The sequence below is a fragment of the Panthera uncia genome, chromosome D4, assembly GCF_023721935.1.
Source record: "Panthera uncia isolate 11264 chromosome D4, Puncia_PCG_1.0, whole genome shotgun sequence".
Taxonomy (NCBI): domain Eukaryota; kingdom Metazoa; phylum Chordata; class Mammalia; order Carnivora; family Felidae; genus Panthera; species Panthera uncia.
In genome coordinates, this window is record NC_064807.1 from 69,099,207 (window position 1) to 69,243,385 (window position 144,179).

General features: G+C 40.2%; 1 protein-coding gene across 1 annotated transcript; it reads left to right on the forward strand.

Annotated features, from left to right (window-relative positions):
* The first annotated feature begins 6,139 nt into the window (after positions 1-6,139).
* MUSK (muscle associated receptor tyrosine kinase) lies at positions 6,140-99,436 on the forward strand. Its single transcript, XM_049637079.1, has 14 exons — positions 6,140-7,109; positions 17,321-17,447; positions 22,491-22,642; positions 27,731-27,858; positions 29,122-29,263; positions 55,634-55,758; positions 66,098-66,257; positions 74,208-74,214; positions 83,944-84,207; positions 87,413-87,588; positions 94,274-94,475; positions 94,969-95,160; positions 96,867-97,015; positions 98,164-99,436. The coding sequence occupies exons 1-14, from the start codon at positions 7,031-7,033 to the stop codon at positions 98,844-98,846; spliced, it is 2,586 nt and encodes an 861-aa protein (XP_049493036.1). The 5' UTR covers positions 6,140-7,030; the 3' UTR covers positions 98,847-99,436.
* The last annotated feature ends 44,743 nt before the right edge of the window (positions 99,437-144,179 follow it).

Here is a 144,179-nt window from a genome sequence, read left to right on the forward strand (position 1 = left end):
GTGTCAACGTTTTTTCACTCCTTTGGGTAAATACCAAGAAGTATGACTGCTGGATCATATGGTAGGAGTATGTTTAGTTTGGTAAGATACTGCCAGTCTTCCAAAATGGCAGACTCCTTTTGCATTGCCACCAGCAACGGGTGAGATTTCCTACTGCTTCACATCCTCGCCAGTGTTACAGATTTTGCCCATTCTAATAGGTGAGTGGTAGACAATTTTTAATTTTTTTTGGTAATGTTTATTTTTGAGAGACAGACAGACAGACAAAGTATGCGTGGGGGAGGGGCAGAGAGAGAGGAAGACACAGAATCCGAAGCAGGCTCCAGGCTCTGAGCTGTCAGCACAGAGCCCGATGCAGGCTCAAAGTCATGAACAGTGAGATTACGATCTGAGCCGAAGTCGGAGGCTTAACCAGCTGAGCCACCCAGGTACCCCAGTGGATAAATTAAAAAAAAATTCCCTCTGGCAGCAGCATCAAGGGTCTAAACAGCCTGTGCCAGCAGACTGAGGCAGGGTGGATGACCTGCAAGAACAACAGCGACCCCGCGGCTTTCTCTGGCAGAGGCCGATGGAACGAACGGACCTCCCCGGGAAGCATGGTGGAGGGCTTCTTCCCTCAGAATGATTTATATCATATGTGTGAACTTCAGGGTCCTTGAACTGTAGCCACGTCTGCGTTTTCCATTGGGTTTTCAGACTGAGAGTGGGGCTGGATGAACCAGGGAGAAGCACCGTGTTCATGCAGGCGACCAACAGGTTGGAGGTCTCAGAGAATAGAGAGTATGGAAAATCCAGACAGGCAGACCCGTACTCTGGAAAAACCCCTATAACATGCTGGGGTACCAAAGATATACTTCAGAGAGGCCAGAGGTGGTATGACCGAGAAGCAGTTTAGTCTTTGGGGGTAAGCAGAGAGGCGGGGTAAAGTGTGATATGCTGATCGAATGACTGCAAAGGTAACTGTTGCAGACAAATCGGAGAACCGGCGTGAAGTCTCATCTGGTGTCTGGTTTGTGCTCTGGGAGAAGCTGGAACTCTTTAAAGACACCAGCTGGGGTCTCCTTCCATTTGTCCTCCAGATCTACTTGTCCCCTGTTCTGTGCCTATGGAAACTGATTTCTATGAACTCTATCAATGGGCTTTCTTGCCCTCCAGTTCCTTATTGGGTTTGGCCAATGGTGAGGATCTGCCAGAAATCAAAAGCATTCTCGTGAGCTACCTGAATCCCTCAACCAAAAGTCTTAGCTCCTAATAGGAAGCTCTCCCATGACTTAGTCTTTAGATTCCGATAAGTGGTTTTCTGCCCCTTCAACCCTCAGGCCTAGAGATGGTAAAGAGCACCTGTTGGCGGTTCACAGTCTCTACACTAATTCTTGCAGTTTCCGAACACCTTACACCTATATATCTCCTTGTATTCTAGTTGAGCAGGCCATCTATTTCATTTTGGGACCCAGACAGCAGCCTAAGATATAAATTTATAAATTTTATATGATACAAGTTGATCATTTTAGTAGACTTCTTTTCCTTTCAGAAGTTCCTGCTAGCATACAATTGAAGACTCCACTTTCTACATTAATTCTACATACATTTCTTCCACCTACCCCCACCCCGTCGCCTGCTCACCCATCCATAGGCTCACCGGCTCTCCACACTCCAGCAGCCCAACTCCACTGAATTTTTCAAGCTGAAAATCTGGTGTTCGTTTTGACTTCATGACCCAATCTTTTCCATATTTGTCTCCAATCTACCCTTTCCTCTCCAACCACCTCATTGTCCTTCATGGGCAGGAACAGTGGACTCAGAGCTGGTCTCCCCTCTGAGAAATGAACTTAACTGCACATAAGCAAAATGGCCCCAGGTCATGGGCTATGTTCCCCAGGTGGACCCCTGAATTGACTTGAAGCTACCCCACATCACTGAATCTCTCTCTTTCCGGGTTTTGCTCCTTCCATTGTTCACGTTCCTACCTTCTTTGTGCTGCCAGTATCTTATTGACTTATTGACTGTGTCTGTTCTCAATACACCCACTTTGCTCCCTAGCATCGCATTTCCCTCTCTCTTCTGGAATGCTGCTTCCCTGGACTAATGTATCACTAACAAATACCCTTTCCTCCCCCCACCCCCCAAAATAAACCCAACCATTCAACATCTGTCATTTGTGAAGCTGAGAATGGCTGGTGAGAAAAAAAACACACTAGGGTGTATGATATCAGCTTATGCTTTATAACAACAACCTCAACTGTGGGCTCTCTTATTTTCCAGAATAACTGTTTTAAATCTTCTTCAGCCTCACCTTCTACTTACAGAGATGATAGAAGTCATTAGATGAGGGCTCAGTAAACTCTTCCCCATTCTCACCGACAAATATGCCTACTTACCCCTTCCTCATCATCTCCTATTACAAAATCCAGTGCTTAGAGCTCCAGTCCCTCCTGCCTTCCTGGAGACCTTGAACTACCTATTATCTTTTCTTTTTCTGTGTCTTTAACCTCTTTCTCTCTACAGGATCCCTCACAGCACACCTTCAAAATAAATAAAGAATGAGTTCTGGGGCATCTGGCTGGCTCAGTTGATAGAGTATGCGACTCTTGGTCTAGGGATTGTGAGTTCAATGTTAGGTATAGAGCCTACTAAAAAGAAAAAAAAAAAGAATAAATTCTGTCTCTGTCCAACCCTTCCTTCCAGCTGCTGCTTAGCTTTCTCCTTGTCACTCTTCTTGAGAGAATCCTCCCCACATACTGTCTCTATTTCCTCACATCCTGTTCACTCTCCAGTTTGTGTACACCATCCAGGGGCTTAGCTCCTTCCCCACTGCTCCCCAGGACTGCCCTTCACCAAGATCATAAACCACTTCTATGATGCTGAATTCAATGGAAACCTTTCAACTCCTTCCTACTTGACCGCTTAGGGGCATTCAACATACTCCATGCTCGCCTTCTAGAAATGCTCTCTTCCCTTCCCTTGTGTGCCACTCTACTTTATTAGTATATAGCTTTCTACCCAACTAGCTGCTCTGTGTCCATCTCTTTTTCTAGCTCTTTATCTTTCACTGGCATTTAGAGGTTGGAACGTGTCATGGCTCAGATCTAAGGCTTCCTCTCCTTTCACGTGCTCCCTTCAGCATATCAGATTCACGTCTGTAGCTTGCACTGCAATCTACATTCCCAGGGCGTTTCACTTCTCGTAGAATGAAGCTCTTACTGAGACATACAAAACCCTGAGTGATCTCCCCTATCTGCCTCTGTACCTTTCCCCTTCCTGCACTCCAAACAATTTTCATTTCTATCACAGCACCATGGTCTCCATATCCCCAGCCATTTCCACATTCTTCCCCCACTGCCTGTTAGAGTCTACGCCCACACCTCCCGAGTCTGGCTGTCTGACGTTGAGTGATCCTGCAGCGGGGAGCCTCGGTGGCACTTCCTCAGAAGAGCATTTCTTGCTTCCCTAACTAGGCCAGGCTCATTTTTTTTCAGGCTCAGTTTTTATATAATCTTACAATGTACTGTATCTCTCCAGATTCTAATGCATTTATTTATTTATTTATTTATTTATTTATTTATGTAATTGTTTGTTATTCATTCCCTCACCAGACATTAAGCCCCATCTCTTGTTGCTGAATGTCCCACATACAGTAGGTATTCAGTGTAATTCATTCATTCACTGAACATTTTCTTTCAAGAGTCCTTTCCAATTTTATAAGGTATAGGCTCCAAAAATCCTGATGCACCTCTAATAGCTATCCTCACAGTCAATGGGGAGATCCCATCCATTTAAAAAGAAATATAACCCTACCACTATCTCTTTGATTCCCCAGGAGTTTTCTGGAAAGGGCAATCCATGTGGCATTCATGACCTGTTGTCTGCTGACCAGTGAGGCAAAGAATTAGGTCATTGCCCTTTGTGATAATTAGAAGGGGCTCTTTGCCAAGCTTCACCAGATGTATGAGAGCCTGGTGCAGACCAGAAGCACTAACTTGGTGATGTGCTGACTTCAGCACGAATGGGGCTAGTGTCATCAGCTGCTGTGCAGCTGAATGCCAGTGTCTACTTTGAGATGTGGCTCAGAACGGTGCTACTCGCTCTTTGATCCTACTTCCTGGGAGTTTTGGCCAGCTTCTGAGATGAAGAAGCAAAGATAGCAGAGGTAGCCAGGCAAGCTTCATTGGCGTATTTATTTATTATTTTAAATGCTTATTTATTTAAAATAGAGAGAGAGCAAGCAAGCAGAGGAGGTGCAGAGAGAGAGGGAGAGAGAGGATTCCAAGCAGCCTCCACACTGTCAGCACAAAGCCCAATGCGGGCCTCGAACGCACAAACTGTGAGATCATGACCTGAGCCAAAATCAAGAGTCAGACGCTTAATCAACTGAGTCACCAAGGCGCCCCCGACTGTATCTTATTAACGGGAAGACTGGCCATCCGCCTCACCTACTCTCCTCATGCCCTGAGGACTGGTGCCCAGTCTCACTCCACAGGGCTGACTAAGTCTGCTATTGTAAGGCACAGCAGATTGTACTGTAGGATAGAAGGCCATTTCATATCAGGGGTATAAGAAATTGCTGCAAGGAATGTAACTGGCTGCCACACTTTGGAACCTGCTGTGGTGTTCCTACCTAAACCACACTCCTCATGGGCTTCTCTCAGCCAATGACCGCCTCATCTTGAGCCAGCACTCTCCCTCAAATTCTAGCTTCACTTTTCCCTCAATGGAGTTTTGTCTCCCCTTAACCCTGCATGGCACTGCGGTCACCTTCGGACTCAGGTCATGGTGGAATATGAAGTAGGAAATAACTTCCTGGGGTTCCTGGCCTAGAGGGGGCAGTTCCTACTGGATTCAAGACAGGTGTCATCATTGCTTGTTCTTTATTTTAGGGGAAAGGGGATGAAGAGTGCTCCCTTATAAGTCCTCCTCCTGGACATCTGAAGGAAGAGGGTCCTTGGGGGGCTCATAAATCCAAAGTCGACCAAATTTCCAGAACCCTGCACTTTCTCTAGTGTTATTTATGGAAATGATAGGTAGCCACACTGTTCAGCCTGCTGATTCCTAAATTTCACATAAAAAAATGTGCTCATCTTATTGACATTCAAATTTCTCATGAAATACACAGCATTCACAGGATGTTCTCAGCAGAAACCTAATCAAATCTATATGTCTTCTGTTAAAATTACACTAGCATTATTTTGATTGCAGTTTAAGGACTCAAACTCATGTTTAGCCAAGCTCCCCAAAAGGGTGAATCTATTAATTTAAATAACAAAGAAGTCCGGTAGACAGATCTGGCTTTGCACATTATTTTTTGTTAATGGAGCACAGAAGCTTCCAACAGCCCTGGATAACCTGGTCCTCCCAGGTCCTGATCTAGGAAGGAAGAACTGATTTAACACAAGCTCTCTATGGTTCGGTAGCAGAGGTGTTCCGCATGGAAAATATTGACAGTATATACACAGACAAAGGACACAAATTATTTATATTGAGCATACACTTAAAATTCCTATAAATAAGAAAAATAAAAATGATGTAAGAGGAACACAGACCAAAGCCACAGAAGAGGAAAATGAATAACAATAAAAATATGAAAAATTCTCATTACCAATAGTATTCAGTGAAATAAGTATAAATTAAAACAATGAAGTATCATTTTTACTCTATTTAAATGTAAGAATTCAAAGGTAAATGTTGATAAGAGTGTGGGGAAATGGGTCCTCTCAACACATTGCTGGGGAGCAAATATATACCATCACACATTCATAATTTAGACAATTATATTGTCAGTAGAAATGATGGGTATGTAGTAGCATGGTAAAGTCTCCAAGACATATCATTCAGTGAGAAAAGGCAATTTGCGTAGTAGAACATTTCGGAAGCCATGGAGGTGCACCTTTAGGAAGATCTGCTGTAAGTAACTAATTTGGCTGACAGCCCCCAGCTTCCAGATCCATGGACTCATGAGGCCAAAGAATGAGGATGCACCAATAAGGCAAAAATCTTAAAACAATGTGGTAAGTGCAGTGATAGACATGTGCACAAGACACACACACACACACACACACACACACACACAGAGGAGGCAAACCCAATGCAACTTTGGGAAGATATAGAATTCTGGGTCTGGGATGGCACCCAGGAGGAGATCATGATCAAGTTGGGATGGATGTTAACTGAGTGCAGAGAGGGGAAAGAATTCCAAGCCGGCAGAACAGCCTGAGTAATTCACAGAGGGAAGAAAGCTGCATATAGAAACAGGTTGCTAAATATTAAGATAGAGGCACGGATTGTAACAGATGAGGCTAACAAGACAGGCAGTGGCCAGCAAGGCCTCCCATGTCATATTAGAGAGGTCTGAATAGGTTTTGATGCGGCCGAGAGGCACAGAAGCCTCTTGAGCAGGAGAAGAGATCTCTGAGAAGAGATCAGACGACAACAAGACACAGTAGAGGAGAACAGACAGGATGCTATCGCCATCATTCAGAGAAAATGAATGTCTGGAAAGGAGACTGGGACAGCATTATACTAATCGGAATCAACGGAGGGGAAGAAATGCAGGAATATGGCAGTTGGTACCATCTGTAGGAACTGGTAATGGGCTGGAGGTAGGAGGCGGAGTGAGCGATGGGGAGGAGCCTGATTACATACACCCAGGGTGGTGGCGTGAGCAGAGAGAGGTGGTGAACCGAATCAGATCAGGAAACCTATACCTCAGGGAATACAGTGATGGTTGCAAAGGCATCTGGTATTGTCCTTCTGCCACTGTCTTAAAAGGGATTCTAAAGGGATTTTCTTTCCCTTGTTCCTCCAGCACTACACTTGCATTACTGGCCTAAGTGGATACTCACCAGCTGGCCGTGTCCATCACTACAGCCAAGACTGAGAATTCCTGATTATACTTAGAGCCTGTGGAGCTGCTGACACAAACAGTCATTAGCAGACGACCCTTTTGTAACAAACTGTGCTTTAAAATGTAAACGGTGGGGGCATTTTCCTTGCGTTGTCCAGAAGGAACTTTCTCCTGCCTGAGCCTGGATTAATCATGAGAGAGCTCGTCAACATTCCACTGGTACATATTCTTACTTTGGTTGCCTTCAGCGGGACTGAGAAACTTCCAAAAGGTTTGTTTGAGGAATCTTGTCTTCTTGTTGCCTTGTCACAGTTCTAAAGTGCATGTGTGTGCTCCGATCACGACTGATTCATATTATGGCGGGCTTGGGTTTTACTTGGTGAAGTAGGGGTACGATGTATGGAGAGGGAGCAGTTGACTGATGATCTCCTTTCTACCAGTATCCCTCCCTCGCTTAAGTTCTGCAATAAAAAGTCTAGCCACACAGGGCATGCAGAGTCCTCACTTGTAGGAAAACATCAGCAGGTAGACTGCAAGTTATCAAGGTCCGTTTTGTTTATGCGTGTGTCAAACTTCAGGGTGGTCTAAATGGATGATGAAAACCTTTTCACATTAGGTTTGCTGGGAATATAATCAACCCTACTCCCAGATGTCCAGACTGTTTGCTTCTGAACAAAAGTCATTTCCATTTTCAGTTTCAGTTTTGCAAAATTCTTAGTAAATATTTTAGTTCTTAAAAATTGGAATTACAGAAAGACTCACACAATTTGCCTATATAACAAAAGCCTGAAGACAATGAGTTCTCAATAACTTTGAGGTTGGAGGCATGAGTTGGCTCAGCAAGAGACTGTGAAAGTTTTTTTTCAGAGCCTTTGGAATGTACCGGAAATAACACCACCTCAGGGAAAGGAAAGCAACTTAAGAAACTGACAAACACCTGTTGCAGCAGCAAGAATGTCCACAGTGATATGGTTTCTGGCCAGTGCATTATAAAACGGAGACTAGTGTATTTCAAATCAGGAAGAAAGACAGGAAAGTATGTGATTTACAAAGCGACTGAGGGTTTCTCTGAAAAATTTTTTAAAGACATGAAAAAGACTGAATGATGTCAATTAAAGAGTTTTCAGATTTAATGTATTAGAGTAAAAGAGTTCTGCGTTTTATGATACACTCAAATTAATTATTTTCCTTTTATGTTACTTTCCCAAGGAACTGAACACATTTGTATTGCGTAGGTCAGTGAAGGTAGTATGTGTATGTAGATGGGAAACACAGCTTTAGATTTTGTGGGTCATTAGAATTTCTGGAGCCCCAAGGGCAAGATTCACATGCTAACAAGGTATAGCTTTCTTCACAAACAATCTGATTTCGGAGACTTACGTTTTGTTTTCTTTTTCCATCTTACACAAGTAGAATAGTATCTTCAGATGTATTTAAACATTTAATTTTATGTTTAAACTAATAGGTTAAGGTATCTCCAGATAAGGAAGAATCTAGATCTTTTCAACCAGCTAATAATAGCCAGAAAGACTTAACATTGGCTTTGGATTATTTTAATACTTCCTGATCATACAACGGATGTCCGGTAAGGTAGCACCTGAATGTTCACATTTACAGATTGTTTAAGTCTTATTTGTGCTCTCCTAAGCCATGAAGTTACATAAAAGTGACATGGGTAAACGCTAACATTTATTAAACTTCAGTCTTATAAGGAACAAAACAATTGATTTTGCTGGTTCAAATCAGGATTTGGTGTATTAAAAAAAAAATAAACAAACCCACCTCCCTGTATAAACAACTCCTAATTTATATTCTAGAATGAAATGACTTACAGTTTCCAAACTTTACAGGTAAAGCCCTTAATTCAAATGCACACCGTCTCTATTTCGAAAAATTCAAAATATGGTGATCTAAAGATAAAGCCAAACATCTTGAACTTTGAATAAAAAAATCAGATTGTTAATCTGACTTTGTTTATAATTAATTTATTGCTCTGATTAGATTATAAAACCAAAAAATTAAAAGAATATTTTTGCCTAGTCTACTGTATTTACGGTAAAATTTAAATTAGTTACGGATTTAACACCAATCTTAGCCAAGAACACCAGGCCTAGTAGAACAAACATTCATTCACGACACACACCAGTTCTGAGAATAAACATTATCATAAAAACAGTCCTTAAAATTTTAAATGTTAGAGTTCATGGAATATATTGGTACAAAAAACAATAATATGCTATTATTTCATACTGCTGGAAATAATAAAGATGTTCCACACAAACTATCTCAGAGTTATTTTCTCTATTCTTGACAGAGAATAAAAAGAGTTCTGTAGCCAGGTATCTTTTTCCTAAGTGCTTTAAAAAATGAATGAATCAAGGAATCTGCACAATAATGTGTTACAAAATGACAGATTTTTAAATAGCACAAGGTATTTAGTGGATTCTCTTCTAACTCTCCACATACCATTTCCTCAATAAAATTAATAATAGACTTTGTAGAATTATTAGTTTCTTGTTTTAATTTTAGTTGGAGATTCCTAATGTTCAAAGACAAAAGGAAAAGTCACTTGTTCTAAATAATTACGACTAGTGACACTTTCAGTGACGAGCTCAATATCATAACCCACAACCAGAAATTTACAAACCATCACGTATGAAAGTAACCAACGTTTCATTGAATACTCGCCTTAACCACATATTTCAATAATAGTGAGTGCTTTATCAGGGAATATTAAGCGTGTGGTGGGATTTAAATTCTGTAGAAGTACAGCAGTTCACGTAAGCAGTACTGAGTTTCTTTAATACGCACAAAGAACTCCTGTCCAAACTCCACCTTTTTAAATTACCTCATTTGCTCCCATACCTAGAAGTGTTTGCGCCTAAGTGATTTATCTTCAGATATATTTGAGTAACTTCCTCTTCTAGATCGTATGCATACAAAGATAGGGTTCACAGATTCAACATATGACTAAGTCAGAGCAGGCACAGCTGTCATTGAAATCCAGGACACCGAGTCCTGGATGAATATTGACGTACATTGAAAGAGCAACTCATTGCGTGTTTGGGGAGACACAGTTGCTTTAAATAATACTGCCCTTCGAGAACAGAGAGAAAGAGCAGAAACGTCAAGACTTCTGCCATATTTCCAGAGTAGTAGGCAACTTCTCAGTGAACTAGGACTTAAGTCATAGGAGAGAGGGTCAAGGTGAGGGGGGAGAATGGGACCTGAAGGATGTGGCCCCATTCAAGAAAGTGAGCAAAGAGCAGACCAGAGTAATGCAGAGGAACTACGTGGGCCATGCTGAGGGCCCAGCTGGGGTTGGGAATTAACCTTTATAGTGGCCTTGATTTGCACCAGTGTTTCATTTCATCTAACAATACTATATGAACATAGAGGCAAGCGAGGACAGCGGGTGAGACTAGTTCAAGGTTGGTGCTTCCCAGGGTCAGGGCAGCTGAAGGACTAGAGAGTAAGGGAGCTGAGATTATATGGCAACATACCGTGCAGTCTAGGCAGAATAATGAAGGCAGTGAAGTGAGGACATTTAAGGCCTGGAAGAGAGTGTTAAGATCAAGTTCCTTTTCCTAGTCTCCAATGTCTTTCTGTGTGTCTTTGGGGATGGCACGTAGTATTTGTGAGCCTCCATTTCCTCATAAAATGAACAAGTGCATACTAGTGCTCAACATATAACATTAGGTACTATGCTAAAGACAGTCAGTGATTGCTGAAATGATCGCTTTTGGGTAACATGAACATTTTAGACGGGTCTCTGTGGGACTATCTCTTAACCCAAATGAATTCACCCAGGAGAGGCAATTTCAGAAATTCTGAACAGGCTGAACCTAAACCCCTTCCGGTCTATGCCCAGTACCATTCCTGAAGGCAAGGACCCAAAGTGTGTTCTGTGACAAAGAATGAATGATACAATATTAATAAGTGGTTGAGATTATCAATGAAGCTTACAAGTTCCAAAGGCATCATAATAAAAAAATAACTTATATTTTATTGTATCGCCAGTAGAATAAATGTGCCAGTTTCTAAGATAAGCCAAATGATGAGCAATACTGAATATCCTCTTTCTTTGGGGATATCTGAAAATTTTCCAACACCAAAGTGCTTTCTCATACTGAAAAAACAATACTGTATTCATGATATTAGAAAAAAAACACGAATATGTCCCAAGTCTGAGCTCTAATTTTACTAAAACAGAAAGGAGCAAATTCACCTGACTTCTTGGTGTTTACTCAGTCATTTGGTCATGTTCGTCAACAACTAGTCAATTAGAAGCTGGTCTGTCAATGGCCATGCGGTAGAGCCCATAAAAGGGTTAATATCATTTTCCTTCACATCAAGCAGCTAGGATTCAAGTGAAGTTACTCTTTGGGTCCAGAAAAGCATTGTGCTCATTTTCATGTATTTGTTATTCATGTGGTCCTTGGATTGAGGGGAGAAATAGTGCCCTAGTTTAAACAGACTCTGGCTGAGATGAAAGCTGGATAACAGAATGAAAGTAAACAGGAGACAGTCTGCTGAGTCAACAAATATCATTAAATACAATGATGTGATTTTGCCAGTAACAATTTGAAAGTGGATTTGTTTGGGTAATTTTGAAAGATGGGCAAAGTGAACTTAGCCAACTATATCCTGCCTATATAAATTGATATTAACGTAAACCTTATTTTTCCCCTCTGTCTGTAATCAGTATTATGCTCAAGGCATGGAATTGCTTAGAGTTAAAAGATAGGAATTTTAAACCGACCTTCACCTTGAAGTTTAGCTCTATTATTTCCTACTTGTGTTATGCTTAGCTATTTAACCATTCTTACCCTCCATTCTTCATCTGCAGATGAGAATAATAATAGTATCTACCTTTATGTTTATGTGCTAAATGAGATAATGAATGAAAAGTATAATGCCTGGCCCGTGGCAGGTTCTTAATTTTGGATGCTAAAATTATTAAAAACAGAATCAAACGATGCACAAGACTATCACGCCACTGCTCATGGTGGGAAGGTGTTAATCTAATAAAGTTCTTAGTAACACCTCATGTATTTCTCCATAACTGTGTCAAGACATTCTCAGATTTACTTTCTTGATCTTAACTGATCTCCACAGTTTGTAAAAATATTAATAACATATGTCTGTTACCTCTGTCACTTCTGAAGTATCAGGTGAGAAGAAACTAATGAATTAAGTTTATTTTCTTATAAAAATAATACATGGCCATTAAGAATGATTTTGTAAATATAAAATACAGAAAAGCTTAAAACAGGAGGGCACCTGGGTGGCTCAGTCGGTTAAGTGTCTGACTCTTGATTCAGCTCAGGTCATGCTCTCTCACGAGAGAGATCTCTCACAAACCGTGAGATCGAGACCCACGTCAGGCTCTGCATTCACAGTGCAGAGACTGTTTGGGATTCTCTCTCTCCTCTTTCTCTCTCTGCCTCTCCCCTGCTGGTTCTCTCTCTCTCCTTCTCAAAATAAACTTAAAAAAAAAACCCTCAGACTAGAAAAAGTCACCTTGACTTCCAAGACTGTTTGAACATATATTTTCTCCCATTTTTTTCTATGTATCATAAATAACTGTCTATATACTTCTGCTACCTGCCATTTCTATTTCACACGAATGCATGAGCATATTCTATTTTATTTATCCTCTTAAAAAATACCATTCGCAGTGATTATGTGAATAATATCTTGTTTAGGTAAGAGTTGCTACTATATGCTTAATATTTGCCTCCCTGAGACAAAAAAAAAAAAAAAAAAAAAAAAGGCCCGGATTTGTTGCATTTGCTGATTTCTGACTCCAACCACAGTCGATTTCAAGCTAACAATGAACACTGAACTGGGAGGGATGTACACTAACGTGGCTTTCTACACTAATTCTACCAGACAGTGACCTTGGGTATAAATCACTTCAAGAACATAGGTAATAGTAAAACGTAGTAACATAATTAGGAAGTGATAAATTTCGAGTATTATTAGTTTTTAATATAATTTATTGAATTTTAAGTTTTTTATTTTAGCTTTTTACCTTGAGTATAGTTGGCACACAATGAATGTTACATTAGTTTCAGGGGAACAGCATAGTGACTGAGCTTCTCTAGAGGCTATGCTATGCTCACCACAGACGTAGCTACCATCTGTCACCCTAAATGTATGTAATTTAGTTTTTAATAATGGCTGTATTTAACAGTTGTCTCACAGAATTCCGGAGAAATTAACACTTGGCTATAGCAAGCCAGTACAAGCCAGCTCCAGCAGACCGCAGTTACGAGGCAGAAGTGTGTGCCGAAACTTTCCTCCCTTTCAGCACGATTAGTACGATCCAGGACAATTCATCTGTTCTGTACAGTGAAAGTCATCTGTGTGCCTTTCCGCCTTGAGATTATTTCCTTGGGATAGATTCCCAGAAGTAAATATTAATGGTAAATCTGCAAGTAATCCAGAGACTGGGCGAACAATTGAACAGTTCGGGCTTCTGTTTCTAAATTACAGACTCAAATAACACACAGTGTTCCATATGAGGAAAGGACCGTTTTAAATGCTTTACGTGTATTCATTTAACTAATCCTCATGACAAGCCTATGTAGCGGTTTTATTATCATCTCCATCTACAGCTGAACATGCCTAGGCACCAGCTAGGTGACTTGATGCATCAGGAAGTGATGGAACAGGGATCTGAACTCAAGCCCTGTGCTAGCACCTCTGTCTGGCTGCTCATTGCTCTTGCTTTTTAAACAACGAAAGCATTCACTATCATCAATTCACCTTTGGGCCCATCATTATCTGCATCTCACAAACTTAATATTCAGTGTTTTTATTTATCTGTATGACTCTGCAATTGATTGCTTATTCCATCCACAGGAGCCCTGATGCCTACGTATAAAAGATGTCATTTCACCTAAAAATTTTCTGCTCTTATTTCAACTATTTGCTTTCAACCTTTTCAAAAATTTATGCCTTTTATAAAGGCCTCAGAAATACAGCTTATTTAAACATTATATCAGTAAATCTGCTAACCCTAGGGATAGAAAAAGGTCTAGGACATGGTCCTTGGCCCCAAAGCTCAAGGTTTTTATTACTGAGTATGAGATAAAGACATAAGCGGATCATTTTAGTAGCATCTGTGTGCCAAGCGCTATCAGAGTGACATTTATAGGATGACCCATAAGGAAAAGGGCATTTGGCTCTGTCTAGCTAGTCTGAGAAACTAGGCTAAGATGCTCCTTAAACTGCATCTTAAGACAAGAACCACATTAAGGAGGAAGATGGGGGCTCAGTGGGACACTCCCAAGCACCAGGTTCCCTTACTCTCAGCCCATGAATTTGTCTCTGAGTTTAGTGAGAAAATAAGGTTTAGACTGTGAATGCGTGTTTTATGGCCAATGTGCCCATCTGTCCTAGGTGTTTCATGAGGCTGTCACCCCCTACCCTGCATCTAAAATACTGTTCACACTACTTACTTGGCTCTGATACATACCTTGCATTTTATCTAAAATGACCATATAATCGACTGTCCAAACTCAGGCACTTTTGGAATACAGGGGGCACTACCAATTATGCCAGGAGAGCAGGCGTAACTATTACAGCTGATCGTTCTATGTAACCGTCCATCCTTATTATCTAGATGGTGGGCTCTTTTCTTTTTCTTTAAACACCACAATAGAAAATCACCTTTTAATGGTTTATTGTCTATTCTTCTTCCTAAATATTTATACTTATATTCACATTCCTATTATTTACAAGCTTGTTTTCTTGATACATATATCGTTTCAAATCTTCTTTTTCACTTAAAAACATATTTATACATTTTCCCATGATATTAGAAATCCTTCAAAAGTCTTTTTTTTTAATATAACTTATTGTCAAGTTGGCTAACATACAGTGTATACAGTGTGCTCTGTTTTGGGGGTAGATTCCCGTGATTCATCGCTAACATACAACACCCAGTGCTCATCCCAGCAAGTGCTCTCTCTCCTCAATGCCCATCACCCATTTTCCCCTCTCCCCTACCCCACATCAACCCTCAGTTTGTTCTCTGTACTGAAGAGTCTCTTATGGTTTGCCTCCCTCTCTGTTTGAAACCGTTTTTTCCCCTTCCCCTCCCCCATGGTCTTCTGTTAAGTCTCTCAAGTTCCACATATGAGTGAAAACATATGATATCTGTCTTTCTCTGACTTATTTCACTTACCATAACACCCTCCAGCAGCACTTTCAACAATAGCCAAATTACGGAAAGAGCCCAAATGTCCATCAACTGATGAAAGGATAAAGAAGGTGTGGTTTATATATACAATGAAATGCTACTTGGCAATGAGAAAGACTGTGGGCTCTTCTAAGGCAGAGATGGACTTTACACATCTTTTTGCTTCTAGTCAACCTGGTGCTTGCTACATGGAAAGCAGTAAACAAATCTCTGATAATAATAACGATAAAGTGGTAATGATGATAATTATTTTCAATAAGGTCATGCAATGGGGTAGATTTCCAGACTCTTGCAAATACAGGTATTGACACTTTCTTTCCCACACCATCCAGCCCTTGAGATGACCAGGACCCCACTCCGTTTGCTCTGGTAGATCCACAGGCTTCCTAAATGATTAAAGAGGGATGCATCCTACTACTAACCGACTCTCATCCTTCTTAACTTCCTTGTCCTTCTAACTCCTATAATCCAAGCGACTCTCATTTCATGGGGGGACAGGAGGAGAGAAGGATCAATGTCAAAGCCCCTCCTATTTTCTTTCTTTTTGTGGAACACACACACATGCAGAGGCACATACACACAAACAATAAAAAACAAAAACAAAACCAGCTTTGAGATATAATTTACATACTATGCACTCCACCCCTTTAAAGTGTACAACTAGGGCTCCTGGGTGGCTCAGTCAGTTAAACATCTGACTCCTGATTTCAGTTCAGGTCATAATGTCACTGTTTGTGGGATGAGGTCCCACACTGGGCTCTGTGCTGAGCACAGACCCTGCTTAGGTTTCTCCCTCTCCCTCTCCCCTTCTCTCTCCCCCTTCCCTGCTTGTGTTCACACACTCTAATAAAGTTTTTGAAAAACTTTAAAAAATAAAGTGTACAATTCACAGAGTTGTGCATTTATCATCAAATTAAGCAGAACATTTTCATTATACCTCAAAGAAATCCTGTGTCCTTTAGCCATCTCTTACCCCCTAATCCCTCCATCTTGCTCCCCTGATCTTAGGCAATCGCTAATGTATTTTCTGACTGTAGATTTGTCCATCTGGACATTTCACATAGGTGGAATCATGCAATATGTTGTCCTTCTGACTGGTTTCTTTCACCTAGCTTATTGTTTCCAAGGTTCATTCATGTTGTGGTATATATCAATACTTCATTCCTTTCTATTGTCAAATAATATTCCATCGTATGGATATATACCAATTTCATTTATCTGTTAATCTGTTGGTGGACACCTGGGCTCCTTTCACCTTTTGGCTATTGTGAATAACGCTACTATGAACATGGTTCTACAAATAAATGAGTCCCTACTTTCTATACTTTTGGGTATATACCCAGAAGTGGAACCACTGGATCATATGGTAATTCTATGTTTAATTTTTTGAGGAACCACATACTGTTTTCCACAGAAGCTGCGCCATTTTACATTCCCACCAGTAATGCACAAAGGTGCATCTACCCACCTGCTTGCCAAGAGGTGTTGTTATCTTTCTTTTTGATTAGAGCCATTCTGGTGGATATGAAGTGGTATCTAATTGTGGTTTTGATTTGCATTTCCTTAATGGCTAATGATATTGAACGTCATCTCATGTGCTGTGTCTCCAACACAAATGAAATTTGTACAAGTTCTTTGGAGAAATGTCTATTCAGATCTTTGCCCAGTTTTTTCAGTTGGGCTTTTTGTCATTTTATTTACTCTTTTTCTATTCCATTCACATGCAGATCTGATTTTTTATAAATTGGACGAAGCTTAAGCTTATAAAATCTCTTATTTGCAGGAGCCCCCATCTAAGACCCTCAGTGGACTCTAGCAATGTGTTAATATGAACATACATTATTATGAAGTTTAGAAAAAATTGTTTTTAAACAACTGTTAAGATCTCTCTCTCCATTCTGACTTCTCTTCCCTTCAAGCTGATCCGTGTTGGGTGGCCACGGATATTTTGTATTTATAATTTTCTTTTTTTTTCCTCAATGTGTGTACTCAAATTTATAACTTTGGGCTTCATAAAAGCTGGATCTGCCCCTACTTATATAAAATAAATTCTAAGTCCTACTCTCCTGAGAGCCTTCTCTTTTGATTCTCAAACGTCTATTTCGGAAGTAGAAACAAAATTCTCTACATACAATCTTCCTTCCTTTTGACAATTTTCTGCTATGGGGAAATATAATTCTCATTCAGTAGGTGACAGCCTCTGACTGCTCACAGAGGGTTAGTAAACAGCATTCTAGAATGTTCTCATCTGATTTCTCCTCTCCTTGTAGCTCCTGTCATCACTACTCCGCTGGAAACAGTGGATGCCTTAGTTGAAGAAGTGGCTACATTTATGTGTGCAGTGGAATCCTATCCCCAGCCTGAAATTTCCTGGACCAGAAATAAAATTCTCATTAAGTAAGTATTCTGCCTTTTTCTGGTAAGGCTGCCCATGGCTGCCTTGCAATTTAACTTTGTCATCAATGTAACCACAGCTCTTGGTAGGACAAAAGCTTACCTTCTAAAATATGTAAAATGCAAATTTCCTCATTTTATAATTGTAAGATCTGCAAGTCAGTGAGGTTAAGAGAGTTGCCTAAAGCCAAACACTGATTTAATTGACCTGGGGATGTCAGGGCTATTTCATGGACTCCAGGTTAGGACCCAGAGGAAGTTTCAAGGAATTAAGACACACGATGATATCCTAAGGCCGGGGGTACAGGACACATGTTCCAGGACATGCTGGGGAATTAATAGGGACCAGACTCATCTCTACTTCTATTCCAATAAAGTAAAATATGTTGTCCAAGAACCTGACCTCTTGGTCACCAGAACTTTTTCTTTTGAAAGTCAGAAGAGTTTCCTAATATATAATGAGGCAGCCTCTTAAACAGACAAAAACTCCCATTTGACATGAAAGGGTCATGCTATCTTTTCCTCATTTGCAATAGCTATCTGATCAAAAATACTCCAAAAAAAATCTGTAACAAAGGGAACCACTGGCTTCTCAGCAGGCAATATAGCTTGCAGTAGGACCAGAATTCTTGAGCTGGTATCTATACATTCGGGTCCATGAACCTGCACAAGGAAAACTTATGTCTTTATTTGCACTAAACTCTAATGAAATTTAGTGTTTCCTTCAATTATACATGTTGTAATATGGGAAATTACCCTGTACTGTGGTCACCCTCAGGGTGTCTACCTGGAAAACTATGACAGAAGTCCTGGAATAGGAAGGCTGAAAATAAGATGCTTGAAATACAGTTTATTAAATCCATTTGAAATCTCTAGAGAGAACAAGGGAAAAGAAATGGGATAAGTCAATGTACTCAGGAATCTTGGTTCACTCAATGTTTATATGGCCAGTTGCTCTTGTGCCTCGGACTTCCCCACTGTCATGCTCTTACAAGGACCAGAGTAAAGTCTGAGCCCACAGGTGGAAGGCACCAAAGCTAAGGACATAGACTTGCTCTGTTGGAGAAACAGAAGGACAAGCGCACCTGGCCATGACAATAGCTTGCCAATTAGCCTGCTGAACAGCCATGGATTTTATCTGTGTTCCTTGGGGAGAGTGCACGGGACCATAAAGGGACCACGTTGTATGTCACCAACAGGTAGTTGACTTAGGGGTGACAGAGCCATCAGTCTAGAGATGGCACGATTACAAGCTTGTCTTTCCATCCCTTTCTACTCTAAGTGATACTCTTCTTTATGCCATCATATTTTCTATGTATTCCATCAATCTTTGGCAGGTTGCTATTTCACTTATGGCCTATATTCAGCACATCTCACCAGATCTAGCTATGTTCCACAAGTGACTCTCTTCCTCAATGGCTCCATTTAACACGAGTCATTGTGCTAACATCTCATACACTACTAGCTTTACAATTTATATGCTCAACATTTTCATGAGTTTTGTCTATTATTTATGTCTTTATCTTCTATAATAAAATTAAATGTCTTTAAATAATACAGAAAAACCTCACTGTCAATATGCATCATGAATAACAGTGGTCATAAAAGCACCTGTGAAGGCAACACAGAAGTTACAGAGTTTTGTATTACATTACGGTTGTTGCTTATATCTTGGCATATGATTTATGCACTTCCCTACTTTGAAATTATAATAGTTGTTAGACAGGCAACATTCAATAGTCAAAGGTCAATGATCAAAGATTATTCTCTCCACTATGGCCCTCTACCATGCCTGGGAAGGAAGTGTATATATTTGAAAAATATAGCCTTACGATATATATATACACACATATGTATACATATATATATATATATACTTACGATATATATATATGTATACATATATATATGTATACATATATATGTATATATATAGCCTTATGAAGTGTATATATTTGAAAAATATAGCCTTACGATCCTCTCAGATGTTTCTTTCTCAAGATTATAAGGAGATGAAGAAATGGACAATGGAAGAGTTTTTTTAATTACACAAAGAAAATCAACATTATAAGAATGCTATGAATAAAGTCACTTAATAAATTGGAATCTTCCCTTTATTATAAGGCAAAAATGTTACAATAAATAAGAAATAAATGGAGTTATAGGTTTGAATAGTTAGCTGTTAGTCAAAGGATCTGTGAAATAAGAAGAAATTACATTTTGAAAATATATTTGTGTGCCCTTTTAGGAATAATGAATAGCTTTACCAAAGAAACCTGACAAGCACTACTTTGCCAGGTGATAAAGGTCAATATTGATAGTGAGAAATCATATTGATAGCAGGCACCCTTGTTTTTTATGGGATGAAATGGCCCTCTACTTTTGTGATCTTCCTCTCCCAAAGCCACAAACCAAATTTTATCATAATAAAAATATAAGGCAAACTCCAGTAGAGGGGCATCCTACAAAATACTTTACACGTACTCCTCAAAACTGTCAAGGTCATCAAAAACCAAGGAAAGTCTTAGAAACTGTGACAGCCAAAAGGAGCCTAAGGAGATATGACAAATAAATGTAATGTAGGGTCCTGGATGAGATCATGGAAGAGACAAAGACATTAGGTAACACTGAAACAAATCTGAATAAGCTAAGACTTACATAAACTAGTTAACAGTATCAATATTGGGTCATTAATCGTAACAAATGTACCAAACTAATCTGATTAACAACAGGAGAAACTAGATGGAAAGAGGTATATGGAAAGTATCATCTTTTCAATTTTTATGTAAATCTAAAACTGTTCTAATTAATTCTATTTTATTATTTTTATTATTTTTTTATTTTTTTTAAATATGAAATTTATTGTCAAATTGGTTTCCATACAACACCCGGTGCTCATCCCAACAGGTGCCCTCCTCAATGCCCATCACCCACCCTCCTCTCCCTCCCACCCCCCATCAAACCATAAGAGACTCTTAAAAACTGAGAATAATGAATTCTATTTTAAAAATTATAAAGACTTGGGGCGCCTGGGTGGCTCAGTCGGTTGAGCGGTCGACTTCAGCTCAGGTCACGATCTCACAGCTCCTGAGTTCGAGCCCCGCATCGGGCTCTGTGCTGACAGCTCAGAGCCCGCATCCTGCTTTGGATCTGTGTCTCCCTCTCTCTCTGTCCCTAACCCATTCGCATCCTGTCTTTGTCTCTCTCAAAAGTAAATAAACATTAAAAAAAAATTATAAAGACTTGAGCGTCCTCACCACCCACAAGCAATTTACTCAAATTAAGCAACATTGATGCAACAGCTTACAAATTTGGAAACTTTCTATTTCACAGAGTGGCTGGACTCTTGGTCCACAAGTATATATGTGAAATATTCCAATGTACGTATTTTCCCACGAAAAACATAGCAAAACAACATTATGTGACACTGAGTATCATGGCTTTCCACAATTATTTATTGTTATTTTGTGAACTACCCAGTGATTATACTATCCTCAGTCACAAGAGACCAAAATTTACTACATGCTTTTATTCCCTTTAGTATCAGGAAGTGATGGTGGGCACCTGTAGAGATTAGAACATCAAGAAACCACTTCCTTTTCCACTGTTTGTTTGCATTTTAGTTTCCTATTTCTACTATAAGAAGGTGTCACAAACTTAGTGGCTTAAAACAATATAGGTTGATTATCTTACAGTTCTGGGAGTCATAAGTCTGAAATCAGTCTCTCAAGGTGAAAAGCAAGGGTTGACAGGGCTGCAATCTTCCTAGTGGCACCGGAGAAGAATCTGATTTCCCACCTTCCCCCAGCCTCAAGAAGGCTACCTGCCTTCCTTGTCTCCTTCCTCCACTTTCAAAGCCAGCAATCACAGCCCTCTGGCCTCTGCCTCAACTGTCACATCTCCTATCATCCTTCAGCTTCCCTCTATCATCTTTTAAGGACCACTGTGATTACATTGGGCCCATCTGGATAAGCCATGATACTCTATTTTAAGATCCTTGACATCTGCAAAATCTCTTTTGTCATGTATGGTAACATATTCACAGGTTCAGGGGATTAAGACCTGGGTTGAGGTGGGGGGCATTTTTCTGCCTCATGTATACATTTTGCATAAAGAATCTTTATTTGGTCATAAAACCCCACTTTTATGTTGATGCTTCCGCTCAAATTTTTCTGTTTCCCTAATTCCTTTCTTGACAAAAGCATGTAATTTAATGAGATAATATATGTAAAACATACACTCACAGTTTGAAGCTGTTTTGCTTCCTTTTATAGTCCAAGGAAGTAGAACTGTGCTTGGCACTTGTTAGGCATTCAACAAATGCTTAATAAATGAATACTCAGCTAATTGTTAGTTACTCCTCTAAGAATTTAACTCTTCCCACTGGTAACATTTATGTACGTGTGTTTGTTCTCTAGCTGTTACATTCTAGTAATTGTGGGGAGAAGACTCATATACCTTGGTAATAATATACTTTCCTGAATAAAGTAAACTTTATGTTTGGTCTCATCAACAGACATCACCTTTTGAAGGCACTTTTTTTTTCTTAAATTTTGAGAGAGGTAGAGAGGGAAAGAGAATGATCATGGAAGGGGTAGAGAGAGAGGGAGAGAGAATGAGCATGGGGGGGGGGGTGCGGGGAGAGACAGAGACAGAGACAGAGAATCCCAAGCAGGCTCCATGCTCTGTGCTGAGCCTGTCGTGGGGCTTGATCTCACAGTCATGAGATCATGACCTGAGCCAAAGTCAAGAGTCGGATGAGCCACCCAGGTGCCCCGGAAAGCATTTTTTAAGGACTCAGGTGCTTTGGTCATTGGAGCACAGGACCAATCTATTGGAGCATAGCATTCTAATCTTAGAATGTAATGCTAGCTTTATATTACCAAAAAAGGTGATTCTATTATTCAGAACCCATCCAAGTTTCCTTTTGCTTTTAACCTGCTTCTTCCATTGACAAGTCATCTACTGATCAGTTAATCACAGCCTGAAAAAAAAAAAAAGTCACACAGGAGGTCCTAACCTGCCATTTCTGTCTGCGACCTGCAGGCTCTTTGACACCCGGTACAGCATTCGCGAGAACGGGCAGCTCCTCACCATCCTGAGTGTGGAAGACAGCGACGATGGCGTCTACTGCTGCACGGCCAACAACGGCGTGGGGGGTGCTGCGGAGAGCTGCGGGGCTCTGCAAGTGAAGATGAGTGAGTGGGAGAGAGCCTCCGCTCTTGATGTTAAAGCTGACTCGGTACACTCCGAAGCAGGCACTAAACAGTCTCCAGCACAGCTTGGAGGCTCGGCAGTCAGCCAAGCTCAAGTTCAAATCACACCCCTGAGGCAGTGAATTCTAGACCATGTATTCCTGTCCTCAACTACAGGCAAGCCCCTCAGTTCTCTAGGCTCTCCCGTTTCCTTGCCTGGACACAGCTCCCTATTTGCTCCACCTTGACTCCTTCCACCAGGGAACTTCCATCTAAAATCTTCTGCCTGCTCCCTTGAACCGGTTCCGTTACAACCAGACACGCTTTTTATCTCTAACTTCTTTGCAGACACTTCTACCCTTCTGCCTTATTTCAAACTTGATTTTCTTGGGTGACTTTTCAAACTTGAGTGGCCTTTCTGCTTCACTGGAGGCTACTTTTTCACCACCTTTCCTGTCTACAAGGCTAGCAAGGACTCGCGGTCAATCTCCTAGCTCTCATTGCTGCTTTCAAGCCATTACCTTTATATTGCTGTGCAAAATCTTCTCATGAGGGCATGTGCCGTTCTGACCATTCTCTCCTGTAACTCTATTCAAGTCACCTACTCATTTCCAGGTACTCCCCCTCAGCCCCCACCCCGCCCAATATCTACCAAAGACTTTGATTCCTATCTATCATATCTTTCGGTCTATCCGTCCCTACTCCTGCCACCATCCTAAGGGATTTTAACAAACCATGAAACAGCCTCTGGCCACTTTGTCCTTACAGCTCCTGACCTCCACAAGTCCAGTGATACTTGCCTTAACTTCTTATCAACCTATCCCATCAATGACCTTGTCACCCCCAGGAAATGGTCCGTATTTAAAATTTTAAGCTCCAGTATACCATACTCAGAACACGGACACTTCTATTCCCAGCGCTGTCCCAAGAAGAAAACACTTTCCCACACTCATGATGTGCCTCCATCTGTCTCTTTCTCAGCTAAGAACCAGAGTCAGGCTCTCTCCCTCCCCTACTCCCTCTGCAGAGCCATCACTGCATGTTCACATTCTCCTCCTTTCTCCCTTCCACCGACCCCCGTGGGGACTTACTCAGTTCTCTCTTCTTTTAGTCTTCTCTTGCACCTGGTGGTGTATCTTTAAGCACTCTTAGCACCCTCAGATCTCATGACCTCCTGTGCTGGAGGCACTAGCTGCTTGCAAATCATCTACCCTGTAATAATGTAACTTTTATTTTCTTCTCTCTGACATCACGCTGCTGAGGGCAAAAATCACAAAACAGCCATACTGGCACATACAAATCAGCAGGGTCCGATTCCACTCAGAAACCTTACTGCAAGTTTTGCTGTGATTCTTGATTAGCATCACTATTTCTCATATCTTCTTTCTACTGTGTTGTCATTGTTTTTGTTGAGTTCGCTGCTTCTTTTCAAAGTGTGAGCATGTGATCATATATAATCTGAGCATACGTTTTCTGATTCTTTGAATCGCTGAAAGTCTCTGCCTTTGCTCCAGGATAAAAACTTGTCCAGGTACAGACAAGAATTTCAAAAGGCTTTTCCCTCAGCTTTTATTAAACAATTATTCACTATCATATGACACGCTATGCTGCAGCTGAGAAAGCTTTTTCTTATTCCTAAAGGTAAATCTAATGTTTATCTTTCTTAAAAATATTACTATTTTCTCTTTATTTCTAGAATTCATAAGATTTTCACATTCATAGGAATATGTTAAATGTATTCTCTTACTATTCCTACTGTGTTTTAGGTAGGCCTTCTGAATCCAAAAAATAAGGATTTGTTGTTGTTTTTCAAAATGAGGTATATATTTTAATTTTTATTCCTCTTTATTTTATCTCATTCTTAAATTTTTATTTTTTATTTATTTTATTTTTTTAATGTGTATTTATTTTTGAGAGAGACAGAGACAGAATGTGAGTGGGTTAGGGGCAGAGAGAGAGGGACACACAGAATCTGAAACAGGCTCCAGGCTCCAAGCTGTCAGCACAGAGCCGGACGCGGGGCTTGAACTCACAAGCTGTGAGATCATGACCTGAGCTGAAGTCGGACGCTCAACCCACTGAGCCACCCTCGGGTGCCCCTTAAATTTTTAATTAGTACATATTAGATCTCTTTTTTTTCCATTTTTCGTGACCCCATTTTTTTCTCCTCATACTTTCTACATATCTATCTTGATATTCTACCTTATTGGAGATTTATTTTAACTTTTCCTTCTATATCATGAACTCAGTCTTCAATATGACCATTCTACTATTCTACACTTACACTGAGTACTTTTGATCTTAAAAACCCATGTTTTTAATTTCTAGGAATTATTTTTCTGCTCCTTTTTTTCCTCATAGCAAACTCTACGTGTTATATGATGCAATATTTGTTCCTCTCTGTAAGGATAACACTAATGCATTTAAAGAAAAAATTCCTCTTTTCCTGGGGCGCCTGGGTGGCTCAGTTGGTTAAGCATCTAACTTGGGTTCAAGTCATGTTCTCACAGTTCGTGAGTTCAAGTCCCACATCAGGTGATCATGAGCCCCGCATCAGGTGAGCTCGAACCCTTTCTTACCATTGGGTAAGCCCAGCTTTTCTCTCTCTCTCTCTCTCTCTCTCTCCCTCCCTCCCTCCCTCCCTCCCTCAAAAAATTCTGTCTTCTTTTCCTTACTTTATTTCTGTTTTCTTCATAAGTTTTTATTTTCTTTCAGTTCTTTGCTTCTATGTTCATGTTTGTTTGTTTTTTTTTTTCTCAAACCTCTATTAATCTTTTATGTTTGGTCAGACTTATAAATGAAATCCTAGATTCATCAGAATAGGAATGTAGTAGGGCTAGTGGGACATTGTGGGGAAGCTGGCCTGGGGGTTCTTCTGTAAGTGGGTAGGGATGTGCCCATAAGAAGGCATTCCTTACTTGAGGAGATCAAGTGAGGAAACTGGAAAGTTCTCCTTTGCAACATAATGAAGGCTTGATTCTAAAGACAGAGCACATTTAAGTATTTCATTGCTACCTTTCCTTTGAGAGTTTCTCATATTCTCTCTGGCACTAAATGTTCTTTACTTCGGTTCTATCCCAAATCTCCTCTTTTTTTCTTCTTTAGGAAAGCTCACCCAGTCATGTGGGTATACGGTGGTGTGGCCATCCCAGGTGCTACCATTTTAGAATGCTCCCACACCACTTGGTACAGAGCTTCTTCCTGAGATGCCTAAGACCCCCCAGTCCCATCACTACTCCAGCTATCCAAGGATCACTCCCAGGGGCTCCCTCTCCCAAATTCCTTGTCACCCATCAGAAAATGGTTCCATGCTGGCACAGCATGAAGGTCCAACATCCCTCTTTAGCCAGATGACCAGCTCATATTAGTCAGTGCTCACGGTTTCACCTGAAGAGTGTTCCCTGACAGTGGGGAATCCATGACTCAACATCAATGCTCACCTCATTCCCAGTGCACTTTATGTTCAACTTCCCAAAAGGGTTCTTCTCACTTCTCACCCAACAGATGACCAAGATACCTATTTCACTGAGAAGATAGGAGTTAACTGCTTTAAACAAAGGTTATCTGCTTAAGACATTTGCCATAGGGATCTTCAAGGAAACCAGTGGAAGGAATGGAAAACACTCTCTTTGACTATGTCATAGGAATATCAACTTTTAAGCTAAGCTTTTGCCAGCAGCTGTGTGACAACCCCACTCACAATTGAGGTGCCTCACCATCATCTAAATGTAGGGGTTCACTGTTGTTGATTAGGAGAGCTGTGTGCTTTAAATAGCAGGCAAAGTGACAACGTTGATATTTTCCTATAACATGCTTAAAGCCTGTCTTGTATTTTGTTTGTCACAATGCAAGATCATACCAATTCTAAATGGCACTAAATTAGACATCAGACCATGAAGTCTTTGCAAATATCACTTCCAACTCCCATCAACCCCCACACGCACAATTAAAGTAGAAGGAAAAAAGTCCTTATTCCATGCTCTTCTGTCAAAGTAGCACACTGATTACAGCACATGACCCAAAAGAAATAGAATGCATCCATTTCTCAGTAGTCCCTCCTGCAAAGACAGTCCTCTGTTTTATAACTGTAACACGAGACTAGTAAGGAAATAAATGTAGTTTTCATTCTATATGAATCCTTCAAGTAGTAAAAGAACAGGCATCCTGATTTTGTAAATTCCTTCTACACGTTAGATTTAATCACTTCTGAAATCTTACTACTGGAGAATAAACAGAGGCTGGCATAATCTATTTCTTCTGAAAGAATTAATTTAAGAGTCTTTCACAGCACAGTAAGTTACAAAAGTTTGTCTTGCAGACTACAGTTACCCTAAATTCTATGACAGAATTTCTCCAATTACTGATATAAATAACATCTGCTTTACTTTCTAGAGGATAAATGTACCTAATTTTTCATCACGAAATTTAAAGGTCAAAGTAAGATGAAACTAAAGGGAAAGTAGGTCATAACTGAGAATGACATGAAAAATAGATCAAAACTGTCTCTTCAAATGTTTCCATGTCTGTTGGTATGAATGAAACAACGTCGAATTGTTATGGTGACAGTATACTTAGTCAACTTTTTATTAACTATCTTTTAAATTTTTTTTTCAACGTTTTTTATTTATCTTTGGGACAGAGAGAGACAGAGCATGAATGGGGGAGGGGCAGAGAGAGAGGGAGACACAGAATCGGAAACAGGCTCCAGGCTCCGAGCCATCAGCCCAGAGCCTGACGCGGGGCTCGAACTCAAGGACCGCGAGATCGTGACCTGGCTGAAGTCGGACGCTTAACCGACTGCGCCACCCAGGCGCCCCTATTAACTATCTTTTAAAGTGAAGAATACTATGACCTCAAACTCCTAATATGTTTCATGAGTTTGTGTTTTGCAAATAAGATGTTAATAAAATAGACATAACCTAAACTTTGAAAAATGATTTCTGTCGATACCCGCTAAAAACCCCTCAGCATTTGATAAATTCTATAATGTCATCAATTATTCTTAGAGTGGATATTTAAAACTAAATAGAAAAGAGAAAGCTTAATGCAGCCATATTGCATTTTTAATTTTGAATTTTTATTTCCCTTTAGAACCGAAAATAACTCGTCCTCCCATAAATGTAAAAATCATAGAAGGACTAAAAGCAGTTCTACCATGTACTACAATGGGCAATCCCAAACCATCAGTGTCATGGATTAAGGGGGACAGTGCTCTCAGGGTAAGTCCTTATTACAAAAACGTGTCTATACAACATATTTTCAAGTAGGGCAATTTTTGGCAAACTCAGTTACGTGAGTCCAAATTTCTAGAATAAAATTTCCCCTTTTATAACATTTTAACCACACGTAAATATCCCTGTTCCCATACACACAAACTATAAGGCATTCCAGCTGGGGGTGGCTAGGGGAAAAAAAGAGACGGGAACCAACAGTTCTTTTGAGGGATGAAAAAGGAGGCCAAGCAAAAGCAACGGGAGTGGGTTTTGTTGGCTGGTGGGGTGGTTGGCTCACGCGGGTTTTAACATTGAATCTTTGAGACACAGGTGACAAAAAAGATGAAACTAAAATCCAGGTTTTAGACCCGACAAACAGCTTCTGGGAGGAGAGAGAGAAAGGAGGTTTGGAAGCATGGACGGGAGAACCTCCGGAGTGGAGTTAGAACAGCAACACTCAAGACCAGTGAACTAACACCCTGACAAATTCCTCGGTCACAGAGCAGTCAGATTAAAAACTTAGTGCTTACGTGCTTGTTTTGCACTGCTTTGGAATCTCATACCTACGTTTACTGGGAAATCATGACACTGTGTCATTACTGTCACCTACTAACTGTGAACGCAGTGAGGTTTTTCATCCTACTCTGCTCAGAATATTCCACACAGAATACACAGGTGTTGACATGCGTCCGTCAACTGGAATGAAGTATAAAATCAGTTAGCTTGGTTTCACTTGACATAAGACAAATAACGTGAAACTGTTTAAGGTAGCCTAGGTAATTTTCTGACTTTCCTTTTCTTATAAATATCAGTGGGTTTCCTACAATAAAAAAGTAGGAATTTTCGTATGAGATTGAATTTAGAGTCTCCAAAGGTAAATGTGGTATTTTAACTTCCAAGACCATCTTTTTTTAAATTATTTGTAGAATTTCCCAATTTTCAAAAAACGTATATTTTCCTAAAGATACCACATAGAGTGTTTTGAATCAAAGAGACTCGGGTGTAACTTTTAGGAAATCAAGTAAGCCTACTGTCCTCATATGATGAAAGACAGTGAAAATAAACTATATATTATAGAACCATTGTTAAGCTTCGTTTAGGTAATCTTATACTGTGTCATTTAATACAGTATGTTATACAAAATAAATGCCAAATGTTCAAATGATGCTTTTGATGCTAGCAGCGATGATAATGACCTGATGAAATAAGGCACATGTATCCTTGATAAAGCCATGGATGTTTTAAAATTCATGTCCCTATCCCTGGCAGGAGAATTCCCGCATTGCAGTTCTTGAATCTGGGAGTTTAAGGATTCATAATGTGCAAAAGGAAGATGCAGGACATTATCGGTGTGTGGCAAAAAACAGCCTCGGGACGGCATATTCCAAATTGGTGAAGCTGGAAGTTGAGGGTAAGGAGTTGCATTCCTTCCCATTCTGGTGCTGTTCGAGGGACCCGCCCATTCTACTCTGACGGCTGGACTGTTAGCTTGCAAAGGCAGAGATGTGGGTAGACCAGTCCCGTCCACTGTTCCTCATACGACACCATAAGTTCAAAACTATGGAAAGAAAAACTGAAAAGAGAACGAAGTGTTCACCAGTATAATAGGTCATATCCCATCTACTGCCCAGTCACTGGTAATTTTTAACAAAACCAGACTAAATTCACTAAGATACTAAAACAGTAGAACACCAGTTCAGAACTTCGGTCTGGCTTGGACAATTCTCCCTTGCTTATGAATTTGAAAAGCCTCCTTTTATCTCTTTCAGCACAGAGACATGACTTTTTAAAACATCAAAAGAAAATAAGTAACTTCAGATTGTATTCTATCACAAAGGGTTGAAAAAGAATACAATACTGACTCCAAATGTCTGACTAAAAATGTTCCTAGCCCTATGAAGTTCCCTTGTCAAACTAGTTTCAATGTTTTAAAATGTTCTTTTAAAGTCAACCAATTCAGCAGCTGGTTGGCAAGGTCTTCACTGAGAAATCATAATGCAGATAGGGCTCGGCGCTCTACCCACTAAACCTGCATCACATTTTGCTTACAAATAGAAACTACCAGCATGCCTGTGCTGGGTAAACAAAACAAATATAAAACTCTCCCCAGCTCCTCCTGGTCTATGCTATAGAACCCCTCCTACTTTTCTCATCTGTAAAGTGGGGTTGTTAGGAGTTGTCAGTGAGATAAGGTGTTGACGGTATCTAGCACAGTGCCTGGCCTTTTGTAAACACTCAGTAGATGTTGACTGTAAGAATCATCGCCTATTTTTCTGCTTTTCTCTAATGTGATTGATAAAGTGTTTGGACTGTCACACACTAGCCCAAATTATAGCTCAATGGGGAGAGACTCTGAGAGCTCCCCATGGCTTACTTTGATTTCTTCCTACTCATTTAAGCTCACGTCTCTTCCTTCTCCATCATGCACTTTTCTATTAGCTTTTAGACTATTTTTATTTCCTAGCTAGGCCATTCTCTCACAGCATTAATAATCTTATTTCCCACATTTGCTTCCAGTTGAGGTGACATGTCTATTATGTCATTGCATCAATTGCTCATAGAATTTCTATTAACTTCTCATAGAAAAGAATGAGGACGATAGGAATAATGACTGTCAGACATAAAGATGTATTCTCGGCATAGTTGCTATAATTTAGTGTCTTCTGCATTAGCAATGGTATTTAAAGCTCAGTATGCTATAACCAGTGGATGTGACTTATTCAGTGAAAAATAAACATACCTACATTCAGACACATTGACTATCTGCCTGGATTCAGTATTTCCTTGAACTGTATGTGGAATGACACAGAATGAATGTTATCCATTTGTATAGAATATCATAAAGATTTTCCTCTTTAAGACATTAAATATAAGCCCTTTGTATTATAACATAGAATTCTGATAGTTTGGGTCCCTGTCTTCATAGATATTGAAATTGTTTGCTTTAGCAGTGACCTAGGGAAAATTAACACAATCACAATTAGTTGGAGTCCGTTACATAGTTTGGCCTTGCCTTGTCACTTAATTTTGCATCACACCTATCAGTAAAACTAAATACTATCTTCTTTCTTCTTAACATTTAAGTGGTCATGCTCATCGCCTTAACAGTTAATAGACAGAGAGGTTTCTATTAAACTTGCTAGTATTGAGAGCTCATAATATCATTTAAGGTCAGTCTAACAGTAAGATGATCGTTTTAGCACATATCTATTTTTATTCCATTTGAGTCCCTATTAAAGCAGCTAATATATGTGAAAATTCGTGGCATGCTTAGCACGGTTGCTGGTACATAATAAGCATTCAATAAACGGCATCAATTATAATTATTACTATTAGAACATAAAAATTGTAACAAATCTGTGTAGCTTCTCTTGAAGCTCGAAAGGTTGGTTTCCACTTCAAGAAACAGTTCAGGCATTTCCACAAGATATAATGCAGACGTGATCTATTTAAAGGAAAGGCCAATTTAACCTACAATTCAGAACAGGTGAAAAACCAACTGAAACGCAACTGGCCCAACCCCAAAAGTGTCTGTAAATGCCTACTAACTAGGCAACAGAACTGAAGATAAAGCCGGGCCATAGCCGGTGAGGCAGATGAACATTCGTTATGTACTGTGTCAGTACCTCTGAAAATTCGCTCGACCAAATTAAAATGAGAACTCCACGATGGCACTCAATGCTGCCAGCTTCTAATGAGGAGCATACCAATCATGGGCTTGGTGGAGCATGCTCACTCAATCTTAGCTGCCATAACAAACATCAAACACCCTTCAACCCAAAAGTAAAGCTCCCTTTCCAGATTGCCATTCTCAGTCTGCTGGATGTCTGGGATGGCAACATGAAGAAATTCCACACTTCTGTCCTATCTTAAAAGGTTCAAACAGTGACATACAAATTTACTAATGAAACCATCTCACTCACGCACAGCCGAACATGGACGTCTTTCCAAAAGGTGAGCCACGGGAAGGCTAACATTTTAAAATGCTAGATGCTCACGTGGATCACTTTATTTAATCCTCACTAACAGTCGGTGAGGAAAGTCCTATCATTGTGCCATTCTACGAAACTGAGGAAAAGAGAGGACAACTAACTCACAGACGTGTCTAAGAGATTGATTAATGCTGAATACCGTCTGTTCTATCAGAGAACAGATAACCACATGTGACATTGCCAAGAGCAGAGTCAGAACAGGGGCGAGAGAAAAAGCCAAAATTCTGTAAATGATGGAGAATGGGAACTGAAAAAAAGAGACAGTGAGGGTCAACAAATTTTTCAATGAACTTGGCAGAGAAAAGAGAAAAGGCAAAAAGGTGAGCAGGAATAGAGGTATATATGGTTTACAGGTAATGTTGCTTGGCAAGATTTCTCTTTAAAAATTTTTTTTAATGTTTATTTATTTTTGAGAGACAGAGAGAGACAGAGCACAAGTGGGGAAGGAGCAGAGAGAGAGGGAGACACAGAATCTGAAGTGAGCTCTAGCCTCTGAGCTGTGAGCACAGAGCTCGATGCGGGGCTCGAACTCACGAACCGCGAGATCATGACCTGAGCCAAAGTTGGCGCTTAACCAACTGAGCCACCCAGGCGCCCCACAAGCTTTCTTTTTTAAAAAGACTAAAATATTAAAAAATACTGAAAATGTTAAAATAGGAATGAGAAGAGCCTCCGAGAAAAGGACACTTGAACATAAAGGAGAGAGGTGGAATATTCAAGGAAATGTGGTGCTTGAGAAGGCAAGAACAGCACATTCAGGGGACAAGTAGAGTGATAAACCATAGACAGAGGGTGATCACTTGTCCCAGTTTGCCCAGGACAGTTCTGGTTCACACCTGTTGTCCTGGCATAATTATTAATAGAGTCCTCCTTTTACTTTCAAAAGTATCCAGGCTTCAATAATAAATTATATGATCACCACACTTAGGAAGAAGGAACTTCCTTCCTTGTAATAGGAAGGAGAAAGGGGTGTATTCCAGTATAAACGAGTTAATGAGTTTGGTGGATGGAATATGAGAAAGCTCTGTTGGTTTCTATTTCCTGTAGGAAGTAGAAAGTAAGTTTATCCTCTGAAAATACTTCTGTAAAGGGGGGTGGAGGGCTGAGGAGAGTGGAAAGATTTTAAAATAGCTGTGGGGTATGAGAGAGATGACTCACAAGGGGAACTAGGACTCCTAGGTAACATGAAAGTTTTAGCAAAGAATGGGACTGTGAATGTGGAGGGGCAGAAAAAGCAGAAGTTCAGAAAAAGGAGAATGGCACATCCAAAGGCAAGACACCATTGTGGAGTTTGCCAGGGAGGACAATAGGGCAAAGGATTTGGGAATTATTGCAAGAGAATGGTTACAGCAATGAATTATCTTTATGTACCAAAAATACAAATCTAGCATTAGACACTTACAGCGTCAGCAATATGACAGACAAGATAACATAAACATCTTCCTACTATGAACACCCAGAAATGCTGGGTTAGTCATACAATCCACAAGAATAAAATTAAATGTCCAAAGGCCAGGAATGAATAGGAATAGAAAAAACACAGCATTAAGCTCATGAGCTGGTTCTGCATCGTCCTGGAGGTAATGACACAGGTGCCCATATCTATAACTTAGAATATTGATTTTAAGACTCTTAAAGGAACAGGAGACAAGGTCTTGGGCCCCTGGAAAGTGGAGGTTAGCACTGGGAACCTTCTATAAAGGTTAGAATCACACAAGTAAAAAGATGGATCAGAAAAATTCTATTTGATGACAGAAAGACAATGAAGAGGCTTGTCTGTCTCTGCACTGCAGGTGTGAGGGAGAAAACCACCACATTTTTTAAAAAACATTTATTTATTTTTGAGACAGAGAGAGAGAGACAGAGCACAAGCAGGGGAGGAGCAGAGAGAGACGGAGACACAGAATCCAAAGCAGGCTCCAGGCTCTGAGCTGCCAACACAGAGCCCGACGCAGGGCTCGAACTCACGGACCGTGAGATCATGACCTGAGCCAAAGTCGGCCACTCAACCAACTGAGCCACCCAGGGCCCCCAAACCACCACATTTTTAAATGAATCAATCTGTATTCAGTGCTCAGGACTATATCTCACGTAGGTCTGATATTGAATTCATACTGCCAGCAGAGACTGGGGTTCCCCAGCTAGAGAAATTAACATAAAAATTGATTCCAGGCCAAAAAAAGTTAATAACCAAAAAGCTTAAAAAAATACCTGACCCAGGTTACATAGGATTTTCATAATAAAGCCATACTGAGGAGGAGTTCACAAGGCAAAATTCTAGCACCCACTGAAAACAAACTGCCTTAAGTGATAGTCAGCAGATGTAATATACAAAGGGATCAAAACCCCAGGAAATTTAGCTAACACAATACAATAGAGACTCAAAATTAAATATGTTTAAATGAATTAAGACACAAAAGGAGAAAAAAGAACGAAAAAGACATTAGAAGAAAAAAAGAAGAATTAAACATTTTAACAAATGAAAAAATAGGATTATAACTGACATTCAGTGGATGAGTAACAGTATGCTAGAGAAAGGAGATAATGTACACATTAGAAGTCATCTCTTCAGAACTTGGAATTCAGTGCAGAGAAATGGAAAAGATAAAACAGAACTAAAGAGATAATTAGGGATATGCATTACAGAAAGAGAGAAAAGAGAACATATAAGAGGGGCTATACCCAAAAGCATAATGACCGAGAAATTGCCAAAATGAATGAAAGACCTAAATCTTCAAGTACAAGAAGCACATGGAGTCCCAATCAGTAAAAACAAAGAACACGTATATAAATAGTTTCACCCCCAGATGCATCATAATAAACATCAAACAAAAAGAGGTGATCTTAAACTATTGAAGCAAAAAACCAGATTACTTACAAAAGACAATTAGGATGAAAGCAATAAAGAGGGTGTGAGGAAACCATTATTTGGTATCATCTAGTGGAGATCTTTTTGTTTGCTTCTAATAAAAATCAGACTTTAAAATATGTATACATTCGTCTCAATAATTTAACTTCGGATAATTTATCTAAAGCAATTATTTGCACAAGTGTATGTTCAAGTTTATCACAAAGTTTTTTATAATAGCAAAAATATTTAAGGAATTTAAATTTGCATCAATAGGAGACTGATAAAATATGTGATAAAGTCCCATGCAGCCATTAAGAAGAATGAGATCGATCTATACGCATTAACTTCTACAATTACCACCATGCATGTAACTTGGGCCTGTATTCCATCTCTGATCTTCAGTTTTCTCGCCTCTAAAAGAGGAGTAAAAAGCCTAGCACCTACCTCTTAGGTTGCTACAACGATTACATGAATTAATACAGGCACACAGCAAATACTATATAATTATTTGCTGTTTTTTATTATTTATTAAGTACCTATACAGCGCTTATTATGTGCAAGGTACTGTTGTCCTTAGAAATACTAACTCATTAGAAATACTAACGTGTTCATAAGTGAAAAAGTTACAGAACAGTATGTTTTATATATTCTATATTAGAGTGGATAACCAAGCTGTTAATAGCCATCATCTCTGCATGTAGAATTACATAGGAGGTTAACATCTATCATATACTTTATACAGTGCTATACTTTTTGGATTTTTACAAAGAGACCTTCATAATTAGGAAGAATCCATACATGTACTTATGCTTTTGAAGAGATTATTTCCTCAAAACATCATCCTATTTTGATAAAAATGGCATCAACCTTTCTGCGCATGATTTTATATACTACTTTTGCAGTTCTCTTGCTCCATTCTGTTCTAGAACAAAAGTTCTAGATTCAAACTTTGTTTTTGATTCCTATGTTGATTAGATATTCACAACACTTGGCTATTGGCTGAGGCTCTGGGGTTGAGGGTGAGGTCCTGATGAACAGAACACGAAGCATGCCATTTCCTTGGGGAAGGAATCCATCCATAAAGACAGTAAGTTTGAGACCTGCAAGAGGAAGTAAGGGAGCCACCTGGACGGAGTGGGAAGAGAAGGGGTTGAGAGAATAGCACCTGCTGGTGGATTCTCCCTCCCCCCAACCCCGCCGATTCTTCTTTCATACTATGAGCAGACCCGGAATTTATGATCCCTTAGTGCTTGGTGGATCCAACAATAAAATCCAACTTGGGTTCTGATTTCTCAATGAGTATTTCCTACAAACGTTTGGGTGTTAACTGACTCATAAAATAAACAAAGGTAAGGTCCCATGGAAAAGTGAAGGACTACGCTAGGTGAGAACTATCCAGATATACTGATTTAAGATTGGTGGGAGGTATCTGGTTTCCCAAATTCCGTAGGCACTTGAAATGTAGCAAAGAGTTGTCAATCTCACAGCTGTGGAGGCTCTTTCTTAGAAAGGCTTAACCCCTGTCTCATGTACCTCTGTGACAGTGGCCTTTAGGACAGGTAATGAGGGCCAGAGAAATCTCCGCATCATATTTCACAGATTCTAAGATGTTCATTTTAAATATTTACCGTATCTGGGGTGAATCTCAGAGACATCGGTTTCTTACAATCATCGTTGGCCAGTATTTATTTTCTTTGTTGTGCATCTTAATATCTCTGAAATTGAGATTTATCTTATTGGTCTTAAAGGCAATCACATTTGGTATGCGGTTTCTGCCGTGAAGCTGAGATCTTTCCTTAGCTGTCTCCAAATATGAGAATATTTAATGATAAAACAGAAATAAGTCAATTGTCTTGGCTCATAAAGATTTCCTCATGGTTAACTAGTAATATTCTTTCCGCTTGAGATCATTTCTTTCAATCAGCTCCTCACAGAGGTGAAAGCATCATTTTCAGTGGCAGGGTTCCATGTAGTCTCCCCACCAACCACAATTATATTTGCTGCATATTAGTTTTGTTGGGCTGGAGACAGAGACAAAGTGACTTCTCAGTGCCCTATAGAAGGAATTATTTTCTAAGCCGAAGGAATTATTTTCTAAGTCAAGAGGCAGTCTAACCTGTTCCATGTTCCACTTTAGGTATGTATGTATCCAAAGAATGATCCATACTGTTTCTCTCCTGTATCTTCACTGAAACAGTTTTCTCCCGAGTACCCTAAAGGCCAGGAAGATAGACACACAGTGGCATAGGGATGTGGCAATGAATACGATGATTTGGATGGTAGGGCTGGGATTTTCAAGGAAAGGCTGCATCATGGAGGCTTCAGATGACCTCTGAAGTGGAAGACGCTGATTTTTACTTTCCTGTTTTCAACCAGAAGGATACTCTCCCTGCAAAAAACCGTGTTTAATAAACACTATACCGCAGAAATTAAACACTTTTAATATGATAATGTAATTCTGGTTGTTTTTTAGCTAGAGCAGAGAGGTCGCTGTTACGAAGTTTCTAATCACTGGAGGAGATCCACTTAAAATTGTACAAATATCTCATTTTCTTGTATTTCCCTTACATTCTTTGACTTAACTATTTTGAAATGATTTACTTATTTGGAGCTGAGTGTGGATTTTATTACATTCCGTGAATTTCACGTTCAGACAAGTTCTGCTTTGCATATGGAAACTGGTTGAGTGTAGAATGTTTGCAGCTCGATTTAAAATAGACGTATGTTGGGATGTATTGGATTCCCTGTCAGTTGCATTTTCTACTATTACCTTGTTTACCCCTGGAGGTTTAAGCCATGAAGGAAAATACTGGGCAGAAGAGGAGCTGGAAGCAAGGGAGGGTTATCCGTCCACAATCGCCAGTGGGAAAAGGGGGCTTAGCACCAGACCAAAACTGCAAATGAGAGCTCGAGAAACAGACCAAGACCAAGAACAGAACCCTCTGAGGGAGAGGGTTAGTGCAGGCTTCCCAAATGTTTAACAAGACCTCATGTGCATGGAGCCTCAGAAAGCAGAACCCTGTCTCAGCACTTGAGAGAGGCATTTTAGGGAGTGAGGAGGGAGGGTGAGCCAACTGGCAAATGTAAGTGGCCTCGGTGAATGAATCTCCATCACTTGTCAGGGCCCTTGAGGGCTGTCAGTCTGCTTCCCTGTAGTCTAAGGCTTTATCGTTAGGGCTGATTTGGTCTTTCAAAGGCTTTTTTTTTTTTTGGAAGATTATCTGCAGACATATGCAGTATATCAGACAACAGTAGAATCCCAAAAGATAAAAACAAATTATTATATACACACATTATACATATATGTATATACATATATATACACATATACATACACACACATCTGTATATATGCATATACGCACATACATCTGTATATATGCATATACACACCTACACACATATACGTGCACACACACACACACACATGTGACGTCCCAGAGGTAAATATCAATAGACGTACCTGTAAGAGATCAGCACGATTTTCCAAAATGTTAGACTTCTGTCTGCCTTCTTTCCTAGACATCAGATTTCCTTACTGCATCTGGAAAAGTGGAAGCCATCATGTAATGTTTACACACCATTTGATTTGCTTTTTCCTTTGTTTATGCTGCAGCTCTTAATATGACAAATGCCACAGAGAGAGGTATTTAAATCCCAATGTGTGTGCTGTGTTCTCAGTGATTGCAGTTTTGATAAAATTTGCGGTGGCCCTGTTCCCGGCATCAGTTCTATTTGCTTGATGCCACTAACAGGTTTGATTTGCTGTCATGAGTACATTGTGTGTCTAAACACTGAACCAAAGAAAAAGGCATAAATCTTTGCTATCCCTGCGGGCTACCGTGGGGAAAATTAAATCTGCATGATTAGTAAGGTGCATGCTCTAAAAGAACAGTTCTACCCACTGATTTCCACTTGAGGGACTATTATGTTGTATTCCCATCTCAAAAGCTCTTGGGTGCTTTCAAGAGACACTGGTAAAGTGGCCCTTTAGTTGAAGAGTTGCCAGTGAAATTCTCTAAGGAAAGAAGAGGTTCTATAATGATCATAGCACTGAACAGATAATATGTCAAGTTAAAGAACAAGGTGGCCCGTTTTAACTGCAGGTGTGAAGGAAAAACAAATGTGACTCAAAGATTTGTCTTAAATTGTTTAAGTTGATCAAATTGTTTAATATAATGTGGATATCATATTATTTGAAATGAAAAGTTACTGTGCATACTCTAATTATGCATATTCTAATTAGAGTAAGCTTTGATTTTCACTTTTTAGGTATTAAAATGAGAGACACAAGTTCAAGCATACATACACAAAAAAGGGAAAGTTCTTTCCCTTTAATGCATTAATTCATCCAACACAGACTCATCTCACACTGTGCGAGACAGAGAAGGCCATGCCTTCACTGGCCTTAATTTCAAAATGTAACAGTTTCAAATCATGAAAAGATATAATGGAAAGCTATTAGAACTTCCACGGCAATACGGAATTCAAATAATGTTACCTTCAGTTATTTCCTTCAGAAATCAAATATATGACTTTCAAATTGTAATTAGTATATTCATCTCCAGGAATGATAAACTAGTCAAGCATAATTTTTAGAGTGAACTTCAATGTTCTGGCTGATAACATGGGCTCTAGATTCTCAAGAAAGCTGCATGGGCTCCAGAGTCTGGAGTAAACTCCGGAGTTCAGATCCTGGTTCAGATCCTGGCTCTACCACTCACCACCTGTGTAATATCAGGAAGGTTAGTTTCTTTGTGCCTCAGTTTCCCCACCTGTAAAATGAGGTCAGTAATACTCTGTACCTTATATGCTGTATTTAGATCACACAGAGCAGTCACTCAGATCCTAGTTTTCAGTGTTAGTTCTAGGACTAATGTAACTTTTGCACAATGGAAGCACTGATTTAAAAACACTTGTGGAGATAGTTACAGCTTTTTACTCTATGTGGCATATTTATCTTTGAGGTAGAAGCAATCAAATTCAATGGCAAAAAAAAAAAAACCCTACATCTTTCTTTAAATAGAAGCAATTTTTATTAATTTTGGTTCCATCAGAAGAGTAATCATAGATTTTAAACCTGAAGTCATAATCCAGTCCCTCATTCTGCAGATCAGGAAACTTGAGACTAGATCATCAGTACTTTTTCCCGAGGTAGCAAGGAGCCTGGACGTCTTGGTTCCCAGGCCAGGATATCTTCCACTGCCCCAATTCTTGAGTTTTTCCTTTCTCTATGTTTATGTTTCACAGACCAGCATGCCAGAGTACCCACATGCTTCAGCATCAGACAGATCTGGGTGCTAATCCTGACTCTGCCTCTTGCTAGTTACGTGACAATTTCCTCAACCTTTGCAAGTCTATTCCCTCATTTGTGAAATGGGGGCGCCATTAGTTAGAGTGTAGAGTTCTTACAAGCAGACTAAGAGAGCATATATACCGTGTCTGCATGGTAACTCTTTGATAAATATCGGCTGTTGTTGGTATTGTTGCCTGTTGTTTACATGGTTTACATTCTACCCAGAGAATATTACTGGTTAGCCTTCTCCTATTTCACAAATAGAATGTCAACATTACCAACTGCTCCTCTTGTTTCCAAAGAACATAAATCTACCCTCAATCAGCAACGCTTTATACCTGCATGCTTGGTACTTGTTAGAGATTATAACTTTGGTTTGGCCCCACTGTGACAAGTGATAGGAGAAAGCTTCTCTAAGAAGCTGTGTGAAGACACGCCCTTACTGGCAAACTGGAAAGGGGCTGGTTACAGTCAACCTGTACAAAAAACATAGTCTACACAACAGGAAAGTCAAAGCAACCTTAGCGTGCATCTTGAGCTACTGCCTATTTTACTCACTACAGAAATAGCTGTTTGCCAAAAAATCTTGTTGAAAATATCGATCATTCCATCACTCTCTGCTTCAAGGTAAATCCTAAGTGAGAAATTGCTTTAAAAATTTAGCACATGGGGGGGGGAAATGGTCTCTCCTGAGAAACTGGCCTTTTGTTTCCCTTCTTGTAGTGAGAATGCTGTACTTTATTTTTACTTTGTTCTTTTGTCCTATCTGGCATGTATCTCAGAATCCAACTTGGAGCTAAGTCATAGTATCCATTACACTAAACCAACCAGAAGTCTCCTCTTCCCTGATAGTAATGGGGTGTTATTTCATTTAATTCACTGTCATATGATTGATCATATTCACTTCAAAACCTCTACGGTTGGAAAGGGATGGAAAAAACCCCTGTTGATGGATTAATGAAACTCCTCCTCCAAGGTAGGGGTTCTCAAACTTCAGTGCACATCAAAAGCATCTGAAAATCTTATTAAAAAAGAATAGCTCTAGGGTGCATTCCCCAGAGATTCAGATCTGATAAGTCTGTGTTATGGTCTTTTAACCATTTCCCAAATGATCCTCACCAGGGTAGTCTACAACCCACACACTGAGAAACATTAACTTGAGGATTTCTACTTGGAATGTCCTTATTCCAGACGAAGCGTGAAAATTTAAGGAAGAAGTTAGCTTATCCATAATTAGGAGGGTAAGACTTAAAATGAGCTTCATATGTATTCATTTGTTGAGTGCCTATTATATTTCATGGAATGAGGCTATTCCTAAGGAAATGGAGATAAAGACATGCTTATTTCTTGAAAAGTTTTCAAATTCGGTGAGGAAAATGCGCGGACAAGCAAGTAATTACAATAATGAAAGTTTAATTATTTGCAACGATAGAAGTTTGTGCAGGATGCATACACAGGACAGGGAGATGGTGGGAGGTCAGGGAACCTCAGAGAGGGGAGGTCCAACAAGGCTTTGATCAGTGAACAGCAGCTCACAGTACACATCATATATCACAGTGAGGGGGTACATGGGATGCAGGCTTTTCATGAGAGAACAGGCTGCCACTGAGTCAGGAAGTAAAAGCCAGACTAGGGAGTATGAGAGTATCTATTGGGATGCCATAAGAACAAGAACCGGCTACAATTTGATTCACAGACTAACACTGAGATTATAACCCCTGGTATCTTTTCTTAGACATGGTTTTCAAAGGTTATCTCGCTAGCCTGGGGACCTACAGTTTGGAGGTCTGTGGTCCTATTTGGGCATCTGGAACTCCAACCCGAAGGCCACAGAAACGTCCCCAAGCCACTTTAGACAACGAGGATAATACGGTGTCACTTACGCTTAAGGTTATGCTTTCTGTTTCTTTTCTCAGCTAAAATTTCTGGTGAGCTAAAATAATAATTTCAAAATTAAAAAATTCTTGTTCTTAATATACTTTACCTTCTTTTATTGCTGTCAGAGCTCAAGTATCTTCCTTTTCATGAGATTAGGTCCAAAATGTTATTTAAAAGTACTCTAAGATTTTGATAAATGTATCATGGTTACATTAGATGTTAACATTAGGGGAAGTTGGGTGAAAGGTTCCTGGAAACCCTCTATATTATCTTTGCAACTCTTCTGTAAATCTAAAATCATTTCAGAATTAAAAGCGTTAAAATGTTTTTATTGTTTTTATTTATTTTTGAGAGAGAGAGAGAGAAAATGCAAGTGGGGGAGGGGCAGGGAGAGAGAGAGGGAGACACAGAACCCCAAGGCAGGCTCCAGGCTCTGAGCTCAGAGCTGTCAGCACAGAGCCCAACACCAGGCTTGAACCCATGAACCATGAGATCATGACCTGAGCCGAAGTCAGACGCCTAACCAACTGAGCCACCCAGGCACCCCTAGAATTAAAACCTTTTAAAAGGGTATACCAAGAAAGGCTTCTGTCCTGGTAATTAAGTAGCTTAGCATCTCCTCCCATTAAAACCAGAATATACACTTTCTCAAAGAATGAAAAACATGAATCACGACGGACGTCCAATTTTTCATTGGCTTATGGCTAAACTTCTAATATATTTTCAGAACCATTTTAACAAAAGTGTCCTTAATAGTTGCCCTATCTGCGTCTAGGACTGAAGCAGAAACAAGTTAATTTCGTGTGGCTCTTATCTGATTGACTTTGATAAACACTCCTTGCTCAGACTCATTATTCACCATCCATATTTACAAGCTTGGAAAATGTTATTATCTCAAAGGCCACAGAAATGTTCCCAGCCCAAGCCACTTTAGAGAATCATGATGTCACAGAGCCAGGCCAGCCTTACTTTGAAGATGCAAAGGAAGGCTGTTTGTGAGGGTGCTGTGTATGTTTTCTAAAGGAGCGTGCCTTCGGATTCCTCCGGAGACGGAGCCACAGTGGATAACCCTCATGCATGCTGTGCTTCAAAGGAGACAGAAATGTAAACAGCGGCAGCACACCAGGGTCGGGTTTCTTTGCTTTAGCTACCAAGAAATCAGAAAAGGAAAACAGGTATTTACTTAGGTTTATTGTTATTATTGTCACATGTTCTTTGAATGATTGGAAACCAAAAGAAGACTCTATTCAGAAACAGAGTACCACAGAGCCTTAACAGGATTACTTTTCAACAATCCTCTGGGCCAATTTTAAATAAAAAAGAAAACAACTAAAATACCCCCTTTTTTGCTGTTTGTGGTACTTGTCTTCTACCAGGCATCTCCAACACAACAGTTCTTGAAATATGATGCTAGACTAGGAGACGAACGGAGCCAACTTAAGAACGGACTCCATAATCTAGTATGGATTAGCATCCATGTCTTAATAAGGTCTGGAGAAGGGATTTCTCCTTCTACAGAATGATTCCTCTCTTCTCAGTGAGGAATAGATTTCAGCACATGCTTTTAATACCAACACAAAGGGTACTCAACACAGTAAGTATCTGGAACATAGCTCGTTAAGGCAGATTGAAATTTAAAAATGAAATAAGCGCTTTTTCTTCTAAGGCAGTTGGAGAAACAGCTTTCACCAGTCAGGAAGACACCATAGAGATGGAAATAGCTCTGAAAAAATAAATAAATAAAAGAGCAAGCTAGAAGACCCAGCTTCAAAATGAGCTTCCGGTACTTTCCAGCTGTGTGTTAGTTGCTATATTAACTGCTTTGTGCAAATCATTTCATTCAAAAATGAAAAAGCCCTAAAATGGTGTCCTGACATTACCAGATGGTCAGAGATTTCTTTAAGGTATTGCCGATGAAGAAAATGATAACCAATGTCATTCTACAAAGAGCAAAGAATGTGCTATTGTAGCTTCCATTGAGACTTCAGCTCTAGGTGACCAAAATCCTATGATCTTGGCTCTCCTCACTCTTGTAGTCTGAAGAATGGGAGCCATCCCAAAGTACTGCCTGTTTTTTCTTCTGGTCCATTTCTTTCTTCCACAAGATCTTGGTGACCTACATCATCATACTAAATGTGTTCATTTATGCAAGGGAATCTTGATGGCTTTCCTTCCTCCTATATAACAATACATTTCCCCTCCAAATTTCTTCTCCTATCAACTAATACAGTGAATCACGTAGGAAAAACATTTCTTGGTGTTGGATATTCATGATTTGCAATGGGATATGACCTAGCTGTGTTTTTACATAAATGCAAATAAAAACTCAAGCAAATTTATAGTCATAGAAGTAGAATATTACAAAGAGTCCTACTATTCTTTGAATTTGTGAGACTCTCTAAGTGTGTGTTAGTTTCTGTCTGGGGACCACAAACAGGTAAATTAAGAAGGTACGATAACCTCCCCCGCTCATGCTCTCTCTCTGTCAAAAATAAACAAACATTTGGGGCGCCTGGGTGGCTCAGCTGGTTAAGCGTCCGACTTCAGCTCAGGTCACGATCTCGCGGTCTGTGGGTTCGAGCCCCGCGTCGGGCTCTGGGCTGATGGCTCAGAGCCTGCAGCCTGCTTCCGGTTCTGTGTCTCCCTCTCTCTCTGCCCCTCCCCCGTTCATGCTCTGTCTCTCTCTGTCTCAAAAATAAATAAACGTTAAAAAAAAAAATTAAAAAAAAAATAAACATTAAAAAAAATTTAAAAAAAGAGGGGCGCTTGGGTGGCTCAGTCAGTTGAGCGTCCAGCTTCAGCTCAGGTCATGGTCTCACAGTCTGTGAGTTCAAGCCCCGCGTCAGGTTCTGTGCTGACAGCTCAGAGTCTGGAGCCTGCTTCAGATTCTGTGTCTCCCTCTGTCTCTGCCCCTCCCCCACTCATTCTCTGTCTCTGTCTCTCTCTGTCAAAAATAAACATTAAAAAATTTTTTTAAAAAAGAAGGTACGATAAGAAAGTTCAAAAGCGAGCAATCAACATAGGGAACTGGGGTTAGCAAGCTTGGAAAAATGAAAATATTTGAAGGATTTTTTCTTTTTAGTCCAGTGGATAGAAGTAGACACTAAATCTTGTCGTGGTAATCATAAAGAGACTGATTTTGGTTTGATTTAGAATATATAAATGTGTATGTGTGTGTGTATATATATATATATATATATATGTTCATTTTAACAGAGTATTTTAAATGGGTTGCTATGGTATACTGAGTTGCCCATAATTCAAAGTATTCAAAAAAATGAAGGATATACTATTTAACTTGGATGTTGTTTATATTTCAGATTAGTCCAATTTAAGAGAAGTCCACGGTTCTCTGTTCTAAATTTTTTTTAATGTTTATTTATTCTTTGAGAGACAAAAGATGAGTGGGGGAGGGGCAGAGACAGGGAGACACAGAATCTAAAGCAGGCTCCAGGCTCTGAGCTGTCAAGCACAGAGTCCAACGCAGGGCTCAAACTCACAGAGTACATGTTCATGACCTGAGCCGAAGTTGGTCACTTAAACAACTGAGCCACCCAGGCACCGCTGTGATTCTTTATTCTAAATGTCTTATTGAACAAGTCCCAAAAAGCAGAGAAGGGAAATGAATCACTGCCCAGGTCCTTTTTTAAGTATTTTCTTTTTTCTACAAGACACTGCTAAACTTTAGGGAGAAAAGAAAACAACAAAAGTATTCTGTGCCACTCCCTGCCTCCGCCCTGGAAAGGAGGTTGATTACACATCAGTCTGGAAGACAAGGCTGATGCATTACATATAAAGCAGTTAAATGAGAATAAAGACCATGAAGCCAAATATTTACAAATTGATAGGTGGCAAAACAGTAAGTTCCAAGGTCAAGAGGGATCATAGGCTAAGCAAGCAAGACACATGAAAAAACTAGGACTACAGTCTGACCTTGAAATGACCAACAATCTCATATACTGAATGAGTGTACTCAAGCTTAGATAGGTTTTGCAGATTATCCTTGCATTATTTTCTCTAATTTAAAGTAATCTCGATTGTGTGTGTACGTGTGTGAATACGGTGCAAGTGTATATGAATATATCAGCATATATAAATATATACATACAGAGCTGCATATCTGCTCTTGCCCACAGAAAGAAACTTTGACAGTCTCTCTATGAACATGTAATTTCCGGTAGAACTGCTAAGCCAACTCCTAGGAAAACAGCAGATCTCAGACAATCTTTCATCTCCTGAATCGGTTCTGTAGATCCACAGTGGAAGAAATGGGAACATTCTTTCGAAACGTCACACTGCTCCCAATTCCAAACCAATCAAGCAAGATGAAAGCAATGACGACAACTACACAGTGAAAGATCACACAGGGAAATCAGCACAGTCCTCACGGTCTATGCCGAAGAACGGTCCAGTAAAAGACCACTGGAGCAAAACTGAAAGAGACTCAGAATTTACCTGCACTTGCTCCGGGACCCGAAAAAGAGTAGTGTAAGAGAGGGGAAAAAAAAAAAAAAAAAAGGGAATAAGATTCTCAAATTTTACTGAGGCCTTTGAACTTTGGTGGAAAACATTTTGGAGATAATAGCAGCCAGGGAATGAAGACACTTAATATTCCCATAGGAGTGCATGCCCATTTCAGCCACTCATAGTTACTCGGCTGGTGGAAAAAAAAAAAAAAAAAAAAAAAAAAAAAAAAAAAACGAGATTTAGAAATAAGCACAATTGTGTTGAGAAACTAGGAAAACACGCCTAGCCCAAAGGCATTCAGACACAATTTGTCAGGTCTAATCTGGCCCAAGCATGGACCTTCACTGATTTTTCCTGATTAACGTCTATGTTAGAAACAGGGGGTCACTGCTGTTCCAAGGGTCCATATGACCAGTTTTCAGTATGAAAAAACTGGTGTCTAAAACCAGGGACTGTTGGGGGTGTTGTAAAAAACGATTTTCTTTGTTTAGGTCCATCTGACAGAAAACTTCTAACTGTCCTTTTAACCATAAATGTATTAAATTCACAACTTTTGTGTGTGTGTGTGTGAGCCCGACGCGGGCTCAAACTCACAAACCAGGAGATCATGACCTGAGCCGAAGTCAGACACTCAACCCGACGTTCCTCAATTTACAACTTTCAAGTAGACTTTGAAAAAATAAAACGGGAATGTGTCACTGGCCTGGGTGGTGGAGACAGGGAATGTTCAGTCAGGGTAAAATTGAAATAGGAAATTATAAGTTCATTTAAATTTAGGACTGGGTATTAAGTGCAAAAAAACGAGGGCTTCTTATGATGATGCTATGTCAGAACACAGAACTTGAGGTTTGAAAACTGAAGTGGCATTTCTGGCTCTGTACCTGCAGCAAAGCCCTGAGTCTCAGATTCCTTGTCTGGAAAATGGGCTGAATTAGGTTTAATTGAATCCTATTGAATCAATTAGGTTTAATCACAGGGATATGATCTGGGTACAGGAGATAATGTATAATGTACATGAAAATATCCATAACTTGTGAAGAACTACGCAAATGTATCACCAAGATCTTATCATTAAGTATTGCTATTTTATACTTCTGAACAAATGTTGCAACTGGCTTGTCGCTAATTCAAAAGGTCTAAATTGACACAAACTTCGCTAACTCAAAAGGTCTAAATTGACACAAACTTCGCTAATTCAAAAGGTCTAAATTGACACAAACTTCTCAGGAAAGAAAAATGAAAGCTCCATATGCGATCTGCACCTGATACAGTATTATGTTAAACATTTGGGAACAATTTGGTTGTCTTTTCTTCTAGGATTTAAAACCATTATAAATTCCCAATTCTGCATACGGATGTAGACATTTTTACATTTTTCTTTGTCGCTTGCTCCACTGGTAGTTTCCTACGCAAGATAATGGTTTGCTCCTCTCTGCTCGCTGAGCAGCCTCCTGGAGTTGGTAGGAGACAATCTCCGCTGGTGGTAGACTCTCTTCTGCAGAAACCCCCTAATCCTCTGTTTACCACAACATGAGTCTATTGCCATAGAAATGATAGTTGAGATCCCAGAGTCAACCTCACTGCCTTCACAGCAGGACCTTGTAAAAGGAGAAGCCATGCTAACAAAGGGAAAACACAATTTATCAGAATAGTAGGCAGTCTGTTGCCTTGAAAGAAAGGGTAATTGTCAACATTAAAACAAAAATGCATGAATGAGCTATGTTGTTGGGTATGCTGGAGTTTATTTTCTATGTAGTACTGCCCGACTAAAAGTAGCAATTTGAAATTTTATGTCCTTTAATAGTTTGCTTGTAAAGGTCAGCAGTTTCCCTTGATTGCATGTTTCTTACTGAAATAAGAAACAAGCAGATTCTAATTAATCTTGTTGCACAACTGATATTTCTGTGCTCAAAGATTTTCCCTTTTCATGATGTGTTGTTTTTGTTTGTGTGTTTATTGTGTGTGTTTGTCTCGTTTCTATTAATAGAAGAAAGTGAACCTGAACAAGATACTAAAGGTATTTTTTTTCTTTCTGCACTGCTTCTTTTCCAATGTATGGTTCTATTCAATTGTTTATTTTTGCTGACCTTATAAACAAGTCTAAGTGCCGTTATTTTTTTTAGGAAATAAAATGATGTACGGGGAATACTGTCAGCATTTAACAGACTATTATGAGATGCGATGCTTTATTTTATAATGTATTTATCGACTGTTTACTTTTTATTAAGTCAACTCTGAAAATGCAAACAAAATGGCATAAATCAGCATGAGAATAGAAATCTCACACAGATTGGAAAAGGAAAAAGCTTCTCAGGGGAGTACGTGGGGGGAGGGAGGGTGTTACAATTTTTGGAGAGATATAAAAATGTCAAGATGCCAGCTTAGGTTTTTATTGTTATTACTTCAAGGGGACAAGTATTATGCAACTGCTCCAAACCAAATCAAATCAATCAAATTTAAATTAGTTTTAATGGCGCACAGACATATACCTATATTTAGTGGAATTACGTTTACAAGAAAGTAGTGGGAAATCAAATCTGTTTGGGGAAAAACCCTACTGTAGAATAACAGTTTTTCCTCCAAGAAAGCACCTTCTACCCTCATGAAGATTCAAACTTTGTGCTTTATATTTTCTGGATCAGATTCACAAGTTCTCATGCAATACAGTTTCGGCTTTAGGAATAAACCTTAGGCTAGTATTATTTGAAACGGCGCCTCCTTATTTAGTATCTCAAGGTATTTGAGATGCTTTTCTACTTCTAAACATCAGGCTTCTTACAACTAAATTTAGATAAAACCATTTTACCAGCTCCTGTGTGATTTTAATTTTTGTTTTTGCTTGCTTTCAATTTCCCTCCATCAGACATTGCTGGTTAGAACCCAGTAACCTGAAAAAAAAAATCTCTTTAAAGGATACCAGAATAAAATAAATAAAGGAAAAAAATGAGAGAAAATAAAATCCATGTGAGTTCATTGTGTCCTTTTGAGATAATTGCTCTGAAACAGAATTTATAAGGGACCTAAGTATTCCTCTGGTCATACTCCCTTAACAAGACAAAAGCAGTAATTCATCTCAAGCCGAACTGGTCATTAATTTCAGGACTTAATTTGGGTCCCCTGCCCTAGCCTTTCCATTGTACCAGTGTGCAATTTCAGACTGAATAATAGCTCTATCTCCTTATTACTAATTCAAATCACCCCTTAAAATGACAATCAGTAATAACATTTATTATGTTTCTGAAAGTGCTTTAGAAATTGGAAAGGGGGGGAGGGAGAAAGGAGGTATGGATGAGAATATAATATAGCTATGATATAAAGGACTTTGGAATCAGTGGCTGCTTCAGCCCAATTTTGAATATAGGATTCTCAACCTGCAGTTAGCGCTGTAAACTTACCCAAGAGAAATCAAAGCTCAAAACTCATGAATAAATCCCATGAGAGAAAACCCAGGGATAAATAGATTGCCCATGTGTATTTCCCATGATGCAGGTGAACAATAATGCGTTTGCCACAGGAAAGCAAGTGTGATAGAGCTTACAGTGAATTGGAGAATGATGCATATGACTATTTACAGAAAGAAGAGTTGCATCATGTTAAAAATCCATATCAAAACAGTTGCAAACAGGGGCGCCTGGGTGGCGCAGTCGGTTAAGCGTCCGACTTCAGCCAGGTCACGATCTCGCGGTCCGTGAGTTCGAGCCCCGCGTCAGGCTCTGGGCTGATGGCTCGGAGCCTGGAGCCTGTTTCCGATTCTGTGTCTCCCTCTCTCTCTGCCCCTCCCCCATTCATGCTCTGTCTCTCTCTGTCCCAAAAATAAATAAAAAACGTTGAAAAAAAAATTAAAAAAAAAAAAAAAAAAAACAGTTGCAAACATTTTCCAAATTACTAAGTAATGTTATACCCCTTCTATTAAGTAGTCTGTTTATGTAACAAAAACATTTTAACAGTCTTGCATGCAAAAAAAAAAAAAAAAAAAACCGCAAGTTAGAGATATACAATGGACATTTTACTTGATATGAAACATATCACATTACTTTTAAAATTGATGACCTAGAATGCATTTTTGGTTTGGGGCTATCACTAAGATAATGGGAGTTTATTATTGGATTACATTTAATTTTATTATTACCAGTGTATTATTATCCATGGAGGTTAGGCTGGCATTTGTTTTTAATTACAACTGGATTTACTGTTTCCAATGTCTGATAAATATGGGGGAATTTCTTTCATCCCTCCTCCACCTCTTATGCTTGGAACTGGTAACAAACACAGATGGGTATAAAAATATCAGTTTTACGGCTGATAAAGCTGAATCAAAAAATAAAACTTTCTAGTTTTTCATCCAAGAATTCGACTAACATAACTTGTTTCCTCATCCTCCTCAACCCCTCCCCACTCTTTAACATTATAGGATGGAGAAGCCCTGACCCGGGACCCTCACTGCACATTAACCCCATACCCTTCTTGTTTAGAGTAGCTGGGAGAATGATGGCCCCAAGAGGACTGAGATACTCCTAACACAGACAAGTCTTTTTCTCCAGTCTCACCAATCAGAAGAGTCATTCATTCACTTATTCATTCACTTATTCACCAAATATTTATCGAATGCCTACCATGTGCCACACAGGGCTGTCTATCAACCAGCCTGTATTACTGAGCAAAGCAAGCTCTGGCCTTGTGATGCTTACATTCCAGAGGAAGAGGCAGCCAACTAACAAACAAACAAGTCGATAGTTATGACACGGTGGTAAGTGCCACGAAGAAACACAAACAAGGGTAAGGAGATGTATTGAGACACATTTTGATAAGGAGACATCTGTGACCTTCTTTGGGGGAAGGAAACTGGCAAGAACGGTGGAAGCCATCTTTCAATAATGAAAAAAAGGGGGCAAGGTCCTGTTTTATCTTTTGGCAAGAATGTAGGCATGTAGAAGAGAACAGCTTCCCTTTAATTCCTGGCCTTTTTTTTTCCCCTCCTACCGCACTAGACTTAATGTGTGTTGAGAAGCCGGTAGATCGTGACCTGACAAACGAGGGGGCACAAGCCACCCACATGGGGTTGGCAAGTAGCTCCTTCAGCATCCCGGCTCCCACTTTGAGGAAGTGAAACCCATGGGATCATTTTGATCAAAGGCATAGTTTCAACACATCCACACAAAGGAAGCAGAATCACGAGCTTTATTATTTACAAATCCCAGAAGCATGGGTCTGAGGAGCATGCCCTGAGCCTAGGGAAGGGCAGATCTCTGACCCAGGTCACAGAGAAGACAGAGAGCAGGGTACCAAACACCTATACTTATAAGGTGATTGGTGCAGAGGTCACTAACTTTTCTCAGCTTCACTTTAAGTGGTTACTTTAAAAGGTGCCCAGGGGGCACCTGGGTGGCTCAGTCAGTTAAGTGTCTGACTTCAGCTCAGGTCATGATCTCAGTTTTTGAGTTCGAGTCCCACACCGGGCTCTGTGCTGACAGCTCAGAGCCTGGAGCCTGTTTCGGATTCTGTGTGTCTCCCTCTCTCTCTGCCCCTGCCCCACTCATGCTCTGTCTCTCTCTCTAAAGTAAATAAAACATTAAAAAAATAATAATAAAAGGTGCCCAGGAAGAGCAAAATGGGAACTCAGGATGGACGTCCTAACCTCAAGTCCTTATCTAAATGTCTAGACTCTGGGTGTAGCAGGGTTATCATACTATAAAATCCTGAGACACCAACTCAGAAAAATAAAATTTTTTGGTTTTTTTTTTTTTCAAAAGGTTTTTCTTTTAATCACACAATGAAACCCATGGTCAGCCAAGGGTATATTTGTCCTTTTAGAGGAGAAGACCAGTTGTTTGTCAGCACAGTCACACCTTCATGAAGTCATTGAAAATGCTAATAGTTCTCCTTTATGTAGCATCCTGTGCCCACTGGACCCCCCAGAAGGTTTTGATATGGGACAGAGCAGTATATTAAGTAAATTCACTGCAAGGTCCTATTGAGCTCTCAAATGGTCATCGACTCTATTTTCTTTACCATGTCACTTTATGCTTAGCTGTGTTGTGCAATATAGATCATTAAAAGTTTTGCAATGAGCCCAAGTGATATTCCAAATAATACCAGCCAAAAGAAAAAAAAAAGCTGTAAATTAGAACAAAATAAACCCTCCCCGATTACTGCATTTCCAGGAAGAATTTATGGTTCCCAAATGAAAACTCTTGTCTCTATAAATTAAAGCAGAAAGAAGGGTCTAGATTTCATTCTTTTCCAATTTCTTATTCTCCTCTTCAGCCAGAAGGCTCTCATTCAGGTTCAAGAGTAAAGCATTATCTGCAGCGGCTGCTGGCTACACTTTTCCAGCACCTATGGGATTAAAATAATCCCACTCCCAATCTGTCAAGGATCCTCCTTTTTTTTCAGATTCTGAGAGTCAATGGGACCCATAAGATGATGGGTCTCACGCTCAAAAAAAATGTAAGACACACAAGTATCGCCCCAACCCCAACAAGTTATTTCAACCAAATGAAGAACGTGGATTCAGATATGTTGTGCAATCTAGGTCTCCATTATTGTTTGCAGAAAATGTTAGAAAAGGAGAGAATACTTGGGAGCGCCCTTGCTGGGATGCCAGTCTATGTCAGTTGTCAAGACTTCACAACCTGTGAGCTAAGACCGAGCTGGGAGAAATCTCCCGTCAAGTGATCAGATGGGTCACCATGTGTCACTCTGGTATATTCGGAAGAAATGTGTATCGCCTCCTAGCTGGCTGGCCTTCTTGAGAAATTGAGAATTTCCAATGTGTACAGCCTCTGTCACTTAGTCTTCATTGACATTTCCTTCGGACTCTTGCATTCTGCAACTTTTTATTTCCTATTTCACCTTGGAGCCTTGCTTTTCTGGGATTCCCATAGAGGTACAGACTTCACCCTCTCTTTTAAGGCAGCAACTTTAGGACCGGCTCCATAATTTGTGGGCCAGGTGCAAATGATAATCTGGGGCCCTTAATTCAAAAATCACTAGTAACTTCAAGACATGGGCAGCAGAAAATCAAACCAAGCGTGGGGCCCTCTTAGCACGGTGCCCTATGAGACTACACAGGGCCACTCACACTTGAGGCCAACCCTGCGGACCATGATGGCTACTGTCACTCATTTTGCTATGGAATTTTTCAGCTGGAAACATCACCTGCTCGGGAAATTTTTCACAGTCCCACATTTTGTTTCAATTTAGAATCGTCCCCCATTGAATTTTGATCTAAAACTGTTGTAGATATTTCCGAGGCTCTTAGGACAGATGCCTCTGCCAAATCTTCCTTCTCAGAGCCTTACTTTTCTTCGTTTTGGGGTTTTCTAAAACTTGATGTTATTTCAATAGCAGATGAAGTGGGTATCTCATCACATGTTTTCTGGAGCTGTGGGGTAGGCTCCACAGCATTTTTTAAAAATATTATTATAAAATTTTCAACCTTACAAAAAAGTAGTTACAGTAATATAGTGAACTCCCATGTTCCCATTACCCATTGGGGAACAATGATCAACAGCCTACCATTTTTGTTTCCTTGATTCCATTACTATTTTATTGCTGCTGGTTTCTTTTAAAGCAAATCCCAGACATTAATTCAATCAACCAATACGTACACTAGTATAAGGATTTTTTTCTTAAAAGATATAATGCCATGTTCATTACTCCACTCATCCCCATTTAGCACTCATTTCTCAGTACCATTTACTACCAGGACTGTGTAATTTTTATTCAAATGTATCAAAATATCTTTCTACATCTGACCTGTTGAATTAAGAATCCAAATAAGAGCCACACATTGCATCTGGGGTTATGCCTCTTAAGTCTTTTTAACTCTATGATTGTTCCCTCTTTCTTTTTTACTTCCTGATACATTTTATTTATTGAGAAAACGAAATAATTTGTTCTGCGGAACTGTCTATACTCTGGATTTGAACGAATTGCATCCCCATAGTGTTGTTTCACATGTTCCTTAACCTCGGCTTTTTATAGGTTGGTAATCAGACCACAGGACTTACTAAAAGCGGCTCAGTTTTGTTTGGGGTGGGGGGGGGGATGTTGGGGGTAGATTCAGCTGTATTTTAAACATTTGGAGCATTTTTTTAACCACCTCATGCCTTGAAGATGGAGGCTTCCTTGCTTTTCCTTTCTTCTGGCTTTTGGGCCCAACATTGTATTTCTAACATGCTCTTCTAGATTCCATCTCTTAGAGTCCTCAATTTCAAAAAATAGGAAGTTGAATTAATCTGAACCTGCAAATCTAAAATTAGAATCTGCAAGGGTGGCCTGAGTGGCTCAGTTGGTTAAGCACCTGACTCTTGATTTCAGCTCAGGTCATGGTCTCATGGTTCGTGAATTTGAGCCCCACGTTGGGCTCTGCACTGCCCAGGCAGAGCCTGCTTGGGATTCTCTTTCTCTCCCTTTCTCTCTGCCCCCCCCCCCCCCCCCAAATAAATAAGCATGTAAAATTAAAATAAATAAATAAATAAATAAATAAATAATAAAATTAGAATCTGCCAAAAACATCCAGTTGTCAAATCGTATCTTCTCGGAACTTTCTCTTATCTAATCAGGAGGGATTCCGTCTCAGAATGGAATATTAATTACCTATTCCCCTGCTCACACTTGGCCTAAAATGTTTCTTTGGGGCCCGATGTGCTCATCGCATTCTCTAAAAAGTTTGACAGATTTTGTCTGTCCTCCCACCATGACACAGTTGAAGATATAAAGCACTAATCATTTCATTACTTAATTAAATACTATTACTTTGGTCAGGCACTCTTCTGGGTACTGAACAAACAGGCTAGGTTTCTGGTTGCTGAAAACTCACAATCTACTGGGGGATGGGGGGGACGGGGAGGAGGTAGGCATTAGACAAATGAAATATAACTTCAGATAGTGGTAAGGTCTGGAAAGACAGTAAACCAGGATGATGAGAAAGTGAATGGGGGAAGGTTACACTCTATGTTGCGTGGTCGAGGAAGGCCCTTCTGAGGATATGCCGCTCAGAGACTGGATGATACAAGGGAACTGCCGCATGGAGATCTGGGGGATGAGTGCTGTCGGCCGAGGGACAGCATGGACAAGCTCCTAAGGTGGAAATAAGCCCGGGGCATCCATGGGTGGTGAGAAATGTAGGGTTAAAGCATAAATGGCTTAGAAGCCAGGGCGTATCTGTAATACGGAGGTAACACGGAAGGGTTCTACACGGGAGAACGTGACTTGATTTGCATTTTTAAAAGACCACTCCAGCTTGAGCATTCCCTATAGGAGAGTCACTCATCACTTCTGTTTTCCTAACAGTTTTTGCCAGAATCCTGCGGGCTCCTGAATCCCACAATGTCACATTTGGCTCCTTTGTGACCCTGCGCTGCACAGCAACAGGCATCCCTGTCCCCACCATCACCTGGATTGAAAATGGAAATGCCGTGAGTGCCATCGCTATGGGGACTTGTCTGGGGAAGATCACTCGAGAGGAATCTCAGGATAGGCCACATATTTGTAAAGTTACCCTGATCTCTGTCATTGGTCCCACCTGCACCTCTATTTTTCAAAGCCTTCCAGTATTTTCATCCTAGCAGTCACTGCCTTAGAAATTGAACCCCACAGGTTTGCTTCTTTCCTTGTATCATGGGGAAGAGTAGAAAATCAAATTTTCCTTTATGCCTTTGTGTAAAAGGGAAATGGTAGCAATTCCTTCCCACACAGGTAAAACAATTTTCACAAAATTCACCAGCTCAAGAATTAGGTCACTCCTGGAGGGTACTTTGATGAAAAGTAATCCAGAATTAGAACCCATGACTGTCAGTTTAACCATCTTTAATTCATTTTTTCATACTGATAATAACTGACATATATTAAGTGATCACTATGTGCCAGGAGCTGTTCTAAGCACTTTACATATATTACACATAAATTTATTCATTCCACAAATATCTACTGAGCATCTCCCGGGTGTCAGGCACTATTCTGGGCATTATAGATATAGGAGCAAACAAAAGAGGTTAAGTTCCCTGCCCTCAAAGAACTGACACTATGATGGGGAAAGACAACAAATAAAACCAATATTCTATGCAGATAGTGTCAAATACTATGGAGGAAAATAAAGCAGGAAAATGAGACAGAAGTGCAACCTTAGGAGAAAGATTCCATTTTCTTTTTTTTTTTTCTTTTTTTTTTTTTTAACATTTTTTATTTATTTTTGGGACAGAGAGAGACAGAGCATGAACAGGGGAGGGGCAGAGAGAGAGGGAGACACAGAATCGGAAACAGGCTCCAGGCTCCGAGCCATCAGCCCAGAGCCTGACGCGGGGCTCGAACTCACGGACCGCGAGATCGTGACCTGGCTGAAGTCGGACGCTCAACCGACTGCGCCACCCAGGCGCCCCGAAAGATTCCATTTTCAACAGAGTGGTCAAGGAAGCCTCATTAAGATGTAGAGAATTCAGGGGCACCTGAGTGGCTCAGTCAGTTTAAGCATCCAACTCTTGATTTGAGCTCACATTATGATCTCACGGTTCATAAGATCAAGGCTGACATCAGGCTCTGTGTTGACAGCATGGTGCCTGCTTGGGATTCCCTCTTTCCCTCTCTCTCTCTCTGCCCCATTCACACGCATACAAGCATGTTCTCTCTCTCCCTCTCTCTCTTTCTCTCTCTCAAAATGAATAAATTTTTCAAAAAAGATGAAGACTTTTGAGCTAAGATCTGAAGGAGGTAAGGACGAGATAACTGTAAGACAACTATAGTTATCTGTAGTAGATAACTATGGGAAGAAAACTGGGGCAAGTTTCTGAGATAAAGGTGCACGCCGTACATCAAAGGAATAACAAGTTAGTATGACGAGAGGTGAATGAGAAACAAAGAAAGAGGTAAGGGGTGTGTCTAGGAATTGTGGATCATATACGCTTTATGTAGAGTATTGAAACAATTTTGGCTTTTAATCAAGTGAGATGGGATGCCATTTTAGGTCTCTTTCTCTTATCTGCTTTCCTGCTGACTCTTGTTCCTTGTGTTTTGTTTCCTCGTGTGCCTACTTATCTTTGACTACCTGTGGCTCATTGTTTTGGGGGAAGAAAGGTCAGGGATTAATACGAGGTCTAGGTAAAGGTACTTTTCTCTAGAAAGAATTTTTGTTTATTTTTGCTAAAGACCAGGGGCAACTACTTATCTTGGACCATCTTAAACTAAGTTCAAAGTTTGAAGCTCCTTGGTCATCCCAGATCATTGTAACACAGTCTTCAATTCCATGTAGGCTAGGTCGCTTGTAGTTCACATTGGTATGTCCCTGATATCCGGTTCTTTGAGATGTTAGTTTATTGTATCTCTTATTAGACTTCTTACCCTTATGGAACCTGACTTTTGATTTCTGTCTCCTCACTCTTCAAGGCCATCCAAAGGAAACAAATTTTTCTGGGTTGGAAAACTGTCAGGGAAAATAGAAGCTTCTCAGTTTGTTACATTGGTTAAAAGTATTTTTCCACGATTTTAATTTTTTTCAGCCTACTATAGAAAGTCTTAGATGGACAAATGTCTCAGCCTAGTGCTATATGCACACATAATAGCTCACAACACTCTTCTGCTACTTTACTGACTCTCTCAAAGTTGGCTCCTACTTACAGCCCTGCTATCTGAACTCTGGATTTTTCCATGACTCTACAGGGAAAATTTATCCATTCTCCTCTCAGTGAACTTTTAGATTTCAGCAACTTAGCTGATATTAATTTTTCTATCAACCCAGTCACATCTCTTTGTATCTTACAGAAATTGCTGAAAATTTCTGGCCCTTTGATTATGACACCCTTCTACCTTTCTATGGATTGATTTTTCCTAATTTTAGATTTTATTTACCTTTTGGGATTCAGGTGGAAAACAGAGAGTTAATACACATGTGGGCTGAGATTATCATTGTAATTGTTGGCCAAGCATGACTTCCATGTAATACAACCTTATTTAGTATTTTCTCTGCCCATTAAGTGTCTTCAGTAGGGCAAGTTCTTTTCTCACTACTGGCTACCTCACACAGGCTCTGTGGTTTTTCTGGTTGCTCTTAGGTGATTTTAAATCACTAATACCATCCCAATTTAGTAATTTTAAGTGCCTAAACCTGAGTAATAACCAAAGCTTCCAAATGCAATTCTCAGATGGGACCTTTCCCTCCCCCTACCCCATCCCTTTTTTTAAGATTTCCTTTTTAAGTAATCTCTCCACCCAATGTGGGGCCTGAACTCACAACTCCAAGATCAAGAGTCACATCCTCTACTGACTGAGCCAACCAGGTGCCCCACCTTCCTTCCTTTCTTAAGACTACCACATGGATGCTACCTGCCTTCCACAACAGTCCTGTGGTTAGCTTCTTCTCTCACACTCATTCATTCGCTCTTCCTCCACTTCCTAACTACTACTTAAGACTCCTACAGCTTTGGGGTTGGAAGGAGGGAGGAGCAGTAATTGAAGAGGAAAAGTTCTAATTTAAATGACACTCTTTTAAGTTGGCTTTACACCACTGTGCCCAACAAGTATTTAAAACAATTCTTTCCATCATGGACACATTCATGATTCTTCAGAAATCAAGGGATAGTCAAGATGACCCCATGACCCATTTTCCTCAGGGCAGCAATCTCCTTCTTAGCCCCTAATCTGTTTGTTGATGGGAAGCCTTTCTGTCAGGGTCCCATCAATGCCCCCATAAGATCTTTGGGGAAGACTGAAAATGAGTCCAAACCAGATCTTCTATAAAACCTCTGTATCCACAAACTCTTGCATCCAGACCACTGAACAGAGCTACCCCCTCTTTTCTCCTTCTGTTGGAGTTGTTAGGCAGCCCGGCTCTGCCCTTTCGATTTTACAGGTGGTTATCAGATACATCTTGGCTGTGTCAACAAACTGCAGGTGTGTCAGGGTCCCCAAGACCACCCTCAAGTTTGATGATTCACTAGAAGGACCCACAGAACTCAGAAAAGCCATTATCCTTATGGTTATAGTTTATTACAGTGAAAGGATACAGACTAAACTCAGTAGTAGGTAATCAGTTGTTCTCTCCCTGTGGAATCCCATGGAGAGCACCTAAATCTCCCAGCAATGATGTCAACCTGTATGGCGTCTTGTACCAAGGAAGTTCATCCAGCCTTGGGGTCTAGGGATTTTCCTGAAGGTCAGTTACATAAGCATGGAGGGCTCACACGACTGACCTTAGCTAGTCTCTAGCCCTTCCAAAGGTCAAACTGATACAACATAGCCTAGAGTCCCTGCTGAACAAAAAGAACTATTCACCATAATTTGCACTTGAACATAAACCATCTGGCATGGCTCATGGTCTCAGATATACAAAGACACTCTTACGAGGCAGAATTTTTCCAAAGGATGAGAGGTTATCTCTTAGAAGCAAGTCAAAGGCCAGTCCTTTCTGGGTTTGAGTACAGGGTTTGAGCACCTCGAGTCCAATAAGTTAACCCTTTATTACACAGCAGGGGACATACGTCAATCCTTCAGGTGGTCCTATTGAAGACCCTCTTTCATGCCTTAAGAAGATGGGGTTCTTGCGGTGCCTGGGTGGCTCAGTCAGTTAAGCGTCCAACTTCGGCTCAGGTCATGGTCTCACAATTCTTGAGCTGGAGCCCCACATCAAGCCCTGTGCTGATGGCTCAAAGCCTGGAGCCTGCTTCAGATTCTGTGTCTCCCCATCTCTCGGCCCCTTCCCTGCTCATGCTCTGTCTCTCAATAATAAATAAACATTAAAAAAAATTAAAAAAAAAAAAAGAAGATGGGGTACTTTTTCAAACCAGTTCCTTGGGTGGGGTGAGGATGGCTCTCACTACAGCTAAGCAACTCAAACCTTGATGAGTCATCTAGAGGGGCCTCAACCATATCCCTTTCTCACGTCCCCCAGGATAGTCTCTCTCCAACTGTTTCGTATCTTGGTTGCAGTGTGCATATGTTGTCGTATTACCAAATATTAACAGCAACATTTCAAAGTCAAAGGAGTGTTCTCATGAGGAGAAAAAAAGAAACAGAGGAAAAGAAGGCGAGGACGGGAAAGAGAAGTAGGACACTAGACATGGGGAGGGAAGAAGGGAAGAGAGAGAGGTGTGTGGGAAGCAAAGCATGTCATGTGTGAAATTCCGGTGGATGTGGTTCACTAGGAAAAAGATGCCTACCTGAACTAATTCTAAACCTACCTGAACTAAACCTACCTGAACTAATTCTAAACCTACCTGAACTAATAATGTTATCCTGCAAAAAGCAGGCTCTTTAGGGCCTACAACTCATTTATTACTTTGTTTTCATTACTGTGTTTGCTGAAGAGTTGTTTTTTCTTTTCTGATGCTTGTACAAAACCACTTTTCTCATCATTTGTGTTTAAAACCAATTTAACTTGTCTCTTCGAAATATAGTAAATGAATTAATGTCACTCTACAGACTTTCTACATGAGGTATCAGAAATAAGAATAGGTGAGGGGTTGGCAGACTAAATTGGAAATGGCTCTCTTTAGCTAATGTAATGGTAGGGAAGTCTACTTACCTCTCAGACACAGATTTTCCCATATTTTTAATGATAGAGGTGTCAGGTGGCTGGAGAAAATGATCCCTAATAGGACATCAGAGTTAAAGTTCTCCATTTTTGTTAAGTTACAATCAAATAACTTGAGGTTCCTGTTCTTCTTTAGCTCTCTAATTAAAGTGTCATCTATAATTCAAATCTTGGGGCGCCTGGGTGGTTCCATCAGTTGAGCATCCAACTCTTGATTTCAGGAGGTCATGATCCCAGGGTTGTGGGATCGAGCCCTGCATTGGGCTCTACAGTGAGCGTGGAGCTTGCTCAAGATTCTCTCTCTCCCTCTCCCCTCTCCCCAACTTGTGCTGCCACTCTCTAAATTAAGTAAGTAAAAGAAATTTCAAATCTTATTTGGCAGTGTTTTGTGGCTCTTCTGTGGAAGTCACTGTAGTTGTCTTAAGCCTCTCAAGGTAGTGTAAAAATATGTCCTAAGAAAGCTGGGGAACTGATGATAGGACTTTAATGATTTGTCTTCCTCTATGAAAACAGGAATAAAGAAAATGGGAAGACACATGCTTTACAAAACCTTCAGTGTTTTCAAAGGCTCATAATAGTCTAGAACTGGAAGATACATGATTAGTCTCTCTTGGAGTTCATGAGTAATAAAAAAAGAGTCTGATGGTTTGAGTTAGTTTGGGTCCTACTGAGACCCCAACTTAATCATTCAAGATGTGATTCACAGAAAGATGTGATTCACAAGATTCAAGATGTGATTCACAAAAGGCAGGAAGCAAAATAGACCCATTGCCTCTGATTCTTAAACAGGAATAAAACAAACTAATAGTGGCTTTCTTCTGGAAGAAAGCAGAAGTACATCCGTGGTTCTCATGGTCAGAGACAGGGTTGCTCTTATAGCCAAGTTTCGTTCGTGGTGATATGACCCGCGTCCAAACAGAAACCAAGACGATCTTGCTCATGCTGACACAAATCACAGGAAATGGAGGCAATCTCAGGCATTTAATGCACAAGGGGCAACCAGAAAATTCTACTGAGAACAGGAAGAGCCCACAGCCCTGGTATTATCTAGGGTGGACTGAACAAAGATGAATACAGAGCTGGGAGCTAATTGGCACAGAATAAAACAGAGTTTAAACTGTGGTTCTTCACTAACTCCAAATTCATGAACTAACTTCACTAACACACTCCTGAGAACAGTGAGTACTCTAACGGATGTGACGACTCCTTTCCCCCCTGCCTCTGTGAACACATCAATAACCTAAAAGCCTGAATGGTTAAACCAAAGAACAAGAGAAAGGCAAGCCACATGCTCTGAAGTGATCAAGAATTATTTTTTCTTCTCTTTGTACACAAATGTCATTCGTTTTTCATGGAAATCTGTAGTCTCAGATGAACCTCAGAACGAGTAGTAATATTCCTTTTGTTTTACAACATTGGAAGTAGTAGTTTCACACGGATAGAGCAGAGCTCACTTCTCTTAAAGAAAACAAACTTCTATTCCGATAACCAGACTTGATTTCAAGTTAGACTGGTAATATCTCCATTATTTTCACATTCAAGTAAAAAATGTAGAAAAATTACATGTCTCTCTTGTTTCTCCATTAAACACAGTTCTTAAAGGATTTTAAAAGCTGGATCATTTTAATTTTTTTAGAAGAATTTTATAAAAAATAAGTAGCCAAACTATCTATGTGGAAGATTGTGCTTTTGAATTCTCTTAACGGTCAGCTCACCTTGACATGTATTTTTAAGAGGTAGTATTTTTGGTTTGAAGTACCTGAGCTTTGGAGTCTTCTCATCTTACTAGCTGTGTTAATTAAGATAATTACATGTATCAGCTGGAATACATTACATGAAACATGGCAGCAGCCAGATTGAAAGAGGCAACTACGGTGATGTCGATCAGAAACAATGTGGAAGATTTTCTCATTCTGTTACCCCCTTTTCTTTTTTTCAAATGTTGATTTATCTATTCTGAGAGAGAGAGAGCGCGCGCAGGGGAGGGGGAGCGAGAGGGGGAGAGAGAGAATCCCAAGCAGGCCTCTGCACTGTCAGCACGGAGCCTGATGCAGGGCTCAAACTCATGAATCCCTGAGATCATGACCTGAGCCGAAACCAAGAGTTGGATACTCAACCGAATGAGCCACCCAGGTGCCCCTAGCCCTCTTTCTATGACGCACATACAGACATTATTCCAACTCCCTACACATGGACCCTGCTGGGCCATACCCGACGGCTCCATGAGGCATTCTCAGCAAGCTGGAACTGTTTGTAAGACAGAGCCATTGAAGCCAGAGGCCTTCCTATGCTAAGGCCAATTCATGACGAAGTGATGAGACTATTCGTACCTGTGAATAGATTATCTCAAAACAGCATTATTAATGTGTTAATGATACATAAAAATATTCCACAGGTCAATACTACTTTGCCACTTTCAAAAAGCTTTTACACACATCACCTCAGGTGTGAACCAAGGTGCCTATTTATGACAGGGTTTCCTGTCTGCCTGCCTCTTTTTGAGGTCACTGTCTCAGAAAGAGAACCGCACATACACAGCAGAGCTGTTTATCCAGCAACTTCAGGGCAGTATGCCTGACAGGCTTGCAGAAAATAACGTATTTACTGTAAATCCCAGATACAGTCACCTCAATTAAGTACTTGGTTTTGCCGAGACATACCTTGGTCAAAACTCGTAATAATCTGAACCTGAGGAGCAAAAAAGACCGAAATGGAGGGCAAGGGGTGGTTTTTATTTTTAGGTCATCAAAAAATACGAAACTGTTGGTCAGGATGACCCATGAAGGAAGAAAAACAAATTCGCTCTCTGACTAACAAGGCCTGCTGTGCCTGAGTCACAAACCGAATCAAGCAAGGCCTCTGAAAACAGGAGGAAAAGCATTTAGGAGCCATGCCATAATCGAGCAATGAGCATCATAGCTTGTTGGTCTCCTTGCTGAATTACTTCAACACCCGGATGAAGTCCAGGAGAAGAGAGGTCAGCCAGTTTAAAACTCATCCTCTTTTCTACCAAGAATGTTTTCATTAACCTTGAGGAGGAGTTTAGGAATGACTTTCTTAGGTGTGAACATGAAAATAACGCTAGTTTCATCAACCTTGGGGAAAAGACTCCTTCCCAAGTCATCTCCCAGGCATTGTGCACACCTCGTTCTTAGAGGATGGATTAAGCTTGCAAAGGGAGAAGGCAATTGTTCTATAGATTTCACTTCTATCAACTGGAAAGGGATTGTCTTTATAAAGGAAACATCTCAATAGCATAAAGCATGTTGACTGAGCATAGAGGCTTGAGGTCTTTAGTTTTTTTCTCAGTGTTGCTTTGCTCCTAAAATTCAGGGAGAACCCAACATTGCATTTCAAACTACTCAGTCTTTTCTGTTTAACTTGGAAACTCAAATCCATAAGAGATTGCACTGCTGATAAATATGATAATGATGAATTTCATCTGAATTCCCAACCGAGTGTATGTCTCTTAAAGATATTTTTCTCTCTGCCTCGTCAATTTCTCACAGCGTCCAGGCTGCTTTTCTGGGGAAGCTACCACAATACTTGATCTGACTTAAGTGGATGCTCGCATGATATTTTTATCATAAAGGTTGGAAACAGTAGTGCATAGAAGGAATAAGAAGTCAAAGAAGCTAATTGAGCAGACTTCCCTGCTTAATTGCTACAGAGGGTATTTGGTTCCAAGGCTGGCCAGACACCTGGCAGCAGAAAGAATAAAGCTGGTTTCACCCCAGGGCTTGCCATCCCCTTGCTGGTCTACCCGTGAAAACAGGCAAAATAGCAAAATAACTGGCTCCAAGTTTCTTATTCCCAGCCTCATTTCCCACTAAGGGACAGAGAGAGATCTCTCAAGGCCACTCCTCTGACATAAGGTCAAGGTGAATCACTGACTGATTGTCATTCCATTCAGATTTCCTTCCAACTGGCATGTTCCCCTCATACAAACAGTGACAATTAACGAATAATTATTGCAAAGATGGTACAGTGCTCAAAAAAATAGTGAATAGAATCGCCGCTTTAAAACATGCCACCACCTTCACAGTGACATTTAAGTCATGCATTTGTTTTGTTTATGGGTGATTTGTTGAGGTTGGCATTCTTGTTTTCTAATAACTCTCCATATGTTCTCTTCTAGTGCCAGGGAAGGCACTCTAACATAACAGTTAAAAGCACAGGCTTTGGGATCAAACTGGGGCACAAATTCTAACTCTGCAACCTAATAGAAAGTGCTAGGGGTGCCTGGGTGGCTCAGTCGGTTGGGCGTCCGACTTCGGCTCGGGTCATGATCTCGCGGTCCGTGAGTTCGAGCCCCGCATCGGGCTCTGTGCTGACAGCTCAGAGCCTGGAGCCTGTTTCAGATTCTGTGTCTCCCTCTCTCTGACCCTCCCCCGTTCATGTTCTGTCTCTCTCTGTCTAAAAAATAAATAAACGTTAAAAAAAAAATTTTTTTAAAAAAAAGAAAAAAAGAAAGTGCTAGGCAGCTGTCTTTCCCACAGAGCTGAAATGATGATAATAAACAAGCACATAAACTAACCTACCAATTAGGTTAATATTGATACCCTGACTCTTCAAGGACGTTTGATTTTATGATTTGAATAGTATGACAGGATGCAAGTCATGCCTCAGAAACAGACTTGGCTTTATAACCATTTTTCTTCACAACCATCCATCTATCTGTTGTGCATTTGTGGAGGACAGAACAGGAGCTAACCTTTTAATAATGCTCGTAAGTGTGTGGGTTGACTGGGTGGTTTTGCTGATTTGGGCCAGGATTTCGTGATCATGGCTGATCTAGTTCCTGTGACTGGCATGCGGACTGGGAGCTAGTTGATCTAGAATGGCCTCACTTGTATATGTGGTGGTTGTTCTTGGCTCCCAGCTGGGGCAGTGGGGATAACTGGACCGTGTGTACCTCTTCCTCAAGCAGGCTAGCTCTGGGTTGGTCATAGGAGGTCACAGGCTCCAAGAGCAACAAGAAAGTAAGCCACAGGGCGCAAGAATTTTACAAGTCTGTTTTTGATTTTCTAAAATAGGTACAAGGCCAATTTAGATTCAAAGCATGGAGAGAGACGCTACTTTATGGGGGAAGAGCTACAAAGGTTTTGGCTATTTTTGCAACCTACCCGTGCCTTTTGATCATCACTTTAATACTTTCTCTTTCAAGTCAACCTGGTGCATCATATTAGGAAATCCTTGACCTAATTCTATCTGCTTTTTTCCCTCTACTCCACCAGGTTTCCTCTGGGTCCATTCAGGAAAGTGTGAAAGACCGAGTGATTGACTCAAGACTGCAGCTGCTTATCACTAAGCCAGGACTCTTCACATGCATAGCTACTAACAAGCACGGAGAGAAATTTAGCACTGCAAAGGCTGCGGCCACCATTAGCATAGCAGGTAAGATGGATTTTCATAATTGCATTGCTCTGGGAGAAGGGAGAGTTGGCACTATTCCACACAACATTTGGGGGGAAATCTGTTTTATTTCTTACTCCAGTCCCCTTTGGGCTATTTCTCCTCCTTGGGGACATTCCAGAGGTTGATCTAGATCATTGACAATGGGAGATTTATCACCTCGAAAATGAAATCCTCAAATACCTGTCCTAGTGATGGGTTAACAGCTTCCAGGAGTTCATTTCTCTCTTTTTTCCCCCTCCCTTTCTTTTCTTTCCTCCTGCCCTCCTTCCTTCTTTTCCTGTTTTACCTTTTCTTTCTTTCCTTTTCTTCCTCCTTCTCTCTCTTCCCACCCCCCCTCTTTTTTTTTTTCTTTCATAGAGCCAATCACACTTTCCAGGGCTCTCAAAAAGTTGGCAGATATTTAACATGGTTGTGCCAATTTCTGCATGGCTATTTCTTGAGGGCATTTTTACTTAGGAGTATTTGATCTACTCTGTGGCCTTTCCTTCTCCTGTTTCATGAAAGTGATAGCAAGATTTACAGGTGTTTTCAAGGAAAAGAGCTGACATATGGATTTCTAGAATATTTGTGTTGAGTTATAACAGTTTATTTTTAAAATATAAATGCCCCAAAGGCTTCTGAGAACATTTGTGGAATTCCTAGAGATGGAAATAATCCCTGTATCAGGAAATGCCAGGCATGTTACACTCAGAATGTGTCTACTGCCCAAGGGTCAGCAGAGATGCTTGGCCTCACATGTAAGGCAGGCACTGGCAGAACCTGTGCCCAGGGCCAGCTCCCCAGATCCTGCTATTTCTTATGGCTGTGCCACTTCTTTGATCTTCCACAATGGGGAACTTGCTAGTAATGTTTGGGATTTTAATATGAGGGGAATAGAGACCACAGAGAACTATACAGGGAGAATTGGACAAGGCTGGCCTTCTAAAGCATGCCTGTGAAGTAAGAAGATTCAAGGATTCCTTCTGCCTTCTTCTCCAGGGATATATCTGCTTGTAGAACCTTGATATAGCATATCAGTTATTTTAGAATTTTCACTGATGGGAAATGATTTCTGCCAGAGGATGGTGAGAATTCTAAAAGTACATTCAACTCAATTTAACAATAAGGAAAAAATTATTGTTATATATAGTACCTTGTTTATAAAATACTCTTGCATGCATTTATTAACTACTCGATCCAGGCCATCATTAGGTAGAATACAGGATGCACACGTACGTAACAAATGGGATAATTAACAATAGGGTGCCTGCCTCCAAGGGACTCTCAATCTAGAAAGGAAGTCAGTTACCCATATACATTATGGCACAGACCATGTTCTATTGCAGAAGCATAAACAGAGTATAAGAGCAGAACAAGAAAGAGAGAGAGTTTAAGTGTGGGAAAGAGCAGCCACTTAAGCAGGAGACAGGAGCACAAGACAGAAAGGTTAAACTGTGTTCAGGAAATGGCAAGTGGGTTGGCAGGCTTAGAGCATGATGGGAGACTGGGAGTGAGGTGGAGAATGGGAAGAAAGGTTTGAAATGTGGGCTCTGGCCAAGTTGTGAACAGCCTGAGCAGGTTAAACGTGTTCTTCAATCAGTGGGAAGTCATCTAATTATTTTAGAGGAAGGAGACCAGCGATATGGTCAGATATATCTGTTGTCAAGTTAACAGATGTTGGGTGGAAAAGAGTAGGAGGCACGTGTGCAGGTAGGAGGCTATTCCAGAGTCTAGAAGAATAACGAAGGTCTGAACAACACCTTCAGGACTTGGTGCAGGGAAGACAGATACAGGATAGATACAGGATACATACAGATACAGGAAGACAGATACAGGATACATCCTGACAGATGTCAGGATAAAACCATAGGAGCTAAATTCTAGAATGTAGCAGTGTAGTAGAATGCATTAAGATGTGACAGCTTGAGGAAGGTGTCTAAGACAAATAATAATGGATAAAAAAAACATTTAAAAACAAGACCATGAGGAGGTCCAGGGGATAAGAATTAAAATTTTTGATGCATTTGAATAACCTGGGATTATTCTAGTCTATCTTATGTTTTATTTGATATTTGATCTAAAACCAATGTTAAATAAATAAATACCTATTTATAGTATCTATCCACCCTGGAGAGAGAATGAGAGAGACAGAGAGAGACAGAGAGACAGAGAGACACAGAGAGAGAGAGAGACATTTACATATGAATACTCAAATCAAATAAAATAAACGGATTTAATCCAGTTTAACCTATACCTCCACAGGGTAGAAGAGAAAAATTAATGTTGCTAATCTTGAGATAATTATTCAGTCTTTCACATATTCACTCCTTGCCAGGGCTCTTCCTTCCCTTCTTCCTGCCTCTCCCTAGACAGCAGGGGGAAAGGGACTTGGATACATGCTGTGGTGTCCTCTGGAACAAACCCCTACCCCATTCTCTGGTGAAATCTACAGCTGGAGAACTCGTGATCTCATCTCTTGGCTTTGTTAGGACCCAGAGGATCCCCCTGGCTGGCTTGGCACCTTTGAGGCTTTGAGGCTCCTCCTGTAACAGCACAGTCCTCTACATCTCAGTCACATCCTTCATCAAGCCCCTCTCTAGAGTCTACTTTGCAACCTCTGCAACGAGGTCACCCTGTCTCTCCCTACGAAGGCGGGCCTGCTGAATTCCAACTCAGCTCCTTCCTCATCTGGAGCCTGAAGTAACTTCTGGATCACATTCACGTTATATAAAATCCAAGAGAGTCAGACTGATTGACCCAGCTCTGCTGTCTACCCACCCACGTCATGCTACCATTTTTACACAAACGTGGCCATCCCATGTCAGAACAAGGGATCCCTATAACGTTCCCTGCTTCTAGTTCCAAATAAGTCAGGAAAACTCCCTCTGCTTTGGCTTTTTCCTTAATTTATACCGCCCTTCTAGGATTTCGGTCAGAGAAAGGAATCTATGAAATGTATATGTGAATTCTTAATTCCTCTACCTTCCTCCTTTCTACCACATACCAAGCTGGAGGGACTCCTGTTTAGGGTAGCAACCTTCAGAGCCTATCATCATAAATACAAAGATGAGGGTGAAGGCAATGCTAGGGCAATAAAGAAGGAGAACCTAATATAATGGGTATATCTACATCACACCAAGGCAGATTCACTGCATGGACATGATCTTCAAATGCTGAAATGACTATAGAGCATGACTGTTACCATCTTGTATACAGCAACATCACCCCTGCATCCCTGAGCTAGCTCTAAGGAGAGCCTGATCCAACTCCTTAATTAGTGGAATATACCAACAGAGGAGACTGTGATACTAAAAAATTAATGGTATCTGCTGGTGGTAAAAAGAGCCTTAAGTTATGGCAAGCAGCAGAGAAAGGCAGGGTCTCAGGATGGAGGGAGAAGTGGTCTTAGGCATCAATACCGAGTGAGGATGGAGGCAATCAGCAATGGTAGCCTGGGGGGAAATAGCAGAAGTATCTGCATGAGGAAAAAGATCGTGGAAATGCATGGACTGGCACACAGCAGCAGAGAGGACTAGAAATCTCCTAGAGCAGCAGAATTGAAAGCAGATGAGAAGCAGTGACCTAAGTAGGGGTAACAGTCATCTAGACTGTAACCAGCAAGGACCTGACTGTAGCCAATGGGCCTGGCAATGCCTACTTAGCAAGTGTTAGGTGCTGTAACCGATGTGAACCCTTCTGCACATGGGGAGAAAAATGTGACTAAAATGAGTGAAGAGGGACTCCCTTAAGGAGCTAATTCATAAAAAAACCGACACGATCTTTCTGTTCATCCCCTGATCTGTTTTTCCTGTTGGGTCCCACTGACTATGAGGCTTGAAGCTCCCCTTTCCTAAAATTTCCCCAGGCAGATCTAATGAGAGTGTCTCATGAGTGCAAGGGAATAGGACTCTGAACCCCAGGAGACATCTGCCATTTTCTCTTCCTCTCCTCGGCCCATTCTTTTTAGTTAAATCTGCTAGATGCCTCATGATGATCCCAGTGCCATCACTGAAAACTACCTCTCAATCCTGGGGTGCTCCCTGAGGCAATATCCCAGGAAAGTGAGGCCACGTTCGTGAAAAACAGATCCATGGAGCCACTTAATTCAGAAACATTTTAAAGAAGCATGGTCTTATGCTCCCCAGACCTCCTGGCGCTTGGATACGGCATCTGCTTTCTGCATTCCTGCTTTCAGCCCCCCTCCTTTGGCCTCAGAGGTGCAGAGTTTTGAGTCAGACATGGTGACTCCTTTGGACTCTCTGGCAATGCTTCCTTACCCAAACTCTCCTTGCTCTCATGTCAGCCATCCCCATCCTCCCCTAGTGTTCTGTAGTCAACGGCCTCCTTTGTCACATTCTCTGTGTTTCACTTTGAAGCTTTTACTCCATCTGTTTATTTACTCATCCCAGCAGGAAAACTGGGAATGGAAAAATCTGATCTGGTGCTCAGGATTATGTCTAATGATATTTCTAGTGCGTGAAGGGAAACAAAAAAATAAAGATCAGCCTTCATTTTCCCAAAACTCTTCCATGTGTATGTCCAAATCCTTATGTGTTGTTCGAGAAATGTGATAGACTTCTTTCTGACTCATTTACATTTGCTGTTAGTCATCAAACGAAGTCAGGAGAACTTTTGGAACCTCTCCCTACGAACCAGGAAGTTGCATTTCCTTCCAGCCACAACCTTGAAAGGCTCAAGTTACAATTTAAAATCACCAGGATGCTGGGTATTTGGCCAGGTGCCTTCTCTTTGTCATTAGAACCCTCGGCCCTATGACAGAGACCAACAAGACAGCCCATGATCCCTGTAATGAGCATCATTCTGAGCCAGGTGCCACCAAAATAGGCACAGGTACTATTTCTACCAAACATTTAAAGAAGAATTACCACCGATGCTTCTCACACTCTTCCAAAAACTGAAGAGGGAGAAATGCTACAAGACTCATTTTACAAGGCCAGCATTACCCTGACACCAAAGTCAGATTAAAGGATACAACAAGGAAACTACAGACCACTTTCCCTGACGAATACGAATGCAAAAATTCTTAGCAAAATATTAGCAAGTCAAATTCATTAACATATTAAAAAGAGCACTTATCAGGGTGCTCCATCAGTTGGGCATCCGACTCTTGATGTCGGCTCAGGTCATGATCCTAGGATTGTGGGATCGAGCTCCACATCAGTCTCTGTGCTGAGCATGGAGCCTGCTTAATATTTTCTCTCTCCCTCTGCCCCTCTCCCCTGCTTGCTCTCTCTCTCTCTGTCTCTCCAAAATAAAATACAAAAACAAAAAAAGACACTCATCATGACCAAGTGGGATTGATCCCTAGGATGCAGGGATGGTCCAACATATGCAATTAAATAAATGTGATACGCCACATTTATGGAAAGATAAAAACCCTATGATCATCTGAATAGATGCAGAAATGCATTTGAAAAAGTGCCATATCCTTTCATGATAAAAATGCTCAACGAACTAGATATAGAAGGAACATACCTCAACACAATAAAAGCCATCTATGGCAAACCCACAGCCATCATACTCAATGGTGAGAGGTTGAAAGCTTTTCCTCTAAAATCAGGAACAAGACAAGGGTACCCACTATCACCACTTCTATTCAACATAGTACTAGAAGTCCTAGCTAGAGCAGTTAGGCAATGAAAAAAAATAAAAGGCATCCAAATTGAAAAGGAAGAAGAGGGGCACCTGGGTGGTTCAGTCTGTTAAGCGTCCAACTTTGGCTCAGGTCATGATCTCGCAGTTCACAAGTTTAAGCCCTACATTGGGCTCTGTGATGACAGCTCAGAGCCTGGAGCCTGCTTTGGATTCTCTGTCTCCCTCTCTCCCTGTCCTCCCCCACTTGTACTCTGTCTTTGTCTCTCTCTGTCTCTGTCTCTCTTCTCAAAAATAAATAAAACACTTTTAAAATTTAAAAAAAGAAAAGGAAGAAGTAAAATTATCTGCCTGCAGATGACAGGATCTTACATAGTGAAAATCCTAGACTCCACCAAAAAACCATTAGAACTAATCAACAAGTCCAGTAAAGTTGCAGCATACAAATCAACATATAGAAATCAGATGTGTTTTTATACACTAACAACAAAACATCTGAGAAAGAAAAGAAAATCCTCCCATTTACAATGACATCAAAAACAATAAAATACTTAGCAATAAGTTTCACTGAGAAGGTAAAAGATCTGAATGCTGAAAACTAAAAGAAAAGATTTTGATGAAAGAAATTGAAGACAAAAATAAAAAGATATCCTATTTCATGAATCAGAAGAATTAACATTGTTAAAATGTGCATATCACTCAAAGTAAGCTACAGATTCAATGCAATACCTATTAACATTCCCATGGCATTTTTCACAGAAATAGAACAAACAATCCTAAAATTTGTATGGGATCACAAAAGATCATGAACAGCCAAAGCAATCCTGAGAAAGAACAACGAAGCTGGAGACATCACATTTCCTGATTTCAAACTATATTACAAAGCTATAAAATTCAAAATAGTATGAAATTGGCATAAAAACAGACACAGACCAATGGACTCAAGAGCCCAGAAATAAACTCCCATGTATATAGTCAATTAATTTACTACAAAGAAGCCAAGAATACACAATGGGGGAAGAACAGTCTTTTCAATAAATGGTACTGGGAAAACTGGATAACCATACAAAAGAATGAAACTGGACCCCTACCTTATACCACACACAAAAAGCAACTCAAAATTGATTAAAGTCCTAAACATAAGACCTGAAAAAAAACATAAGCAGTAAGCTCTTTGACATCAGTCTTGGTGATGTCTTTTTGGATATATGTCACCAAAAGCACAAGCAAAAAAAATGATCAAAAATAAACCAATGGGATTACATCAAACTAAAAGGCTTCTGCACAACAAAGGAAGCCATCAACAAAATGAAAAGGCTTCCTATGAAATGGGAGAAAATATTCTCAAATCACGTATCTGAGAAGGGGTTAATATCCAAAATATATAAAGAGCTCATACAACTCAAGAGCAAAAGACAAACAATTCCATTTAAAAAAATGGGCAATGGGTCTGAACATTTTCTTAAAGAAGACATATAGATGGCAAACAGGTACATGAAGAGGTGCTCAACATCACTAATCATCAGGGAAATGCAAATCAAAATCACAATGAGGTGTTACCTCATACCTATTAGAATCACATCCAAAAAAAGATGAGAGTTAATAAGTGTTGGCAAGGATGTGGAGAAAAGAAAACCCTTGTGCACTGTTGGTGGGAATGTAAATTGGTTCAGCCACTATGGAAAACAGAATGGAAGGTTCTCAAGAAATTAAAAATAGAGGTAACATGTGATCTGGCAACTCCACTACTGGGTATCCATCCAAAGGAAAAAAAAACAGGACATCGAAGAGGTATCTGCATTCTCATATTTGTTGCACCATTATTCACAGCATATCGAAACAGTAGATACCAGTTACAAGATACGGAAGCAACCTAAGCTTCTGTCAACAAATGGATAAGGAACATATATACATATATATAATATCTTATCATATATCTTCTAGTATCTCATATACATATATACATACAATGGGATACTATGCAGCCATGATAAAGAAGGAAATCTGGCTATTTGTGACAACATGAATGTAACTTGAGGGCATTATGCTAAGTGATGGAAGTCAGAGAAAGACAGATATATATCACTAATATGTGGAATCTGAAAAAGTCTAACTCATAGAAACAGAGAATACAGTGGTAGTTACTCCATGCTGGGTGGTAGAGGGAAACAGATGTTGGTCAAAGGGTACACATTTCCAGTTATGAGATGAATAAGTTCTGGGAATCTTTGTACATATGGTGATTATAGTTAATAATACTGTATTATACTGAAAGTTGCTATGAGAATAGATCTTAAGTGTCCTCACCACAAAAAAGAAATGGTAATTATGTGACAGAATGGAGGTGTTAGCTGAGATGGTAATCATTTTGTATTATATAAGTATATACCTTCAACTTAACATCATATGTCAATTATATCTCCATAAAGCTGGCAAAAAAATAGACCCAGGGGTGCAGGGGAGGAAAAGCTTGTATTTTCCACTCTCAGTGGCATCAACAGGTCCCTCCTGTAAGACTGAGGTTCCGAGTTCTGTCTATCTTTAGCCAGCCTGAGAGTATAGGAATGAGTCTGTGTTCCCATCCCTCCTCTAATATAAGCCACTCACTCTAATCCCCACCATTTGCAATGCCCCTTCTTTGGACTGACCTCAGGGTCTGGGGTGTCCAGTCACTCAACTTAAAACTCAAATAAATATATGTAGCATATCCAAAAATAGGCATAGGGAGAAATACGATGTGGTAGTATTGGAGTTCCCCACGCCCACAACGGACCACATATTTTTCGACTCTGTATTTTAGGAGTTGATGTTTCACACTATTACCGAAAAAAAAAAAAGGAAGTTTGAAATATTTTCACAATGGATATAGCTAACTGAATGTACTAACTACCATGGATCATGGTCTCTCTCATGTCTTATAGTCACATTCCCGTGTCCCTGCAATGTTCTTCCCAATAAAGAGACACATGGTGATGAGTAGGGGCGCGTGACCACCTCTATCACTCAGTGCTTCATCCAGGATAGGTAGAGTGCTCTTACCAACAAAACAGACACTGCGCCCTCGTGCTTGGTGGTGGCTATCTGGTTTCAAACTGATTAAAGGTGTTTGTTTTTGTTTGAAATGAAAGGGAAAAGAATATACGAGTAACAGCCAGTAGCCACACTAAATTGCTACCAGCTGTCCTGCAGTTAGGCATAAGGGGCGAGCATTCTTTTTACAATTGGGCAGCTTTCTCATATTAAAGTTTACTGTGTGTTTTAGAAGACAGCCAAAATTTTACTGACTTTTCCAGATAAATTTAAGGATACTGAACATATTGACGACTGTTGGAAATTTTGGGAATTTTAAAAAATCTAGTTTTGAAATCAAAGCACTTATTTATAATTACAACGTTCTTGGAATCCCCGCCTGCTCCCCACCCTCCTCCCAAAACAAAATGTGACTGGGGGAATATCTGTTAGAAACACATGGAAGGCCCTCTGATTCTCTTAATATTCTCAAGACAACCAAGCATCCTTAAATGAGTTTCATTTTTCTTTCCTTGCTTGTCCACAAAATAGAAGCCTATCTAAGCTGAGTACCTCCTCCCAAGTACTACGGCTGGGTTCTCTTTGGCACTGACTGGCACATCTTCACGGTATTGAATCCTCCTTTTATATCTCAAATTGAGGGCTCTTTCATATACATAACCTTGGCCTCTGGTATTTCAACAGGTTTCTCTGCTCAGCTGCTGTTAGAACCTGCCTTTACCCCTCCAAATTATATACCATTTTCTCTAGAAGAATTTCCTGATGTCTCCTTTCCTCTTTTCTATCTGCCCAGTGGCAGAGTTGTCTTGTGGTTTGGGTCCCGTGGGTGCTTTATATAGGCTGGTCTGTCACCTTCAGGCTTGATACAAAGTCCCTTGGTGGCTAGGAATTTAAAGCTGCCTGGGCTGATAATGCCTGAGGTGGACCCAGCCTGAAAAGGATAGTTCCTGGAGACCCTGTTTCCTCTTCATTTCCTCCAAATATGCCTGTTAATGCAGTGTCTGGCATCCTAACTGAAGAGAACTTTCCAGAAACTTAGGAATTAGAGATATCAAAGCTATTTCTTGCAAATCTTAAGATTAAAATGTACTAACTTTTGTTTCTTTTCCCCTTTAATGTGATTTCCTGTGGGGCCTTCCTTTCCTGTTAATAGAATGGAGGTAAGATATCTCTGTCACATCATGTTTTGTTGTGATTTTTTGTTTGCCATTTATTGCTATTTGCCAAATACTGTAATCTTTCAGAAACCTTCTAATGAAGATAGGTAAAGTCTATTGAATACTTACTATGTATGCATCAGACACTGTGCTAAGAACTTTACATGCATTATTTAAATTTATCCTGGGGCACATGGGTGGCTCAGTTGGTTGAGCGTCTGATCTCAGCTCAGAGCATGATCTCACGGCTCATGGGTTCAACCCCTGCATCGAGCTCTGTGCTGACAGCTCAGAGCCTGAAGCCTGCTTCGGATTCTGTGTCCCCCTCTCTCTGCCTCTCCTCCCATCACACTCTGTCTCTCAAAAATAAAATAAACATTAAAAAAATTAAATTTATCCTCAGGACTTCCCTATGAAATAGGTACTATTATTAACTCCTAGCGTACAGAATAGGAACTAAGGGAGTTTCTTTGAACTGGAGAGTTCCAGTGACTTATACAAATAGTAAGTGACAGGCTTGGAAATTGAACCCAGAACAGACCTCCCAATTTCCACTCATAGTTTTATCCTGTAGATAAGAAAGTATCACCTTGTCATATAATATTTTGCAACTTACAGTGTTTTATTTTCAGTAAAATTGATGGACTTTCATAAAACTCTGAAGTGTCATAACTTTTCATCTAATTTTACAAGTAACAAAACTAAAATTCAGAATTATCAATTAATAATACTGATAATTATAATACATGTGTTGTGGTGACATTTATGATCACCACTTTTTTTTCATATTAACATTTCAGTGACTTTATAGGCCAAGACCTCTGAGTATTCCTATTCTTTAATAGAAGGAACCTGATACACTAGGAGCTGTCCAGACCACACAGCTGGCAAACTATAAAGCTGTCAATCTGAGCTCAGGTAGACAGACTCAAGAACTTAGACTGGTAACTACTCTACTAACCCAGATAGCACAGTTACTGAGCAGGACCTAGAACTCCAACCACTGATTCTAATTCCATGGAATAAAATAAGTCATTGCATTAGAAAACTTGGTTAGTTCTCAATCTTGTGCCAATTCATGCAGTTTTGATGCATTCATTGCTTTATCACAGTTCTAAGAGATAGTCCTGTCCCCAAGGATTCTACAGTGAAACGGAGTATCTACTGAACAGATATACAACATAAATGTGGTAAAAGTTAAATTAAAACACGGGCTACCACGAAAAGAGATGCCATCTTTCCTTCACATGCCATTCATTCCTCCTGTCCTTCCTATGCATTTTTATTTATTTATTTTTAATGTTTATTTTTGAGAGAGAGAGAGACAGAGCACGAGCAGCAGAGGGGAAGAGAGAGAGGGAAACAGAGAATCTGAAGCAGGCTCCAGGCTCTGAGCTGTCAGCACAGAGCCTGACGCGGGGCTCAAACGCACCAGCCGTGAGATCATGACTTAAGCTGAAGTCAAACGCTCAACCAACTGAGCCACCCAGGCGTCCCTTCCTATACATTTTTAAACCACTCACTCTGTTTCTGACATTATATTGGAATGCAGAAAAACAAAACAACTTGTATGTATTCACTGCCCCCAAGGAATTTACATTTTACTAGGGGTGTACGTGCACACACAAAGATTAATTACAAGACAACATAATAATGGAAGCATGAACAAATTCCAAGGACTCAAGGACAGAAATAAATCTTTCAAATGCAAGTAAATGCAAATGAAAAATTTAAAGCTAAAGAAAAAGTCCATACTATTTTTCACCTGTGGTAACGTAAGCACTCTCGAACTGCTGGTAGAGGGAAAACTGCTGAAACCTCCCTAGAGAGCATTTGGCAGTTTTTATTAAGAACCTTAAGACGGCTGTAGCTATTGATTGGATAAACCCACTTTTAGCAATCTATTTTAAGAAAATAAGTGTATGAGCAACAAAATTGAAAACAGTATTATATTTGTTAGTGAAATTTATGAGTAATGTCAGTATCTACCAATAAGGGAAACTGTTGTGATTAAAAACCATGCTTTTGAAAAACTGTAATAGAACAGGTAAATGTTTATAATATCAGGCTAAGTAAAAATGCAGGATATAGGAGTGCCTGGGCAGCTCAATCTATTGAGCGTCGGACTCTTGATTTCAGCTCAGGTCATGACCTCATGGTTGGTGAGATCAAGCCCCACATTGGCTGTCAGCATGGAGCCTGCTTGCGATTCTCTCTCCCTCTCTCTCTGCCCCACGCACATGCGTGCGCCCTCCCTCTCTCAAAATAAATTTTTTTAAATGCAGGATACAAAAATATATTTACAGGATGATTCTAAATATACTTACACTGTATATACAACTATATATTATGTACATACACTATATACAGTATATGTAACACTATATATGCTTATGTATTTACTGATTATAACTGATATGTGTACAAATATGTAAAATACACAGTGTTTATATATTTGGCTAATATAATTAATTTTCAAATTTTTACTTAAAACCTTTTTCTTCTTTACATCATCATTCTTTACATCTTTATTTTACACAAAAACTAGGCATGAATTTCAGCCCGGAGAACTACAAGAGGTGTTTTTCAGAGGACATCATGTCCTTCTTGAGGACACCGGATATGGCATTTCAGCAAAAGGACATTTGATCTATGTCACAGAGCAGGGGTTGGCAAATGTCTTCCATAAAGGCCCAGATATTAAATATATTTGGCTTTGTGGCCACACAGTCTCTATTGTAACTGCTCAGCTCTGCTGCTGCAGGGTAAAAAGCGCCGTGGGTGACTCATAAATGGTTGAACATGGCTCTGTTCCAAAAAAATGCTACTTATGGATACTGCAATTTGAATTTCATGTAATTTTCACTTCTTTTGATTTTTTTCACTTAAAAATGTCAACACCATTCTTAGCTCACAGGCAGTATAAAAACAGGCAGCAGGCAGAATTTGATCTGTGGATTCTATTTGCTGATCCCCGCCTTAGAGAATCAATTATACACAAAGATACTAGGCAGTTAAGAATAAATATTATTCCAGTTTGCTTTGGACAGTGGAAGGGGTATTGAACCCGCCATCACACTTGTTAGGAAAGTGCAGTTGCTACATAAGGGAACATTTGCAGGGCAGTTCTGCCTTATCTACAGGTGATACGTTCCAAGACCCCCCCAGTTGACGCCTGAAACACAGAAAGGCCTGAACCCGACATATACTATGGTTTTTTCCTGTATATACACACCTGTGGTAAAGTTTAATTTCTAAATTAGGCGCAGTAAGAGATTAACAACAGTAATCATATGACAGAACAATGATAACGATATACTGTAACGAAAGTTGTGAATGTGGCCTCTCAGACTATCTTATTCGCCGCACTCACCTGTCCTGTGATGCTGTGAGAGGACAAAATGCTTAGGAGAGGAGGCAAAAAGAGGTGAGTGACGCAGGTGTGAAAGTGTGGTGTGACCTGTGACCTTCTGCTGCTGCGTCAGCAGGAGCATCTGCCTCTGGCCCTTGGCTGACCGCAGGTATGATACCAGGACAAGCAAAACCGAGGATAAGGAAGAAACGCTGCCCCAGAGGAGAGCTCTCAGCCGTGCCCCGCCCAGGGAGGGTGGAGAAATGTGCGAGAGTTTCCACTGGAGGAGCGGGGCTGCCTTAACCCAAACTAGCCTCAGCTGGCCCTCTGCAGGTGCCCCCGGGGCAAAGTAATGTGTGTTCAAAGGGAGAAGAGGTCTCCTTCGTAGAAACTGTAAGATCACATTTAAAAAAGTGCTCTATCCATTCCTTGATTTCTCTTCCTGTTGCTTCACTGTTGGTGAACAGGTAAGGGCATTAAGGAAGCTACTCCTGAAATCATTTGCTGCACTATATGCTAATTTGGATGCAAATTTTAAAAAGTAAAATTAAAAATAAAAAAAAAATGCCCTACTGGATGTGATTCCTCTCTGTTAAAGCGGAGAGAAATAAGAGTAAAAGGTGTAGTGAGGCTCCTTTAAGTGTTCAGTTTGACCAAGCAGAGTTGTGTGTTTTAAGTTAAAGGAGGGACCTGAGATCATATATCCATTGCTGTCTCTGAGAAGAAAAAACTTTACAGCAAGGGAGGTCAGCCAGGTTTCATTTGTCAAGAGGCAAGAGAGGGACTGGCTCCACGTGCAACGTGAACCAGCATTTTTGGAGCTTGTCCGGCAGACCATTCCAAAATAACCAGCATTCTGTGAACAGATCCCTGTGACCTCTGCCCCACTGTTCGTAGGACGGCCAGGACCCGCTGCTTTCGGGGTTGCTCCATTTGTAGTCCCCAGAGCTGTGAGCAGGGAAACACAACTTCAGTTGAACAGGGAGGGGTCTCGTCATTTGCAAAAGAGAGCGGGAGATACCCGTGGAGATTTTTTGCATTCATCTTGTCCCCCAGTTTTTGCCGTGAGCTCCTGTTAAAACGTTTAAGTGATAGGGTTAGGAGGATGAGGAACAATGGCCCCACGTGCCTCCAGCTCTTGCCTCTAAAATTTGATCGCCACAAAAAATTACAGGTTTATGAGTCTGCAAAAGAGAGAGGAAAAAGAAAAGTTGTTTAAACTCTGAAACTCTGGGCAGTCTCTGTATATGTGTATGTGTATATATCATTATACATAACATATATGTATTTGGTCCTGTATATCCTTGACCTTGTACAGCTAATCCTAGCATAGATGTATTTCCAAAGCTAAGTCTTTAATGCCCCTAGGAACATCACAGAGGCACAGATAATTAGTAAGAACCATATATGTTGTATTGTATGGTTTTTTTCCCAGCAGGCAAAGGGTTTTCACAGGTTACTTCTCTGCAAGCCGGTAGAAAGAACCAAAATGACAACCAAGATCTCATTTCTATTCAATACATATTCTGCTGTTTTTTCTTTTTTCTTTCACATTATGTAACTAATAAATAAATGAGGACTCAATACTATCAGGCCAACTGAGGTTGTTTCAAATATTTTTCTTGGCTTTTATTAAGACAGCCAGGAGAAATACACACAAAGAGATTGCTTATTAATTGCCAGTAATCCTCATTTCTGAGGCTATTTTTATTAATTTTTCTTTTGTATACCTTTTCTGTTTGTTTGGTTTTTTTGCTTATATAGTTAAAGGAAAAAGCATGAATTTTTTAATTCAAAAACTACCTATGGAAAAATAAAGAGAGTCATTCAATGGTTAATACGTGATGGCAGAACCTGGATGAATAATGCTCAGCCAAGAAACACTAGGGGAAATATCTAACTTTTACATGACATGGTTTTTGTTTTAAATGAAAAGAATCCCGCCTGCTTTTATCTATCCCCCAAGGTATTATACCAAGGTATTATATTAATATGTGAGACCATTTGGTAAACCAGTTTGAAGTATTTCTGGTTATTAGGTATTATTCTTCAACTTCTTAGAGCCCAGCATCCTTGCTTCTCTTGAACTTTCTTAGTGTTACCATAGGCCAAGTTTCCTTGGGTGTTAGCTCAACCTTATCTGGCCCAAGTTTTCATGAGAGTTTTCTGTTTTCTTATTCAAGGCCTTTATTTAAAAATATTTTTTAGGGGCGCCTGGGTGGTTCAGTCGGTTAAGCGGCCGACTTTGGCTCAGGTCATGATCTCACGTCCGTGAGTTCGAGCCCTGCGTCGGGCTCTGTGCTGACAGCTCAGAGCCTGGAGCCTGTTTCAGATTCTGTGTCTCCCTCTCTCTGGCCCTCCCCCATTCATGCTCTGTCTCTCTCTGTCTCAAAAATAAATAAACGTTAAAAAAAATTTTTTTAAGGGGCGCCTGGGTGGCGCAGTCGGTTAAGCGTCCGACTTCAGCCAGGTCACAATCTCACGGTCCGTGAGTTCGAGCCCCGCGTTGGGCTCTGGGCTGATGGCTCGGAGCCTGGAGCCTGTTTCCGATTCTGTGTCTCCCTCTCTCTCTGTCCCTCCCCCGTTCATGCTCTGTCTCTCTCTGTCCCAAAAATAAAATAAACATTGAAAAAAAAAAATTTTTTTTTTTAAATTTTTTTAAATAAATAAATAAAAATAAAAATATTTTTAAATACTTAGTTATTTTTGAGAGAGGGAAACAAAGCGTGAGTGGGGGAAGGGCAGAGAGACAGAGAGAGGCAGACACAGAATCTGAAACAGGCTCCAGGCTCTGAGCTGTCAGCACAGAGCTGAATGTGGGGCTTGAACTCAGGAGTGGGGAGATCATGACCTGAGATGAGGTCAGATGCTCAATCAACTGAGTCATCCAGGCACCCCAGGCCTTCACTTTTAATTTTTTTTTTTTTCAACGTTTTTCATTTATTTTGGGGACAGAGAGAGACAGAGCATGAACGGGGGAGGGGCAGAGAGAGAGGGAGACACAGAATCGGAAACAGGCTCCAGGCTCCGAGCCATCAGCCCAGAGCCTGACGCGGGGCTCGAACTCACGGACCGCGAGATCGTGACCTGGCTGAAGTCGGACGCTTAACCGACTGCGCCACCCAGGCGCCACAGGCCTTCACTTTTAAAATGAACTATGAACTAGAAGTAATGCCATAAAATCATGCTGGCTAATTAGTAAAAGGCTAGTATGAATTAGAGAAAGATTCTATATTATAAAACATTATTTCAAAGTATAATATTTCTTGAAAATTCACTGTTTTACCTGAATGAGCTGTATACCATTTAATAGATTTTCTTTAAACACTAGTCAATGATGGTTTCTAATCCAAGTATCAATTGTTTGAATTCAAATGGGGTCTCTTCACAATTTAAAAATTTCCCACAAATTCCAAATTAATTTTCTTAAAATCCTTTATATAAAGATAATGAAATGTGAAGTTCCAACAGTTGTACAAATCTAAATGAGAATAAACTTAGTTTTTTGTCATTGTTAACAATATAGATCTGATGGAAAGCATAAGAACATGTTGAGACCGTCACAGTGTCTACATATAATAAGTGCTCAATAAATATGTGACGGGGGAGTATAGGAGTTATTATCTTAATTCCTAGCATTCCGCTAGGGGGCAGTGGATGAGTGCAGAGAGTACCAGCAGTATTTTTCCATTCTGCCTATTATTCTCCTCAGTTGTTACAGCAGATAAGCTTTTAACCTTATTTTTGTGCTAGCTCTATAGAATTTAGATTTTTTCTTCATATATTACCCATTAACACACAATCTGAGTTCCAAATAATTCCTTACATCACTCAACAAATTAGAACCTTGGGGCTCTGGGTGATCAGATGACTCTCCCCAAATCATGTGAAGAGAAAATAGCAAAGCTAAACATGCTACTTAGCTCCTTTGAAAGCCATATCCAAGCTTCCTCCTCCCTATGTGGCTTTCTTTTTCTTCTTTAATGAAATGCTGGGAAGACGTCTGAGTGAGAGAATCTGAGGACAGAAGGTGTTGCAAAGATGCACGTGTTCCACAAAACTCAGGTATTTAATAATCATAACACATAAACTATGTTCAAAAACCTGGCTCACCACAATTATTATACTTAATCATTTGTTAATCATCACAATGAATATGTTTTTAAGATGTCTTTTACTCGCTTAAATCAGCTCCATTTGTAAGAAGCATATGAGGTGGCTTACCTAAGACTAGTTAAGTTCTATTTATAGTGTAAATAATAAAAACACTCAAATCTATTCAGTCCTTGATAGTTCTCAAAGCTGTCCACATCCATTTTCACATACAATCTTATAATAGCCCTCTGGAGTAGCTGGAGGTGATATAATTACAGCTGGAAATGAAAACAGTATTCAGATAGAACATTTCAGCCAATTTGCTAGTACAATCTTCTCCTATTTCTGTGATGCAGAGGTGGAAATCAAAAAAAAAAAAAATGGACTGAAGGCTAAGAAACACCATGTGATTGGGTATGTTGTTCATTTCTTCTTTCAGTAAATTACAGAAAGATAACAAAGGCTACTGCGCCCAGTACAGAGGGGAGGTATGTAATGCTGTCCTGGCCAGAGACGCTCTTGTTTTCTTCAACAACTCCTATGCACACCCTGAGGAGGCCCAAGAACTACTGGTTCACACGGCCTGGAATGAACTGAAAGCAGTGAGCGCATTTTGCCGGCCAGCTGCTGAGGCTTTGCTGTGTAACCACATCTTCCAAGAATGCAACCCTGGAGCAGTACCTACTCCTACACCCATTTGCAGGTAAAATAAAAGAAGAAAGACATGGGAAAATTATTTTGATTGCAAACAGGAAGAGTTTTCAAAAGAAGTTGTCATGTGCAACAATAAAGGCAAAAGGTGGCTTTTGCCCAAAATAGAAGGTAATTAATTGGACAGAATTCCTACCATCTAACTCCCTGATGACCTCCTATAATACAAGGACTCTAAGCTTCTAGAAAATGTCATAAAAGGTACAATATTCTCTTATACTTGCTATTTTTCATATTGTTGTCATATTCATAAATATCCCTACTTTCTATGAAATAAATATATACAACCTGAACAAACATGGACCTCATGAGTAAGCTAAGACAGCGAAGAGAAAATGTCCGTTTCAAATGTTTCAGCATGATTTGCCAATGAATAGGAGATCTTGGTGAGCATTTCAGAGTATTATTTTATATCATATGTATATTATTTTAAAATACATTCCACCCAATGCTCTTACTGAAGTACTAACACCCTTTCTCACGGTGGGGGGAGGGGTTGTAATAAATAGTTATTTCTTTAAAACCCCCATACTCTTTAAACATGGAAATTCATAAATCCATATTTGATAGAATTATCTTTGCCTTTATTTACTTCTTATGGAGAAAAGATAGGAAGCAATCTGGCTTTTGAGCCAAATAGAATACTATTTTCAAACACTATTTGTACTTCTTCCTAGATACATGTGACCTTGGCTAACCAGTTTCCTCATCTGTAAAAGAGAGAGGATTAAAAGATCGGTTGAACCCATGGTATACGTTAGAAATGGACATTGTTTGCTTTTGAAGAAAACACATGAAAACTACCAACACAGCACATTTCCACCTCTGTTTTGATAAAACCAGGCCACTATTTTTAGCTTTTACATATGATTGCATCATCATATATCCAACTACCTGGTAGAGATCTCTGTTATTTATCCCTCATGCTCACTGTCATTTATATCATAGAAAATCTTTCTGTTTCTTAAGCTCTCAATTTTGATTCATCTCTTGTTCAGCTAGAGTAGATGATTTTTAGAAGATTACACGTAAACATTTTTCACCATAATGTTGTGATCGTGTGTGTGTGTGTGTGTGTGTGTGTGTGTGTGTGTATTTCTCACTGACTATTTAGGTCTTATGTTGCATTCAGTTTTCCTCAAAATCTTGTGCACTCTAATTGTTTTTTGGCTGTGTTGTAATGAAGAACATATAGGGCAATCCTGAATTTTGTTCCTTTGTAGGGAATATTTTTCTCTTGCCAAATGGTAGGAGGATTCTTTTTTAATCTTTGAGATTCACAATATTTGTCAAATTCATCTGGGAGTAATTCTTTTTTCATTATTTTCTTTCCTATAATTAATATAAAAATAACGGATAATGTACCTTAATTATCAGGTTTACCTCCTTCTTGTCCTAACAATGTTTTCTTTTAGTATATCTTTGAGTATTTTCCATTTTTTCTGTGCTCTAGTTTTCTTATTGGGAAACATTATCCGAACTCTGGGTTTCTTCCTGGCTCTTCCGTCTCAGCTGTTTCCTCATACATCATTTTCACTGTTCATGCATTCTGTCTGCATTCAGTTTGGACTTGTAAAGTTTTCCTCTGTTACTTGTTCAATGTCTTCCAGTGACATTTCTTTACTGATTTTAATGACAATTTTACTTTTGGTGTTGATTTCACTTCTTTGTGGTCTTTATTTTCTTCAGTTACTACTATGTTCAAGTTAACTTAGTTTTCAGTTTATTTTCCATTTCATCCTGATTTTTTTCCTTGCAAAAGACTCTTCTATAGGGGTCATCTTGAATACATGGCAATGGAAGCAAAACAAAACAAACAAACCTTTCTCTAATGTGTTCTTCCGATTAGAATAAAAAATAGCTTTCCAGGGTATTTGCTTCCTCTACATGATGTGGGCTGTGGAGTTTCTTTCACCTGCCCCCTATTGATTTTTGCACAGTTTAACTGTGCTGTATGAATGCAGAAAGTTGTGTTTGTGTGATCCCGGGGAGGCGGGGGGGGCCAAGGCATAAGCAGAAGCAAGCTAAGTAATTCTCCTCTGGTTTTTCAGGCTCTCCTCTGGTTTTCAGAGGCTTGAAAGCCTCACTGCTCTCCCTTCCACTGCGGACACATCAAGAATTCAAAATCCTATTGTTGTTCTCATGACTCCTATTGTACCCTATCACAGTCATCTGCAAAGCCCTTTCATTCCACACATGTTCAGTTGGCCCTTACTGACAGGTGGTTGCCCAGAAAAGTGGCAGTGTAGGCATGACTATTTTAAAAAGACACCATTATGACACAGATATGTATATGCACACACATACATACACAACTACAAATTCCTTCCTCGCTGAATCCTTTAGCTATTGAATGAACAACATTGCTATTATCTCTAATTTCTTTAATAATCTCTAATTTCCTTTTATTTTTAATCCAAAATGTCTTACTTTGGAGTTAACCAGGTTTCTCCTATGTAGTCTTATCCTATTTTTTATAAGATAAGCTTGAATAAGAATTAATGCACAAAATTATAATTAGTATAACTAGTCTTTCTTCAGTCTCTTCACTTACAATAAAACACATGAATGAACATAACATTTCATATTCAAGTAGACATTACCCTGACTTTCTCAGATGGAAGCATATGCGGAAATGGGACAGGGGGTGGCTTCTCCAAGGCCAGGGTGGATAGGAACGATATGCCCTCCTGTAACCTGCCAGGAAGGTGATGTCTTCTGTTCTGATGGGCAAAGCATTCAGACAGGCCAACTGTGCCCCTCAGTCCCTGCCCATTAGCCCTGAGATTACAGGAGAATCTCTCAGGCTAGACACTGATTGACAATGATCTATGACTTTTATTATGTGTATTTTTAAAACTCAATGCACCTTGTTTCTGTGCCTTTGTATTTATTTTACTATGAATATGAGGGAATGCATATCAGGGATTTCTTTTGAGCTTAAAAATTCTTTTCCCCCTCAGTAGTGTTAGCTACACTATGAAAACCAAACAAGACAGCATTTCGTCTCAGGGATATACACTATATTTCATAAAGTCTCACATTATTTACAATAAAGGATCCTTTAAAAAATGCTTTTGCAAGAGCAGACAATGTACTGTGATGTTTTTTTGAAAATACAGAATCTAGGCTCTGCCACAAATTTGGCTTTAATATGCTGTGACTCATCAAGTTTTGTTCTCCCTAAAATATTTTAGAGAATACTGCCTGGCAGTAAAGGAGCTCTTCTGTGCAAAAGAATGGCTGGCAATGGAAGAGAAGACTCACAGAGGACTCTACAGACCTGGAATGCACCTGCTCCCCGTGCCAGAATGCACCAAACTCCCCAGCATGCACTGGGACCCCACGGCCTGCACCAGACTGCCATATTTAGGTAACAGAGTTCTCTCAATACTGTAGAGGTTACAACAAATTTACTATTTTGAAGAAACTAAGTTGTGAGCTTAAATCTCCTAATATTTCTAAGCATTTCTAACTTATTTTTTGAGTTCTGCCCTTTTTAGAGACCTAATCACAGAATCCTACTGTCCACCCTAATTGCACAGGTCAGCATAAGAGTTTACTCCATTTGGTTCAAAAAGAAATTAAAGAGCACTTTTAACTGCTGCTTAAGATCTTATTTCATAAGGGGATCTTATAAAAGCTTGTAACGGTTTTTGGAATGTGCAGAGAATGGCTAAGAAACCTCATATTATGTCAGATGAGTGGAATAAAAGAATAAAGTCCCCCTTCTTAGCCAACGAAGCAGATTTCTAAGCATGCAAAAATAAGCCACATGGTTGAAAGTGCTGATCTCACAAAACAAAGCTGAATCGCTGCATGTTGTTTAATGAACTTCGTTTGTAAAGAGCTATGTTGTTAGCCCTAACAGCTGGTTTAATTTCAATGACACAATCCTTTCTCATTCGAATGCAAAGCATGTTGACCAGTTGTATGCTGAAAAGCTGAAAGAGAACTTGCATTTCTTAGCACTCTCTCACAGAATATGTGAGATATCTGGATGCTCATTTAAAACAAATTTTTATCCTTTCCCCCTCAGATTATAAAAAAGAAAACTTAACAAGTAAGTAATTTTGTTTGTGCCCTTGACCCCTTATGTGTATGTAATTGGATTCGTGCATGCGTATTTACACTCCTACTACATGATGTCCAGAACAGGATGTACGTCCCTTCTCAAAGGCTGTTTTCCTCTGCTTACTGGGGTAAAACATGAAGGAAGATCATCAGAGATCTCAGCTTACAGCTTCTAATTAGGCCATGAAGAGCAGCATATTTAGTGAATGATACAAATGAGATCCCCTACCCCAAGGTTATAACTTCATTTATCCTTTCAATGGCCACAAAATAAGCAACTGAAAATGCCACCTTCTGATTTTGCATTCTTGATTTTTAGACCATCTAATTATTTACAGATGAAAACAAGTATTTATTTCTTCATTGAGCCGATTCATGATCTTCATTTGTGACAAGAGATCTTTCCTTTGGAAGATATGTTTTTTAAGACATCTGATTTCCAATATGAAGTTTACAGGGTCAAATCAAATGTTTGGGTTTTTTTTTTTAATGTTTAATTATTTTTCAGAGAGAGAAGAGAGAGAGAGAGACAGAGCACAGGCAGAGAGAGAGAGAGGGAGACACAGACTCGGAGGCAGGCTCCAGGCTCTAAACTGTCAGCATAGAGCCTGATGCGGGGCTTGAACCCATGAACTGTGAGATCATTACCTGAGCCGAAGTCGGACACTTAACCGAGTCACCCAGGAGCCCCCAAATCAAATGGTTTTAAAAGTGGATGCCTCCAAATCCCTAGGAAGGAACTCAAGATGGTTGCTTGCAAAGAGAGGCCTAGACACAAAGTTGAATCAGATGATGCTTTAACCCTACCAGAATGCAGACATCTTCAGAATGAAATTGGAAGAGTTTTTCATTTCAACTAACTTCCTCTGATTTGAGCTTTCTAGGGCTTCAATCATACTCATTTCCTATGAGGTATATTCTGGGCCTAATTGCCTCTGCACCTGGCAAAGTGCCAGGCCTTGATTTTACCAGCTTCCTTCAAGAACTAAGACTTAAAAGTATAAAAACAAAGAATGCCACTGGTCCCACTTGAATCACTCCGCATTAATAAACAAGAGCGGTATGGAAACCCTATAAATCTATTATTCTGTAAGCCTGTCAAATTGTTATTTCCAAATTGAAGGAAGGAAAAAGAAATGCTTCAATCCTTTGTCATATAAGTAGCTAAAGCCTACTTTGACTGGACTTTTAATTGGCAACGGTGGTCTTTGTTACCCTTTGTTTACTCATTCATCCATTCAAGCACTCACTGGGGGTTTACCATGTGGAAGGTGCCGACCTTCAGTCCTAGATCAGACAGGGACACACACAGAAAGCATCCATGTTTCTGCCTTGTATACCGATTATAAAAATTGTTAGCTACAACTAGCTAACAATAAACCAATTTCCTACTCTTAACCTATTTTTATGCAATCTTTGGTACATGTCAGAAAATGAACTCCAAATGTCATAAACGGATCATTTCACCTGACCATGTCATGGAGAATTGTCTAAAAGTATGCTCCCTGGTTAAATGCGATTATTACTAAAGAAACCGGCTTGAGCTTTTCAGGCAGGTTGCTATCTAAGCAAAGAAGTCATCCTTATTCAGTCGAATATTATAAAGCCCTCAAATATTTCTTGAAGTTTCTTGATTTCTGAGTAAACTCTATAAAGGATATTGCCAGTTCACTTAGAAGGGTGACAGATTTTTTTTTTTTTTTGCTTGAACACACACAGTAAGATTTCAGTAGTTTTCATTTGTATAACTTCTTTTGCTGAAGTGAAATATCTTTTTGAGCTGGTGATGTCTTTGTACTATTTACTTTGTCTGCTGAGCAGACATCTCACTATTCCTGAGTTCCACAAGGCTGCACATACTTCGTGTGTTTCCTCAGATGGCTTTGTGGGTGACAGAGTCTCTGTTTCCTTGCAATGTTCAGATTAGCTTGCTTTCACCTGCATAGTTAAAAGGTAAACGAGCTGGACATAGCCTTGAGTGACATTTCTTTTTCTCTCAGGAATCTGTAGATGTGATTTCACTCTTTTCCAGCTTCTAGGTTTGGAAATGACTGGTCGTCTGGTATGAGTCTGCTTACTTTTTCCTATAAGCAATATGTTTCTGTTTTGAAAGCAGCTTCGAGGATTTTCTCTTTATCCTTGTTATCCGCATAGTGGAAATCCTATGTGATGGGGCGTCACGGAACATCTCTTTCCAACTCTGCATTCAGGACCTTCTTTGTCTTGGTAGCTTGAAATCGGCCATGGAGGTCAGGCTGCAGGCAGGTGATATTTCTAAAGCAAAAGGCTGATCATGCTACTCCACTGTTTAAAACCCTCTGATGATTCTCTCCATTTACTGCCGGGCCAAGTCCAAATTACCTACCTCGGCATGCAAGGCCTTTTATGACCCAGACCTAGTATCTACAGCCTTACCTAGACACACTCCCCCAACTCAACAATGAAACTTTCAGATGCATTTTTAGGGAAGCATGCCGACTCCTTGGTTTGGACACTGATACATGCCACTCCTTCTTTGTGGAACACTACCTCCCTACTTGCCCCCTGCCCCCCCCTCCCGCTCCACCCACACACACATACCTTCGACTGCTTGTTCCCTTTTTATTCAACTTAAACACTTACTCCAGAAAACCTCCCTAGTTTGCCTAGACCTAGAATTGAGCTGTCCCAGGCCGTTCACAAGCTTATCAGTCTTACAACATTTTATTATAATTACATTTTATTAGAATTATCGGTTTACAAATTATTTCCTAGCTAAATACCTTAACACAAAGACTTGTCGTGTCCACCATAGTACTCTTGAGACCCAATGTCAATACTAACTTAATGACTACCTTAATGTATGGATGAATGAGTGAATAAAAACTCCCCTGGTGTTCAAAGGAAAAGGGTGGAGGTAAAATTGATGACAGAAGACAAAGATAAAAAGATGCTGGAGATGTGGATTGATAATTTAGATTCAAAGAGATAATCGATGTCCCTCTAGGGAAGGCCACAGCAAACAGATCAGAGGCAATAAACAAGGAATAACAAAACTAGCCAGAAAGGAAGATATAATTAAATCCATAAAGCAAAATTATTGTTCAAACAATGCCAATTTTTGCATTTTGAAAATAAACCTTACTAAGTCCTCATGGATCACTCTCTTAATATGTGTGATTTTTTTTTTTTTTTTTTTTGAGAAAGAGAAAGAGACGGAGACAGAGTGAGAGCAGGGGAGGGGCAGAGAGAGAGACACACACACACAGAATCCAAAACAGGCTCCAGGCTCTGAGCTGTCAGCACAGAGCCTGATGTGGGGCTCAAAACCACAAACCGCAAGATCATGACCTGAGCTGAAGTCAGGCGCCTAGCCCACTTAGCCACCCAGGTGCCCCAATATGTGTTGTATTTTTGATAAAAAAAATTATCCTTATATTTACTAATGAGATTATACTACCAATTTTACAAATCACATTGCATTCCTTTCCATGTTAAATAAGTATGAACTGCCCTGTAAAATCCAGATACAAAAATAGTCACCTCTTTCTGCCTTTCAATGATTACTCCTACTTTATTATTAGCAGGAAGTCTAGCTTTCCCCTCCCCACCCATCTTGGATTGACTTTTTAAAAAACCTTCAGATGACTCAGTCCAAAGAAAGTCAGATCGGCTTTCAAGCCAATCATAAAGGAACCCGGAAAGGCTAAGTCCACTGTTGTTGTGACACCTGATGAGAAATGCTGTCATTGCTCCGAAATGCACTGCTGTGCTGTTCCTGCAGTTTCAGTCCTGTGCTGATATTCTTCCTGTCACAGAAGGGACCAGACTTGGTCTCCATGGGCTTTAAAACCATTTGCCAGCTACCAGTGCTCAGGCCGTAATAACTGTGTCCACTGCTACACTAAGAAGTCCTACATGGACACCCCTTGTAATCTCTGCTTTTGCAAGTGTCCTATTTCAAACGGCTTTAGGCGTCTGCTACAATAAAAGTTTTCTTTTGATTTTGTGATGTGTTATATTAATATATGTCTGTATATCAAACATATAATTCTTTTGCTATATTGCAGCCACTTTCTAACATTTCGTTTAGGATTGTTTAAATCTATGTTCCTTAATCTAGGAACGCACTTTTCTTTGGTGCTAATGTTGCCAGGGTGTGATATTAGTATTATAATAACTTTCTAAAATAATTTCATAGATTTTTCTCTTACTGTAACATTTTCTAAAATCTGGGAATTTTATTTCTTCTGAGACCAAAAGAATGTCTCCGTAATTCTATAAAGACTTTTAAATGTCCTGGTTATGACTATCTTAAGATTTTCTGATTTTTCCAATTTGGCAATGTGGTCCTATCGTTTTTCTAAAGATTTAAAAAATGTTATTGCATAATTACATTCTACTATCATAACTCCTTTACCGTTCCTAATTTCATGTTTATGCTTTTATCTTTTAAAAATTAAAATCCTACTTACCAGACTACTTTAATAAAGATAAGACCAAACCTTGACCTATTTTTAAATTCTAGCATTTCTGGTATGTGTATTCTAACTTATTAATTACTGCTTGTACCTGGCTGTTACTTTATCACCTATTTTTGTTTTCTGTAGTTTTTGTTTCTTTTCCAAAGTCTTGAGTTAAATGTCTAGTTCATTCACTTTCTTCCTTTTTATCTAATGGAAAGAGACAACACCGAGTTTCCCATTGAGGACGGCTTTGGCCAAAGCTCACATCCTCTATCAGCAAACTATTTTCTAATCTGTCACTGTGGCTACTTTTTAATCTTTGATCGAAAAGTTATTGAATTTTTTATTTTTCTAGATGTGCCATTGGATTTGACTCAGTCTACTGTTAATTGCACTTTAGTCAAGGAGTAATTCCACATGATTTTTGCCTTTGAAATTTGAGATTTACTTTTGTGGCCTGAAAAAAGACCAGGTCTGTCAGTATTCCGCAAATATTTGAAAACAGGGTTTATTCTTTCTGTGTAGGGTACAAAGGATATTGTTTGCTATTAGAACATTCTTGTCAATATTATTAAAATACCCTGTATCTGTGTTTTTGTCTTTACCAGTCAATTAAAAGAATATAAATTAATAAAGTTGTTTTAACAGATACACAGTGGACTTTGTACTCTACAGAGTGATATGAACATGGCATCTGTCGGTTTCCAGGGAAATGTAGATTTTACCTTGTTTTCATACTGCACTGACTTTTTAAAAAAAATTTAAATAAATAAATTTATTTAAATTTATTTTTAAAAAAATAAATAAATATTTATTTACTTTTGAGAGCAAGAGTGTGTGAGCAGGGGAGGGGCAGAGAGAGAGGGAGACACAGAATCTGAAGCAGGCTTCAGCCCTGAGCTGTCAGCACAGAGCCCGATGCAGGGCTCAAACCCACAAACCGCGAGATATGACCTGAGCTGAAGTCGGATGCTTAACCGATGGAGCCACCCAGACGCCTCTGCACTGACCTTTTTAATAGGAGTTTGACAGTTCAATTTTTAGATGAACTAACTTCTCATTTGTGTCTAATATTTCCACTCTTCATCTCCTATTATTTTTGTTTTGTTTGTAAATCAGCAGTAAATGTGTATAAAAGCTCAACTTTAGACAGTCCTGTCCTCAAATATAATTTCGTGAAATTATTTTATTTAATAACCTAACAATTTCCATAACTCTTGTCAGGTCATAAAAAACATGATGCAGTGTGAACAGCACTAACCCAGGATCTGCATTTGTCTTGGAAAAAAAACAGTTCCTTTCTCTGGGTCTCATCTTTAAAGTTCTGTGATTCTGCAAGTTGGATTTACTTGGACCCCTGGATTATTACACTTGGACTTTAGAAATATATAACCAGGGACGACCTGATCCATAAAAACGTATCCTTAAAATTAAATTTGGCTTACTAAACTTGCTTGAATTTAGCGAAGATTCCTTGACTACAAACATTGCTTCTTAAAAGTTTAAGAATGAATGAAAAAAATTATTGTTCACTTACAGCATTCCCACCAATGACGTCCTCAAAGCCAAGTGTGGACATTCCAAATCTGCCTTCCTCTTCTTCTTCCTCCTTGTCCGTCTCACCTACATACTCCATGACTGTAATAATCTCCACAATGTCCAGCTTTGCAATATTTGTGCTTCTTACTGTAACTACTCTTTATTGCTGCCGGAGACGAAAACAATGGAAAAATAAGAAAAGGTGAGATTCTAATTTAGGCTAATCACATGTAGTAATATATTAAAACCTATAAACTTAACATGGGAATTGGGGATGGGAAGAGGGATCTATACAACACGGCCGGTCTCTTTAGGACATCTAATGCCTTGCTTTAAGATCAAGCACCCCACCATGATCTTTAAAAATATCAATACCTTTTTGCAAAGGATCACATGTCCTAATGTTAACTTTTCACAGTAGAGAGAATCTAAACAATAATTTGGAAGAATATGGCTACTCCAGCTCAGCCCCATTGCTATGCCAACTGGATAGTGACAAAATTCCCACGAAAATGTGCTTTTTGACTCCAGACCAAATGAAATATTCCTTGCTCTAAAACTGAAGGATCTTCAGTTGCCTTAGTATAATTTGTTTTGTTTCCTCCTAGCATCCTCTCTCTTTAAAACCCGAGCCTGAGTACAAAGATCTCACCTGACCCTGAGCTCATTATCAATCTTGCCTGTCTTACCTGCAGAGAGTCAGCGGCGGTAACCCTCACTACTCTTCCCTCTGAGCTCTTACTAGACAGACTTCATCCCAACCCCATGTACCAGAGGATGCCACTCCTGCTGAATCCCAAACTGCTGAGCCTGGAGTACCCAAGGAATAACATTGAATATGTGAGAGATATTGGCGAAGGAGCATTTGGAAGGGTCTTTCAAGCAAGGTAAAGTTACCCATGTGAAAAATCTTTCCACCGAATTTGTACCTGAAAGGCTAGGAGACCGCTCCTTTGATGCCTACGCTGAATGTATGATACCTATTATCAAATAATTCTTCACATCATTAACCTCATCTCATGGAGTACTTATACTCTGAATCTTAATAATTTTTTCTCTCTGCTGGAAAATAGGGCTGGGCAGAAGGAGAGAACCTTCATTTATGCTGTATTCAAATTATAAGCAATTAGCAAAGTTTAATTATATTTCCTTTTCAGAAATAATTTTATCACACATTTTAATCATAATTTCTTGCCTTGTTTTTAGTAAATAATTCTAAAATTTACTTCTCTTCCATTTTCTATTGCTATATTCTTCACTTCATCTAAAATTTACTTTGAACTAGTGTTTCCATTTAAGAATTCAGACTCTTGTGGCACCTGGGTGGCTCAGTCAGTTAAACACGTCTGACTTCAGCTCAGGTCAAGATCTTATGGTTCTTGAGTTCTAGCCCCGCATCAGGCTCTGTGCTGACAGCTCAGAGCCTGGAGCCTGCTTCAGATTCTGCGTCTCCCTCTCCTTCTGCCTGTCCCCCATTCGCATTCTGTCTCTCTCTCAAAAATAAATAAGCACTAAAAAAAATTTAAAAAAGAAGAATTCAGAGTCTGATACGTATAGATATTAAATGGATGTCCATGGAGTCATATGATATTTGTCTTTCTCTGACTAATTTTGCTTGACCTCACTCATATGAGGACTTTAAGGGACAAAACAGAGAACATAAGGGAAGGGAAACAAAAATAACATAAAACTAGGGAGGGTGACAAAACATAAGAGATTCTTAAATATGAAGAACAGAGGGTTACTGGAGGGGTCGTGGGAGGGGGGATAGGCTAAATGGGTAAGGGGCATTTAGGAATCTACTCCTGAAATCACTGTTGCACTATATGCTAACTCATTTGGATGTAAATTTAAAAAAATAAAATTTAAAAAATAAATAAATAGATATCCATGGAATGGCAAAAATAGAAAAAGGAAAAAATAATGCAAACATGCCAGAACATAATGAGCTCAAGGAAGCAGTACATATGGGGGTCAATGCTAGCCCATTTACTGCCTTTCTGTGAACTGGAAGGAAATACCCTTTACGGATGGATGTGGCTCAAGACACACAACTGGGCCAGAGAATGTGGACTTGGTTTTAATCACTAATTGTCATTCGGTCCTGGTGTTTTTGGGCAGGACACAACCTCAACTCCACTCATAGTAGCCCTGGTATGGAGGTTACATAATTAATGAAAACCTCACACAAATACGTACTGGGAACCAAAAATATGCAAGGCACCATTTGAGGCTTTAGAGGGATATAAAGAATAAGCCATGGTCCCTGCCTTCCAGGAATTTCGAGTCTGGCCAGACATTAAGGGCTTAGGATGGTAATGACAATCTCATTGGATCTGTGTACTTTAGAATTCCCGAAATGTACAAATAACGCATTTTTCAAACTTAATCTGTGTTGAAAATAGTCCCAATGATTTTTATTAATTGGAGTCAAGGAGTTTTAAGTACGATCTACTGTTGGCATCTTACTCTGATTCTGTGGCTCTGGGAAAGGCTGCAAAAGTGGAAGGAATGTATATGAATGTGGGTAGATTAATGTGGGTAGATGGTGTTCCCGATCTTTGATTTCTTTCTAAACGAATGTATCTCTCAGGGCTCCGGGCTTACTTCCCTATGAACCTTTCACAATGGTGGCAGTGAAGATGCTCAAAGAAGAAGCCTCAGCAGACATGCAAGCCGACTTTCAGAGGGAGGCAGCCCTCATGGCAGAATTTGATAACCCTAACATTGTGAAACTCTTAGGTATGACTATAGAAATGAAGAAATGCATTGCATCCCCCAAACAGAAGCTTCCCAAGTTTTCCTCCTTTACCCCATACATTTGTGCTTTTTTCCTTCACTTCTTTGTCAGAGAGCCATCCCTGTTCCTTCCCATATATTTTCTGCACCAAGGAGTGGAACGTTACATTAAATAACCTCAGTTCAAAACATCGCTTTTTTTTTTAATTACTCAGAGAAGTATGTTGTCATTTAATTTTCTCTCTAGAGTGTATAAATATACTGATTGCTAAATCCCTGGAATTAAAAACCAGGCCCAATATAAATAAGCCAAGATGATAGCATTCATTATTTCTCTTCCTTTTTGAACAGAGACTTCTAATTTTTGCCTGAAAAAAAGAATAATAGGTCTAATAATCTATTTTTACAGTGATGTGAAATTGCACCCAAATGATCTAATATTTCAAGGTGTCCTATTTCCCTCTCAAATAAAGCAAGAAATTAAGTTTTGCAAATGTCCTCCTGGCACTAACCCTGAGACTCCATTTATGTTAACATTTTTTTTCTTTCTAGAATGAACATCCTAAAAGCTAAAGTTTGAAAAATTTTACTGAGCACTTTACCTAAGATTTTGGATTGTGTTATCCTTTCCAAATGTCATACATCTTCTTTACCATCCTTCCCCATAGAAAGAGCGGGAAGAGTAAGTAGCTTACATGCTCAAAGCAAGCGCCATTTGTAAGTTCACTCGGCAAACAAGTACCGAGTACTTGCTGTGCCGCACACGTGGTAGGTGTATGGGATTTAAAAAAAGAATAAGACATGACTTCTGCTTTCAGAGCGCTAAAACGTTGGAGGAGAAACCTCAAACAAATGTACGATTGTCTCGGGACAGTAGGTCCTCCGCTAAAGGCTGATAGAAGGCAAATCTGGTAACAGGCAGTGTCTACAGTGGAGGCACTTAGCAGGAGTGATGGATAAGCTGAATCTTAAAAGGTAAATAGGCAAACGTTGACACCCAAACAAATGGGGTCAGGGTTCGAGTGCGATGCCATCCACAGAATACCGGGGCCCCTGTTTTCTGATGTGGCCACCAAGTGCTTTGGGAGCGCTCTTTCCCCCCGCGTCACTTGAGACACCCACCCTAACGAGGGCCGTGATTTCGGTTGCAGGCGTGTGCGCCGTCGGGAAGCCCATGTGCCTGCTCTTTGAATACATGGCCTACGGCGACCTCAACGAGTTCCTCCGCAGCATGTCCCCGCACCCCGTGTGCAGCCTCAGTCACAGCGACCTGTCCGGGAGGGCCCAGGCCGCCAGCCCGGCCCCGCCACCGCTCTCCTGCGCGGAGCAGCTGTGCATCGCCAGGCAGGTGGCCGCCGGCATGGCTTACCTCTCGGAGCGCAAGTTCGTGCACCGGGACCTGGCCACCAGGAACTGCCTGGTGGGCGAGAACATGGTGGTGAAAATCGCCGACTTCGGCCTCTCCCGGAACATCTACTCGGCGGACTACTACAAAGCTAACGAGAACGACGCCATCCCCATCCGCTGGATGCCCCCCGAGTCCATCTTCTACAACCGCTACACCACCGAGTCGGACGTGTGGGCCTACGGCGTGGTCCTGTGGGAGATCTTCTCCTACGGCCTGCAGCCCTACTACGGCATGGCCCACGAGGAGGTCATCTACTACGTGCGCGACGGCCACATCCTGTCCCGGCCCGAGGACTGCCCCCTGGAGCTGTACAACCTGATGCGCCTGTGCTGGAGCAAGCTGCCCGCCGACAGACCCAGCTTTCCCAGCATTCACCGAATTCTGCAGCGGATGTGCGAGAGAGCGGAGGGGACGGTGGGCGTCTGAGCGCGGGGACGCTACGCGGCACGCACCGCAGGCCTGGTTCAGAGTCTGGGAGCTGCAGGAATCCGAGCCGCTTCTCCCACCTGGACGACAGCACGGCGGACGGATACGCGCGCGAGTACCGGGGCGGCTAGCACCACGCGCGAGTAGCGGGGAGGTCAGTTTCTCACCAAGAGCAAAGTGCAGAGCTCATCCCTTAGACCACTCCAACTTGGAAAGGCTGACGAGGACATGGTTTACGGGGAAGCAGAGCATCCTCTTCAGTTCCTGACTCGCCTGGCAGCAGAGTGAGACTCTGCTGGATTAAATTTTAATATGAAATGTGATACAGAGCTTCATTTTCAATAGAGTTTACTCCTGTCCATATGAAAGTAGTATATCTTTCTGTAAGACACTTAGGTAAAATACAGAACACTAGGAAGAAAAAACCATTCTTTGTCTCCCACCCAAAGATGACGGGTGCTGGTTGTTTTTGTTTTGTTTTTTTAATTCAATTTCTTTCTTGCATTTGTGCATAATTTTATATTTGTTTGTGTTCTCCAGAGTTGTGGTTATACTTTACTGATAGAGGGCTTCTAAGGAATAAAATGATAAATCGGTAAGGCCATATCCCCACTGTGATTTTTAATTTCCTTTTCTGTCTTTATGCTTCTTCTCCTTTGGAAGTTTTTCCTTTGTGGGCACTTGTCCTAAATTTCATCTGCTTATTTTATTCCTACAGTTTTTCTTAAATATGTTTTTGTATTTATCTTTTTCTTTGAAAATTTTCTCTGTATCTTTGCTTTCATTTTATTTCTTTCACTTTGCAGGGCTTTATGTCCTTTTTTGGTTATTTATTTTTTTTCTTTTCATCTCATATATACAATGAATACCCAGGCAGAAATAATAACTTTTAAACTAACACCGTAGACTAATGTGTATATAACTTTTGCAAAGTAATACCATTTTCTTCTGTACTTGCTTCTGAAGCTACACATTTCAAATTTGTCATCCACTAATGTATTGCCACAGTCTCTTAAATCTCCTAAACCATAGTTTAGGAGATTTCTCAAGATGGTCTTATGGCTCTAAGTTATTTCAAACTTGATGTTTTTGTGCACTTTGATATTTTTTTCCTTCTAGAAAACAATTCCACAGGCAATAGCATTAATATAGTGTTGGTTACCAACTTTTTTGTAGGACTATTAACCCTGTCTTGTTACATTTTATGATTGTTTAAGAAATAAAAACCCTCTCGAATTCAGATCCCTGATGCACAGATTTTTGAGAGGACACCCCCCCATGATATATGTTTTTCTAAGGTCAACATGAATAAAATGAATTCATTTCTGAAATGATGTGAACCCAAATACTCCTGGAAAGCAAATAAACAGGGAAGAGAAAATTACAATCTACTGTAGACCAACTTACTTTAATTCAAACTAATTGGTAGTTAGGGCAATGAATTTTTAAAAGGAAATTTTCAGCTGTCTGCTGGAAGAATCCAACTGAAATCAAATTTTCTTTCATGCAACAACTTGTTGCCTTTGCTGGAAAACCTGCCATTTCTTGTTCATAGTCCCTCCATGCAATCTAGACAAAAGCATCAGAAATTACCCTGGATTTTACCCACTCCTTCCTCCCTGATATTCTATCAATTTTACTTTTTAAAACCCTCCTTCCTGCTCATGTACCTTTCCTTCCAGCCCATCTGACTATTACAGATTCTATCACAACCTTCCTTCCATTTCAGGCCCAAGCAGATTCCATTGCTATGACAGCATGAGGACATGCTTATTCACAATTCTGATTCATATAACAGAGAAGTCAGAGCTCAGGACTGAGGCCTAGAGAGATGCTTTAGATAAAAGTCATGATTGTAAGTCCAAAATTGAGACAGTCATCCAAAGGGCTAGCTGAAGAATAAGGTTGCAGCCCGAGTCCATAACAAAAGGCCAAGCGGCCAACAAGGCAGAAAAGCTGGAGAGGCCCAGCATCCAGTGTGGATCTTTTGTGTGGATATCCATGGCATACTTTAAATGGTTCACACGTGTGTGTCATATATGTTGTGCAAGCTTCAAAGAAGTCCTCACATTTCCTCAGCTGAGAAAGTTTTATTATATAATTTTTTTAATGTTTTATTTATTTTTGAGAGAAAGGCAGAGAGCCTGAGCGGAGGAGGGGCAGAGAGAGAGGGAGACACAGAATCCAAAGCAGGCTCCAGGCCCTGAGCTGCCAGCACAGAGCCCATCGCAGGGCTCGAAGTCATGAGCCGTGAGATCATGACCTGAGCCCACGTCCGACGCTTAACCGACGGAGCCACCCAGGCGCCCCTGAGAAAGTTTCATTATAAAAGAAAGACATGGAAGCCAAGCCAATCAGAAAAGCTACCCCAAAGAAAATCAGAGTCAGGACAGGAACTCCGAGTACCCAACGTATGGCTCCTGCTGCAGGCATCCCGTCTCAGAACCGGGTGTCCACAGCTCTGGTTCTGTTGTTCACCAACCACTTCGAGCTATTCTCTGTTTCCCTCCCTGCCGCTGAATAACTGCCCTTAACTTTCCTGACTCTTCTTCGCGGCCTCTACAGCCTCATGGATTCTCTGTGTGTTTTGGGGGGCTCTGGTATTCAAGATCCCAAAGCAAACAAAGCGCAGAGATATGGGGAAATACAGTGAGAGAATGAGTGAGTTACTAAGCAAGCAAATATTAGGGAAACCACGCGATTTTCTTAAATACTTGCAGTAACTGAAAAATCAGCAAAAATCCCATTATAATAATGGTAGTAATAAAAATACCATCAGCTAGTACTTAATGAATGCTTACCATGTATATTCAAAGGTCTCTAAGTATAGTAACTTTAATAGCACACTATCCCTGTGATGTCCGTACTATCATTATGCCCATTTTTATGTGAGTACACAGGCAAAGCGAGATTATGTAACTGACCCAAACACATAGAGCAACAGAGCCTGGTTTATGACCAAAAGAGGCTGAGCTCTCAACCACGACACTATGGTGCTTCAGATGAGTACAGAGGGAACAACTGAACTTGATGACTATATGGACGGGATTTGTAATTCGTACGTGGTTTCAAAGGACACCCTATAGCCCTTATACTATTAATTGTCTCTCCAAGTCTTGAATAGCAAAAAAAAGTATATTTGGGGATTGCTGATTCAGTCACAAAGTCAAATAAACGGCGTGTTTACTTTTTTGTCAGTTCTAAGGGCATTTCCAGGTCATGTTAAGGTCACTACCTTATTTCCTTAGTGCTCACCTTCAGGTTCTGTATCTTAGGAACATGGACCCATTATTTACCAGTACTGTTTTCTTTGTTAGATACAGATCTTTCCCATTGTAAAATCACTGTATAAATTTATAAGGAGAGACAAGAGAGAGACACTCACAGTACCATTGTTATCAAGCGTCAGAACAGACACCAACAAGCTGTGTTAAGTGGTCGAATATCAAATGTAACAAGAATACCGGGGTAATGCATGTGGCACCAAAGGAACATATTCCCTGGTTCTGTGATGAAGCAGAAAACGAACACTTCTCTCCACTTTACAGTGTATTATAAACTGTTTGTTCCATGTCATTGGCTATTCTTCTAGAAGTCCAATTTAATTTCTGAATAAGGTTCCATGTTATGGATATTACCATAATTTAGTTAATTTATTTTTGGACATTTGAGTTTTTCTAATTTTCACTATTACAAACAATATTGTGATGATCGTCCTTATTTGCATGTGTGCATAATTATCTCTTTATGGAAATTCTGAGAAAGGGAATGTCCGGGCCAAATGGCATGCACAACATTAAGGCTTTTGTTAAGTATTATCATATTCTCTAGAAATATTGTTCCCATCTGCATTGTACAAGAGATCTCGTAGCCCTAAAAATTTACTGTCACAGAGAATTAATTCTCTTATTTTTTTTAGAAGACTTGTCTATTTGGTGATAGAAAAAGATGATCTCCTTTTGATTTTATGCTTTAAATTACTAGTGAAGTTGAATTTTTCTTGTTCCTAGGTCACTTATAGTTTTTATTTTGGGAATCATCTATAGCCTGTTTTTCTGCCGTGTTGTTCTTTTCTCTAATTGACTTGCAAGAGTCATTTTATAAAACAAATATTGACACGTTGTCATACTTTACACAAAAGGGAAAATATATACATGCTTTTTTTACCTTAAAATAGCATTTACTTTTTTATTGCACAAGCAATACTTTATTGCACAAGCAATACATAATCTTTTGAAAAGAAAATAAGCAATAATATGCAATAACAACACATAGTGTAAAATAATGGGGAAAATGAAAAACACCAACCAGTGGTAACTAACATTAACAGCATGATAAATAAAGTTCCAGCTGTTTTCAGATAAGTGTATAGGTAGGTAGGCAAATAGATAAATGATAGATAGATAGAGATAGACAATCATTTTAAATGAAAACCAGATCATACTGTTATATTCTTTTGAGCTTTGTTTTTTCACTGAATGAATCATAAACATCTTTCACATCAATAAGTATTCATGTGCCTCATCATTTTTGGTGGTTGAAAAATATTCCATCATGCGGACCTATAATATTTAACTATTACTCCATTGTTGGACATTTATTTTTATTTTTCATTATAAATACAATATTTTGATTATTAATCTTCTTGCTAAATTTTGTAAATATCTATTTCAAGTGATTTCTTTAGACACAACTTCTAGAAATGTAATTTCTAGAACAAAGATTATCTATACCCTTTTAATACTTTTGAATATGTTGACAAATTATCTTCCAGAATTAATTTATCAATATACACATCTTCCAACTAGATGAGAGATGAGCCTTTTTCTTTCAAATTCTCCAATCCTGAGCATTTTAATACTTTCCAGTATAATAGCTTAAAATTCTATTTTGTAGCTTATGCTTATATTTCTTTAAATGAGATAAGATTGAATATATTTTTAATGTTTTGGGGACAATCGATTTACTCTGTGATTTGCCTCCTCCTTCTATTATTTTTCTATTTGGTGTATCTTTTTTCTTATTGCTTTGTAAAAAGCACTTTAAATACTAAGGAGCTAAAATTTGTCATACACATTTTAACCACTTTTATCATGTCAAAAATATATACTTCTATTTGTCTTTTACTATAAGAATTTATTAAACAGGAAAGAAGGGTGAATTTTCAGTCTTTTGAGATAACTGTGGCTTTTTCCTTCATTAATCTGTTAATAAGTAGAAATGTATGAATTGATTTCCAAATGTTGAAATATCCTTATGTTCTGGGAATAAACTCTCTTTGGATGTGTCACATTAAACTCTTAATTTACTACCAAACCTGTTTTGTTAACATTTATTTGCATCCATATTTATAAGTTCATAAAATTAAAAGTTTACCATTTTCTTCTTTGTTAGAATTTGGTATTAGCATTATGATAGTTTCAAAAACTTAGGAGTTTCTTCCTCTATGATCCTGGTTGGTTTATTTTAAAATAATGCTTGGGGCGCCCAGGTGGCTTAGTTGTTTAAGCCTCCAACTCTTTGTTTCGGCTTAGGTCATGATCTCATGGTTCATGAATTCAAGTCCCGCATTGGGCTCCGTGCTGTCAGTGCAGGGCCTGCTTCAGATTCTTTCTCGCTCTCTCTCTGCCCCTCCCCTGCTTTCTCTCTCCCTCTCTCTCTCAAAATAAACTTTAAATATTAAAAATAAAATAAAATAATGGTTACTTATTAATAATAGCAATACGCACACCTGTTTTTTTTAAACACTCCTAAGAAGGGTACAAATAAATTTAAATATCCCCCCATCCAATTCATCTCTAGTCCTAGTTTAAGTGCAAACCACTTTACCCATTTCTGGTTTCAGTTCTTCTGGTGATTATCACTGCAATTCTAATAAATACACTTACTTTATAACAAATATTCTTCCTGAATTGATCAATTAGAAAAGCTATGTAATAGCTCCCTTCCTAAAAAATTCAGAGTACTTTTGAACTAAAAGTTCAAAACTAAGTTCTGAACTAAAAGTTCAGAGTACTTTTACTCAAACTCCTCTCGAATTTCTGAGATATGTTAATTAACTTCTTATTATCAGTTATATTGCTTATTGTTATATTTTTTAAAAAAAATTTATGTTTATTTATTTCTGAGACGGAGCATGAGTGGGGAAGGGGCAGAGAGAAAGAGAGAGAGAGGGAGACACAGAATCCAAAGCAGGCTCCAGGCTCTGAGCTGTCAGCCCAGAGCCCGACGCGGGGCTTGAACTCACAAACTGTGAGATCATGACCTGAGCCAAAGTCAGTCACTCAACTGACTGAGCCACCCAGTCGGGGGGGGGGGTGCCCCCCACTGACAAGAGGCGCCCCCAATGACAAGAGGTGCCCCTCTTATCATTATATTTTTTAAAATATACTTACACAGGGGCGCCTGGGTGGCTCAGTTGGTTAAGTGTCCAACTTCGGCTCAGGTCATGATCTCCTTGTTTGTGAGTTCAAGCCCCACGTCGGGCTCTGTGCTGATAGCTCGGAGCCTGGAGCCTGCTTTGGATTCTGTGTCTCCCTCCCTCTCTCTCTGCCCCTCCCCTGCTCATGCTCTGTCTCTCTCTGTCTCTCAAAAATAAATAAATGTTAAAAAAAATTTTAAATATATATATTTATATTGCTGCATGCTGTCAGCTATACCCGTTTCTATATTTGCATTTGGTTCTGCAACACATTAAGATTTGAGTATTGACAATAGGTTGGTTCTAATCATGAAGAAAAGGAACAATATCTATAATGATGTGATTATGTAAATATGCATTGCTAAAGAAATGATATTCAATTATTTTAATGTTATAATGCATTTTAATATGCGTTCTTTTTTATAAATAATATATCATTTAAAATATCACCAAGTTTTCAAGTTCTCTTCTGTTATTTTTTTCTTCCTTTCTTCTGCCTCTCTTCTCTCGTGCTTTTGTTTTCCACAAACGTCACTGATTTAACATAGAGAATTACAAAGAAGAGTTGCTTTGATTCATATGGGGAGCGGGAGTGGGCTTCTGCTGCAGATTTGCTGGTCTGTTTATGCAGCAGGCCTCTCTTCAATGGGATGGCTGCACCTATGGGCTCTGAGTATGTGGTTCGTGGGGAGAGCAGAAGCAGGCCGAGTGAGCACTCCCACAGTTGCCAAAGTGATGAAAAGCCTCTACTCTGTGGATTGAATACTTCAGTATGTCTCACTCCTGGAGGGGGCGGTTTTTCCTTCACCCCTCTTATCCCCGGTGAGAGTCTGAGATTCTTCCCATATTCTACTCTGCTTCCCTACCAGGCAACTCTTCCAGTCTATTCAGAAAGCATTTCCGGGGGCTCCAGCTGGTGGCAAAGCCTCTCAGTCCACCTGTTCTATATGCGAGCCTCGCGTCAACCACCCTGATAGACAACCCACAGCCCATCCCTGCTCTCTGTATCTGCTGACTCAGAGCCCGGACTCTCTGTCTACTCTGGTGAAATCACTTCCCACCTCTCCTGACAGCTGGCCCTCGTGTACTGCAGGCTGTACTTTGCGGTTTCCTGTGCCTGCGTTATTCACGAACAAAAACGTTAGATACCTTCTGTTTTCCGAATATTCAAAATGATGGCACTTAGGTTGGTCTCAGCATGTATATACATTTATTCTTATTCACATACCTTTACTGTCACATCAGTGAAATCTTGGGGTGAAAGGAAAAGGCTCAGGCCTACCATTTTGACCAAGAAGCCTTTCTGGAATCATCTTAATAGCTCAGAAATTACCTGCTCCTCCTTAATCTCCTTTGTTGTTTTTGCCTTTCCTCCGTCTTTTCCTAGCCTCTGAATATTGGAACACGCCTCCGCCCAATCCTTGGGCAGCGTCTCTCTCTTATCTATCTTCTCCTCTACTGATCTCATCCGGACGTCTCATGCAAGGCTAAAAATACCACAATACGCTGAAATTTTTATCTTTAGCTCAATCCTCTCTCCGCAGCTTCATGCTCATATTTCTAACTACCTGTTAGAAAAGAGCTTTTAAATTCTCCTCCCCTCCCTCTCTGCTCTATCTCTGGGGCTGATCTGATCTAGGAGCAAAGCCGAAAACCACTTCACAGCTTGGTATTGCCTCTTGTGTCAGGGTGGAGACCCAGAGCCCCTCCAGAATGAGTGCACACTTAGTGTCCTGGTACTGCTGACTCAGAAACTCATTCTCGAGAGGGCAGATCTGGCCTGTTTTAAGAGTTTCCAACAGCCTCCCCCATTCCCATTACGACTGGCAGAAATTCACCAGTATTTTGAAGGTACCTGTTACCCATCCCTGATTTGCAGCACCGGTGTGGGTGTTTCCTTTTTAACGTGGTCTGTGCGTCACTCTGTGGGGATCCCGGAGGAGGGCACTTGATGCTGTGCTCAATTCATGTCTTCAACCACAGCCCGCCTCCTCGTGGGGAGGGTTGGCCTGTCCTTGCACGCTCAAATCTTTACAGCACATGCATTTCAGGTCACCATTTTTGTATTTGTTTCAGGTTGATTTAAGTAGCACACTCACCAAGATACATGCACTTATGAACCTTTACTTTGGTATAGATGACCGTAGAAACACGTAGTTTTCAGTACTGAGTCCTTATATATACGAAGGGTCAGAAGCTACACCGGTAACAAAGACTCACAGGCAAGAGCGACGGATTAAAAAACAAAACACCTTGGGGCGCCTGGGTGGCTCAGTCGGTTAAGCGTCCGACTTCAGCTCAGGTCACGATCTCGCGGTCCGTGAGTTTGAGCCCCGCGTCGGGCTCTGGGCTGATGGCTCACAGCCTGGAGCCTGCTTCCGATTCTGTGTCTCCCTCTCTCTCTGCCCCTCCCCCGTTCATGCTGTGTCTCTCTCTGTCTCAAAAATAAATAAACGTTAAAAAAAATTTTTTTTTAATAAAAAAAACAAAAAAACGTCTTTGCCAGTGCATTTCTTATCATTATAAGTAACAAAAAATACGTGTCTAGATGGTTGCCTTGCCTTCTGAAAGAGCATGTCATCTCCAATATAAAACAAACTGCAGGTGAAGGAAAATAACTACACGACTTCTAAACCTTTACGTATCTTCCTTACGGAGTCCCTCTTAATTAAACACTAAGAGATTCACAAAGGATATTTTCCTTATAAGCTGCACCATCATACCTGTAATTACACAAGAAGCCATCATTACTCTTCTCTCAAACCACAGCCTCTGGAAAGTATACACCATATTTAGAATTGTGCCCATAAGAAGAGGAACCACCTGCTCTATCTAAGGTTGTGTCAGGGAGATGTTAACCACAAAAAACCCCAGACTTAGATATACACTGTCATTTTCTGGGTGTGCTCTTAACTATTTAGAGCTATGATTAAAATTAGAAGTGTTGGCATGACACTAATTTCTGACTTTCGTTTTTAGCAGTGTTGGCCCCGTGGTGGTTAGTATAAGGCTCCATCTTATTTCAGTTGATGCTTCACACAAGTAGGGACCCGACACGCGATTTAACGTCGACTCCATTTTTGCTACCTTGGTTTTTTTCACTCACTGGGATGCATTATATTTAAGGATCTTGAGAGAGTCCGTGAGTGTCGTGTATTCGTTCATTTTACCTTTACTCATGTAAGTGACTTAACTCACCTTCCCAGGAGACTCAAGATCATCCTGTCCTGTATCACTCCGCTTGGGTTGCTTTGTTTATGGCAGCCTCAAAAAAGGATTACCCTGATTTCATTCCATTCCCTAAGGTCTCTTAGAAGTGACAGACAGTGAGGAATAAAAACAATGAAGAAGGAGAGAAACACTTACAGAGGAGAGACGTTGAGAGAGCAAAGAACCACAAATAAATTCAGTTTCTAAGAAGGCAAAGAAAACCAGGAAATGCCTGAGGAGTCACAATTTTTAAGATTATTTTATTTTATTTTTATTTATTTTTTAGAGAAAGAGAGCAGGGAGGGAGAGAGAGAGAGAGAGAGAGAGAGAGAGAGAGAGAATGAGAGAGAGAATGAATGAATCCCAAGCAGGCTCCATGTTGCTCAAACTCACAAACCTGAGCCGAAGCCAAGAGTTAGATGCTTAACTGACTGAGCCACCCAGGCGCCCCATAGGTTTGCTTTTTATTAATCTGGGTCCTGTGACAGAAGTAAGAAGGGATTTTTTTTTCATGGAATCATAAAAGCTTTTAGCTTTTTTAGACAATTTTTTAGACAATTTTGGAAGGAAGAATGCATCCATTCATCCAATGTTACAGAAATTTAGAGAAAATTCACTTTTTCTTTGGAAAGACCTCTAGCAGTAAAGTGTGAATTTATCTGGCGTTTGACCACAACTTATCATTACTGGGTAAATCATTGTATCTATAATACAACAACAAAATGAGTCCAAGGCATCACAGCTCTAAAGGAAAAACCATTAGGACATCTTGGTGGCTCAGTCAGTTAAGCGACCAACTTCAGCTCAGGTCATGATCTCGCGGTTTAGGAGTTCAAGCCCCGCATTGATCTCTGCTGGCTCTCCGCTGTTGGCACAGAGGCCGCTTCAGAGCCTCTGTCCCCATCTTTCTCTGCCCTTCCCCTGCTCGTTCTCTTAGTAAATAAACTTTAAAAAAAAATTTTTTTTAAATAATAAAAATAAATAAAGGAAAAAAACATTAATCCTTTGACACGAATCTTTTATACATAGACGCTGCACTTTAAAAATCTACACTTGGGGCACCTGGGTGGCTTAGTCAGGTAAGCATCTGACTTTGGCTCAGGTCATGATCTCATGAGTTTGAGCCCCGCATCAGGCTCTGTGCTGACAGCTCGGAGCCTGGAGCCTGCTTCAGATTCTGTCTCAGTCTCTCTCTGCCCCTCCCCACTCATGCTGTCTCTCTTGAAATGTAAATAAAAATAAAAAACAATTGAGGGGCGCCTGGGTGGCTTGGTCAGTTAGGCGTCCGACTTCGGCTCAGGTCATGATCTCACGGTCCGTGAGTTCGAGCCCCGCGTCGGGCTCTGTGCTGACAGCTCGGAGCCTGGAGCCTGTTTCGGATTCTGTGTCTCCCTCTCTCTCTGCCCCTCCCCTGTTCATGCTCTGTCTCTCTCTGTCTCAAAAATAAATAAACGTTTAAAAAAATTAAAAAAAAAAAACAATTGAAAATCTACACTTATATTTTTCCGCTAAGATTGCCTTATTTCATAACTTGCCAGTTTTCCATTAACATCAATTTGGAACATATTTTTACATTTCAAATACGAATATTTACATTATTTTAATGGCTGTATAACAAGCCATTATATTCATGTGACAGAGAAGTTATGGACTCAGGCACTGACTCAAATCCCAGCAATTGACTTAATCCCTCTTTCAATTGTCCTCATTTACAAAATGAGAATGATAGTAACACTTCATTCATAGGTTTTTGGAAGGATTCAATGGGTTAATATGTAGACGAGGCTTAGGAAAGGCCTGATGCACAGTAAATGCTTCCAAGGGTTTTGCTTTAAAATTGCGTCTAATTTTTACCATTATATGGAAGGCTGCCATGAACCATACGAAAACTGAATCATTGCTCGTATCTTTTTCCTATTTCCTAAGGATAAAGTAATAAAATTGAAAAAATTGGGTCAGACTCAGTAAACGTTTTTAGGAATCTTAACGTAGGTTGTAAAATTATCCTCCAAAAACGTTGCAGCAGTTTACAACCAAGAACAATGTGCGAAAGTAGCCATTTCTCACACTCTGGCTAACTTAGAGTGTCATCGAATTTTAATATTTAGCCTGTTTGATAAGGGAGAAAATTTGTCCCCTTGCATTACTTTGGTTTTCTTAATTCCAGAGCTTTTATGGACTTTTTCAGATCTCTTTAAAATCTTTTCTTTGTCATTTTGTGAATTGTCAAATATGTTGCACAATTTCTTTCCTACTGACTGTCCTTTATCTGTTCAGTTCTAGTTTTTTGGAATCCCTCTTAAGATGTGTGTCCTAAGATGGCCCTTCAGATTCATTATCTTTACTCTTATTGTACTAATTTCAGACCATTTCTCTCTGAGATAGGATAAATGTCTTCATCGATTTTCTTTTTCTTTTTTAAAGTTTATTTATTTTTTATACTTTTTACATTAAGAAAAATTTTTTAATGTTTATTTTTTGAGAGAGAGAGAGAGAGAGAGAGAGACAGAGTGCAAGTGAGGCAGGGGCAGAGAGCAAAGGAGACACAGAATCTGAAGCAGGCTCTAGGCTCTGAGCTGTCAGCACAGAGCCTGACCCAGGGCTTGAACCCATGAAGTGCGAGATCATGACCTGAGCCGAAGTCAGACACTGAGCCGACTGAACCCCTAAAGTTTATTATTTTCAGAGAGACCAAGAGCAAGTGAGTTCACAGGGCAAAGGGAAAGAGAGAAAAGGAGAGAGAACCCCAACCAGGCTCCACACTGTCAGTGCCGAGCCTAGCACAGGGCTTGAACCTACAAACCATGAGATCGTGACCTGGGCTGAAACCAAGAGTTGGACAGTTAACCAACTTAGTCTCCCATGTGCCCTGCTTAATTGCTTTCTCAATTTATTACGTTACTTATTTAAAGGATCCAATCCACATTTTCCTGTTTCCATGGCGTTATTTCTATTCTTATTTAATTATTTTTAATAGGTAATATGTTTACTTAAGTCAACATCCAAAGGTTATAAAAATCTATACAGCAGACTTCTACTTCCAGGAAGATAGAGTAGATATGCTTTTCTGTGTGCCTCCCACTAAATACAACCAAAGCTCATCAACATCATGTATAAAACAAATATAGAGAGATTATAAGAGAGATGGCAGATTGGCTAAAAAAAAAAAAAAAAAAAAGACAGACCCGGGTGTCTGGGTGGCTCAGTGGGTTAAGGGTCCAACTTTGGCTCAGGTCACGATCTCACGGTTTGTGAGCTCGAGCCCCGCGTCGGGCTCTGGGCTGACGGCTCAGAGCCTGGAGCCTGCTTCGGATTCTGTGTCTCCCTCTCTCTCTGCCCCTCCCCTGCACTCTCTCTCTCTTTCTCTCTCTCAAAAGTAAATAAACATTTAAAAAATTAAAAAAAAAAAAAAAAGACAGACCTGAGATCTGACACATGGTGAGTTCCCTAGATTTTCCTTTTGCCTCAAATGTCTCAAACATAGAGCTGAGAAAGCTGGCAAACCAGAAACGCCAATGGACAGATACCTAAACAAAAAACAAAGAAAGCCATAAGTGAAGTATGTTCTCTTTAACCAAAGGACCAAGGAAAGGGCAGCCTAGCAAGACAGAAAATGTTTAAACAGCAATGGCTCTACCTCAGCCAACCATGGCAGAAAAACTGACCTCACCCCTACCCAGGCCAGCAAAGGCCAAGTGGGGACCTGAACTCCCACCCTCACCAGGTCATAACGAGATACTCAAACCCTACCCAAGTAGTGTCAGAAAAGTCTGAGTCCAACCCCACTGGATTCTGAATGTGTGTGGAGGAAGCGTTGAATGCAATTATGTTATAAACAGAGGAGGCTAAAGGGATGGAGAGGAAGCCAAAGCTTCCACCCTTCACTTGAACTGGCCGAATGCTGGCGCCCATGGTCTATGACAGCTTTGCGCACATGTAATACCTAGAGAGAGCAACCATAACAATACTATACAGAGATGCTTAAGAACATTATAGATAAATCAAAACAAAATTTTAGAAACTTCAATTAGCCCATGGGAAGTCAGGAAAAAAGAAAACAGAGAAACAAACAAAAAGCAACAAATAAAATGGCAGACTGGGGGCGCCTGGGTGGCTCAGTTGGTTAAGCATCCGACTCTTACTTTCAGCTCAGGTCATGATCTCACGGTCATAAGATGGAGCCACGAGTCAGCTGCTTGAGACTCTCTCTCTCCCTCTCCCTCTGCCCCTCCCCTGCATGTGCATGCTCTCTCTCCGTCTTTCTCTCTTTCTCAAAAAAAAATGATAAACAAAATAAAATAAAATAAAATAAAATAAAATAAAATAAAATAAAATAAAATAAAATGGCAGACCTGAACCCTAACATGTTAATAATTACATTAAGTGTAATTATTGTGGAATTTTAAGTGTTTTGATGAGCTTCCAGTTCAAGATAGGAGAGGCCACACATGTGTTTGCCTCACCACTTGGGGCCTCAGGGAACTGGAGATTTTGATACATTTCTGGAAGATAAAAAGTAGATGGAGCCATGCTGACGGAACACAGAACACAGGAAACAAAAGAACGATATAGTGGAGGTAGAAATCATTTTTCTTGGCTAAACCCTCAAGAAGCTACATAGAGACTATTTCCCTAGGTCTACCAATAAAGTGTTATCAGCTGGCAAGAGGAGGACTCAAGGCCTTATGGATGGTGATTTATCTACTGTCAGGGCCTGGGCCATATCAGTAAATTTTTTAAAAATTCTTTTTTAATGTTTATTTATTTCTGAGAGAAAGAGAGAGAGAGAGAAACAGAGCATGAACAGGAGAGGGACAGATAGAGAGGGAGACATGGAATCTGAAGCAGGATACAGGGTCTGAGCTGTCAGCACAGAGCCTGAACTCGTGAACTGCAAGATCATGACCTGAACCGAAGTTGGACGCCCAACCTACTGTGCCACCCAGGAGCCCCCGTATCAGTAAATATTTTGACCCTCACACCTAATAACCAATCTCCTTTCTAGTCATTTCTTCTTCCTTCTTCCAACCCATCTATGAATCTTTTTTTTTTTCATTCATTTGACCAATAGTCACTTAACAGCTACTAAATGCTAGGCGCTGTTGTAGGTATTGGGGAAACATGAGTGAAGAAGACGGATGAGGCCTGGGATGTGGTGGATTTTTCATTCTAGCGGAGAACAAACAAAAACATGAAAATAAAGACTTAAACAAGCCAATTCCAAATAACAATGGGTGCTATCAGGCCAAGACATTGGACAAACTAGTGTATTTACTTCTACCTGCTCACCACAAATAAATTTATTAGCGACTTCACTGCAACCATACCAAGGGCTACCGATACTCTACTTACCCCAGGTGATGTGGTCCTTGTTGCTATCTGTGAGTGATCTGAGTTTAGAATCCCATCCTTAGAGTATGTGCTCCTAGGTCCCTGTGTTTTAAGTCAGGTTCCCTAGAAGCCAAGGCTGAGGTGAAGATTCCTGTGCTGGTGATTTACTGAGGGAGTGTTCTCAGGGAAAATCCTCAGGGAGGGAGGGAAGCAGGATTGGGCAACAAAGGGGTTGGGCAAAGGGGTGGTTTCAGCTGAAGTGTGGCTCAGCTTGACCTCACTGGGCAGTCATGAGCGTGAATTTTACCACAGAGCTGGTCCTACCCAGAAGCAAAAGAGACTGAACTGTTGTGCCTGTGCTTTTGTCCCTTTGGCCGGGAGCCACCCCAGGGTAAGGGCAGGGAGAAGGAGATTGTAGCAGGTAATCTTTCAGGCAACCCCATATGAGACAGCTCCTATCATTGGAGGACAGTCCCCATAAGAAGGGTGATGGGTAGCAGCTGGGGACTGGGTTTCTGGGCCTGGGAAACGAGATCTGAGTGGAGCTTTACAGCATCTGCTAAACCACTGTCCTCTTCAGCTCTGCCATTCTGGGTTAAAGGGGTCCACAGAATTCTGCTAGATGAAGACCTTTTCTAACTGCTTCTGAAACAGTCTTCCATCATGAGTCATCAACCCAGATTCACCTACTCCTGTCTTCCAAAAACATCCTCAAAGTTTCTAACTTGTAGATGATATCCTTCCCTAGTTTCCATTGCGAATACCATGTTTCCTGTCGCCGGGTTTTTTTGACGGACTCAATCAAAATACAGAACAGGGAAAGGCATGAAAGGGTTAAATGGTATGCTGAAATCACTTCCTCGAATTCGAAGCCTGACTTTACGGACTTCCCGAACTCTTCAATTTGGAAACATTCCTTATTATTGGGCTTATTTTTGTGGACACAATCCCCTTGTTAAAGAACCATGATCCGTTCGCCTTTTATGTCGAACACCTCCCTTACTAGCGCTAGTAGATATGCATAAATCCTGGTAACTAAATCAATCCTTTTGGTTGGCCCGGGACCAACCTGAAGTTCAGGGGAAAGAACACACTCTCCAAATTCAACCTTAGCTGACTACCAAAGAAGTGAGATGGAAACTCCCTGTTTCACCTTGTCTCTATGGGCCACGAACAGCACCCATTTAGCTCATCAGTTAAATCTTCTTCCCTGCAAGAAAGCTACTACTGATCCCTGGTCATAGGGGTTGCACATTTTCCCAGGCTTTTGGAGTCCTCCAAGTGTCACAAATGCTGAGAGCAGACAAGGAAAGAGGAAGGAGAAGGAGCAGGAGGACAATTTTCTGTCGTCCTTACAATTTACAACCCGTAGTGTGTCCCTGATTTCTATCACAGACGCAACCGGGGTTCTCAGCACTGAAGGAATCAAGTGTTTCCCACAGCTCTGATGAAGAATATTCCTGGAGGTCTATGCCTCCAATGCGCTGGAAATGAGACAGGGAAAGTGTCCCAATTGAAGTTTGCTAACCCATAGCTCTTCCCATTGTCAAGGATTTCATATCTTTGCTCACCCTTGGAGAAGTTCTCAAAGCCGATCTGGCAATTTTTCACAAACACCACAAAAGGGCTTCTCAGCAAGGAAAATCTCAAGCTTGGCGCAAAACAGTGTAATCTGTCAACTGGCACCAGTGAGTCTCATTCATTATGAATACTCTGCAGCAGAGACCAGTAGCAGCCATAGACCTGGGCAGGAGGGGGCCCTGACTTAGGCCTCACAATTACGAGTGCCTCACTCTGGTCCTTCTGCAGCGATGACCCTGTCTATGTGGTGCGAGGTCCATGGAGCCACTGAGACATGTCTACTAGGGCCTCTATGGCTCCTTGTAAACCATGTTCCAGGCATGGAACCCTAGAATTCTAGAATACCCTAGAATTTCAGCACTAGTAGGCCCTGTCCTGAGTCCCTCTATCACAGAGTGGACTGTTTTGGTACACACGCCTCTCTGCTGGGGGGTTGGTCAAGGAGCACTGCAAAAACATCCGTGGCAAAGGAAACAAAGGCCTTGAAACTGGGAACAAAATCCAGAGAGGAAAACTATCTTAAATATCTCTTGAGTTTTCCAGCAGCAGAAGGAAAATAAGAAGCGATATTTTAACAAACGATCACGTAGGCAGTATTTGACTTGTTACACAGGTTGCATTATTTGCACACTTCAAATAGCACTATGAAAATCATTGTATATGTGCCTCTATTCTTGAAATGAATTTAAAATAGCAGAAACAGGAGATTATTGAGGTGCCCAGCTTAAACAAACATAGAATGAGGTTATTCGTTTCATGGCTGAAGGGCAAAGGAGAACCTTTGTTACCACATGAAGTTTGCTTTTTCCAGAAACTGCTCCCTTCATATACCCTGAAGGCAGGATAGACTAATTTTCAGGAAGCCAACAGTTTCCTGGAGGAAACTCAGTTCCTTGTGCTGAGATTCAAAGTTAGAGAATTTTTCAGAATGGATTGTGATGCTCTGACCAAGTTCTGCTAACAAGACTCACAAAGCCCCACAAAAACACTCACCAGAAGAAAGGGGAAGTGTGGGATGGTATTGGAGCCCAACATAGGGGTATGACATTTGGTAGGGGAGGCTGGTTCTAGAACAGCGTGAGGGTGAAGTGAAAAGCACCCCTGGACCCACTAGTGGCCCGTGCAAAGGTCCCGACCCAGGGATGGATTTGGACTAGGAAAGACATCACTGCAACAGGGAACAGCATCAAATACAGCAGTACGACCGATGGGCTGATTCATCCAGTTCCCTCTCTCCTCTGGAACGCTAAGGCAGAGCTGGCCCCCTTGGACAATTGAGGATGCAGGAGCAGAGAACTCGAGAGGAAGAATTTGTGGGGGTTTGATTTCGTAACTGGAAAAATAAGAAATGTGAACACATTTGTACCTCAGTCTGGAGAAAGAGGTCACTGAATACATATCCTATCACAGTCACAGGTTGATTCACGCCACAGTACAGAGAAATTGTAAGCTTTTTTATGGCGTCCTCGTGTTTTCCCACCTGCTGCGTAGAGAGGAAACCTCTTTTTTAGTTTACAGTAAACTTGCTCCACTGACGTTATTGAAACAGTCCTTCAGGAGCTCCATCATCTCATTTGAAATTCTCTGGCTCTCAGGTGGATTTGCTCATCCTCGGCCCTTTTCCAGGATGGGATCTGAGCAAGTGGCAGAGGGACTGTGGCCTCATGAAAGTAAGAAAAGGGTGTCCAAGATTCCATGCGGTGCCCCTGGATCCTTGCTGGTCCCTACGGAAGAAAATTTGTCTGTTTGTCCCTTGCACTGGTGCCCACTGGGGCATGCACAATTGTTAATACTAGCATATACAACCAGAGACACTGGTGTCAATTATTTGGACTCATTCCAGAATTTCTACCTTGTACCTATTGTAGACCAAACAAACAAACAAACAAACCCTCAAAGGAAATCGAAGACTTCGGTTGGAAATAGTTCAAACACTGGAAGATATTGAGGGTATGAGATTATCCACAGCAGTGTTACAATTATAATGTTCATGCATAAAGGACTAATTGGTTTAATATATGCTCTTTTCTTCCCTCAGCATGTCCTGGTTCATTGACGTTAATAAATTCCAAAACAAGCCCAAATGTTTTCTATTTAAGTTCCAGGAATTATAATTATATGCCTTTCGTGATTCAATGGTCAAACAAAACTCCAGCCAGAGATAAGTTTTCCAGGGTTCTAGGGGCAAAAAAAAAAAAAAAAAAAAGGCATGCTATTATGAACACGATTAGAAACATTTACAATGACACTGGATGGATGCAGTCAAGATTTTCATTTCTCCAAGCCAGAAAAAAAAGAAGCCTCCCACCAAAACTTCAAGGCAAAGTGATGAAAGAGTGGGTCACCCTCCCTAAATCTTAAACCTCAAATATGGGGGCAACTAAACTAGAGGTTTGTGCTGTCGGATAACCCCTGGCCGCTGGCCAGGGTGCAGGGTGGACAATTTGCCTGAAGTACTTGTGAGCCTGAAATCTCTTGGACAGAATCATTGGCTTGAGAACAGTGTATCTCCAGGAAATTTCTTTGCTGGGGGCAAGTGGAAAGGGTTGAGGGTGGGGGCAAAAGGGTCTACTTTACTTGAGGTTTTATTTCCAGCAGAGAGATTTCAAAACAGTCCTCATGTATGTCTAAATGTGTCTTCCCCAGACAGATTAAAGCAGTTTCTAAGAGCCAATGAACAGTTTTAAGGGAAAGATTGTTTAGTTGAAGTCACATTGAGCCCGAAATTGCTTTGGACAATCTGCTTCTGGAGTGGCTAGCACCAAAAGGCAGCCAAGAGTGGGTTTTAGGAGTATGTGCCTTTTGAAATGATATCTTTATGATTGATATCTTTTTTTTTTTTTTTTTTTTGGCTACAAAGGAAAAATTGAACGATAAGGTGCTAGAAGTGATAGAAAGTGAATAATATTAATATAAATCAATTTACTTCTCTTCCTTAACTTGAGGATTTAATGTTTGGTAATCTTAATTTGGGAAGGGTTTATGGAGAGGCTGTCAATGTTTAGATGAGCTTCCAGTTCAAGATGGATGACGAAACACGTGTGTTTGTCTCACTATCCGGAGCCTCAGTAGAATACAGATTTGATAAATTTATGGAAGATGGAAAGCAGATGTTGACAGGCAACAGAGCACAAGAAACAAGAGAATGATGCAGTGAGGAGAGAAGCCATTCTCCTTGGCCAACCCCTTGAGAGGCTCCGATTAGGCAGAGGTAGGTATAAAGAATCAAAAGGCAAAGAAAAATAGAAATCTCTTTCTGTCATGGCAACAGCTGCTCCCCTCAGCCATTCCCTCCTTTCCCAGGCCCCCGGCCATGCAGAAGGTTGGGTAGTACCAGCATTGAACCCTCAACAGAAATGAGAGGCTATTCTCTAAAATAGCCATTTCTAAATATGGATAGAATCAAGGTTGCCCATGTGGATACTAACACCTCAGAGTAAAATGGATATTTTCCTGCTTTTAGTCTCTAAATTAAAGCCTTCCAAGTGTAACAAATTTGCAGTCTGCTCTCCCACTCAGGGGAGAGGCCATTGGAGGAAAGGCTGGCCAGAAAAGCTCACAGCTATACCTTACGGTAATCAAATCAATCCTTCAGAACAGGGAACAGAGACCCAAGCATCAGCAGACATTTGAGACAAACCACAGCACCAATGAGAGGTATGAGCATATTAAAAAAAAATAATGACCCCTAAGAATAAAGCCATGTTTCACAGAACTAAGAAAATCTAAGAAAAATATTCTAATTAGTATTCTCCAAGAAGTTTGAGAAGATACTAAGATACTGCATCCAAAACTATAAGGACATTTGCTACATAAATGGAGAGAAAAACAGTATGTTTTTAAAAATTTAAATAGTTGGCTAAAATAGAAAACTTCACAGAAGAATGTATGGTTGACTGACTACACGAATGACCCCATTTCTTCACCTCTGACTCTATCCCCATCCTTTGCTATTTACCCTCATGGCACTTCCCCTATTGGTCTCTGGGTTTGTCCATGTGAATTCCTTTAGCCAGCGATGCTAGCAAATGTGACATAGGAAGAATCTGGAAAAACGTGTTCCCTTTCTTCCACTGCTACCATTGCCATTGAGATGCCTAAGCCAGGATTTTGGATGTGTGTGGAGTAGAGCCCCAGCTGGCAGCCTGAACACTCTTAGACACACTATGGAGCCCAGCAGACATTAGAAGATGAGACATTAATGTCTCAGCTAACACTTCCCCTCAGGAAGGCTTTTCCTGACCCCTCCACCTAAGGAACTCCTCCTTGGCAGTTACACTGGCCCCCCCTTTCCCACAGGGGATACATTCCAAGACCCCCAGTGGATGCCTGAAACAGGGATGGTACCGAACCCTGTAAATAATGTTTTTTCCTACATACATACCTATGATAAAGTTGAATTTATAAATCAGGCACAGTAAGAGATTAACAACAGCAGCTAATAATAAAATAGAAGTTATGACAACATACTAGAATAAAGTGATGTCAATATGGTCTCTCTCATAAAATATCTTATTGTGCTGACTCACACTTCCTCTTAGATGATGTGAGGTGCTAACATGCCCACTAGATGAGACCAAAGGACATGAACGCCGGGTGATGTAGAGTTAGGCTGCTATTGACCACCTGATGCTTCATCAGAAGGAGGAGCATCTGTTTCCCAGCAGCGGTTGACATGGTAACAGAAACTGCAGAAAGGGAAACCACAAATAGGGGTGGGGACTACTGTATTTCATTACGTTTGTACCACCTTCATAGCACCCATCATTACTAAGTGATTGCATCTACGTCTTTGTGTTCATGTTGATTGCTGTCTCTACTCAAATGTAAACACCACTGGATTAGGGACCTCGCTATCATATTCACTAGTGTGTTCTCCGGCATCAACAGCAGTGCTTTGCATTTAGCGGGTCAGCAGTTAAGTATTTGTTGAATAAATGAATAAAAAACTGAATGAATGTGTTGTCAGGATGAAAAACTGGAAAGAAGATTGGTTATTAGGAGTGATCATTAAAATATTTACCAACTGATATGGCCCAGGCACTGATAGCTTAGAAAGGTAACCATCCAAGGAAGCTCCCCGCCCCCCCACCCCCCATCTTGCCAGATGAATAACACTTTAGTTAGTAGATCTAGGGAAGACCCAGAAGATCCTTGAAGTATTTTAATTTTTTAGCAACTGGGCATACCATTTGAAGACCACTCTGCTCTTTAGGACAACTGTGTAATGTACAGTAGTCACAAAGCCCAGCAAACTGGACAAATCCATCAAGTGACTCATTTTTGAGGGCTCAGTAGTATCACTTGAGTGCCCCTAAATCACCCATTGCTATTGTTGGACCTCATATCTGTGTATCCATGGCTCCGTACAAAGAGCTTGAGAGTCAGGCCGTCAGGCATCCCTTTTGCTTCATGGGATCGAAGTCATTTAAGGAAAAGAATGAGATCACTTACACTTCTTAAAAACTGCGGGACTCTCTGAGCTTCCCACCAGCCCCACTCACATTTCTCTGAAGTCAGTGAGGCACTACTTATGCTTGGCAACAGAGAGCTGCCCTCTCTTATTTCCCAATGTCCCCCTCCTTTGCCAAGATAATCTTTCCCAGACAGGGACATTCAGAAGGAATAGAAGTCTCCAGAAATGGGAGGGAGGGGGGGAAATCCCACAAAAAAGGCCCTGGCAGTGCTTAGTTAAATGAATTCCACTTTTGGATAAGAACCAGCAGCTGACACACATATGAGAAGATTAGGAGAGAATGTGTCCTGGATGGTTCACCAAAACAAAAACAAAAAAGAAATTTAATTTTCGGGCCATGGAGGATAATGCTGGTTGAAAGAATAAAGCAATTAATTTTCCATGCAAAATAATCTGTTAACCACAGATGGCAAGTTAACTGCTAACCAAGCTAACTAATACGATAAAACTTCACTTGTTTGGTGGAAAAAAAAGAATAAAGATTATTGATCAGAGCCAATTGTTAAAGAGAGAAATGGCTGATTTCTATAAATGCCCTTTCAGTGAACAAATAAGGGTAACGACTAATAGACCTTTGGAAAACCTATCAAGCACGAATGAGAATAGTTTTAATGACTTCAAATTGTTATATTTGGTTGCTTCTAGCATACATAAAAATAGATTAGTGTCACTGTATTAAGTATCCTGTCTTGTTTCTTGGAAACGAGATATTTCTTAGAAATATCTTCCCCCATACATGTTACCATCCGAGGCATCAACCCACGCAATGATATGATGATTAAAACTACAAATAAGCTGGACATTAATTAGCGAATTTTTTCATTCTTAGAAAAACAGAAACCTTATCCCAGAAAGGGATAAAAGGCCCGTAAGTACCCAGCTCTTAACCCTACCTCCTGCTGCCAAGAAGCTGTTGAATATTTGTAACTAGAAAGCAACCATAAAAGAAAGGCTTTCCAATTAATAGGAGCAAATATCTCAGGAAACATTCAACTTGAAAGATACTCTTTTTCCTGCCTAAAGCCAAAAAAGCCTCCAAACCCTCTCCCACTATAGCTTCAGGAATTTTTTAACGGCTTTTTTTCCCCTAGAACTATTAATATGACAAAGCAGACAGAATTGCAGCGTCCCTACGTTTTATAACAGGAAGAGGACCCCCAAAAGAATCAGAGTAATAGAGAAAATTGATGAAATTATGTAGTTGAAATTATGTAGTCACAGCAGAAATTACCTTAAAGACTAAACTTCAGTCTGTTGGTCTGTTACACAGGTTGGTTTATGAAATTATTTTGTCTTATCTAAAATCAGGAGGTAACTGACATAATATACTCCATGCGACATGCTGTCCAGAGAAGACCAGTGTAGTAGTGATCACTCCACGTTCAGACCCATAACCTAATAATAAGAACGGGTAACCAGCGATAGAGATGTATCACAGATAAACATACGGAAGGAGAAAGGGGGCTGGAGTAGTCAGTAATGACTAAGGTTATTTTTTAAAAGTACCACGCTTCAGGGGCGCCTGGGTGGCTCAGTCGGTTGAGCGTCCGACTTCAGCTCAGGTCACGACCTCACGGTTCGTGAGTTCGAGCCCCGCGTGGGGCTCTGGGCTGATGGCTCAGATCCTGGAGCCTGCTTCCGATTCTGTGCCTCCCTCTCTCTCTGCCCCTCCCCCATTCATGCTTTGTCTCTCTGTGCCTCCCTCTCTCTCTGCTCCTCCCCCATTCATGCTCTGTCTCTCTGTGTCTCCCTCTCTCTCTATGCCCCTCCCCCATTCATGCTCTGTCTCTCTGTGTCTCAAAAATAAATAAACGTTAAAAAAAAAAATTTTTTTTTAAAGTACCACGCTTCATTCTATAGTTTGGGACGACTCATTGTTTTATAAACTCCCAAGCTGAGTCACTTCATGATCATAAGCCAAGAAAGATGAGATGAGAGACACAGCCAGCTTGCGTCCTTACTATCTTAGGGCAGAGACCGGCAGCCCCAGCCAGAATGATGCTTGAACAGGTCCAATTTCTCTTTCAAGCGGATCCCACACCAAAACTGGCACCAAATCTCTGTTCTAACACTTACACACTTACCCTAATTACAGAAAGACCAGTAACTTATTTCGAGGATTAACATGTAGTTAAAAACAAAAGTTGTTAAACTCACTTATCTCCATGTCGAAGTAGTAGTTTAGGCACTTTGTTTAGTGATACAATGTCAGATAGAGCTTATTGCTAAGCCAGTTGGAACAAACCTTGAAACCAAGGTCAGACCAAGAAGAAGACAGACAGAAGAGCAAAATGTAAATGTTGAGCAAAAGCTGAGGACAGTCTCGAGTCTACAATTAAGAGCTCATGGGGCCCCTGGGTGGCTCAGTCGGTTAAGCGTCCGACTTCGGCTCAGGTCACGATCTCGCGGTCCGTGAGTTCGAGCCCCGCGTTGGGCTCTGTGCTGACGGCTCAGAGCCTGGAGCCTGTTTCCGATTCTGTGTCTCCCTCTCTCTCTGCCCCTCCCCCGTTCATGCTCTGTCTCTCTCTCTGTCTCAAAAATAAATAAACGTTAAAAAAAAAAAAAAGAGCTCAGAACACCAAGTGGCCTTACAGGGAAGCTTAAACACCACAGGCAAAGAGGCATGTTCAAGATCAAGGGCATAGAATTTGGAGGAGTATATAGGAGGTGTCAGAAGTCATCCACAGTACCTCTGAGAACCAAACTCCATGGCAAGTACAAACATGAATAACAGGCAAGTGCAGATAAAAGAAAGAGATGCACAGAGCGGGAAGACATGAGACTCAAGAGCTGAGTCCCTAACTAACCTTGTATATCCTGGTTCTAATACTGTTTTCAGGTCCATCTGCAACTCTGTCTTTGAATTGTGAATTGCCTGTGATAATTCTGTATTCTTATATTCTTATAATAAACTCCCAACCCCTTTCCTTTCGGTCAATTCAACTTGCTTCCTGTTACTTGCAACCAAAGGATTTTAATTAACATAGCATATGTGCATTATAAAGATCTTGAAGTATGTTGCCAAGTTGTTCTCCAGCAAGTTCATAGGGATCCATTTATTCAACAATAGCGTCCTGTTTTGCTCCACTTTTATTAACTCTGGATATTTCCATTCTTTCAAATCTTTACAAAATTCTCTTTTATATTCTAATGGCCGCCATAGTCAGAAATAGCTTTTGCACACCATGGCTTCGCCACAGAAATATAGAAGGAATGGATGTCAAGAAAAGATTTTGGACACAGAGAACAAGTGCTCCTATTGATACAAATTTGTGTTATCTTCCATTGGAAAAATGATGAGATCATTTGTGGCTAAATATGGGATAGTAAGACCATGCTAAGCAAGGGAATCTTGAAAGGAATGGACAGAAGGGTGGGTGAGCGTATGTTGCATCATGGTCTAGGAGGAATGGATCCCACTACACACCTCTTGAGTCTCAAGAAAACTGCCCAACCCATAGGGCTCCTTCTCATGATCCTGCTGATGTCCAAAGATGATCCTTCAAAAGGATACCTGGTCCATCATGTTGAATTAATTACAGTAAAACCTTGGGTTACAACTTGTTCTGTGAGTGTTCCTCAAGACAAGCAAACATTTCTCATAAATTTTAACTTGATAAATGCGTGATGTTTTGCGATAGGAGTAGTACATGATGCCGAATGTCACATGATCACAACTGAGCCAATGGTTCTTGAAATTCACTTTAATATACAAGTGCTTTGGATTACAAGCATGTTTCCAGAACAAATTATGCTCACAAACCAAGGTTTTACTGTATAACTTTACGCAACAAGATATGGTGTAAATATTAGAAAGGAGGTAATGCCATCATTTTACAGATAAGGCGGATAGCCTATGAGTAACTGAAAATCACAAGAATTTGTGAAAGAGTTCAGGGAGGTAGTTAAAAAAAATAAACGTGTTCAGTCAGTTAAGCATCCGGCTTCCGATCAGGTCGTGATCTCATGGTTCGTGAGTTTGAGTCCCGCATTGGGCTCTGCACTGACAGCTCAGAGCCTACTTTGGATTCCCTGTCTCCCTCTCTCTCTCTCTCTCTCTCTCGGCCCCTCCCCTGCTCCCTCTCTCTCAAAAATAAATAAATAAACATTAAAAAATAAAAATAAATATGTACAAATCAATATATTCTAGATAAAGCTGGGTACAATATACAACACAGATTATGTCACTCTCAATCACAACCAGTAGAAAATATCTGGGAACTGGCATGAAAATAAATCTGTGAGATCTATATAAACAGCAGTAACAACAAAAAGCTGAAAATAAGGACTGCTTAAGTTGAGAGACATATGTTTTGAGCTAGGACTATTTAATATTATAAGATGTAAATTATCTCCTGAATCAATTAAAATTCCATGAAGATATATTTAGAATTTGACAAAAATATTCATGAGGTTTATAAAATGTTGGATTAATAGGGGCACTTATCCAAACACATATTAAAGATTGCCATAAAACAGTAAGCAAAAAAGTGTGGTATTGGCAGTAGAATAAACGGAAAAAGTTCAATTAAATAAAAAGACCAATGTGGGCCAGAGACATATTTGACTTGCCCCCCGGGCCTTGTCTCCCAGAATCCTGCTATAGCCAGAGATCAATTAAGGAGGGAGATAAGGGGGGGGGGGAGGATAGACTAAACTACACATGAGTATTTGGCATGTGATAAAGGTTACACTTCAAATCAGTGGGAAGACAATGGATTAATGAATTCTATTTGGGAAAAATAAAGTTCGTTTTGCATTGATCACATTCAGTTGCAAAAACCTGGTATCTTCTCCAGCTAGTTTAAGGAGAAAGGAATTTATTACATGGTACTAAATGGCTTATAGAATCTCTAAGAGGACTGGAAAAAAAAATAGGCTATAGGCTGTATTTCAGGAACGACTCCCAAAGCCCCAAGAAAAGTTCATCCAAATGGCTAAGTTTTTTCTACTGTTGCTGGATCTGAAAACACACTGCCTTTGCTAATTTCTGTATCGCTGAAATGGATGTCACATAGCCCACTTTTCTCCCCATTCAACTCCCTGGCAAAGTTAAGTCTCACATAATTATGCTCAATTCACAGAATCTAAATCACATCAGAAACACTAGTTGCACAGATGCGTGGGAGCTGCAGGTTTTAGCTTTCTGCCATGTGCAATGCAAGGAGGTGCGTTACATCAATTCACACAAACCAAAATAACCCTTGGATAATTTACATACTGACCACCAAATTAGAGAGCAGAACAAGATATAGATATGTTTACTTTAAGTGTTTAAACTAATTTTAAAGTACAGTTGCATTTTGTGAATTATCCTTATAAATTGTGTTAGATGCATTAATACGTATATTACATGAAATACACATATTTAATTTATAATATATAACAAAACACATATGTGCACATATTTATCTGGGACAGAGAGAGAATGAGCAAGAAACAAAAAGGCTGTATGCCAAAATGATAGCAATGGGACTGTGGGTTCATTTGATTTCTTTTTTCTTGCTGGTAATTTCTTAACAGGATAAATAATAACATAGCATCCCTTTTCTTACCAGAGGTTATTTTTTAAAAAACAAAAAAACAGGAGGGCAATCAACAAATGCCATTTAGAATAAAGATTTTTTAAATCCTAAGTAAAATATTAACTGACAAATATTTTAAATAAAAGTTAACCTTTGCTGGGAACTTACTCTCTAACAGATACTATTCTTAGGGTTTGAAATGTATTAATATAGTTATTCTTTATAACAACCCAAGAGATAACTACTATTGTTATTTTCATTTTACACTGGGGAAACCTAAGACACATAAAACAGGTTAAGGAACCTGCCTGAGGTGGTGCAGAGGGGAAGGTGTCGTGCTGGGTAAGGTCATCCTGTTACAGAACCCCAGTTCTCACTTGCGACGCTAAATATTGTTATCAGCATTAATACTGTTACCAGCATTAATATTGTTATCAGCAACAATATTGTTAGCTAACATAAACTGGGCGTCAACATACGATACAATTCAGCCATTTAAAGTGTACTATTCAATGGCTTTTAGCATATTCACAGAGGTGTGTATCCATCACAATTAATTTTGGAAACATTTTCATCACCCCAAAAAGAAATCCCACTCCCCTTAGCTGTCGCCACCCACCCCTCCCTAAGCACCCTAGCTATACCCATACCTCACTGGCATAATCTTGTAACATGTAACATCCCTATAGGGTAGGGGCCAATATCCCCACTACAGAGTTGAGGAAACTGAGGCACAGAGATATTACGGAAATGTGCACAAGTTTACATAACTAGCAAACAGGGGACCTGGGACTTCTATTCGGGCAATCCATCTCTAGAACACTTCGCTTACCTACTGTGTTACTCCACCATCAACATACGCTATTACAAAAATGAAAACTTATGAACAAGTAAGAATTATTCCAGGAATATAAGAATGGTTCCATTTAAATAAACATAGTAATTGGATGTGTCAATAATTATAGTTAAAAAAGAGCATGTGTCAACAAAGCATTCGATAGCATTCAATATCTATTTCTAGGGGAAAGAAATAACAAAAAGACAGATGAAAAAAGGCCCTAAACGATTATGGAAGAATGCGGACAGACGTATCTCAAATAGCTATAACACGTAGCGGTGTCCCAGTGAAGGCACACGTAAATAACGAAGATAAAACATGCCCGCTGTTAACTACCCTAACTTAAACTTATTCTGGAAGTTTCACCCAATGCAGTAAGTCAATAAAAAGAAAAAGAAAGATTTCTCTTGAAAACGAAAATGCAAAATAATTATTTCTATTTAATAGATTGCATAAATAGGAAAATACCAGACTATCAGCTTCAAATCCTTTTCAGCAATACGACATTCCAGTAATCTAAGAAACTGAATGGAAGACTGTGAAAAATAAAATTACAAGATAAAGATGTGGGGGAGTAGTCGTGGGAGGGAGGTTGGAGCTCGAAGCTGTCTTTAAGGCTGCACAGCCCCCATAAACTGGAAATCATGAAGTCTTGCTTCACCTCCCAAGAATGCATACCCGTTAAGATTCTTTACATTCTTTTCCCTTGCCTATTCTGCCTGGAAAAATACTTGAAACCACAATGTTGGACATAGTTTATTTTTGTGTGTCCGTATTTTAACTGGAAGGAAAAGGAGAAGATTTGTCATGGATCTTTAGGTTACGGTGATTTGACATTTTATTAGTTACAGGATTTACGGCCCACACAGAGAAAGGAAACACTTGTGCAAAGGGAGAGTGGAAAAGCTAAGGACCAACATTATGTATCTCCTCCTTCCCCGACCGGGTAGTCAAAACCTCCACTTACATGGAATAAAAAGAAAGAATCCCAGAGCCCTTTCAGGTCCGTGAGGCTGTGAGGAAATTACAGAGTGACAATGTCATGGGGTATCTCGCAGACTGCTGGAGTCACCGGGGATCCAGGCTGAAGGGAGTCCTCAGCTTTATCCAGGAGCCCAAGTATATCTATCCGTTCACCTATGGTCTATGAGGATATCCAAGAGCTGTAGCTTAACACATTTACCAGGCACTTTTTGATAAAACACTCATGTATGCCTCTTTACTCTCCTCCCTCCCTCAAAGCTCTAGTGGTCAGGAAATCGACACATTGTCTTTAGAAATAGATCAGCAACTGAGAGGTACCAGAGGAAAACTGACAGAGCAGAGCCCTGGTCTGAATTCCAAACAGCCCACGTAAGAAGGAGCATGTGCCGGGTCGCCTGGGTGATTCGGTCGGTTAAGCGTCCGACTTCAGCTCAGGTCATGATGTCACGGTTCGTGAGTTCGAGCCCCATGTTGGGCTCTGTGCTGACAGCTCAGAGCCTGGAGCCTGCTGCGGATTCTGTGTCTTCCTCCCCTGCTCACACTCTGTCTGTCTCTCTCTCTCAAAAATAAATAAACATTAAAAAAAAAAAGAAGTAGAATGTGTGACCTTGGCCAAGCCACTCAAACCATCATTCATCTAAAATCATCCTCGTGGATATCACCTTTAACCTGCTGGTTCCTAAGCCCAAGACACCTTTTTATTAAAATCTCACTTAACTTCTTTATGGCTTTGGACCTTGATGAACACCTTTCCTCCGTGGGCTTTCATAACACAACCTTTCTGGGTTTCCTCCTACCTGGCAGATGATTCTTCTTATTCTTTAGCAGACTCCTTGCATCTGGGATCTGGCTTCGGTACTCAATTATTTGGTAATTCAGTTATTTGGGTTTAAATCCCTTTCCCTGGGAAGCCTCATCCAAATCCAGAGTCAAGTCCCAGACCTTTATCCTGAGACCTAGAACTCTAGACAGGTCAAATCATCTAGGGACCAAAACACCAGAACAAACCAGAGACCAAAAGGCTACAGGCTCCAAACTGAGCTAAGCTAAACATCTGTCCCACCCCCACCCCCAGCAACATCGGAATCAGAAAACGAGCTTCTCCTGTGAAGCTGATACCACCAGTCTGTGCATCGCCCTAGGAGGAGCAAGCCTTCTTTTCAGAGCTCTAACAACCAGCTCATCAAGTTTTGTGGATTCTACCTTATGTCTATCCTTTTACTCCGCTTTATCGCCATCTCCACTGCTTTAATTCAAGATCTTATGACCTCACCTTCAATGGCCTCTCTACTCTCTCTCCTGAGCTCCCTGACACCTTTCTGGACCATGCCAAAATATGCCACATACTTCACCCGAAAGGACCTTTACCAAAGGCAAATCTAAGACTCTAAAAAGGCTTTCCATGGCCCCAAATTATTAAAGCTCCTTTGCTTGGTACACAAGGCCCTTCATGCTCTGGCCTCTTCCTATCTATAGACCTTCATCTTCAATCACCATCCCCTATCCCTTGAACCTCAATTAATTACTTCTATTTTTCCCAAACACGTCATGCTGTTTTGTGGATCAGTTCATTTGTCCCTTTCCCAAGAAGTCCTCCCTTATCCCCAGTGTGACAGGCTGCATTGGTGGCCATAATTCTTCCCCATTCTCTGCATTTGCATTTTTGCCTTGGCTTATCATGAGCAAACTACACTTACCCACACTTATCTTTGAGGTTGGCCTTGCCCTGCTTTGGCCAACAGCACAGAAGCACGGATGATAATGTATCAGTTTCAAGTCCCTTTAAACAAACTTCTGACATCACTTGTAAGAAGAACAAGTGGGCTGGTCCCAGAAGGAACATAAGAAACTCACCCAGCAGAACTTTTCCAGGGAACCGACCTAACCACGTCCAACTTTGGTCAGCTCAGAGGACTCACAGGTGTGTGAGATTAAAATGCTTGCTGTTAAATACCACTGAGATTTTGTGGCTGCCTGTTAGGCGATATATTGTAGATAAATGATACAGCCAATGTGTATCATTAATTTGTCCTTCCCCTGACCTCCCATTGCATCCTTCTGTGTTTCCACCTGGTTTCTATCCAAGACAAATGAGAAGGCAGAGCTGCCTTGTGTTCCTGCTGCTGTTAACACTAAGCCTATCACCAACTTCAGTCAGAGGGGAAAAACTGCATCCTAATAAAAATTTTTTTAACGGCAAGAACACTCTGCCCAGCACTATTCCCCCAAATAAATAAAGACTGAGCTCTTTCCTTTACCTTATTCTCCAACCAAGACAATTTTACCCTTGACTTTCATAAGACCGATGCCTCCACATATACGTGAACCTTTGTGTACAGATGACAATCGTGTGACAAAATTGTGAAGATGACATGCTTTTCCTGCCACCAACAAGCTAACTTTAAGTTATTCTGGCAGCCCAGCTCTCTTGAAGTCTGGAGTAACTTGCAAAACTTTGCAAGTAAAAACACTTTCATTTTTTCCAACGCTTTTCTCTGAGTTTTTCTTTGTCACGTGCAAAGACGCTGGACATTGGGTTGTGTCAAGGGCTCAAGAGTCCAAAAGCCTTTGTCTTGCGAGGGTGGTGGTCGATCAGAGGGATGTCTGTGAGACAGAAATCTGAAAGGCACTGTCTTGGGGAGATGTTAGATCAAAAAGACTGGCCCATGGTCCAAATTCATCACCAAAACTGGACAAATAGGCAGGCAGAAAATCCCTGGGTGAGTCTGGAGAAAGGCGAGTTGGATGCCCAGTCCCTACACTCATGAAAAGGTACCACTGCATCCGATTAGGGAGCCAGCCATATGGCTGTCACGAACAACTTCTATAGTAAAACTTTTCACATGGTCGCCCAGAAATTTCATATTTAATTCTCTTTATGTTGTAAATATAGACAAGCTTTGGATACTTGTGCCGAGATATTTAAAAATGGTAATTATATATATGATTTAGCTGTGTGGGACATGCTTCTGATAGAACGTTAAATGAAAACCAGAAGACAAGACGGTTTGCACACTATTATTATAATACGTACTCGTAGAACACAGACTGGGAGAAAATACGTGCCAAAAATTGTTGTTGGGCTAAACGGAGTGATTTTTTTTTGAAGTGTTTCTCTTTTTTTAAATGCTCAGTGTAAAGATACAACTTTATGATAAAGATGACAAATGTCTCGTATAAAATAATGCCTACAAATAAAAACTGAAAATTGAAAAAGAAAGATTTCTCAGTGAGCACCGAACCAGAACAAAGCAGTATGTGAACCTCCCTGGCGTCTCCCCATTGAGATAATCCTATCGAGGGCTCACTACTCATTCCAGCCTGCATAGCCCCCTCTCCAAACCAGGCTGGGGATAAATGAGTCAGTCTTTGGCTCTAGGCTTGTAGACTCCACACAGACTACCGTCCTTCCAATACATTACAATTGAGAAAATTACTGTTTACTTCAATTATATGCCATTATACATCCATGCTCGGTTTTCAGGATTAAACACGGGACATACCTCAGTCTTTTGCTGAAGGCTTTGAAATAGTTCATCGGCAGAGGTATTCCACTACCAAGCCTCCTTTGCTCGGTAGCCCCATGCCCTGCAGCCTGTTTTCGCTGTTAACAAGTGTGAGTGAAAGAAGCTGGTCCCAATCGTGTCCATGGCAACCCTGAACATACTTGATGCTAAAACTGCCCGTCGGCTTTTATTCAAGGGAGCTCACCTGTTCGGTGTGGCTTTACCTCTAAGGTGGTGTTTTCAGGAAAGAAGTGAATTTTTTCTGGGTCTTTGCGACTCTCTCTCCACTTGACTATCTCCCCACTGGTATTAAGTTGAAGATTCCTCAAAGGAATTCTCCATATTGGTGCAAATATCCCCAGCACTGCCTGGACTGTAAAGCAGAACGTAGGGTGGGGGGTAGGAGGAGGAAGCAAGCAAAGATATGTTTTTCTATCATAATCAATTTCTTTTATAAGATATCACACACACATATGATGTTATGCGGTAAATACAAATACAGCTTCTTCCTACAATAGAGGCAGAGAGGTCAGAGTCAGACATCTGTGTACTAAGGCTTGGAGAGCCATTTCTTTTTTTTTTTTTTTTCAATATCTGAAGTTTATTGTCAAATTGGTTTCCATACAACACCCAGTGCTCATCCCAAAAGGTGCCCTCCTCAATACCCATCACCCACCCTCCCCTCCCTCCCACCCCCCATCAACCTTCAGTTTGTTCTGTTTTTAAGAGTCTCTTATGCTTTGGCTCTCTTCCACTCTAACCTCTTTTTTTTTTCCTTCCCCTCCCCCATGGGTTTCTGTTAAGTTTCTCAGGATCCACATAAGAGTGAAAACATGGTATCTGTCTTTCTCTGTATGGCTTATTTCACTTAGCATCACACTCTCCAGTTCCATCCACGTTGCTACAAAAGGCCATATTTCATTCTTTCTCATTGCCACGTAGTATTCCATTGTGTATATAAACCACAATTTCTTTATCCATTCATCAGTTGGTGGGCATTTAGGCTCTTTCCATAATTTGGCTATTGCTGAGAGTGCTGCTATAAACATTGGGGTACAAGTGCCCCTATGCATCAGTACTCCTGTATCCCTTGGGTAAATTCCTAGCAGTGCTATTGCTGGGTCATAGGGTAGGTCTATTTTTAATTTTTTGAGGAGCCTCCACACTGTTTTCCAGAGCGGCTGCACCAATTTGCATTCCCACCAACAGTGCAAGAGGGTTCCCGTTTGGAGAGCCATTTCAAGAAAGAGGCAGAATTCTGAACCTTGGGTTACTCACCCCTCAACACACACACACACACACACACACACACACACCCCGATATTGTAATATTAAGTGGGGATCCCAGAAACTCTTTTTATTTATAGTCTAGCTTTCCCCCTCTCTTCCACTGGGGATATCTGATGTCTTTCAGGTTGACAACCATAGACCCCTCCTTACTAAACACTGACAGATGGGCAAATTCCTGAGAGGCAAACACAATCAATTCAGTATTATTTAGATGGCACCCTGGGAGCTCTGTCCCAAATGTCTGGCACGGAGGTTGTATCTCTGATAATACACCACTAGATGGCGCTCTTCCCAGCAACCTAAACAAAGGAATGAGTCTCCACCCCAGCTGGGGCCTGTGACCCACCAGAGAGGGAATGAACATTAGTGTGGACAGAGCCTTTCAGTTAGGAATTAGAAATGCAAGAGTGGCCGGGTAGCTCCGTTGGTTAAGCCTCCAACTCGGTTTCAGCTCAGGTCATGATCTCACGGTTCGTAGCATCTACCCCAGCATCAGGTTCTGAGCGGACAGTAGGGAACCTGCTTGGGATTCTCTCTTTCCCTCCCTCTCTCTGCCCCTCCCCCACTCGCACACAGGGCTCTCTCTCTCTAAATAAGTAAATAAGCTTTTTTTTTTTTTTTTTTTTTTAAGAAAAAGAAATGCAATTCAGAGTCAGAATTTGGCTGCCTTAGTGAGTCCCACTGGCACCTACCTGTCTCTTAGGTGCTCTGTCTTTAAGGAGTGGAGGGGTGTCTGCACACTTCATCCCAGCATTAAGGTCTGAACTTTATTAAGAAATCCTGTGCCCCCAAAGCTTTGAATGTTGACTTCTTTCCCCCCCTTAACCCTATTCATCTTTACCAGTGGAGAGACCTTAGAGGGTTTTCAGAGTAACGATGAAGTTAATATTGTTTAATAATTCCTGATTATAAATCAACAGTGCATGAATTTCAGAATCTCCATCCATTAACCATACCCACAGAAAAGCTGGTTCCCAGACTCCTCCAGTCAGTGACTGGTCATGTTGAGCCATACGGGGGGCATCAAAAAGTGACATCTGTAATCGCTGAAAGGCTCAAATGAGCTCCAATACTGATCAAGCTTACTTTTGATTGCTAAAAATAAATAAATAAATAAAAGTAAATTAATTAATTAATTAATTAAAATTAAAATTAAAAAAAGGAACAAGATATTCATCAAAAGTACCTTGCAATATGGGGCACCTGGCTGGCTCAGTCAGTAGAGCATGTGACTCTGGATCTAGGAGTCATGAGCTCAAGCCCCACATTGGCTGTAAAGCTTGCTTAAAAAAAAATTAAAGTACCTTGTGATAGAGAGGATCACTGGCTTAATACTGAGTTCTTCCTCTCAGAAAGATAGCAAAAACAGGAAAAATATTTTTTAAAAATCACAATATGTTGGTTAAGCATCTGACTCCTGATTTTGGCTCAGGTCATGATCTCTCAAACCATGAACCCCTGCATCAGGCTCTGTGTTGATAGCACGAGCATGGAACCTGCCTGGGATTCTCCCTCTCTCTCTCTCTCTTTCTCTTTCCCCCCCCCCCCCCCCCAACTCACACTTGCTCTTTCTCGCTCTCTCTCTCAAAACAAATAAATAAACTTACAAAATCATACTGGGTATTTTCAGTGCAATTTAACAGACCATAGGGATACATAAAATGTATGCAGGGTGCGATGGGAAAAGCTGCAGTCAGAGAACATAAATGAGTTCTTATGGGAAAAAATAACTTATGTAACTTAAAAATAAATAATAGAGGACAAAAATAGGAGAAGGAACACTGGACTGCTGAAAACAAGTTAGAACAAGCACCCCAAGAATTCACCCATCTACTCAAATATACCTAAGTACCTTCTCTGCCCTCTGTTCTCACACATATCCAGACACTGTGGATACACAAGGAAAACGCATCCCTGCTCCCATAGAGTTTTCATTTTAGTGGGAATTATTCCAGAATTTAGAGCAAAAAGAGACATTGATAGAAATGGTAAGAGGAGTGATCAATAATATGGATGATACATCTACATAATTAAGTCTTCCAGAAGGAGACTTGAGAGCAAATGAAAAAATAATAATAACATATAGAAAAAGATTTCTTTGAGCTACCTGAGGTTTATATTGCAAGGTCTTGCCGAGTCCTGAAGAAAAAAGTTAAAGAAGCATTCAATTATATTAATGTCAAATTTTATTTATTTTTTTTTATTTAAAAAAAAATTTTTTTTAACATTTATTTATTTTTGAGACAGAGAGAGACAGAGCATGAGCAGGGGAGGGTCAGAGAGAGAGGGAGACACAGAATCTGAAACGGGCTCCAGGCTCTGAGCTGTCAGCACAGAGCCCGACGCGGGGCTCGAACTCACAGACCGTGAGATCATGACCTGAGCCGAAGTCGGCCACTTAACCGACTGAGCCACCCAGGCGCCCCTCAAATTTTAAAACCTTTAAATTAAAAAGCCTTATTAGAGGTAATAAGGACCACTACATTATGGCAGAAGATTTAATTCACTAGGAAAATAATTTTAAACATGAATACTCCCAATAAAATAGCCTCAAAATACATAACGTAGAAATTCACAGAAATTTTTTCCGAAGGAAAAAAATGACAAATGTATCGTCAAAGGAGATTTCAATATGTCTTTCCCAGTTGTTGACAGGGAAAACAGAAAAGAGCAAAATAACAACAGGTCCTAAACCATCATATAGGATGGATCTAATGGAAACATATCCAATTTTGCCTCCAACCATTACAAAATATTAGGTCTTCTCAAGCATTCAAGAGACATTTAGGAGAAAGATACCAAGATAGAGATTTCTGATTTCTGAATCCCAAGATTAAATGCCCCACTATGATAATGTACCATACTGGCAACATTTATCATTCCTGCAACACTCAACGTTAGAGACAGCTGAGCAATGTTAAAAATTTCTTAAGAAAAAGATTGTTACCCAAGAACTGTAAACGGGGCCAAAAAATGTTCATGGGGGTGGGGGCGGGGGGAGACTGAAATATGTTTCCCCACATACAATCAGTTACAAAGTATGCTTTCTGGAAGAAAAAAATCATGCATGGCAGCCAAAAGAAAAACGATTCGGCATGAAGAGGTAAAGAAAGAGGAAGATACAGTATAAAAAAAATCCTAATGAGCAAGATAATCAGCAGAGCAGTCTAAGGCCTTATTGGCACATGTTAGCAAAGATCCTTCAAAGAGAAACTGCATTATGAGAAAAGGATCTGAAAATAAATATGCACATCTTTTTAAGTATTTATTTATTTTTGAGAGAGACAGAGACAGTGTGAGCAGGGGAGGGACAGAGAGAGAGAGAGGGAGAGCAAGAATCCCAAGCAGGCTCCGTGATGTCAGCACAGAGCCCTATGCCGGCCCACGCTCACAAAACCGTGAGATCATGACCTGAGCCCAAACCAAGAGTCGGATGCTTAACCGCCTGACCCACCCAGGTGCCCCCAAATATGTAGATTTTTAAAGATATATGAAGAATTTCTTGGAGGAATAGGGTAGGAAGGAACTAAAACTGGTAAATTTCTGAATTTGAAAAAGGGAAATAGACATGGACATTCTTTTTATTGATAGAGGGTTAAAACATTTTTGGAAAACACTTCATTTTAAACTTAAATTTAATTAATTTATTTTTTAAGGGGCTACCAGAGCCCTTTATCTTGTGATGCTGAGACACTAGCAGTCTCTCAGACATACAACCAGGCTGGATTTCTCACAAGTTTCTCACTGGTTTTGAATTGTATCCCATTGGTTTCATTTCACTTAATCCCACCAACTCATCTCTCCAGGAGCAAGCACTCCTATTTTCCTGCCGGAACGTTCTTTTCCGGAAGTTTCAAATCTGGAGCAGTCAGCTCAGGGGCCCCACAGGCAGACGATTTAGGAGCTTTGGAAGCAGGTGCTGCAGGGGACACAGACATCAACATGCCTCCAGAAATCATTCTTAAATGTACCACTTCAAAGAAACTGAGAAGTAATTTCAAGATAGAAAATTAGAACTGAGAAAATAAAGATACAAAAAAGCATAATAAAGAGAAAAAAGAAAATGAATGTAGTAATCTGGCTATAGAAGGCCTCGTGGAATAAATAGTAAAGCAAAACCAAGCTCTCTGCTGTTGATAAGCTACATGCCCAAAACAAAATAACAAAGAGTTGGAAATGAAAACACAAAGAAGAAAACAGCGGGCTTGGAAATACTAACATTTTGAGAAGTCTCAGTTCAAACAAGAAATTCTATTTTATCAAGTAAATAAAAAAATGTTCAACAATGTCAGTCGAAGCCGTCAGCACTTCATTTGGCCGAAATTACAATCATAACGAGAGACTGTGAAAAGCTACCTGAATTTGGCACCTAGAGTGGAAGAGCATAAACTATGATATATTAAATTAAATATATCAATTGCAAACTTTATTAGAAAGAAAACACAGATCTGTGTATCTAGCAAGAAACTCACATAACTTTTCAAGGTTTTGTTGGGTCTGACACATTAATTCCAAATTGTAAATAGAATACATGTATAAGAATACCTACAAAAATCTTGACACAAAGAAACAGTATGGATAAGTGTCCATGTCATATTTTAAACCAATTTACCATTTTAATAATTAAAATATTAAATTACCATATGTAAATGGTTAAACGAAAAGAGTTGAGATCTATAGTCTATGTTTCCTCTTTCTTATCCTTTCTCTTTCCCCAAATGCACATAAATTTATAACACATATATATACACATATGAACAATTCAATAAGTGGTGTTAGAAACATTGGCTTTCTTCTTAGAAAAAACAAAGGTACAGGGCGCCTGGGTGGCGCAGTCGGTTAAGCGTCCGACTTCAGCTCAGGTCACGATCTCGCGGTCCGTGAGTTCGAGCCCCGCGTCCGGCTCTAGGCTGATGGCTCAGAGCCTGGAGCCTGCTTCCGATTCTGTGTCTCCTTCTCTCTCTGCCCCTCCCCCCTTCATGCTCTGTCTCTCTCTGTCTCAAAAATAAATAAAACATTAAAAAAAAATAAAAAAAAAAAGAAAAAACAAAGGTGCATTTCCACTTCTTATCATACACTTAAATAAATTGCAGTGAGATTGAATACTTAGCCACTAAAAATAATAGAAGTACAAAATAAATGGCATCAAAGATAGTTAAAGACATTTATAAAATGAAAGAGAACAAATAAAATGATTTTGTCATAAAATTCAGAAGCCAGAAATGAAAATAATATAGAATTAAGGGAAGAACAGTTATCTGGCCGAACACATTTTCAAAGCTAGGAAAAACAGTCACCATATGTAAGAAAAACAAAGGGCTGTTATAACAAATAAATAAGCTCCAAATAAAAATGAGCAGTAAATCATAAAAAAAATAGAAAAAGGATGGACAAAGAAAAATAATAACCTTATGAAAACACTCTTGATCTCAACCCAAAACAAAGAAATCAAAATGAGAACAAAAATGTGAAATAAACACATACCAGTTTGGCTAAGAATCAAAAGATTGCTCGGTACCAATATTGATGAAGCCATAAGGAAACGGACTAGTAACTGGAAATCTCCAAGGACATCCAGGAAGTAGAATCAAAAATTGAACACAGATATCCCATTGTTGTGTCAGCAATTTTACTTCTAGAAATTTACCTAGGGAAGTAATTAGACAAGTGCACAAAGTTATATGATTCTTATCTCAGCATTTTTTTTCTGGGGGAAGAATTTAAAAACTTCAGTGGTTCTCCAGCATGATTCTAATTACAATACATGCAATGGTATATATCATGCAGCAATTTACAAGTTGAGATACACGTGTCCACATGTGCATGAAAGTTGTCCAGGATTAGGGGGAAACACCAAGTTAAGATAGAATATGTATGCCACGATCCAATGTTTGCATGATGTAGTTAAAATTTATAGTTCCATCTTGGAGGTGTAAAAACGTGACTTTATTTCTTTGTAACTGAATTCAATCTTTTGAGGTCCTATTTCCCTTCAGTGGTAGAAAAAAAAATCAATCTCAATCATGCAGGGAAAGTGAAGAACTTCAAAATAATATTTCGAAAACTATTTTAAAACTTAGCTCATTGAAGCTTAGCCCAGTCTCCTCTGGGAATTTTCCTCCTCATTCCATGTTTTCCTTGATTTTATCTTGGAAACCTCTCCCCGGAGGCATCTGGGTACAGAAGGTACCATGGATGTCCCCACACTGGCAAGAGGGGTTGTGGTCTGTCTCTGAGAATCACAAGGATTGCACGCTGGTCCCACCTGATGTCAGAGGATTGGATCTGGGGTTCTGCCCAGGGGTGGTAGGTCTTGTCCTGCTTTTGTGTGTTTGCGGCAGCCAGTGCTGCTGTCTGTGGTTCCCCACATGTCCTTATACCATGAGTTCATGCACAGTCTACCTTCTCTCAGCCTCTTTCCACCCACCAGGTCTTTTAGCATTTGTTCAAAACAACATGGTTTTTGAAGGGATGATAGTGCTAAGTGGCTATTTTTTTAAGAGATAAAGTGATGACTCTCATAGAAAAATAAAACGAATACATGGCAAAGGTTTTGTTGAGCTCATTATTTAATAAGGGAACCAACCAGTAATGTTACAGCGCAGTTCAAAGAACACAAAGAACAGGATTCGGAATTCTTCCCGAGGATACTGAGCTGGAGGAAGGCAACTACCACCAGGGGGCTCCAAACTACAGTTGGGAGGAAATGGCAACCCCAGAAAATCTCAGAAGGCTCATTGCTTCCAGTTACTGCCTTAATCATTTCATTGACCTTTAAATAATGTGCTACTGGGTCTAATGTAATTAAATCTGTTGGGCTTCGCTGATTATATTACTGGTGGGACTTACTATATTTGGTTGAAGAATATCTTGTTTCTCTAAAACCTAAACTTATTCAGAACTAGTGCAAACATCCGACTCCTTTCTTTCCTCTACTGTAGTGCTTTTCCGTACATCGTTTTACTGTAAATTAGTTTCCTTTTCTATGTTTTCCATTACATTGCAGTTAAAGAATTACATAGTTGTTTTTTTTTTTTTTTTAATTCTGAATTAGGTAGATTGTTATTTTAAGAATCCCATTTCAGGCTAATAACTTTTAAACAAAAAAAAAATTGTCAATAAAAGGGAAGTATTGGCTCTGGATAGTCTTAAGAGCCACTGTATTACACCATTCTGCTTCCTTCTTAAGATCTGTGCTGTGGGCATTATGGAGAGAAAATATCTCCAGTGGAGACCGTAACATTGGGCTTCAGTTGGGTTTGCCTTCCCCATAATGGTGAGTCCCAGGATTCTTTCTATTAAATGGCCTGCTTGGGACTGATGCCAAATGATCCCATTTCTACTCCAATGTACGTGTATAAATTAATCTAGTGAACACTTAGGGTACATACTTCTTAATGATTATCATTTTCCATAGCACTTCCAAAACTAAAAGTACCCTCATTTAATATGGCCACATGATTCTATATTCTGAATGTATCATTCCTTTCTCCATTCTTCTGTGTGAAAGGGTAATTAAAATTTTACATGATGAATTAACTTTTTTAATTTATTTTTTAATGTTTATTTATTTTTGAGAGAGAGAGAGAGAGAGAGAGAGTATGAGCAGGGGAGGGGCAGAGAGAGCAGGAGACACAGAATCCGAAGCAGGCTCCAGGCTCTGAGCTGTTAGCACAGAGCCCAATGCAGGGCCTTGAACTCGTGAACCACGAGATCTTGACCTGAGCTGAAGTCAGACGCTTAACTGACTGAGCCACTCAGGCACCCCTAAATTTTACGTGATAAATTAACTTTTAAATTAAACTTTTAAAAAATCGAATAGATTCTTCCAAATCGGAATTCAGGGTTCGGGGTAAAGTCACATCTTTAAAGTGTTTTGTATGTAAATGGAGCATTCAACTCACATGTCATAAAATAAGGCAAGGATACCAAAAGAAAACTAACAGAAATAGAATCAAGGACAAAATTCAAATATAAGAAGGTAATAGGAGGATAGTAGGAGGAATGACACAACCCGATAGCTGTTGCCTGGAAGATAAACATTTCACAACCTCTACCAAAGCTAATCAAGAAGTAAAGGAAATATTAATACATTAAGAGTGAGAAGGGAATACAACGAATATAAAAAGCGGTATCTTTTACATTTTTAACAGATGTGTACTTTTTTTTTAAATGAAAGTTGCTAGTTCTGCTTGACCAGAGGGTGCGATCATCATTTTTAAAAATATTGTTGCTGGGGCGCCTGGGTGGCTCAGTCGGTTAAGCGTCCGACTTCGGCTCAGGTCACGATCTCGCGCTCCGTGAGTTCGAGCCCCGCGTCGGGCTCTGGTTTGACAGTTCAGAGCCTGGAGCCTGCTTCCAGTTCTGTGTCTCCCTCTCTCTCTGCCCCTCCCCAATTCATGCTCTGTCTCTCTCTGTCTCAAAAATAAATAAAACGTTAAAAAAAATTAAAAAAATAAAATAAAAATATTGTTGCTGATTTCAGAGGGATAGTCACTCATAAATGTGTGATGTATATCAAGCATTGCCTAAAAAATAATATCTTTTGAGAAGAGAAACTTATTACCACACACTCAACCCTGTGCTTCAGAGGTAAACAGACCTCCTCGTAGATATCCCAGAGGTAGCCACTTCCAAACACATCTATAAATGAACTCCTATTTTTCTCCTTGCCCTCACCTCAAATCTGTTAGTTTTCCTGTCTTAGTAAATGGCGTCCCTACAATTTACCGGTAAGTAGTGGTAAGTCAGAGGCAAGACATTAATTATCTCCCCTTACAATACACATCCCAGCACATAACTAAATCTTGATTGCTTTCATCTCCTACATAGATCTAAAATATTCCCACTTTTTTCCATCTTCACTGCCAACACCCTAGTCTAAGGGAACATCAGTTTTCATGTTAGTGCATCCTACTGATCTCTTTCATCCACCTATGTCCCCATCTAAACTATTATCCAGTCAGCAAACTTTTGAACCAACATATCCCATCATTTCTCTCCTTGCCTTGAAACTCTTGGGTGGCTCACTGCCCTTTACTCAAAAGAAACTGAGCACGAATTACAGGGTTCCACCTGTAATGATGAATGACATCATTCCTAATAATCATCCCACTCTTGGCCCCCACCCTTTTCTCATGTCCCATGTATATAATCTTTCAGGTACTTAAGAGCATGCTTTAAAGCGTTTACACATGATGTCCCATCAACCTTTCCTGCCCTTCCTTTATCTAAACAGCTTCTACAGTCCCCAGCTGTGAACTTTAAAGGGACTTTCTCATAAAGAGGAACGCTTTTGCACTGCTGGTGGGAATGCAAACTGGTGCAGTCACTCTGAAAAACAGTATGGAGGTTCCTGAAAAAATTAAAAATAGAACTACCCTACGACCCAGCAATTGCACTGCTAGGTATTTATCCAAAGGATACAAAAATGCTGATTCATAGGGGCACATGTACCCCAATGTTTATAGCAGCACTATCGACAATAGCCAAAGTACGGAGAGAGCCCAAATGTCCACCAACTGATGAATGGATAAAGAATATGTGGTAAAAATATATGTATTTATATACAATGGAATACTACCTGACGATGAAAAAGAATGAAATCTTGCCATTTGCAATAACGTATATGGAACTAGCCTGTATTATGCTAAGCGAAACAAGTCAGTCAGAGAAAGACAAGTATCATATGATTTCACCCATATACAGAATTTAAGATACAAAACAGATGAACCTACGGAGAACAAAAATGAGATTAAAAAAAAAAAAAGAGGGAGGCAAACCATAAGAGACTTTTAAATACGGAGAACAAACCGAGTGTTCCTGGCAGGTATTGGGTTGGGGGAAGGGCTAAAGGGGTGATGGGCATTTAGGAGAGCACTTGTTGGGATGAACACCGGGTGTTATATGTGCTGAATCACCAAACTCTATTCCTGAAATTATCATTACATTATATGTTCACTAACTTGGATTTAAATTTAAAAAATAAAAACAAACAATTTTAGTTTAAAAAAAATTTTTAAAGGGACTTTCTCATGGAAGTCTTGCTTGGGGCTCAATCCCCGTCCCCCCCATAATATTCATCTCACCTATAATAATGACTCTCCCAATGGTTGCCCCCCTTTCTGGTTTGTAAGCTCTGGGAGGATACATGCTACATCTGCTTTGTTTACCACTCTTTCTCGAATATGTGCCAGAAGTTTTAACACAACATAACGCTTAACAGATGCTTTACCGGGGAAGCATCTGTTAAGGAATTTAGAAAAGGTAAGGTAAAGTATGATCCTATTTTTGAAAACATGAGTAGAGGTAAATAATATAATGAATAAGCAACTAGAAATGCAGTCAGCTGGGATGGACACAAACCAGAAAAACTAATTAGGGCTTTAATTTTTCTTGCGTCCTGAGGAGACTTAAGGTGGGGAGTCCAGAGCCTGTGCAGTAGTCACAGATCAACATTTAAGAGTTGTCAGTTGATAGATGTGTTTTTCTAAGGTTTATTTGTTTTGAAAGAGAAAGAGTGTGAGTGGGGGAAGGGCAGAGAGAAAGAGAGAGGGAGAGAGAGAATCCCAAGCAGACTCCACACTCAGCCCGACTCAGGGCTCGATCTCACAAACCATGAGATCATGACCTGAGCCGAAATGAAGAGTCGGATGCTTAACGACTGAGCCTACCCAGGTGCCCCTTTTAGATGTTTTTAACATCATGGAATGAGATGAGTGTACCTAGCAAGAAAATACAAGAAAGGAAGAGAACAGGCACACGACTGAGCTTTAGGGGACCCCAGCAGAAGAACTGATTTGATGATATACTCCAGTAACACCAAAGAAGTGACCATGTGAAATTTCCAAAGGCAGCATCCTAAATGTGACCTTTAAGGCTGCTGTTGCCGAAGACTTAAAAGACAGAGAGAAACATACTATGGGAAACTGGAGGAAAAGGGATCCTTTTAAAATAGCAGCAGAAAGTTTAGTAACACTGACACCTACAGAAACATAGAAAGAAGAAAACGTACCTATGAACTGGGTGCTTTAATTAGACTTCCAGGTTGAGTGTTGAAGGTTTTGCTTGTCTTCTTTTTGTCATTTATAGTAAATGGCAACCGGAGACAGCTGAGCTAAAGAAAAGACTGTTAAATATAAAGGGTCCAAAATTGTTTGAAAACTGTCCAT

What these genes read in the sequence shown, in the direction of transcription:
- MUSK (XM_049637079.1), top strand. Translation starts at nt 7,031, where the DNA reads ATGAGAGAGCTCGTCAACATTCCACTGGTACATATTCTTACTTTGGTT. An exon ending in GGCTCTGCAAGTGAAGATGA is followed by an intron (nt 22,643 to 27,730) that starts GTGAGTGGGAGA and finishes ATTTCCCTTTAG; the next exon opens with AACCGAAAATAACTCGTCCT. An exon ending in GGAAGGGTCTTTCAAGCAAG is followed by an intron (nt 95,161 to 96,866) that starts GTAAAGTTACCC and finishes TGTATCTCTCAG; the next exon opens with GGCTCCGGGCTTACTTCCCT.